The sequence below is a fragment of the Sminthopsis crassicaudata genome, chromosome 4 (assembly GCF_048593235.1).
Source record: "Sminthopsis crassicaudata isolate SCR6 chromosome 4, ASM4859323v1, whole genome shotgun sequence".
NCBI lineage: Eukaryota > Metazoa > Chordata > Mammalia > Dasyuromorphia > Dasyuridae > Sminthopsis > Sminthopsis crassicaudata.
In genome coordinates this window covers 118,140,066-118,245,743 of record NC_133620.1, presented here as the reverse complement: position 1 = coordinate 118,245,743, position 105,678 = coordinate 118,140,066, and the positions used below count along the sequence as shown (strand labels likewise).

Here is a 105,678-nt window from a genome sequence, read left to right as displayed (position 1 = left end):
GGGGAGATGGTCTCTAAGAATGATGTTAAGTTGTGTACTGAGCAATTCTGTGACTCTGATTCCAGGAAGAAAGAGGGGTGTCAGTTTTAGGTCTCAACCCAATCCGAAATCTACAGAGAAATTATTAAAGCAGGAATCTAAGAACAAAGGGGAACCAATTGTGCTGTCACTCTGAATCAGCAGAGTTTTCCAGATGCCTCATGGTAACTGAGGCCCGTAGCAGTCTACTAGAACTTCAGTGAGGGCCAACTTCACAAGTATATTGATCTGACCCAACTTAAATCAGGAATTTGAAAAGCTAAGGTATGATGACTGTTCAGGATGAGTCCTTTTGGGGAGTACTCAAAGCTTACAGGTCCCCAGCATGAGATATCCCAGAGATCCCGGAATAACATAATACTCAATACCCCAAAAAGACAGCAGTAGAAATCCAGAAGACAAGAGGTCAGTGCAGACATTCCCTCTAGAATTTTTCTGAGCCTATCCCTAACATAAAACCCAAAGTCTGGAAATAGGCTACACAAATAAGCAAACCAAATTAAAATCCCAACATAAAAAACTATTGGGTTCTTAGGACACAAATTCAGGAAGAATATCTCCAAAAATTGTATGAGCAAAGCATTAAAGAAAAACATAGCTCAGGCACAAGTTCAACTAGAATTCATGGAAGAGATTTTAAGCAATTTTAAAGAGGTTTTTTTAAAAAGCTTTTTTTCAAAATATATGCATGGATAATTCTGCAACATTAGCCCTTGCCAAACCTTGTGTTCCAATTTTCCCTTACTTCCCTTACCCCCTTCCCTAGATGGCAAGTAGTCCAATATATGTTAAACATGGTAGAAATATATGTTAAATCCAATATATGCATACATATTTTTTAATTATAGCTTTTTATTTACAAGATATATGCATGGGTAATTTTTTAGCATTGACCCTTGCAAAACCTTCTGTTCCAACTTTTCCCCTCCTTCCCCTCCACCTCCTCCCCTAGATGGCAAGTAGACCCATACATGTTAAATATGTTAAAGTATATATTTATACAATTATTTTGCTGCACAAGGAAAATCAAATCAGACTGAGAATAAAATGAGAAAGAAAATAAAATAAGAGCAAACAACAAAAAAGAGTAAAAATATGCTATGTTGTGAACCATATCATTTCCTTCCCATAGTCCTTTCTCTGGGTGTAGATGGCTCTCTTCATCACAAAATCATTAGAACTGGTCTGAATCATCGCATTGTTGAAGAGAGCCCCATCTAGCAAAACTGATCTGCACATAATCATCTTGTTGCCATGTACAATGATCTCCTGGTTCTGCTCATTTCACTTACCATTAGTTCATATTAAGTCTCTCCAAGCCTCTCTGTATTCATCCTGTTGGTCATTTCTTGCAGAACAATAATCTTCCATAACATTCATATATTATAACTTATTCAGTCATTCTGCAACTTATGGGCATCCATTCAGTTTCCAGTTGCTTGCCACTACAAAAAGGACTGACGCACAAACATTTTTGCACATGTGGGTCCCTTTCCCTCCTTTAAGATCTCTCTGGGATATAATCCTAGTAGAAACACTGCTGTATCAAAGGGTATGTACAGTTTGATAACTTAGAGTTTTGTTTTTTTAAATTTGTATAAATGAAATGAGATTACTAATGGAGGAAAAACTGGAAAGAAAAAATAAGGACTATGCAAGAAAGAATTGAAAAAGAAATTTACTTGGAAAAAGAAGTATTTTAAAGCCTTACCCAAACATCAAATTCCCTAAAAATTAGAATAGATCTTATAGAAGTCAATGATTCCATAAAGCAACAATAAATTTTAAAACAAAGTCAAAAGACTGAAAAAAAAGAAGAAAATATAAGGTATCTTGTAGCAAAAGTAACCAACATGGAAAACAGATCATTGGATCATAAGAATCATTGGACTGAAGTCATGAACAAAAAAGACTAGATGTTATTTCTCAAGATATCATAGAAGAAAACTGCTCAGAATCCTTGGAATCAGAGAGTAAAGTAAGAAATGGAATCTATTGCTCACCTCTTGAATCCAAAATAACTCCCAAGAACATTATAGCCAAAATCCAGCCCAGGTCATAGAAAAAAATGCTTCAAACCCCAGAAAAAAAGAAATTTGGGTATCAAGGAACTTCAGTCAGAATAACATGTTTTAGCATCTATCAATAAAGGAAAAGGGAGCTGGAGAAAGTATAAATATAGGAGGCAAGAGAAATAAAGCATCAGAAAACAATGATAAGGAACTGACTGAAGACAATACATGTATCCTTTTAGAACTCTTATCATCTGGATCTTAGTGGAATATAAATAGAAAGAGGGCCTGGAAAGGAAATGTCTCTATTTTATTTTGATTATCTTAAAGGAAGAATGAAAAGAAGAAAGAAAAGAATTCACTTGGAAGAAAAAAAAGGGAGAGAAAGGAAAGAAGAGGTTATCTTATGTAAACAGGGTATACAAATAGAAGTTTATTAACAACAACAACAACAAAAAAAAAAAAATTGGGTTCCGCACCAGCTGATAATTCAACTTCATGAACTTGTCAAAGTAGGGAAAATGGGAATAAGCATTTATATAACTAAACACTTTCATAAATGTTATCTCTTTGATCCTTTCAACAACATTGTGAGTTAGTTGCTATTAACATCTTTTTTTTTTTTTTTTTTGCAATTTAGAAAACTGAGACAAAAAGCAGTGTGACTTGTCCAAGATCATATACCTAGTAAATGTCTATGGAGAGGATTTTAATTTGAATCTTTTGTATTGCAGACTGGCCCCCCATCTGCTGGGCCACTTAGCTGCCCTAAACAATACATACAATAACAATATTATACAGATGATTTTGAAAGACTTGGGAAGTCTGACAAATGCAATGACTAACCATGATTCCAGAGAACTCATGAAGAAACATGCTAACTACTTCATGGTAGAGAAGTGATATTCTCAGAGTACTGATTAAGACTTTTTTTTTGGATATGACCAATACAGGAATGGCACAATGGATAGCAAGGTGACTCTAGATTAAAAAAGATATAAATTTGTGGGGGGTTTTTTTAAATAAAGCTTTTTATTTTCAAAACATATGCATGGATAATTTTTCACCATTGACCCTTGCATAGCCTTGTGTTTCAGATTTTCTCCTCCATTCCCCCACCCCCTCTTCTAGAAGGCAAATAATCCAATATATGTTATACATGTTAAATCTAATATATTAAAACATATACAATTCTCTTGCTGCACAAGAAAAATCAGATCAAAAAGGAAAGTAAATGAATAAGAAAACAAAATACAAGTGAACAACAACAAAAAGAATGAGAATGTTATGTTGTGATTCACACTCAGTTTCCACAGTCCTTTCTCTAGGTATAGATGGCTCCCTTCATCACAAAATCATTACAACTGTATCAGTCATCTCATTGTTGGAAAGAATCACGTTCATCAGAATTAATTATCACATAATATTGTTGTCATGTATAATGATCTCCTGGTTCTGCTCATTTCACTCAGCATCAGTTCATGTAAGTCTTTCCAGGCCTTTCTGAAATCATCCTGCTGGTCATTTCTTATAGAACAATAATATTCCATAACAGTCATATACCATCACTTAATGGGCATCCGCTCACTTTCCAGTTTAGAAGATACAAATTTGAACACAATCTCAGATACAAACTAGATTTGTGACTGTTTGTTAGATACTTTCTGTCAGCTTCAATTTCTTCATTTGTAAAGTGGGGATGATAATAGTAGCATCTACACCCTAGGGTTATTATAAGAATCAAATGAGATAATATTTAAAAACCACTTTGCACACCTTAAAGAACTTTATATGCCAGTTTTTGTAACAGGTCTTTTTTTTTTCTTTCTTTCTATCTCAATAAGAGGGGAATGTGAAGTCAGGAAGCAAAAAAGGCTTTTTTTTTTTTTTTAATTAAAAAATATATCATTTAATTTTTTAAAAAGGATCTTGACAAACTAAAATGAATCTACTAAGATAAAATTCCATAGGGACGAATATAAACACTTGTACTTAGGCACAAAGAAATCAGCTTTGAAGTACAAGACAGGATGCATGAATACACAGCTCATCTGAAAAAGATTTGGGAAATTTCCGGGATTGCAAGATCAATGAGTCAGTAGTGTCATAAGGCAGCAAAAAAAGCTCAAGAAATCTTGTGCTGTATTAAATGGAGCTTAATTTTGCCCATCTTGGATGTCACCTGGAATACTAAACACAATTCTAGTTTTCATGGTTTAGGAAGAACATTTTAAAATAACAATCCCAAGTATTTATATAGTGTTTTAAAGTTTGCAAAGCACTTTATATAATGTCATTTCATCCTCTCACCCTGCAGGAATGGAGGGTGGCAAGGGAGGTAGCAAATGATTCTTGTATCTTAGTCTTTCTCTAATGGCTCTTTCTGGTTGTAAACACATTCAGGTCTCCCTGGAGTACATTAATTGTAGTGAAAAGAATGTTGGATCTTGAGTCAGATAACTTGGGTACAAATTCTAGTTCTGCTACATTTATTTGTATGACCTTGATCAAATCAAAATAAATTTCTTAATCTGTAAAATGAGTTAGATTAGATTATCTCCAAGGTCCTTTTCAGCTCTGTCATACTATGAGCTTTTCACTAAATTTTTACTATCTCAATCTCTATTTCTCTCTGTGTGACTTTCTGTCTCTTTGTCTCTGTTCCTGTGCCTCTGTGTGTGTCTCTCTCTCTCAAACCCCACCACCATCCTCCCTTCCCAGCCAAAATTCTTAAAATAATAGTTAAATCAGATTGCCTCCTCCTTCTCTTGTATCCCTCCACCCACTGGCTCTTTTAAATCTGGCTTCCATCCCACCACTCCTTTAAAATTGTTATCTCCAAGGTCACTGAGAACAACCTTATCAACAAATCCAAATGCCTTTTATGCCTTCTCAACTCCCTTGAGGGCTTTAAATAATTTTATCCTTAACTGCCCCCTCCTTGTAGATATTATCCTATATTTTTGGCTTCCATGATTTGTACTTCGTTCCCCTCATAGCTGTGATCTAAATCTCTGAACTTCACAGCAAGGATTTAGCTGCCTTCTTACCCTGGAACTTCTCTAGTACCTGGGGTCTTCTCATTCTGGACCATCTTCCTGCCATTCAGACCTCTTTCATTGGTAAGTTATTTACAACTACTTCCATTTTGGGAAGGGCTCAGGCTGGTCATTCTTTTTTTTTTTTTTTCCCTCTCTCTCTTTAATAGTAATTTATTTTCACAATATATGCAACAATAGTTTTCAATATTCATCTTTGCAAAATCTTTTGTGTTCCAAATTTTTCTCCCTCTCTTCTCTCCTTCCTCTTCTTTAAAACACCAAGCAATCTGATACTGGTTAAACACGTGCAATTCTTCTAAATATAGTTTCATATTCATCATGCTGCACAAGAAAAATCAGATCAAAAGAGAAAAAAAAAAAAAACAAGCAAACAAACATCAACAAAAAAGGTGAAAATACTATGCTTTGATCCACATTCAGACTCCATAGTTCTCTCTCTGGATGTGGATGGCATTTTCCATCTCAAGTCTATTAGAATTGGCTTGAGTCACCTCATTGTTGAAAAGAACCAAATCCATCACAATTGGCCATCACATAATCTTGTTACTGTATAATGTTCTCTTGGGTCTACTCACTTCACTCAGCATCAGTTCATAGGAGTCTCCAGATTTTTCTGAAATCAACCTGCTCATCATTTCTTATAGAATGTTAATATTCCATTATATTTCTATACCATAACTTATTCAGCCAATCTTCATCTGAGGGGCATCCACTCAGTTTCCAGTTCTTTGCCACTACAAAAAGAGCTGCCACAAATATTTTTGTACATGTGGGTCCTCTTCACTCTTTTGTGATCTCTTTATGATATAGACCCAATAGAGATACTGCTGGATTAAAGAGTATGCAGTTTTATAGCCGTTGGACATAGTTCCAAATTGTTCTCCACAATGGTTGAACCATTTTACAACTCTATCAACAATGCATTAGTGTCTCAGTTTTCCCACATCCCCTCCAACATTTACCATATCTCCTGTCATTTCAGCAAATGGGAGAGATGAGAAGTGATACCTGAGTTGTCTTAATTTGCATTTCTAAACCAATAATGATTTAAAACATTTTTTTTCATGTGACTAGAAATGGATTTAATTTCTTCATCTGAAAATTGTGCATATCCTTTGACCATTTATCAATTGGGGACTAGCCTGGATTCTTATAAATGTGAATCAATTCTCTATTTTAGAAATGAAGCTTTTATTAGAAACACTGGCTGTAAAAATTATTTCCTAGATTTCTGCTTCCCTTCTAATCTTGGCTTCATTGGTTTTATTTGTGCAAAAACTTTAAAAAAAATTTTTTTTTATTATAGATTTTTATTTACAAGATACACGCATGGATAATTTTTCAGCATTGACTATTGGAAAATCTTTTGTTCCAACTTTTCCCCTCCTTCCCCCCACCCCTTCCTGATGGCAGGTTGATCAATACATGTTAATTATGTTAAAAGTTAAATACAATATATATATATATGTGTGTGTGTGTGTGTGTCCATACAGTTATTTTGCTGCACAAGAAGAATTGGACTTTGAAATAGTGTACAATTAGCCTGTGAAGGAAATCAGAAATGTAGGCAGACAAAAATAGAGGGATTGGGAATTCTATGTAGTGGTTCATCGTCATCTCCCAGAGTTCTTTCGCTGGGTGTAGCTGGTTCAGTTCATTACTGCTCTATTGGAACTGATTTGGTTCATCTCATTGTTGAAGAGGGCCACGTCCATCAGAATTGATCATCATATAGTATTGTTGTTGAAGTATATAATGATCTCCTGGTCCTGCTCATTTCACTCAGCATCAGTTCATGTAAGTCTCTCCAGGCCTTTCTGAAATCATCCTGTTGGTCATTTCTTATAGAACAGTTATATTCCATAATATTCACATACCACAATTTATTCAGCCATTCTCCAGTTGTGTGCAAAAACTTTTAAATTTGATGTAACATTATCTATTTTGCATTTTATAATGTTTTCTAGTTCTTTGTAACCTAGTTATTCTTCAATCACTACTGGCAGTGCTTCTTAAGCTTTGAATTTCTCCAGTTTAGCATCTCAAAAAGTAAATTCTTCTCCTTCCTCTTCAGCTCTCTTAGGGGCAGGAACTGATTTTGTTTGTTTGTATTTGTATCCCCAGCACTTAGATTGATACTTAGTAAATGCTTATTATCTATAGGTACTTTCCTTCCTGAACTGTTTTTTTTTTTTTTTTTAATTGGAATCTGATTCTGCCATCCTTGTTTGGAGCAATTGGTGTGCTTTTGATGTGAACTACCTGAGCTCCTGTGTTGATCTCCACCTCTGGATTTCTAAAGAGTCAAAGCAGGGGGTCTTTTGGGGCCCTCTGTGATGTCTCAAAACAAGATGCTGGAGACCTTAAAGCCCAAAGTCCTGAGGTTTCCCAATCTGAATCTTGACATACATGCTCTAGTTGCTGCTCCTTTCCAGCAGTTTGTAAGGTTCCAGCTGTAAGTTTCTGACCACTCAGGATCTTTCTGAGGGAACCCCGTACTCTTATTATCTCCAGAAAAGTAGCTTATAAGCTACACATACATCTGCCCCATTTCTGGTTTTGCTAGTAGGTTCCTAGCTTACTTGGTAGTGGTCCTTTTACTGGCATAGTGCCCTTTCCTGTTCCTTATAGGCTTCTGGCTGATGTGTCAAAAATGTTATTTACCGTATTTTCTCACTGTATTTCTTGGTTATTACTTTTGAAGTAATTTTCACGTTTTTGTTGGAGTAGTTATGTAGAAGCCAAGCTATCTGCCTTGGTCTAGGCAACCATTTTGCCAGAATTACTTGTAAATTTATCTTAATGATCCTAAATAATATCAAATAGATAAAAATCTATCTAATACAATATTCTTTGTACAACAGCAACAAGAACAAGAGCTGTGAGCCATGCAATGTTCCAATCTCCAAGGTTTTGAAAATGAGAATTATCTAGAAGGCAATAGAGAGACACTTCCAGGTCAGGAAGGCCTATCAGCAGAGAGAAGCAAAGGGAAGGGAACAGACTGATGGGCAGACAAAACACTGACATGATTTTCATTGAAAAAATAGATGGGAACTCAGTCCAAATTCCTGTGCTCCTTTGAAACTGGAGCTCCCTATTCCTAGAATCCACCATATCTCACTAAAGATATCTCCCACAGATTGCCTGTTATCTAGGGGAGGGAGTAGAGGGAGGGAGGGGAGAATTTGGAAAAATGAATACAAGGGATAATGTTGTAAAAAAAAAAAATACTCATCCATATGTACTGTCAAAAAAATCATAATTATAAAATTAATAAAAAAAAAAAAGTTATCTCCCACATATACTAGAATGTCTCTAGGGGGAGGGACCAGCAATCAGGATTATATGACTTGCCTAGGGTCACTCAACTAGTGTTAAAATGGATTTGACTCCAAAGCTGGTGCTTTATTCATTGCATCATCTAGCTGCCCACACTAGGATGTCTTTTAAGAATTGTCTATCTTGTTTGTGGCAGCCCTTTTTGTAATGGCTAGAAACTAGAAACTGAGTGGATTCCTGTCTTTGGAGAATGGCTGAATAAATTATGATATATGGATGTTATGGAATATTATTGTTCTGTAAGAAATGACCAACAGGAGGATTTCAGAGAGGCTTGGAGAGACTTACATGAACTGATGCTGAGTGAAATAAGCAGGATCAGGAGATCATTGTACCTGGCAACAAGACTATACAACAATCAATTCTGATGGATGTGGCTCTCTTTAACAACGAGATGATTCAAACCAGTTCCAATTGTTCAGTGATGAAGAGAGCTATCTACACCCAGAGAGAGGACCATAGGAACTGAATGTGAACCACAATATAGCATTCTCACTCTCTCTGTTATTGTTTGCTTGCATTTTGTTTCCTTCTCAGTTTTTTTTTCCCTAGATCCGATTTTTCTTGTGCAGCAAGATAACTAGGAATATTATACATATATTGGATGTAACATATATTTTAACATATTTAACATGTATTGGACTAACTGCCATCTAGGGGAGGGAGTTGGAAGAAGGGAAAAATTTGGAACACAAGGTTTTGCAAGAGTTAATGTTGAAAAATGAAAAACATGTATATGTTTTATAAATAAAAAGCTTTAATTAAAAAAAAAAAAAAAGAGTTGCCTATCTAAGAGAGTCATCTACATCCAGAAAGAGGACTTTCAGAATTTAATGTGAATCACAACATAGTTTTTTCACCTTTTTTTTTTTTTTTCATTTTTTCCTTTTTGATCTGGTTTTTCTTGTGCAGCCTGACAAATATGGAAATGATATATGAAATATATAGAAGAATTGTACATGTTTAATATATATAGAATTACTTGCTGTCTAAGGGGGGTGGGGGGAAGGAAGGAGAAAAATTTGCAACACAAAAGCTTTACAGAAATAAATGTTGGAAAGTATCTTTACATGTATTTTGAAAATAAAAAGCTATTTTAAAAAAGAGTTGTCTATCTCCATCCTTAGTCTCTTGGGTATTATCAGAATATCTCTGAAATTTGAGACTTAATTGGGGAGGTAAATGTTCAAGAAACCCATTGAAGAATCTGGAGTTCCATAAAGGAATTATTGTTCCCTAACCCATCCCCATCCTTAACCTCTGGAAAGTTGGAGGAGTGATGGTAACCCCTCAGGTCTCCTGTCTCTGGAAAATCTTCCTCCCTTATAGCCCCATTTATGGGGAGGGAGGGGGAATGGAGTTATTTTGACCATAGGCCCCTTGTTTTCTATCATGAAGAAAAAGTCTCTCCAGTTTGGAGAGACTAAATCTGTGGTTATAGGGGGTGACTTGAAATTTTAAAAATGTATTTTTTCATATACTTGGATCTGGAATGATTCCTCTTTACTCAAACAGCTGAGGTAAGAGCTTTTTTGGCTAGCTAATGATTTTTGTATGCATATTCTCTTGGCTCAGCAAATAATTAAAAGGCAGTAATCAGACCACAAACAGTCATAGTTCCACCTCATCAGATACTTCCAGAAGCAAGCTTAATTAATATTTCCTTCAGTCTCCTGCACATGCTCCGAGGATTGGATCCTCAATGGCCAGTCTCCAAATACATAAGCATATAATTATTTACATATCTCCCTCATCAGAATGTGAGCAACAGGCAGGGGCCATTTTTAAATCTTCTTTGAATTACTGTTGGCAGGTAGTACAGTACCTGGCATGTAGTAAGTGCTTAATTGGAAAACAGAGCCAAGATGGAGTAAAGGCAGGGACTCGACTTAGCTCTTGCCCACACCCCTCCAAATAATGACTCAAAGCAAATTTTAGAACATTGGAACCCACAAAAAGAAAAATGAAACAAATTTTCTGTTATAGAACACTTAGAAGGTCAGCAGGAAAGTTCTGTTGCACTAGGGTGGGAGCACAGCACAGCCACGGCTCCAAGAGCAGGTATTGGGGCCTTTGAATTAGGAGCAGCATTGGTGATTTCCAGACCTCCAAGCCCACAGACACCAAAAGCAACTTGGAAGATTAATAGGAAAGATTTGTCTTACTAAAGTGAGAGGGTCTTGGGAAACTAGAAAACCAGGGATATACTTTGGGAGCCACTGAATTGGTATGGGCAGCTATAGTAGCTTTTGGAGGTCTGGGGCAGTTGGGGAGTTGGGGGAGAGGGTTGGTCAGAAGGAGATCTCTTTCCTGGCACTGAGGTGGAAGTCCATTGCTTTGCCCATACTCGGAGCCAGGTCATCATTCTGGCTCACAGTCAAAGGTTGAGGGAGAGCACTAACCCACTAGAATTTATAGCCAAAGTGGATCGTGGTTACTCCACAATTGTAGGAGTGTTTGAGGTCACTCATGGCCCAGAGCATAGGTCAAGAGAGAAGTAAACACACTTCTTAGATCATACCTCCTTGGAAGAACTGAAAACTTAAAGGTCTCTAGAAAGACCTCTGCTTGGGACATTAAGCCCTCCACCCTGGAAACAGAGCCCTTCTTTAATAAACAGCTAAAAGCCAAGTAGGCATGGAAAATAGAGCAAACAACAGAAAAAGATTCTGCCCATAGAAAGTTACTTCTTGTTTGTCCTTTATTCTCAAAAAGAACCATGGCATCAGAATACACAAATGAAATGGATTTAAGTGAGGGAGGCTGTGCAAGATCACCTGTCTCACTTTCCCCTCTAGAGCCATCAGGATCTAGTGGCCAAATATAGATCAGGACGACTGGAAGTGGCCTTCCATGCAGTGGGAGACTTGGGCTTTTTAAGCTAAGGTCTTCAACAGGTCTCAGCCCAAAACCATTCAGTGATTTCCATGAATAGGGAGCAACTGAGGCAAGGAATGGCCTCTTTCAACCTAATCAAGGCAGAACAAAACATATACTCAGAAGACAACAAAGACAAAGCTTCTACATTCAAAACTTCCAAGAAAAATAAGAATAGGTCTCAGGTCTTGGAAGAACTCAAAAAAGACTCTGAAAATCAAGAAAGGGAAAGAAAAATTTGGAAGAGACATGAGTGATGCAAAAGGAAATAGAAAAAAAACAATGAGAAGAATGCCTTAAGAAGCAAAGTTGAGGGGCAGCTAGTGGTGCAGTGGATAGAGCAACAGTCTTGAATTCAGGAGGACCCAAGTTCAAATCTGGTCTCAGACACTTAACATTTCCTAGCTGTGTGACCCTAGGCAAGTCACTTAACCCCAGCCTCAGGAGGGGGAAAAAAAGGGAGCAAAGTTGGACAAATTGAAAAAATACAAAAAGCTCAATGAGGAAAATAATTCCTTAAAAATTAGATTTGAGCAAATGGAAGCTAATTATTTTATGAGAAATCAAGAAACAAAATACTCAAAAGAATTAGAAATAGAAAACAATGTGAAATATAGGAGAGATAATTTTTAAATTGATCTACATGAAAGCCATGATCAAAAAAAAAAAAGTCTACACATCTTTTTTTAAAAGTTTTTTATTTTCAAAACATATAGTTTTCAGCATCTCCCCTTGCAAAATCTTGTGTTCCAAATTTTTTTCCCCTCAATTCTCTCCATTCCATTCCCTACATGGCAAATAATCCAATATATGTTAAAAATGTGTAATTCCATAATTATCTTGCTGCACAAGAAAAATCAGAGCAAAAAGGAAAAAAATGATAAAACAAAATGTAAGCAAACAACAAAAAGGTTCCATGAAAATGCTATGTTGTGATCCACACAGTTCCCATAGTCCTCTTTCTGAATACAGTTGGTTCTCTCATCATAAGACTATTGAAACTGGTCTGAATAATCTCATTTTTGAAGGAGCCACGTCCAGAGTTGATCATCATATAATCTTGCCGTTGCCATGCATAATGATTACCTCGTTCTGCTCATTTCACTTAGCATTAGTTCATGTAAGTCTCTCCAGGCTTCTTGGAAATCATCCTGCTGATCGTTTCTTATAGAACAATAATATTCTATAACATTCATATACCATAATTTATTCAGTCATTCTCCAAATGATGGGCTTCCACTCATTTTCCAGTTCTTGCTACTATAAAAAAGGTGGTTACAAACATTTTGCACATGTGGATCCTTTCCCCTTTTTTATGATTTCTCTGCAACACAGGCCCAGTAGAGATACTGCTGAAACAAAGGGCATGCATAGTTTGATAGCCTTTTGGGCATAATTCCAAATTGCTTTCCAGAATGGTTGGATCAGTTCACAGCTCCACCTACATCCCCTACTATCTTTTCCTGTCATCTTTGCCAATCTGAGAGTTATGTAGTGGTACCTCAGAGTTGTCTTAATTTGCATTTTTTTAAATTAGAGCATTTTTTTCATATTACTAGAAATAGTTTTAATTTCTTCATTTGAAAATTGTTCATGTCCTTTGACCATTTATCAGTTGTATAATGGCTTGAATTCTTATCAATTTGAGTCGGTTCTCTATATATTTTAGAAATGAGGTCTTTATCAGAATCCTTAGATGTAATTTCCCCCCTAGTTTACTGCTTCCCTTCTAATTTATCTGCATCGGTTGTGTTTGTACAGAAACTTTTTAACTTAATATATCCAAAATTATCCATTTTGCCTTTCATATTGTTTTCCACAAATTCCTTCTTTCTCCATAAATCTGAGAGGTAGGCTATTCTTTGTTCTTCTAATTTAGTTATAGACAGAACTCTTTATGTCTAAATCATGACCCATTTTTTTGGGTGTGGGTCCATAGCTAGTTTATTCCATATTAATTTCCAATTTTCCCAGCAATTTTTGTCAAATAGTGAGTTCTTCTCCCAGAAGCTGAGGTCTTTGGGTTTATAAAACCCTAGATTATTACTATAATCATTGGCTTATGTCTTTTGAACCTAACCTATTCCACTAATCAACTGCTGTTTCTTAGCCAGTATCAAATGGCTTTGATGACCACTATTTTATAATATAGTTTTATATATATATACAGCTAAGCCACCTTCACTTGCATTTTTTCATGAATTTCCTTGAAATTCCTGACCTTGAGATTCCTGGAATCAGGAAGATCCATGAATTCAAATCTTAGATCAGGTACTTATTAGCTATGTGACCCTAGGCAAATCACTTGATTCTACTTGCCTCAGTTTACTAAACTATAAAATAAACCAGGGAAAGAAATGGTAAATCATTCTAGTATCTTTGCCAAGAAAGCCTCAAATGGAGTCATTGGATACAACTGAACACTAATAAGTCATTTAGTAAATGCTGTTTTCATTCTTTCACTTATTCACACCTTATTATCAAATAGCATAATATTTGTTAGGTACTTAGCACAGTACCTGGTACATCTTAGATTCTTTTTCTTTCCCTTTCCTTCCCTTTAGTCAATTTACCTAAGTCAGATTTATCTCATTGCATTAAGATTTCTAGGACGCTACCATCTATACTTAATGCATTTGTATGTACACATCTGAAGCTAGAAGTTTGATTGCTACCATTTTTCTTAGCTGTATTAGCTGCTATAAATTATTTATCTTCATTGACAGTCTTCTTTCTTGGCTGTACAATCACAATTCTGAAATTTAGATTGGAGAAATTGTGTGAGTTTTATCCCAGCCCTTCATTTTGAATATCAAGTCTTGTTAAGAATCAAGATGCAATTCCATGATTATTTGCTGAGCTGCAAACACAACAGAGAATTGGGGTGGTGGAGGCTGGAAGTATTCCAAAGAAGGGAAACAGTATGTGTAAAGACAGAAAGATAAAATGAGTGCTGAATTGGGAAAGGAAATCTGCAGCAATGGCATAGAGGGTTGATATTGAAGAGTAGTGGGAGATGTTTGAATAAAGTTAGAGCCAAATCATCTATTTGGCTTTGAATAATAGGCTAAGGAATTTAGATGTTGAGAGGCAGTGGTATAATACAGTTTTAGACATGGAACCTGGGATCAAATCCCAGCATGGACATTTACTATTAAGGGTATGACCATGTCAAGTCACTTATTCCTAATCTACCTGTTTTCTCATCTGTTAAAAAAAAAAAAAAATAGGTTACCAATGCCCATAGCATCTACCTCATACCTTTATTATGAAATTCGAATAGTATGCTTGCAAACATAAAAATGATGTACAAAATCAGCTATTATTTGAAATAATAGGCAATATGGAGCTGTACTTTTTTTTCCTTGTCTGTATACTAGCTGCTACATCAAAGGCTTGTTGTGAGGAACAAATGAGGTATTTGTAAAAAGCATTTGGCACAGTTCCTGGTACATGGTGGGCATTATATACATGCTTATTTCCTTCCCTCACTGTAGTGACAGGAAAGGGATGTTGCAGGAAAATTAGTCTGGCAATGATATCAATGAGAAATGAGAATGGGAAGATCTTGGAGACAAAAAGAAAAGTTTGGAAGCTGGTACAAAAAACTCAGGAATAAGTTGATATGAGGCTAATTTGGAAAGTATGAAGGAGGGAAATCTCAAGAAACTTGGGACAGATATGGATAGATGGAGAAGTAGAAAGCTGGAGTACATTATATTATATATGGTGTTTTTCATTTTCCCATAAGGGAGGTAGAAAGGAGTGTAAGCACTAACAGAATAGGTTTCATGTTTTCAGCAGCCAAAGGGGCTTGTTTGGCAAGACAGGAAAGAATAGCATTATCCACAATGGCAAGGATATAAATTATAACTAGGGAATATGAACATTTTGGAGAAAGTCCAAGAACCAACCATGTTCAAAATGCACAATTAAAAAAGGGATTGCAAGTAATTGCAGGTCATAAATGAAGAAAGTGAAAAAATATACTAGGATTTAAACAAGAGATGGTATTAAGTATCCAAAAGAACATTACAAGAAGTGAAAGAAAACCATGTGGCATCTCTGGGATTTTCAAGAGTAAAATTAGGGCTGTATTTAGGGCAGGAGCTGTCTTTCTTAAGAGTAGGGAGTACAGAGCAAAGTGTGCTGGATGACGAGTTAAAAAATTTGGGCTCAAATTATCCCTTAAGGTTATAACTATATAAGTCACTTATCCTGAAACTCTTATCTTTAAAATGAGGGTGTAGGACACAGAGGCCTCTAAAGTCTCTTTCAGTTCTAAATTTGTAATCTTATAATGTGATTAGTCAGAGGCAAGAGTTATATGACAAGGAGAATGAGGTCTACAGAAGTAGAATTCCCTTCTTCCTTAGAAAGCTTCTAAAAGTCAGTGCATTTTAAAATGAATCAAGGAAAAAGAAGATGACCCAGAATAAAGGAGTCTGGTGTGGTGGAAAAGGCATCAGATTATATTGTAATTTTGAGATCTACATTCAGGTCCCAGACTTGCACTTAATTACCTGTGTTATCTTGAGCAAAGCACTCAGACTCTCCGGAATCTGTTTTATCACTCATAAAATGGGGATCACGATACTTAAATCTTTCACAGGGTTTTTGTGAGAGCACTGTATAAAATCTTAAAAATTCCACATAAATGTGATTATTATGTAAGGGAGAAGAGATAAAAGGGGCACAAAACAAAGGAGGGTCTCGGGGAAATCAATGATTAGATCCCACCAGTCATCCAGACTTCACTTTTACAAGAAAAAGGAGGAAATTTTAGACAAAACAAAAACAAATCTCATGGGGATTGGGGATTGGGATATAAGAAATAACTGCTTAATTACTAGGGCCTGAGGCCGATTTTGGCACCATAGGAGTCGAGTTCTAAGAATAGAACCTGTTACCTGTGAGACATGTATATATACACATACACATGTATGAAATTTGTTGTTATTCAGTCACGTCCAACTCTGTGACCTCATTTGGGGTTATTTTGGCAAAGACATTCAAGTAGTTTGCCATTTCCTTCTCCGGCTCATTTTACAGACAAAGACTCTATTAAGTGACATGCTCAGGATTACACAGCTGATATGACTAAGGCTGGACTTGAACTCAGGAAGAGGAATTTTCCTGACATCTAATTACCTTACAGATACATACACGTATGTGTTTGTGGAGAGAAGGGGTGCAAAGGGAGGCAAGTTGGTCACACAGTGGCTAGAGCACTGGGCCCGAAATCAGGAAACATTCCAGTATTTTAACAAGAAAATCCTAAAATGGGACTACAAAGAGTTAAGACACAACTGAAAAACTCAGCAACTCCATCTCCATACATACACACACACACACACCCCTGCCATACATGAGCAGTAGGGATAGGGATCACTACATGCCCCAAGCACAGACACAGAGGGATACCTGTACACACGTGCATATACACTGGCACGTCCGCACTGCATTCACATGTGCACACATATGCGGTGTGTTCCAATTGCTATCTCTTGTGAATCTGCCAGGAGCCATTACTTTTTCAGCATCGGAGATGCATCTGAATCGGAGAGCCAGTGACTATGGAAGAATCATCCCACTTCTCAAAGAACTTTATTTGTACGCTTGGATTTAAGGGGAATGGAGGAAGGAGGAAGAGACAAACAGCCAAGAGCTGGACTGCGACAAAAGTGTGTTTTATCATTACTACTACTAGGGTTGGAACAAGGACCAAGGAACAGACTAAACATTTGCAGGTTTCTCCATTAAATATTCTTTATTAGATACCTTGTGGGCCCAGCATTGTACCCATATACAGCAAGGTTACCGAGGGTAGAAGGAAGGTATCGGTGTTCCCTCCTCCTAACTAACCCTCCTTTGCCTGCCATGCCCTGTAGTTATCTTCATAATTAGCCCTGTGGAAAGAAAAATGACACAAGCGTGAGGGATGGAAGGCAGTCCGGAAACACTGCGGGGCTTCTGGCTCCTCCCCGACCCTTGTCCCATACCCCAGATATTCAAGTTCCCTGGCAGTCTGCATGGCGTGGCACTCGTTGCTGCCAATCTGGCAGAAGAAGACCAGGTTCTCTTCTTCTGGCCTCAGCTTCTCCGCAAAGTAGGTAGCCTGGAAATCAGCAGGTTCCATGCGGAGGGCGTTCTCCAGTTCTGACACTAGGAGGGAAGGAGACGTGGGGGGGGGGGGAACCGAGGAGTTAAGGAGGGACCAGATCGGTCTGCCTTGATGAAAGTCCATGGCCTCAAAAAAGCAAATAATAAATGATGCAGCTCCCATTCTCTCTCTACACAAATACATATACAAATACAAATACATACACATTCATACATAATGAAAAAACAGCTCCACCATCCACAGATTCTAAGCTCCCCACGGAGAAGCAAACAGACAGGCGGGCATCGAGCTCTGTAGCCCCTTCCCTTTTAAAAGTTATCTTGTAAACAAGATTCCCCCACCCCTAAGTCGATGGGTGGAATCCCTCTTCTCTCCCCTCCCCCCAAGCTATCTTCCTTCAGTTTCACGGCCGAAGGCTGCGGCTGGCACAACACTTCCCACTTCCCCCTCCCCCCTCCCGCCCCCGCATTGCACCGCTATTGCGTGTACCATCCCCCGGACCCAGGCCCTGCTAGGCTAGTCGATGCAGTTGCCGTTTTTTTTTTTTTTTTCTCTCCTCCCCCTCCCCCCTGCCTTGCATAGCTATTTGTGGGTCTCATCTCCCATACCCCGGCCCTGCAAAGCTGGTCCCTAGAGGTGCCATACCCTTACCCCCACACTCCCCCACCCCCGCATTGCACGGCTGTTGGGGGCCCTGTCCCCAGCCCCGCAAAGCACGGCTGCTACGGGCACCATTTTCGGCCCCGCCCCGCATCCCCTGGATGCCGCAGGAGCTTTTCCTGGCCTGCACTGCGGAGCCGCTGCGGACACTGGCACCCTCGTACCCGGGATGTTGAGCGCCCCGGGGATGGTCCCCGCCGCGGACTCCTCCCGAGAGCGCACATCGATGAGCCGGACCCGGTCTCGGTCGGTGGCCAGGATGGAACGGAGCTCCGGGAGCGACATGGCCGGCGCTGAAGCGAGGAGAGAAGGAAGGGGCTGAGCATCTTCCTCACCCCTGCTCCCTCATCTGCCTCTCCCCAAAAATTCCAGGCTTTGACCCCTCATCCCCACATTACCTCGGCTCATGTTGCGGACCTCCATGGCGTAGTGGCCCCCTTCGGGGAGGGCGAAGGGCCCGGCCTCGATACCCACACCATTACCGTTCGGCAGCATCTTTGCTCCGGACTGCTCCGATGGAACCGGAAGAGCCCCCAAGATTCACACTGCCCGGCTAAGCTCCGCCCCCATTCCCATGGTAACAGGAGCCAAGGCACTGCAGCCTCCTCACTGGGCAAACTCCATGCCCAGGGCGGGGGTCATTGCCGCAGAAGACTTAGTTTAGCAAAAAGCCTTAAGAGCTATCCACTCCCCCTCCCATTCTGCAGATGAGAATACTGAGCCCCAGGATTAAGTGAACAGTCCAAGGTTCCCCAGAGCTGCAGCCTCCCTAGAACAAGCCCAGTTCTTCGGTCTCAGAGTCCGGACGTCTCCATCACAGCAGACCTCTGGCCCCACAAGCCAGGTTCTTCCTATTCCCGAGGGCTGCACGGCTCCACGCCTCTAGGAGTTTGCACTTACTTCTCAACACCGGAAGAATCAATCGGCTCCCCAACCCCATCAATTTTCTCTCCCACTCCTAGCCCTTCCCCTCCCACCCTGTCACCCCACAGAACACGAGACAACTGTGGTTCTGAACAATTTTATCTTTCTCTAAGAAAAAAAAAAAAAAAAAAAAAAAAAAAAAAAAACAAGGAAAAAAAAAAGGGGGGGGGGATGTGAAAGCCCAAGAGGGAGAGCAAAGAACAGCACCTCTGCCTGTTCTTGCTCCCATCCCAGAGATTTCTGGGCCCTAATTCCTTTTCCAGCTCTAACATTCAGTACCTCAGCTCCCCACCCTTGCTAAAGTCTATCCCCTTAGGGGATTTAATCTCAGGAACCTTAGAGCTTCCAATTGTGCCTCCCCTATTGGTTAGAGAAAGGAGGCTCCAGTTCTCAAATGCAAACAGAGAGTTTCCACCTGTCCGTCTCTCTAGCTACATGCTCAGAGTAGTCACATAATAGGCCATGAGTGTGTGATATCCAGAGTAGAAATAGCACATGCATGTGCAAGACAAGCACAAGGGCCCAGGGAGAAGGGAGAAAAGGAAGGCTGTTTTCAGGTATGTGCCTGTCCTTTTGTGCCACACTCAAAGCTGAAGGCCAAGGGCCTCACGGGGCCACAGTTCCTTCAGGTGCTTCAGCAACTCTCACAGCCCCACTCCTCACGAGGGCAGTGGGAGGAGAAGGTACAGGTCAAGTCCGGTGCTCCCGGCTGCCTGCAGTCCTAGGGAAGGGGCTCTGGTGCCCAAGCCTGATGTAAAATTCCTCAGGGTTTAATTGGCATCGTTCTTGATGACAACTTCCACTCCATGGTGTCGCAACTGAGCTCGTAGCAAGAGATTTTTATTCTTCAGATCCTCCACCTGGTCAGAAGAGAGGAAGGTTAAAGGGGATCTCCAAGTAGAATTAGGAAGTGCTTATTCAAGGAAAGAAGGCCTAGGCAGACAAAACAAAGGTGAGAACAACAAAGTCCCTGCAGGCCCAACACCAGATTGTCCAGAACACTTTAGTATATCTACCTCTGGGAATCTGGGCCAGATGGGGGTAAAGGAGAGGGAGAGGATATTGTTCAAAGAGGACTCAGGGATGTCTTGACCTGTTGTCGAAGGACTTTGTTGTCCAGCTGCAGTTGATCCAGCCCCTGCAATTCCTCTGACAAACGATGGTTGCTCTGTCGAAGTTCCTGGATATAATCACAGGCTTTGGACAGGATGCCGCCTTTACTCTGCAGAAAACAAAGGATGAAGTCTAGGATGCCAGGTTTCAAGGTGACTTAGTGAAGTCCTGTCTTCCGAGAGCCACTCCTTACTTTGGAACTCTGGATGGAGTACAAAGGGGAGCACTACCCTAGGTGAAGGAATACCAATCTCCCTTCTTAACCCTATGCTTTAGAAAGAAATGAGGGACATCTCTCAAAGTGGCCCTGGACCCCTACCACCTCCATTACCTCCACCAAGAGAAAGGCCCAGAACATTCAGCAGGGTCTTCCCCTAACCTGGCCAGACTTGGTGTTCTCCATGGAACAGTCTGGGATGATCTTTGACAGCTGCACAATCCAGTTATTGATTTTGTCTCTGCGGCGACGCTCCACTGAAATTTGGAGAAGGCAGGATAATTTAGGGAGCAGCTGAAAGGTAAAACTATCTAGCCCCACCCCTCCTCCCCAGAGAACTCTAACAGCCAAGTCCTAGCCTCATCCACCCAAATCACCCACTCCAAGCACCTTCATTGTGCTGAGCTCTTCGCTTCTCATCTCGAGTTGTCCGAGGAGCTTCTGATTTCCTGAAAAGAAAACATGGGGTGACCACCATATGAGGAGAATAATAACACGTGGGATGGGAAAGACATTTTGGGGCAAGGGTTTTACACATGGAAATTGGGAGGGGGGATGGGGATTAGGGTAACTCACGAGAAATGAAGAGAAGCAAGGGTCACTCACGGGGAGTAAGGGTGTGTCCTAGGAGCAATGGATCGCTGGGTTCCCCCCTGAAGCACTTCTTGGGGTGACATCATCACAAAGAACTGACCTGGAAAAGAAACATAGAAAAAGGTTACATTAGGTCAAGGGACATGAAACCCTATCAAGTTCTCTATCAAAAAGATAAACCTCCTTTCCTCACATGGCTATATCAATATGCTCTAATATCTTAGCATATTCCCCAAACCTACATTTGTCTCATCAATATTAGGAAAAGGGAACATTCAACTCTCCAGGTCTCCGATATCCCAATCCTTAATAGCTTATGCTTGCCCTCTTTTACTCACCCACCATTAAGATATATCTCACCAGTTCCAGGAGGAGTAGCTTGTCCCAGTAGTGCCTCAGAGCCTTGTGTGGTAACAACAGTAGCTGTGCTCCCAGCACCAGCCCCACCAGCCCCTTCCCCAACTGCTGTACTGGGAAAGTAGGTGTAGTGTGTTTCTGTGGCCGCCCCTTCTGTCTCCACTGCATCTTCACTGGTGAATGCCCCCTGGATGACTGCCTAGGAAAAGGTTAAAAGGGTGAGTTTCAATCACATCTCTTTTTCTGCCACTAAAGTCTTATGATTCTAACACCTCAGAGCTGTACCTCTAAGGAGGGGGTACCCTTTTTACTTAAGGACTACAGCAACCCTAGCCCCTCCCTCACTTCTCCTCTGTGAATCCAAGGACCCTCCCCTGGACTCCTATTCCATTTTACTGGTCAATCCCCATCTCACCTTTCTCAGAGTCAAGCCTGCTCCCCAAGCTCATATTCCTTCATACCTGGGTCATAGACTGGGCGGCAGGATAGCCGCTGATGGCACCAGTGCCTTCAGTCTGGCCATCCAGCTGCCCCTCAGCAACCTGGATCACTCTGTACATCACCTGAGAAAAGGAGAAAGGTAGAAGAAAAAAAAAGTAACTACTGGGAACCTTAGGGAACTCTTGAAAGAGGAGCAGGGGATCCTCAGAGAAACAAATGAAGAAGCTCCATCTCCTTTACTATTTCTACACAAAGTAGTCACAGAGAATTCAAGAAGTTAAGTTTTCTCCAAATCAGAATTTCCTTCATTTCAATAGTCACATTCCCCCCTCAGATAAGGTCTCCCCAATCCATATTAACTGCCTCCCTCAACCCAGACCCCATAGCATTTCTGTGGCTCCCTGGGGGCCCCCCCTTACCTGGCCCCCATTCTCAGTTCGGAAGACGTACTTGACGTTGGGGTCAGGGAAGGTGGCAGCTGACTGAATGCTGGCGATGGCCACACTGGTTGGATCTTCACCAGTTGCCACTGCACCTATGATATTGGATTAGCAGAGAAAGGCTTCATAAATTCTGAGTCTCTCCTACCACTCATGTCACACAGAAAAATGGGCTTGATGGAAATGTCGATCCCATTTCTGATCCTGATTCCCAACTTACCTTCCTGGATCTGCACAGTGCCCTCCTCTGTTTCAGCTGCTTTTTGCTGCCTATTGTGGGGGGAACAAGATGGAAAAACAAGGGGGAGAAGCAGTGAGCAGCAAGTTCAGGCCCTGGCACCTCCTGGCACCCACATTCAATGGAACTTTCGATATAGCACAGCTGAAATTAAGATTCAGGAGGCTACGATTCAGGAGGCTACAATTCAGGTTATGCTTTACAGGGACCTTACTTCCTGTCCCACCCTTAACTCACCCCTTCATCTCTCTGCCAGGGGGCACATCCGAAGGGTCGTTCTTTTTCTTAAAGTCTTTGTACCTTCTGCCTCACAATGTCTTGTTGTAAATCCTGGGGGAGATGGGAGGAGGGAAAGAAGAGAATAAGATAACTTATTATGAGGTTATAACCCTAAGTAGGCCCTCTTTTGCTGAGACCCAAACAAACTACTCATATGGCAGACCATTTTCAATAAATCTCTTTCCTAATCCCAAGAGCTGAGTAGCAGGTGAGAAGAACATTTTGTGCACAAAGTTGCATCCTCCTCCTGCTTCTAACCCAAGTAACAGAAGTTATCTGGAGTGCCGGGCACAAGGGTTTGTAAGCAGTGGTTTTCCTGGATGTTATTAATACTATTTTGCTTAGCTAAGCCAGCAGTTTCATGGAGCTCGATTATATTCAAGCATAGTCATGCTGGCAAAACATCACCACCAATGTAAAGAAGTAGTGGTTTACTCTGTTCAGTAACGTGTCTTCAGGCTGCTTAAGAGATCCACACCGATTTGGGCACACTTGGAGAAATCTTTTTCTCTAGACAGGGAAATTGGGTTGCAGCAGCAGAAACAAGACCAAGCTAGGTTTTCTTTCAGTTTTACCCCCAAAGACTTTAAGTTAAGAGTTTCTAAGATCAAAACCTTTGAGAAACAATCTTGTGCCTGGGAATCGGCCTCTGAAATTTCCTTCTCCCTTAATTCACCAGCCTTCCTTGCCTGGTAGGTTTGGCAATTATGATGTCTTTACCGTAATAAATGCCTTATTTCTCAGAAAACACATTTAAGTGCATCACTGGGCTCAACATTCTACAGCTCTAAAACACAAGGGGAGTAAAGCAAAAATATGCCCACAAGCCATCCTGGTGCTCCCAAGACCTTCTATTTCTTAGTTTGGGAAATAAACAAAGTGCCAGAGACAGATGGCACCACCAGCCCTGGCATCTAACAGCTCCGACAGGAAGATCATGATTTACAAATTCAACCCCCTTTACAAAGCAAGGCACCTGACCCAAAGAAGGAACACAGAAGCACCCCGTCCTCCCTTCTTTGCACCCGAGGGGCTGGTGGGTGAGGGGTATGACGGGCAGGCAACATCACACTTTTTTCCCATGTGCTGTTTAGTTTTGATGAACTTTTTCCTTCCTCCCTTTTACACTCTGCTTACAAGGAAAGGCTTTTTGAGAAGGACAGAAGATAGGAATACAATAGGAAATAAGAGGCCCGGAGGACAAGCTCCAGAGCCAAAAGAAAGTGGTTTAAAAGGGGAAGCCAAAAGTAAAAGTGAAACTTTAAAAGGAAGTAAAGGGGGAAGGAGGGAAAAGGAAGGGATGAGATGCAGAGAGCCCTCCTAACCCAGGAAAGTTCCCCCAAAGCTTTCCAGTTCTCTCTCCCAAGTCTTCCCGGGAAGACCAGAAGAGTACCGGAGGCAGCCACATCTCACCCAGGCTCTGCCCCCACACCCACCAACAGCAACTGAGGGCGCCAGAGGGGACAGAAGGCAGAGACATCAGTTAATGAGAGAGACAGCAATGGCTGGACCCCCAGGGGGTGCTCCCCATCAGGGCTGCATGGGGCACAGACAGAAGGGAATGGCTGGACCCCGGGGGAGTGCTCCCCATCAGGGCTGCATGGGGCACAGACAGAAGGGAATGGCTGGACCCCGGGAGTGCTCCCCATCAGGGCTGCATGGGGCACAGACAGAAGGGAATGGCTGGACCCCGGAAGTGCTCCCCATCAGGGCTGCATGGGGCACAGACAGAAGGGAATGGCTGGACCCCGGGGGAGTGCTCCCCATCAGGGCTGCATGGGGCACAGACAGAAGGGAATGGCTGGACCCCGGGAGTGCTCCCCATCAGGGCTGCATGGGGCACAGACAGAAGGGAATGGCTGGACCCCGGGGGAGTGCTCCCCATCAGGGCTGCATGGGGCACAGACAGAAGGGAATGGCTGGACCCCGGGAATGCTCCCCATCAGGGCTGCATGGGGCACAGACAGAAGGGAATGGCTGGACCCCGGGAGTGCTCCCCATCAGGGCTGCATGGGGCACAGACAGAAGGGAATGGCTGGACCCCGGGAGTGCTCCCCATCAGGGCTGCATGGGGCACAGACAGAAGGGAATGGCTGGACCCCAGGGGTGCTCCCCATCAGGACTGCATGAGGCACAGACAGAAGGGAATGGCTGGACCCCGGGAGTGCTCCCCATCAGGGCTGCATGGGGCACAGACAGAAGGGAATGGCTGGACCCCGGAAGTGCTCCCCATCAGGGCTGCATGGGGCACAGACAGAAGGGAATGGCTGGACCCCGGGAGTGCTCCCCATCAGGGCTGCATGGGGCACAGACAGAAGGGAATGGCTGGACCCCAGGGGTGCTCCCCATCAGGACTGCATGAGGCACAGACAGAAGGGAATGGCTGGACCCCAGAAGTGCTCCTCATCAGGGCTGCATGGGGCACAGACAGAAGGGAATGGCTGGACCCCGGGAGTGCTCCCCATCAGGGCTGCATGGGACACAGACAGAAGGGAATGGCTGGACCCCGGGAGTGCTCCCCATCAGGGCTGCATGGGGCACAGACAGAAGGAAGCTGGACTTGTCAACGCATCCGGGTTTAATAAGAAAACTTAGGAGTCTAGGAAAGTCTAAGAGACTCATAGACACCAGAAGAGAACTCAAGACTTCCAGCCTGAAAATCTGCCCCCTCTTCCCCCCCCTTTCTGTTATCTCCTCGCTTTTCTCGGCGTCCCCCCCCCCTTTTTCTTTCTTCCCTCTCTTTTCTCCCTGTGCCTCCCCTCCCCCACCACCCGGACCACTAGAGTGAATGGCGTCTCATAGCACGTCCTCACTCCACTGTGACTCTTCTTGACCAATCCCCTATTCACTCCTGTTCCCTCAACAATTTCAAAGCGCTGAGAGGCAGGAGAGGCGGGCGAGAGCCGGAGCAGCAAGGAGCTGGAGCGGGCAGGCGGAGGGGGCCAAGTGGGGCGAGGGCAGAAAAATGAAGGGGACGAGGCAGAGGGTGCAGGAGAATGGGAGGCTGGGGGAGAGGGCTGGGGAGGAGGGCTCCGCCGCCGGCCCACCCCCCACAACGAGGACGCTGCCCACCCTCACCCGGGGCTCTGGGCGGCCCTGCAGCCCCCTGGCAGGCGTCTGAGGGAGAGTGGGGGTCCCGGGTCCTCGGGCTTTGCAGGGGTTGGGAGGGAACGGAGAGGTCGGAGAAGGAGCAGCCCCAAACAGATGCTGCCCCCGGGGAGCCTGGGAAGGGTATGGGGGCGGGGAGGAGGGGTGGGGGTGGGGGAAGGAATCTAGAAGCGGGGGGGGGGGGAAGGTGGGGGGAGAAGGAGGAAGTGCCGGGAGAAAGGATCCTGGAGAGGGGGCCGGGGGCGAAGGGAGGAGGGGTAGGGTAGGACCAGGCGAAGCTGGGGAGTGGGCGAGGACAGGGAAGGGGCAGGCTAAGACCAGGACGCGGCCCCTCCCCCACTTCCCAAAAAAACAAAGGCTCGCTCGCACCCTCTCCCTTCCGCAAACCTCCCCCGTCCGAAAGGAAACGAACTACCCCAGCAGCTCCCCTACCTCTCCTTCACCACCTAGCCCCTTAGTCCGTCTCCTCGCCCCGCACTCACCAGCCCAGAGCGCCCCGGTAGCCGCCGACTTCCCTCGACCGCGTTCTCCCCCTTCGGCCCCAGGTCTCTCCATGGGCAGCCGCTCATGCGCACTGACCAGCTGTCGCCATGTCGGTGCGGGGCGGAAGTGTTTTCCCCAGATCCGCCTACTTCACCGGGACCGGCGGAGGGCACCGCCTACTTCCGGTTACCGCCATCTTGGCGAGGAGTGCCGCGCAGAGGCGCCCTTCTTCCTAGCTGAGGGGCAGAAGCGACGTTGACCCGTCAAGACGCCTCCCATTGGGAACGAGCTCGGCGCCATCCGGCATCAAGGGAAAGCGACTGGTTCTTGATTCCGGACAGACGGCCATCCTGGCGGTCCACAGCGGGTCGAAGGCTCGATGGAGACCATCTTAAGTCTGGGAGAGATGTTCGACGTGGCCGCCATTTTTGACGAGGGCTGCTCTGGACGCCATGTTGGGTCTGGGCGCCCTCGAGAGAAGAATTTGCAGGCACCTGGCGGAGCGCTCGCGCATCTATCTGGCGCTGGGATTTTAGGCGCGGCCGAGGCGCGAGCACTGCAGCTCCTGCGGGGATTGGTTCTCCGGGCGCTTGATCTCCTGAAAACCCTTCTCCCTTGTCCTCCATGGCCGCGCCCCTCCTTGTCAGTGGTCTCCCAGCATTACTATAGGGCGGGGCCCTCGGTGAAGAAACTCTTTCCCAGGCCAGCCAAACCCAGCCCTCGATTTAGGCCGAGAGGGTTATTCGGGGCGCTGAAGGGCCGAGGGACGAGATCGCGGCCTGTCCCAGCCTTCCGGCTCCCAGGCGGGGTTTCTATTCCCTGCCATGTGACATCTCCTGGGGGCCCTTCCTCCCAGCCCTTAAACACGTCCTAATACTGGCCCGGAAGCCTCAGACTCAACGCTGTGTGACCAGGCTGAGCCCCGGCACCTCATTGGCCACACAAAGGCAGACGCCGTAGAGCACATTCGGGAAGAGGCTTATCCCGCTTCGAAGGAATATGAGAATTTGGATTGAGTTCCCATCCTTTAAAAAAAAAATTAAGACTATCAGTCAACCAACATCTGGTAACTCTTTATGCCCCATCATTAGGAGCTTATGGTGCGTGATAACAAAATATTAAAATATTACTGCACTGAAGAAATGATAAATGTATACAAAAAAATAGAAGACTGAGGACTGGTTGGAGGATGCTAAATTTTCCTTATTGGTAAAACGAAATTAGTCAATACCATATCAGTATCCTTTCACCTCTAAATTCATGAACCTAACCGGTACTCGGTGAAAAAAAGAACAAAATGAATACACAACTGTAAATAATAGCAACAAAATGGAGATATTCAGAAAATACTGTGGATAGAGGAACTACTTGTTACTGTTTTGTTAAAGTTACACATTCTTTTTCTACCCCTAACTCTAAATGGGAAGTTTACTGTCTTTGGTACAGTCATTTGCTTTTTTTTTTTTTTTTTTAATTGTGTATTTGCACATAAATGTTACCTCTCAACGTCCTTAAAACAGGAATCATTCCAGTAAGTACATTAAAAAATACATCTTTTATTTCAAACCACCTACAACTTAGTCTCTCCAAACTGGATCATATGACCTTTTTCTGCTGTAGGAAACAATAGCACTGTGATTAGGATAACCTTTCCCCACCCCATTACCGGGCTATAAGGAAGGGAGTCTTCCCGGGACTCGGAGACCTGAAAGGCCATCAGAGGACACTTCCGTTCCCCCAGCTCCCTGGAGGTTGAGCGGAGATGGGTTAAAGAACTCTGACACTCCTATACGGAAGGGGCACAGGACCACCTGATGCTAATTCTTCAATGGGTTTCTTGGACATTTATAAAGGACTGGTTTGGAGACAGGACATTAAAGTTTCCTTATTTGTAAAATGAAATTAGTCAGTACCATATATGAGTGTCCTTGTGCCTCTAAATCCATGAACCAATTTTCATGCAATACCCAAAAGAACAAGAATAAAGATGGGTAGTTCTTTAAGATATCCTAGTGTAAGGATATATGGGCTTTAGGAAGAGGGAGCTCCAACTTCAAAGGAGCACAGGAATTTGGACTGAGTTCCCATCTGTTTTTTCAATGAAAACTTCTCAGTGTTTTGTCTGCCCACCAGTCTGTTTCTTTCCTTTGCTTCCTCTGCTGATAGGCCTGTCCCCTGGGGCAGGACCTTGATGCTAGCAGTATCCCAAGGGCTAGTTGTGTCTGAACAAGCGTCAGATGATCCACGGTCCTGGCTTTGTACAGACTGAAAACAGAAGCTAGGATTCAGAGCCCAAGAAATAGGAATCACTCCACTGATGAAGGAACTGCTAGGGAGGTAGCTGGACAAAAGATGGAGCCATTGACTCCAAATACTCCAGTTCTACTCAGAGTCCTTCCCCCTCCCCAAGGCCAGCATGTGCCTCAAATGCATAGGTTCTGCGTTGGGGGGAAATGACAGTGCTGAGAGGCTGGGATTCTCCAGGTGGCAGGCTGTGTCGGCTCCGGGGTCCAGACCCTTCGGGACCTGGGAGTGAGGGCTCCAAGCAACTGAGAGGCCGAGCAGAGGCTGGGGACAGGATGGAAGGAGAGGTGCTGGGAAGGAGGTTTCCATCCCCACCCCCAATACAGGTCTGGGTCCTCCTGATAACTTGAGCCTCTGTCCTCTGCCTTTCTCGAGCTAATGCAACAGCAGCATCAAAGGAAAGGCTCCCTCCATTCCTCCAGGAGGACCGGGAGGCACGGGTCCTTTGGACTCCCTCTCCAGGTGTTCCATCAAGCCTGCCAGGCCGTGGGCACGGGTTTGCTGGGGCTACATGGATCTTGCCACCTAGTGTGCTAGGCATCTTGGCAAACTGCGGTTTTGGGGGTACTACAGGTACAGATCTGACCTGTTGAACTTGGACCAAGGTGGAGGCCAGGCGCATGCTCACACTCCCTGCTGAGTCAGGGAGCAACACAAAGGAAGATGGGGCATAAGGGTAGAGGACACAGTTCTCAAGGGTAGTCTGCCCTTCAGGTTCCTTGTCTTCTGGCCTAGAAGATTGTGATTCTATTCCTTCTATTCCAGAAGGGTTGGCGACATGACCTTTAACGTTACTAGACCTCCAAGGCCCTTCTGGGTCCAGATCCCCTGACAGACTGTCCCCTTCAGCCTCCTGATCTTCTGCCTCTCCATCACCACATTCCCTGTCGCCACTGATCTCAGCATCCCACTCAATGCTTTCTCTATCTTCCCTCTCCTGTCTTCCTCCAGATTCTATGTTCCTGCACTCACTTTCCTCTCCAGACTCACTCTCTCTGTTTTCATCAACTTTGTGGCTGTCTAGAGTCTCCCAGTTCCCCTCGATGCCCTGGTGGGTCTGGCTGTTAGCTTCCCCACCCCTTACATAGTTTCCAACCTCTACCTGGTGCTCTTCTCCCCCAGTCTGCTCTTTCCTGCTTGCTTGCTCTTGTCCCTCAGGATTCTCTCCATCAGCCTTCTGCTCTTCCCCTGACTTCTCATCTTCAACTTGTGTCTCTACTCCACTCTTGTCTCGGTCCTTTGTCTGCAATTCTTTCCCTGTATTTCCCTCGTGTTCAACTTCTACCACTCCCCCAGGTCTCTCTTCACTCTCAGTCTTCTCTCCCCTAACTGCCACCCCATGATCTACTTCCTCCCTGCTCTCAACTTCCTTTAGCCCTTTGGTCTTCATTTCTTCAACCTCCTCTTTTTCATTTCTCTTTCCTCCATCAACTTTAACCTCAGGTTCCAGACTACCCTTAACCTCCACATTACTTTTGAAAACTCTTTGAGATTCCTCCCCCTTGTTTTCTCCAGCTTCTTTGTAAGTTTTTTCCCTTCCTTCCTCTGAAAAGATTTGACTTCTATCAACTTCATCTTCTCTTCTCCCTAAATCCTCCCCTCCTTGGGGTGTAGGAACTAAGAGGGGGCTCAAGTCATCATAAGCACTGAGGAAAACATCCTCTCCAAAGTCGTCTTCAGGGGTCCCAGGATCTGGGGAGCAACAACTAGGAGCCAGGACAAACAGTGCCTCATCCAAAGACAAGTCATCCAGGGGGGGTTCCACAGAGAATTCTTCCACCTGTAAGCAAGAGCAACCACTGCTCAGGGATGCATATGCAATCAGATCTCTCCCTGAATGATATCAGCTTGTATTCTTTGCCACCTCCCAGTTGTAGCCCTCTTCCTCCTTACCTGAGGTCCAGCACCCAGGAGCTCCTCAAGATAACCAATGTTAGGGTCATCTTCCCCAAGAGAGCAGGTTCCTTCTGCCACAACTGCCTCCCTGGTTTCCCCACCAGCCCACTCTGGTTCTGAGCCACTTCCAGAATCTTCCAGAAAGGAGAAGGAGTCCTGCACCTCCTGGGACAGAGAATCCTCCTGGACAGGAGGCAAAGAGGGCCCTGGCTTAGGGGATTCAGGGCTGGTGACCGGAAGAGCTGGAGCTGGGCTTGTCTCCATCTTCTCATCTGTAGGGAAAGAAGTATTCATTTGTCACCAAAGGTACTAATTACCCTTGATCCTTGTACTCTCTGTGCTAGTATTCCCAATGCCAAGTCTTAGCATCAATAATAATAGCTTACATTTATGTAATAGTTTATGATTTGCAAAGCATTTTACAAATGTTATCTAATTTTTTCCTCACTACAACCCTTGAAAGTAGATATTATTTTCATTTTATAGTTGAGGAAACTGAGTCAGACAGGTTAAGTGATTTGCCCAGGATCACATGGCCAGTAAATGTCTGAGGCAGAATTTGAACTCAGGTCTTCCTGACTCTAGATCTAGCTCTCTATTGACTGTGCCACCTAACTAGCTTACTCCTGTGGCTGATACTCCTCATCAAAGATAACTCATCAGTGATACTTCCCATCACCAATACTCCATCACAAATAATTCTGATCCAAATATGCCCCATCAGAGATACACCTGATACTCTGGTCATCAACCCTCATGTCACTGATATACCCTACTCTACTTAATCACTAATTCTGCCATTGTGACACTGATCCTTCTGTCAACAACACTTCCTATATCTTCCTATCACAAACCCTCTTTCTTACTCCTTTGGAATTCCCCAGCACTCTCTGCCCATTCTCAATTCTTATTCACAGTTCCAGGATTGTGGCTAAGGGGAATGGGGAAAAGAGGGAAAGGGAGAAAGAAGGGCAATGGTTAACAAAGAAGAAAAAAACAAGGTAGAAATGTATAGAAGAGAATATTGAGAGGGTCTTTCCTCCATAGATGTCAAAGGCGAATCCTTGGCTTACACTATTTCCACTTCTTTCTCATCCCTAAACTTGGAGAAATGACCTCTAAACTTTCTCAGCTTCATCCTAATATCTGGTCTCTCAATCCTTCCAACTCTAGTCCCTTTGATCTTTCCTTCTCCCAATGCTAGAGTTGCTCACCTCGGGCTCCAGAGCCAAAGCTTGGGCCAGAACTAGGTCGGGCTTGCAAGGCGGGACACTCAAGTCCTCGAGTGAGCCGAGCTACTGCTGTATTAGAGATGATGTTGGGGGGAACGTTGAGGATGGAGGTGATGTGCAGTGGCAGATTGACATTATAAGGGTCAGAGATATGCACTCCAGCACAGCGCTCTGCCCGATTGCAAGCTGCTGCCCGAGCTCCTGCTCGACCTGTTCTCGGGGTGCCTGGCTCGGAGCTTGTCCCACTCTTTGGTTCCACCTCTGCCTCCCTCTCTCCATCTGCTGCTATAGAGATGTCTTCGAGACTATCCAACTGAAGGGTGTTTGGATGAGAACTGCTGGGCTTCCCCAGTCCCTCTGGCTCTATGAAAAGACATGTCCTTGAACTTTCCAACACTGCCCTATCCAGGAGTACTCTCCTCCTTCCCTGCCCCAAGCACACAAGAGAATTAATGCCATGAAGATGTGGCTCACCTGTCACTGAAGGGCAATTCCCACTTCCTGGGAGATTGGGGTCCAAGATGCCACTAAAGCTACCAAGCAGCAGCATTGATCTTCTCATTTTAACATGAGGAGCGCCCCCATACCCAGAGAGCACCCTCACACCCAGGGAGCACACACACACACACACACACACACACACACACACACTGTTCCCACAGACATATACCTCTGTAGGTACCCTCCCACTGCACTTACCCCAGTCCCTGATTTCTCATCCTCATCCTCCCCCATACCCACCATCACTAGCTCCTGCTGCAGCACTCAATGAATCCATGCTCTTGGCTGGCCGCAGGGATACTTTGTCAGCTTTTTCCTCTGTAAAACAGAGCTGTGAGAAAGGGCGAGGGCTCAGGAGGTGCCCAGAGAGTGCCGCTCCATCATACACATACTTACCCCTGTCCTCACCCACTCTGGGGGGCTTGCGCTTGGTATCATGGCCAGAACGACCCAGATTGAAGATGGATTTCCACTTCCTGACCTTAAGAGATCCCTTCCTCCTTTGTGGGGAGAAGAGAAAAAGGCAAAAGTCAAAAGCTGGAACTGAGGGAAAAAAGAAGAGGGATCTGGGATAAAGAGTTAAAATCATGAAATCTTAGGAAGTGAGGTCAAAACTAATTTTAAAAAAGAAAATGGGATGGCAGAGGTGGAAGAGAAAGGATTACTTGTGATCCCCAATCTCAATGATGGTATGATAGGGCCGGATCTGTGGGGGGCCATCACCAGCTTGTAACACACTGGGAAGGTGGTAGGACAAATGTCTGGATAAAGGCTCCTCAGGGCTGACCATGCCCCGTGATGTTGGCAGCATGTGCCAGTTATTCTCTGCCTCTCCACCTAAGAAAGGACAGAAATCAGCTTGAACAATAATAGGAATCTATTTTTTATTAAAGCTTTTTATTTTCAAAACATATGCATGGATAATTTTTAGCATTCACCCTTGCAAAACCTTGTGTTCCAATTTTTTCCTCCCCTTCCCCCTACCCCTTCCCTTAGAGCAAGTAATCCAATATATGTTAAACATGTGCAATTCTTCTATACATATTTCCACAATTGTCATGCTGTACAAGAAAAATCAGATCAAATAAATGGTTAAAGAAAAGGAACACATAATTTTCAGATGAAGAAATTAAAAACCATTTCTAGTCATATGAAAAGATGTTCTAAATCACTATTGATCAGAGAAATGCAAATTAAAACAACTCTGAGGTACCACCATATACCCCTCAGATTGGCTAAAATGACAGGAAAAGATAATGATGAATACTGGAGGGGATGTGGGAAAACTGGGACACTAATACATTGTTGGTGGAGTTGTGAAATGATCCAACCACTTCTGGAGAGCAATTTGGAATTAAACCCAAAGGGATATCAAACTGTGCATACCCTTTAATCCAGCAGTGTTTCTACTGGGTTTGTATCCCAAAGAAATCTTAAAGGAGGGAAAGGGACCCATGTGTGCAAGAATGCTTGTGGCAGCCCTTTTTATAGTGGCAAGAAACTGGAAACTGAGTGGATGCCTATTAGATGGAGAATGCAAGCAGACAAAATTAAAGGGATTGGAAATTCTATGTAGTGGTTCATAGTCATCTCCCAGAGTTCTTTCGATGGGTGTAACTGGTTCAGTTCATTACTGCTCTATTGGAACTCTCATTGTTGGAGAGGGCCACATCCATCAGAATTGATCATCATGTAGTATTGTTGTTGAAGTATATAATGATCTCCTGGTCCTGCTCATTTCAGTCAGCATCAGTTCATATAAGTCTCTCCAGGCCTTTCTGAAATCATCCTGTTGGTAATTTCTTACAGAACAATAATATTCCATAATATTCATGTGGTATATGAATGTTATGGAATATTATTGTTCTATAAGAAACAATCAACAGGATGATTTTAGAGAGGCCTGGAGAAACTTGAATAAATTGATACTGAGTTAAATAAGCAGAACCAGATCATTGTACACAACAACAACAATATTATACAATGATCAATTATGATAGATGTGGCTCTTTTCAACAGTGAGATTATTCAGACTAGTTTCAATTGTTCAGTGATGAAGAGAGCTATCTACACTCAGAGAGAGGACTGTGATAACTGAGTGTGGATCACAACATAATATTTTCACTCTTTTTGTTGTTTGCTTGCATTTTTTTCTTTCTCATTTTTTTCCCCTTTTGGATTTGATTTTTCTTGTGCAGCAAGATAATTGTGTAAATATGTCTACATATATTGGATTTAACATATATTTTAACTCAGAGAGAGAGAGAGAGAGAGAGAGAGAGAGAGAGAGAGAGAGAGAGAGAGGAGAGAGGGAAGAAGAGATAGAAAAGTATCACTGGGAAGTAAGGAGCAATGAATTGGAAGTTGGGAGATCTGAGTTTTAATTCTGACTGTAACTAGAGACATGACATAAGAAATGATATTTCTCTTGCCTGGCCTCATTTCTCCTTTATTAAGTGAGAGGGATATACTAAGTCATCGCTAAGATTCATTCTAATTCCATATAAGAGGAACTTACCCATAAGAGCAGCACCCCCAAAGAGCTGGTCAACGTGTGTGAGGATGAACTCCACCACAATGGATTGCACTCTCACCTCCATAAAGGCTGCTGTCCCATTGAATCCAGAGGCTTCTATATCCTTAGATCTGGAAGGGGAAAAGGCAGAAGAGTGTACCCTCTCCTTTTTCCCCCTTCACTTCACAAATGTTTCTTTTCTTTCCTCACCTTTTCTCCTGTAGAAGCTGGCCCTGCTCCAAACAGGGTGGCCACAATTATCTGACTGCCCATCTCTAACCTCCCAAACCCTCCCTCCCATCTCCACAAGTCTACTTTCCACCCCTTGCACCCTGTTTCCTGAAAAAACCAAACATCTACAATTCCCAAGCCCCCCCCACCTACCTTAGCAGATTGGGGGCCCACACAATGGCGAGGTTTCTAGCATGCATATTGGTCTGCGAGCTGAATGAAGCCATATGCACCAGGTGACGCATGAGATATTCTAAGGTCCTGGAAACCAAAGGAACAGGAAGGGGGTGTGAAATGTGTCAGGGAGCCCAGGCAGGCCCAGGATGGGAGAGAGGTCCGGATTTGTGGGAGGCAGGAGCACGAATACCTGTAGTGTGGGCCAGGCAGCTCCCCCAAGACATCTCGGATCTTGATGAGCCGCTGAGGTTCTAACTGCACAGCTACCGCCTCCTGGGGAGGGGAGGGAGGGTGGTGTGAAAGGTTTGGAGGAAACTACCAGTCTGCCCCCAATTCAGGACCGGAACTGCCCCCTCAGTCCCTGGACCACAACTGTAGATGGCTATACTGAGCTTTAACAGAAGAACTCAACAGGCATGTGGCTGCGAGGCAATCCTAAAAGGCAGCCATTACTGCTGGCTGTGTAATCTGGGCTAAGCTCTCCAGGTTTCAATATCCTGAACACGCAGGGACTGAACCTGATAACTTCATAGACCTTCTGTCCAGCTCTGAGATCTCAGGAATGTGGGAACTTATTCCAGTAATAGAGACTGCAACACCATCCAGTTATATCCTGTCAATCTTCTGCAGGAAATCCCTCTAATACAATAAAGGTCTTCTAATTCTCTTCCTATTGTACACTCCCCCCATTCTCTTTTCCACCTCTCTAATGACATCTTTGAAGGCAGCTAGGTGGTCTGGTGGATAGAGTGTTGAGCCCAGAGTTCCTAATTCAAATCCTCAGACATTTACTAGCTCAGTGATTCTGGATTAGTCACTTAATTGTTTGCCTCAGTTTCCTCATCTATAAAATAAGCTGGAGAAGGAAATGGCAAACCACTCTAGTGTCTTTGCCAGGAAAACCCTAAATCAGACACAACTGGGGGAAAGAAAAAAAAAGACTGGACAATAAAAAATTACATACTTCATGCAACATCCATTGCACAATTTTTGGTGATGGATTGCATTCAATTCATTCCCACATGTGCCTTTCTGTTGCCATTTCAATGACCTACAACTTTTAATTTCTTTGTAGATGAAATATTGTATAAGTCACAAATATAGAGCATCATTGGAATTATATATATATATATATATATATATATAGATAGATATATATATATATATATATATATATATATATATATATAAAGATATACCTTTATTTCAGAGCAAAGCTTGGAGTCATTTAAAGAACGTTGCAATTCAATCTATTTAGCCATTATTCTCCTTTTCAAATCTGGTCCCAATTCACTGTCCTTCTGTGCTACATCTAAAATATGTATTCTGATGGACCAACTCTTTGAATTGTCCATTCAATTGTATATGATAGGCTAGACAATCGACATTCTCCATTCACTTGATTTTTCTAGTGTATGTAGTTAGACTAATTTCTTTTAAGGGATTGTGAACCTAATTTGGGAAGATCTGCAACATCCCAAGGCTTGGGTTGATCAACAAGAAGACATCTGATAATATGTATAGAAGAACTGCATATGTATATGTTTAACATAGATTAGATTACTTGTAGTCTAGGGAAGGGAGGTGGCGGGAGGGAGAGAGAAAAAATTAGAACACAAAGTTTTGCAAGGGTAGTTTTGAAAATTATCTTTGCATGTATTTTGAAAATAAAAGCTATTACTTAAAAAATAACGGCAACAGTAAATTTTATAGTCAATAAATGATCACCGCAGGATTTAGTATTCTGTTTATCTTTTAGTCAGCTATGAAACTATAAAAATATGATCTGCTGTGGGTGATTGAAAAAAATCTGCACTCAATGTAGGTATGGATTATTCCATAGAATAATAGAATTCTATTTTGTAGAATGTGCCACTTGAAAAGGCTTGAGCTCAAATTCTCCCTCAGATACTTAAAAGCTGTGTGATCCTGGCCAAATCATTTAACTTTTCTCAGCCTCTGTTTTCTTATCTGTAAAATGGGATGATAATAGCATCTACCTCCCAGAATTGTGGTGAGTATCCAAAGAAAATAGCAGATGAAAAATGCTTTGCAAATCTTAGAGCACTAAGTACTAGCTATTATTGTACTGATACAAATTTTATACAAATAGAAAAATAGCCATACAGGCCAGTAATAGTTCATATTCTTCTAGTCACCTAGAAAACAATAAGTTATTGTCAAAGATTTTTCTAGCATTTAGAATCATCTCCAGATAACCTTGAAAATTAAATATCCCAAACCCACAAAATTGTATCCCTTCCAACACAAACCATCTCCTTCTGTTTTCTTTGGTGTCATTTCTACTTCCTCATAGAACATATTCTGGACTGTGATGTTGGACTTTGAATGTTAAGGCTTCCATTGTAATTAATAGGGAAAGGAGTTTGTTACAAAAACACTTACAGAGCTTTTCCATTTTTATCTATTTGTTGTCTTCCTGCTAATTTCATCCTTAAGTGCCCTCAAAATGACTTTGTTTAGTTTGGTCTCACCAAAATTCTTAAAAATTAGTTTTAATTTCCATTTCTCCTTAATATTTTTCTATTTAATCTTACTCATAATGTTCTGCTTTCTCCATAAGATTTTCCAAATGAGTTTATTCTCTCAGGCAGTGTTGCCCTTGGTAACTGAATCTCCCTTTGATAAAGAGATGAAACATTTGCTGGCTCAGGCAATTTCTAGGTTCTTTTGGTTTCTTTCTAGTGGTGACTGATTTATATCACTTAAACTTCCTTAGGAAATGATGACAGACTATCTCAGTCTATTATATTTTATCAATTTCCCAGTTTGTCTAATTTAAACAGGTTGCAGCTGCCACAATTGCTTGTCACATCTTCAGTTCATTTTTTTTCTTTCCTTTTGATATTGTTTGGATATCTTTGCTGTAGCAAATTGGTGATCTGACTATATGTCACATCAATAACCAGTTTTATCTTAGAATATAATTAGTTTCATTTTTGTGATATTATTTGAGGTTCATCATGCTTACTACCTTCAGTAGTATTTTGTTTTTCCAAATACATATAGTTTTCAACATCCATTTTTGTAAGATTTTGTGTTCCAAATTTTTTCTATCTCCCTCATCTCCCCCATCCCCAAGATAATAAGCAATCTGATATAGTTTATATATGTACAATTCTCTCTAGTGTCTTCAGATTCTCTTATCCAAATAAGTATTAATGCCATAAAAGTGTGTCTTTGTGTAGTCTATAAGCTTTGACTGCTCTTATTTTTTTTTTAACTGCTGAATCATGTTTTACAGCATTTCTTTTGCTGTCATTCTCTATGCCCATTTTTACACTGGTTGCTAAATGTTAAAGTACATACTGATTTAATCTGAAGAGTTTTAGATAGTTTTTGTACAATTTCTCTCTCTCCAACAAATGCTGACTAATAAACTGTGATTATTTGCTTTGTAATCTTTTAAAAATGTCAATGATAGGAATAAATGGATTATTCCTTAGAATAATCAGGAGCATATATTTAAGACCGTCAGTAAGCATAATATGCAATAGAAATAAACTGCAACCTTTCCCAGTAAGATCAGGAGTGAAACAAGGTTGCCCACTATCACCATTACTATTCAATATAGTACTAGAAACGCTAGCCTCTGCAATAAGAGCCGAGAAAGAGATTCAAGGAATTAGAGTAGGAAATGAGGAAATCAAACTATTACTCTTTGCAGATGACATGATGGTATACTTAGAGAACCCCAAAGACTCTGCTAAAAAGCTATTAGAAATAATTCAGAATTTTAGCAAAGTGGCAGGATACAAAATAAATCCACATAAATCCTCAGCATTCTTATATATCACCAACAAAATGCAACAGCAAGAGATACAAAAAGAAATTCCATTCCAAACAAATGTTGAGAGTAAAGTATTTGGGAATCCATCTACCAAAGAATAGTCAGGAATTATATGAGAAAAATTACAAAACACTTGCCACAAAAATAAAGTCAGATTTAAATAATTGGAAAGACATTCAGTGCTCTTGGATAGGCCGAGCGAATATAATAAAGATGACAATACTCCCCAAACTAATCTATTTATTTAGTGCTATACCAATCAGACTCCCAAGAAACTATTTTAATGACCTAGAAAAAATAACAACAAAATTCATATGGAAGAATAAATGGTTGAGAATTGCAAGGGAACTAATGAAAAAAAAGTCAGAGGAAGGTGGTCTAAGTGTACCTGATCTAAAGCTATATTATATAGCAGCAGTCACCAAAACCATTTGGTACTGGCTAAGAAATAGAACGGTAGATCAGTGGAACAGATTAGATACAAAGGACAAAAAAGGGTACATCTATAGCAATCTAATCTTTGACAAACCCAAATATACCAACATTAGGGACAAAAATTCATTATTCGGAAGAAACTGTTGGGAAAACTGGAAATTAGTATGGCAGAAATTAGATATGGACCCACACTTAACACCATATACCAAGATAAAATCAAAATGGGTCCATGATTTAGGCAAAAAGAATGAGATCATAAATAGATTAGAGGAACAGGGAATAGTCTACCTCTCAGACCTGTGGAGGAGGAAGGAATTTATGACCAGAGGAGAATTAGAGATCATTATTGATCACAAAATAGAAGATTTTGATTACATCAAACTAAAAAGTTTCTGTGCAAACAATACTAATGCAAACAAGATTAGAAGGGAAGTAACAAATTGGGAAAATATTTTTAAAGTTAAAGGTTCTGACAAAGGTCTCATTTCCAAAATATATAGAGAACTGACCCTGATTTATAGGAAACCAAACCATTCTCCAATTGATAAATGGTCAAGGGATATGAACAGACAATTCTCAGATGATGAAATTGAAACTATTTCCACTCATATGAAAGAGTGTTCCAAATCACTACTGATCAGAGAAATGCAAATTAAGACAACTCTGAGATACCACTACACACCTGTCAGATTGGCTAAAATGACAGGAACAAATAATGATGAATGTTGGAGGGGATGTGGGAAAACTGGGACACTAATACATTGTTGGTGGAGTTGTGAAAGAATCCAGCCATTCTGGAGAGCAATTTGGAACTATGCCCAAAAAGTTGTCAAACTGTGCATACCCTTTGACCCAGCATTGCTGTTATTGGGATTATATCCCAAAGAAATACTAAAGAAGGGAAAGGGACCTGTATGTGTCGAAATGTTTGTGGCAGCTCTATTTGTTGTAGCTAGAAACTGGAAGGTGAATGGATGTCCATCAATTGGAGAATGGTTGGGTAAATTGTGGTATATGAAGATTATGGAATATTATTGCTCTGTAAGAAATGACCAGCAGGAGGAATACAGAGAGGCTTGGAGAGACTTAAATCAACTGTTGCTGAGTGAAATGAGCAGAACCAGAAGATCACTGTACACTTCAACAACAACACTGTATGAGGATGTATTCTGATGGAAGTGGAAATCTTCAACATAAAGAAGATCCAACTCACTTCCAGTTGATCAATGATGGACAGAAATAACTATACCCAGAGAAGGAACACTGGGAAGCGAATGTAAATTGTTAGCACTACTGTCTATCTACCCAGGTTACTTATACCTTCGGAAGCTAATAATTAATGTGCAACAAGAAAATGGTATTTACACACATATATTGTATCTAGGTTATATTGTAACACATGTAAAATGTATGGGATTACCTGCCATTGGGGGGAGGGAGTGGAGGGAGGGAGGGGATAATTTGGAAAAATGAATAAAAATAAATAAATAAATAAATAAAAATGTCAATGATGCATACTATAATGACAGATAACCTAATATTCCATTATTTTATGGAATATTGTTGACCTTGGATGTGTGGCTGGAGTGAACTAGAATCCAGTTTCTTAAACTGTGGATTGTAACCCCATGTGGGATCTCATAACTAAATGTGGGGATCAAGAAATTTTGATTTATTATCAGCAAATGTATTATTTGTATACCTATGTTATATACCTATATATCTGGGGTCACATAAAATTTTGGGGGATGAAAAGATGTCACAAGGCAATAAATTTAAGACATCTTGAACCAAAACATCTAATAAACCCAACTCTACCAACTCCTTCAGTTTTTCTCTTTAAGGATAACCTGGAACCTTTCATTTCTGTGTAATTAAGAACATGGTATCATGATCATAGATCATAGAGATCCTACAGGTGAGATGACTACAGGTCATCTAGTTCAACCTTCTTATTTTACAAATGAGAAATAGGCCCAGAGAGATTAAATAATTTGGCTAATATAAGGGGCTAATAAGGGACCGTAGTCTTAGATTCTTTGATTCCATGGTCAGCATTATTTCCATTATAACAGACTATCATGTATGATTCAGATCCATTCTTATTACAAGTCCATTCATTGGTCACTGGAAAATGATCATATATTTATAGTACAAGCAACTAAGTAAACATTTATAGACAGTCTAAAAACTGTAAATCTTAGCACCAATTACCCCTTTTCCTACCAGCTACTTTGCCACTAGAGAAGTAGTAGGATAAACAAGGCTAGAGTCATTTTGTATTTTTCTCTGCACCATAAGTTCTTATAGCCAAAAAAATTTGTCACCAGTAGTCAGCCTCTTCATATTTGGCTTGGCTGGTCCTCTGCAAATATTTACAAGGAGAACTGAGAAGTTTTTAACTTGGCAATAAAGTTAAAGATCAGTGATTTTATTGCTGGCAGATAAGCATACAAAAGAATGGAATTCAAAACATTTTGCCTTAGGCTTTATCTAGCTTTTTGGATCCTAGCCCTTGGGTTATTCAAGTGCCAACCAGGAACATTAAGAAGAAACTTCGTCCCCAAGTCAGTCAACTAGCATATATTAAGTACCTGTTATGTACCAGGCACTGTACTAAGTAAACACTGGGAAAAAAAAAATTTTTTTAATGGGAAAAAACAAACAAAACAGCTCCTGTTTTCAAAAAGCTCACAGTCATTAGACTGCAAGGTGAGGGAGACAACATTCAAATAACTGTAAAAGCAAGATACATACAAGATAAACTGAAGTTAGTCCAAGAGGGAAGGCTCTAAAATTAGGAATTACTGTTATGGAAAGCTATCTTGCAGAAGGCAGGATTTACATTGAAACTTGAAGGAAGCCAAAGATGCTAGCAGGTGGAGATAAGGAACGAGAACTTTTTAGATATGGAGTATAATCAGAGAAAATGTCAGCACTCAAGAGACTGAGTGTCCTCTTTGAGGAACAGCAAGGAAGCCAGTGTCACTGAATTATGGAGTACATGGAGATGGAAAAAGATTGGGAAGGTAGGAAGGGGCCTAGTTATGAAAGACTAAAAGTCAAACAGATTTGGTGCTGAAGGTGTGATAGGGAATCACTGGAGTTTATTGAACAGGAAGGTCATGTCTTCAGACCTGCATTTTAGGGAGATCACTTTGATAGTGGAATGGAATGGGGAAGAGAACTGATGCAGGGAGACCAACAAACAGACTATAGCTGTAGTCCTGGTGTAAGGTGATAAGGGCTTGTATTAGTGTGATTAGATAGTAATTTTACAGGAGCTGTTAGGCCATGGGGAAGTGGGGGTGCAGTGAGAGTGAGGGAGTCAAGGATGATATCTTTCTCCAATCTCTCTTAATTTTAGTGCCTTTTCTTTATTGATTATTTCCTCTTTATCCTGTATTTAATTTGCACATAGTTGTTTGCATGTTCTCTCTCTCTAGATTGTGAGTTGCCTGAGATTAGGAACTATCTTGCATTTCTATGTATCCCAGGGTTTAACATAGTAGCTGGCACATAGATTATTAATTGATTGACACCTAGGTTATGAGTGATTGGAGGATGATGGTACCTTCAGTAGTAGGAAGTTAAGAGGGAGGGTTTGGAGAGAAAGATAACCAGTTCCATTCTGATTGTATTAATTCTAGTACCAGATGTCTGAAAGATTGTTGGAGATTTGAGACTGGAGGTCATCAGAGAGATTAAGGCAGGATAAGTAGTTTTGGAACTGTCAGCATTGAAATGATAAGTAAATCCATGAGAGCTAATGAGATCATCAAGTGAAATAGTTTATAAAGAGAAGAGAAAAGGGCCAAAAATAGAGCCCTAGGGGACTCTGGTTACTAGGTGAATTGTGGATAAAGATCCAGCAAAGTAGATAGACATTAAAGAAAATAGTTCAACAGGTAAGAGGAGAACCTGGAAAGAGAAGGGTCATGAAAACCTAGAAAGAAGAAAGTATAATGGAAAACAGAGTAATTGACCGTGTAATAGGCTGCTGAGAGGTCAAGAAGAATGACTGAGAAAATGCTATTGCATCTGACAATTAAGAGATCAGCAATTTTGGAGAGAGTAATTTCAGTTGAATGATGAAGTTGGAAGTCACACAAAACTCTGTGGTTGGCTTTGTTAGTTTGAAATGGGTTGAGGAGACTCAGACCAACAATTACGGTTTCATCTGGAGAAAAAAATCAAAATACTTTTTCTAACCCCAATTTAGATAGTGGGGTGGAACCAGACATCTATGGGGAGAAAAACAGAGAGGCAGTCAGATAGACTTCATATTAACTTGGAAATGTTCACTAGTTTTTGCTGGCTACCTGGCTGAGTACTGCTATCATGGTCTTAGATTGTAGAGATCCTGAGAGCTTCAGTCCTTCCTGACCTGGAACAGACTTATATTAGCTGCAGCACCCCAGCAGATGGTAGCAGAGGGAAACTAAGTAATTATGGATAGAGACCAGGACAAACAGTACAGAGCAAAAATGCAGCGCCTACAGAATTGAACAGAAGACAACATGACCTCACCAGGAAACAATGGAGGCTCTGAAGGTGTAAATTGCCCAGGTAAGCACATATGCTGTCTATACATGTCACCGTGTACCCTGGCCATATGTATATGTGCACTCCCCCAAAGTGGTGGGAGAGCGTATCTCCGTGGGAACGAGGGGATCTTTGAGGGTCATTAAATTTGCTTCACTATTTGATGAAATGTCTTGCCTTGGATCTCACGTGTCTTTTGTGGCTAAACTTCATGAAATAAATAAATAGGGGAGGGCTCTGGTGAATCATGGTTTGGAGGGCTGCTAACTCATGCCCCACCTCTGTGTGCTTCAGCCCTGAGGCAATGTTCTGGGGCAGGTGTATAAAGTGTGGGGGGGGGGGAGGGGGGAAGATGCTCTGGGTTCCACAAATAGCCATAGTCTCTTCCTGTGACCACTCTTACAAACACACTTCCCCAAACCACCTTTTGTTTCATTCAAAGAAGCAAGGAAAGAGCGTACGTATGTGGACAAGAAAAATGACGGAGGGAGTGAGGAGAAGGTGTATTGGGGACAGGAAGCAGCACAAACTAGATCTGTGTCTGGGGTTTGTTTCCCTTATCACACTGTTATGGTCAACTTTGGAAATATAGCCATAGATTTCCTGGTACTCTGGGTTAAAAAATCCCTTCTCCGGGAATTCCAGGGCTCGGGGAACCGCACATGCCCGATGCTGGGTTTTGGAGGGAGACTCCTTGAAGTGTGGGGGCTTTGGAAAGCATACATCCTGCTTCACCCTGACCCTTTCCAGCCGTACGACTCACTGCGAATTTGTCGTAGAGCCGGTAGGTGAGCAGGGGGTCCGGCAGTTCTCGAAAATAGGCTTTGCAGAGGGAGGAGACACAGTGAATGTCCTGCAGGTAGATGTCCTTCCGAAGATCCGGCCGGCGCTCGGCTTCAAACTCCTGCCTGAAGACAAGGGGAGAGTAAACTGGCCTAGTGGGCGGACATCCAGGGCAATCAAGGGATGTTGATTGAGGAAGCAAACAGATAAGGAGAAAGGATTCCGGGGAGACACTGTGTGTGAGCGTCTCTGACGAGTCGTCTGAAGTCCTGGATTGTAATTCTAATTCTGACACTTAGCTGTGTAACCTGGGCCACATTACTTAAATTCTTGGAGGCTCAGTTTTCTTATCTGCAAAATGGTGATGATAAGAGCTATCTTATTACTGGTTTATTTTAAAGATCAAATGAAATTGTATCTGTAAAAATGTTTTATTATCAGATTAGGGAATTAGTTGTAGCAGTAAGTGGCATTTATGTGTGTGTGTGTGTGTGTGTGTGTGTGTGTGTGTGTGTGTGTACTTGGGCTTAACATTTTCTGGGGAAATCTCAGTCTTTGAGAGAACACCTTTATGTGCTCTCTACCTTCCTAAGTTACTCCTCTCCCCAACTTCTTTTTCTCCTCTTAGCTGAAGTCCCGATCCCTTTCTGCTTGACTCACCGAAGTTTCTGAATGTTGGAAGACACTCCTGAGAGGCGATAGATCCCATCCACCACTCCGTGCTCCTCCACGAATTCTGCACAGCTGCGCAGAACCTGGGGCACTGGAAACACAGAAGGGTGAGAACAATGAGTAAGTGCCGGAGTCAGGCGGATGAAGAGAGGAGGTAGGCTGTGTAACAGAGGTAGGGGTCAGGAAGATGCCAGAGAAACGGAATGTGGGAGAAACTGGGAAGTTCAGAGGATGGGGGTCGGGAAATTCAGAGATAAGAGGTTGGGGAGAAAAGGTAGAAATTGGAAGTATGATAGAAATCAGAGTGATAGGAAATCAGATGTGAACTGGATAAAGGAAGAAAAGATAAGAAAAACTGGGGTATCAAGGAGACCAACATCATAAATATTGATCAGGAAGACGAGTCAGAGAGAAATAAGGATTGAAGAGATGGTGTTCAGAGTGAAAGGGCCCGGAAAGACAAGGATTAAGAGATGAGAAAGTTTGGGGCCTAGAAAGATTGAGGAAAGTCAGGAAGAAGAGACAAGATAGATAAGGGCCAGGAAGATGGGTTGTCAAGAGCAAAGAGAGTTCAGGAAGATTGGAGAATCCCTATCACAGAGATGAGAGGTAAAAGATGCTAAAAGTTAAAAACAAAAACCATAAATTCCTTAGTGTTAAAAGAGACTCTAAGGATCATCTGCTCCAACATTCCACCCAATGTGGCATATTCTTTTACCATTTAGTCAGCAAATTGACATAAAGCTCTGTCTGATCCTTTCTAGTGATGAGGAGCCCACTCTTTTAGATATAGTCTTTCTGCTTTTTAAAGAACTCTAGTTGTTGGAAAGTGTTTAATTTGCCTCCTATAATTTTTAAGAAACCACATGGACGAAATTGAATGTAAGACCTGTGATACTTCTTTTATATAGTAGCCCTGCAAGTACATGAAGTCAACAATCATGTCCCTTATTTTCTTCACACTTCTCCAAGTCCATTAGAATTTTGGGCTAAACATGACCTTCAAGATCACCTAGTCTACTCTCTATTTTTTACATCAGAAAACCAAGTCTTGGTGAGGTTTCCATACCTGCTCAAAGTCCCTAGGTAGTAAGCTGCAAGGGCACCAGGTTTTCTGACCATAATTTCTACTAGAGTACGCTACTTCCTATCCCTACAGAAGAGAGATGAAGGATCAGGATCAGGCAGAAGATCAGATATAGAGAATCATTTCCTTTCAACTCAAAAAAAAAAAAAAAAAAAAAAAAAAAAAGGATCATTGAGGCATTTTTTTTTTTTTTTATGCATAGAAGAAAATAGAATGTAGGTCAGAAGGAAACATAGATAAGCAGGACAGCTTTGAAAGTTATGCGTTTAATTTACTGTATATTTAAAAAGAAAAACAAATTGTATAACCAGATCTACAGTTTCTTAAATAGTTCCTGCACTAATTCTGCTGAAGGGAAACAGGTACACAGAGAAGTAAATAGAAAATAAACATCAATAGAAGGGGCAGGGAAGGAGAACCGAGAGCTCAATCTGCAGCCTCAGAGAAAAAGATCTGGGAAATCAGGAAAGTGAAAGGTGAGAGTTAGGGAGGTTCTCAGGGCAATAGAATTGGAGATGTGGCTTGAAGGGATTCTAAGGTCACAGGATTCAGAGCTGGAGAAGATTTAGAGACTAATCTCCTCATAGTACAGATGAGATAACCACATCTACATTGTGCTTCAGTTACCTACTGGGATGGTCACTCCTTTGTCCCATGATTCTGAACTGTTAAATTCTCCTCTCTAGTCACAAGCTCCTGTCCTACATCTCCCATTGCCTTACTCCTCTGAAACCTCCTCAGCTCTGATCTCCAGCGCCTCCATTTCTGCCCATCCTCCCAAGCCGTCACTTTCTCCACTTCCTAATCTGTGTTTAGTCAATAATTAGAGGAGCACTCTCCTGTCCTCTTACCCCTCAACCTTTTCTTCCTCTCCTTGCCCATGTTCTCTTCCCTGTTTTATTGTTCTTCGTATCCCCAGCACTTAGCACAGTGCCTGGTATGTTGTTGTCCACTTCAGCCATGTCCCATTCTTCACTTGGTGTTTTCTTGGCAGAGACACTGGAGTGGTTTGCCATCTCTTTCTTCAAATCCCTCTTTCAGGGGAAACTGAGGCAAGCAGCATCACACAGCTAGTGTCTGAGGTCGGATTTGAGCCAGGGTTTCCTGACTCCAGCGCCTGTACTACTATCCACTATCTAATCTGATGTGTAGTACGTGCTTAATAGATGTTTGTGGACTGATTGACTCTTCTAGTTGTTTACTGGTGCTGAAGTAAGCATGAAACTGTGCCACTGAAATCCAATGCAAATTTCATACTGTTTTCAACTGAGTCTTCCCAGCTAAGTGGCAACCCTTCTCTTCATTTTTATTTAATTATCATCTTCCCACCCCCAAACTTTACTACAAAAATTGAGGCTGCTCATTTGTCCTATACCATACCTCACAAGCTTTTTTTTTTTTTCCCTTTATCCTTCAGCCTCAGAGAATAAAGGCTCCTTTTATCTTCCAAGGCTGACTCCTCCATTTCTAGATTTCCATCTCCTAGATAATCTACATTGTCTGTTATTTCCTCTCTCCTCATTTTCAGTCTCTCCCTATCTACAGCTTCTTTTATAACTGCTTACCATTTTAGTTCTTCCCTAATCTAAACAAACATCCAAAGAACTTTCACCCTAGCTGGATTTTTGTGCACTCCTTGATGATTCTGTCTAGCTGCTCCTTCTAAGTCTCCTTTGCTATCTAATCCAGGTCCCACCCCCTCACCTAGGTATGCCCCTAGGTTCTGCGGTTGTCCAATTCTTTTATCTCCTTATATCATCTCTGTGTTGATCTCATAATCTCCCAGGGATTCAATTAATGTTTTTACACAGATGACTCCCAGAACTATGTATCTTGCTCCAGTCTTACTGTTGAGATCTAGTCCTGAATCAGCTTCCTACAGACGTCCTACAGACGCCTCAATTTTAACAAGTCCAAAACAGAATTTATTAACTTTCCTACAAATCCAAGCCCCCTTTCTACTCTTGCTATTTCTATAAAAAGCAGCCTCATCTTTTCATTTACTCTAGTTCCTAACATAAGAGACATCTTTTTCCTCTTTTCTCTCCTTTCAGTCCAATCAATTGACAATTCTGCTCCATTCAATGTCTCTTCTTCTTCTTCTTCTTCTTCTTCTTCTTCTTCTTCTTCTTCTTCTTCTTCTTCTTCTTCTTCTTCTTCTTCTTCTTCTTCTTCTTCTTCTTCTTCTTCTTCTTCTTCTTCTTCTTCTTCTTCTTCTTCTTCTTCTTCTTCTTCTTCTTCTTCTTCTTCTTCTTCTTCTTCTTCTTCTTCTTCTTCTTCTTCTTCTTCTTCTTCTTCATTGTGGCTGCTTCTCTAGGTCACAATGTCCATTCCCTCTCATCTAGAGTGTTGCAATAGCCTTCCCCTTCCAAATCTTTCTACCACTTAGCTACCAAAGGGATATTTCTAAAGAATAAGTCTGACCATATCAAGACCTCTTCCCTCTCCATGCTCCAGTGACTTCCTCCTGCCTCTAGGACAGGGGTGAGCAAACTATGACCAAAGGACCATAGCCCGACCTGATATATATATCTTTGTGTGTGTGTGTGCACGTGCACACACTGAGGCAATTGGGGTTAAGTGACAGCTAGGAAATGTTAAGTGTCTGAAGCAATATTTGAATTCAGCTCCTGACTTAAGGGCTGGTGCTCTATCCATTGCGCTACCTGACTGCCCCATTATACAGCCTGCAATATTATAAATAGGAAAAATTTACAAACTTAAGAATCCTTCTTATCTTGAAGGCCATACAAAAACAAGTGGTAGGACCTAGTTTGTTGACTTCTGCCTTAGAACAAAATAAGTATAAATCCCTCTGCCGGACATTCAAAGCCTTTCATAATTGATCTCTGTCCTTTCCCTGACATATTTTTTGTGACTTTAGGAAAGTAATTAACCTCCCTAAACTTCGTTTATAAAATAATGGATCTGGACTAACTTCTAGCTCTACAGCTATGATCTCAAGTCTTTTTTTTTTTTTTTTTTTTTTAATTAATTTTATAATTATAACTTTTTTTTTTTTGACAGTACATATGCATGGGTAATTTTTTACATTATCCCTTGTACTCACTTCTATTCTGAATTTTCCCCTCCTTCCCTCCACCCCCTCCCCTAGATGGCAGGCAGTCCCATAGATATTAAATATGTTATAATATATCCTAGATAAGGTATATGTGTGCAGAACCGAATTTTTTTTTGTTGCACAGGAAGAATTGGATTCAGAAGGTAAAAATAACCTGGGAAGAAAAACAAAAATGCAAACATTTTGTACTCATTTCCCAGCGTTCCTTCTCTGGGTGTAGCTGCTTCTGTCCATCATTGATCAATTGGATCTGAATAGATCTCCTCTTTGTTGAATATATCCACTTCCATCAGAATACATCCTCATACAGTATTGTTGTTGAAGTGTATAATGTATGATCTCATATCCTTAAGATGCTTTCCCAGGCTAATTATTTACTCTCACACACTCCATGTTTTAACCAAATTGGCCTACTTACTGTTCCATTTATAAAATATTTCATTTTCCATCTCTATGCCTTCATATAGAATGAAACCAATGCCCAGGATATATTCCTTCCTTACCTTAATAATCTCTTGGTGTCCCTAACTCCCTGTAAATCTCAGTTCAAATGTTACCTCCCACAGGAAGCCTTTCCAGATTTCTGCTGCTACTGCCATCCCTCAATTTACTTTGTATCCCCTTTGCATATACTTTATAATTACTTATATGTGTACTATTGTTACTCCTTATAGAATGAAAGTGCCTTAAAGGCAAAAACTAATTTTCTGTCTGTTTTGCATTTTTTTTTGGTCTGTGTATCTCATCACAGAGTAGATGAATAATTTGTTAATTGATTATTTGATCTCAGGGCAACATACTACATCTCCTCCATTTTATTGATAAAGTCCTAGGAAGAGAAAAATTTTGCTTCCTTACCACTCAATTATACTTTTTAAACTACAATTAATTTTTCAATTAATAGGCATTATGTTCTTTCCTTCACACAATTATTCCTGTAACTTGGAGCTCAGGCACAAGATTATTTTTTATTGGTAGAAAATGATTATTAATGTTTTGCTCCTGTTTGGGGGTAGATTTGGCAAGAGCCTGGGAAAACAGAGAGCCTACTTTTTTCTGGTTTCTAGTTTCCAGTAAGAGTTCCTGAATTCATTTTTTTGGGAAACTCCCTGAAGTGTCTAGCGAGGTAAGCTGGCGATAGAGACATGTTCAAAGTACTCATTGCTCGGCATGTTTCTTCCTGGAGTCTTTCTTACTCTGAGGCCGTTTCCTTGAAGAGAAATCTGAAAGTTGGGGTGTTCTCTCTCAAATGTGGAAACCAGAAGAGTCAGGAGCTCTTTTCTCTCAAGCTCTTACTAAATCCAATCCTTACTCTTTCAGCTGAGCGAGCATTCTTTCCACCGCTCATTCTTTGCACCAATAAGAAAATGCTAAAATCTGGCTTCTGACATCACAGACCTACTGCCCTTACAGATTACCCATAATCTTTTCATTACTAAGTCTAATAGACTTTTTATGATGCTCATTCTCCTTGACTTTTTTCCCCCTGCGGCAATTGGGACTTGCCCAAGGTCACAGAGCCAGGAAGTTTTAAAAGTCTGAGGGCAGATTTGAACTCCTGACTTCAGAGCTGGTACTCTACCCAGTGCACCACCTAGCTACCCATCTCGAATTTTTTTTTTTGTAGCTTTTAACTATTATTATTATTCACTGCCTACTTTCTCAAGAGCTCCCTTCTCCCTTAGGGTCTGTGCCACAATTCTCTCAAGGCAGTGCCTGGCACATAGGAGGGAGCCATAATCCTTCCTGATGGCTTCTTTTAAATTTTCTTTGCTGATTCATCATATTCCTCCTATCTCTTCCATCTATTTTACATCCTTTCAGTTTCTCCCTGAGGTCAGCTCCTTTGTCCTTTTATTTCTTTACACACAATTGTCTTCCCAGATTCAGTTATCATTTTAAATGCACTTAGGTTCAAATCATTATTCTTTGGAATGTGACCTTTGGAAATTTCTTTCACATCTCCAAGTCTTAGTTCCTCATTTTAAAAATGAAGCATTTTGGACTAGGGGATTTTTAAAGTCTCTTCCAGCTTTGAATTTTTAAATCTACTATAATTATTCTCTATAATCTCTCACTTGGTGATCCCATCCATTCCAAAAGGTTAGATTATCATCTGTATTCAAATGACACTAAAGTTTATACACAAAACCTTATTTGTGTATCTTTCTTCTCCAAGTTTTCACGTTCATGCCTAATGGACTTCTCCAAATGGACATGTCCACAAGGCATCTCCAATTCAACACATTCAACAAAGAGCTCATCATCTCTATCCTTAAACCTATTTTTCCCTGTCCCTTTTTCCAATTTCTAGGCAATCTTCCATCTGGGCATGTAGGATTGAATCTCAGGGTTATCCTTGACTCTCCCCTCTCATTCAGTCCCTCCTTTCATGTATCAGTTGACAAGTCCAATTAATTCAACTACCCCTTCATATCTGTTCCCTAGTCTCTAGTCACACAACCACCCCTCTAGTTCGTCCTCATGATTATTTATTCTCTTCTAATAGACTCCTAATTGATTTTTCCACTTTCAGATCTCTCCCTTCAAAAACCTTCAGTGACTAGGATAAAGTTTGAATTCCTCAGCCTAACATTTAAAGCCCTTCATAGTTTAGCCTCAGGCCTTCCTTTGCATTTTATTTCATGTTACTTCTCTTTATGGATTATACATTCCAGTTTAAATGATCTCTTAGCTACTCCCCAAACGACATTCTATTAGTCACCCCTGTGCATCACACAGGCTATGTCCCCCACACCTAGAATGTACTGCTTCATCTCTACCTCTCAGAAGCCTTCTCTTTCTTTAAAAATCTATTGGGGTGAGACTTTCTCCATGATCCTTTCTAATCCAATTGTTATTACCGATTCCCACTCCCACCCCCCAACTTAAAATATTATCTGCTTTCTCAAATATTCCTACAGGATTTTTCTCCTTTGCTTCTATTACTCCCTGTCTTTTGTGCTACTTCTCTGATTACAAGTTGGATTGCTGCCCTTGTTGTCCCTGTTCCCTCCAAATTCAGGAGAATTTAAACTTCCTTCAAGCAAGAAGTATTTCTTTATATTTCCATCACCTACCACAGTCCCTTATAGATAATATATACTTAATAAAATTGCAATTTAACCAAGATCACACAGAATTAGCTAAATATTGTAAAAATAGGAAGTCAAAGAGATAGAAGACCAAAACAACTCTACACCAATGAAATACAGTCAAGAAGATAGAATTCAGATATAGTGATAAGGGATTAAAGAAAGGGATTAAAAATGGAGTGAGGTTGGAGATCCCAGAGTTGAGGGACACAGATCTGAGACTCCAAAAAATTTATGGGTTAGAAAACAAGGCAGAGAGGATAATAGCAGTTGTGAACAAAGATATCCAAGTAAATCAATGAAGGGATAAAAAGTAAATTAAGGTAGGGAGAAAGTCAGAGATATATCTTAGATACTTGAAGTCCAGACCTTTTGCTATACCACCATCTCCTATTCCTTGGGCCAAACAATTCTCACCCAATTTTTTTTTCGGGGGGGGGGGGGCCGGTTAGGAGAAGAAAAGAAAAAAAGTCAGAAAGGACTGTACGAACAGCCTTAGTCACATTATACTAGAATCCCAGAATCTCAGCTTTGAAAGGGACTTCAGAAGCAATCAATTCCAACCCCATAGATACCAGAACAGGAAATCCTCTCTGCAACACAACTTAAAAGTGGCCTGTTAATCTCTGTTTGAAGGCTACTAGTAACAGAAAACTCACTACCTTCCAACTTACAATTGACCCATTTTAGTTTCTGATAGCTCTAACTTGAAGAAGAGTTCCCTTATCTTCTCTGTAGCATCTCTTCTTGCTACCTGTTTAGCCCAAGTAGAAAATCTAATCCTTTTATATGATAGGCTTTCAAACACACAAATCAATAACTACTATAATGCTGCTAAGTCTTCTCCAGCATAAACAATTTCAGATTTTTTTAACTGACAATAACAGCTGACATTTGTATATCTCTTTCAAGTTTGCAAAGCATTTGAGAGATAGTATCTCAATCCTCCCAGAGAAAATTACCACCAGTATTAACATTTCACTTTATAGATGATGAAACTGAGGATTAAGTGACTCACTTATAGTTCCACAGTTAGTGATTATCAGAGGCTTTTAGAAACTGGATTTAGAAAATGGATCTTCCTGACCCTAAGCCCTTCACTCTCTCTCCAATGTTATTCAAATAGCATGATCTCTAGGTCCATTTTTGTTCTGGTTGTCCTTGTCTGAACACATTCCAAAGTGCTTTGGTACTCCTAATTTAACAATTGTGTTAAATTTAACTCTGGATATGATCTGACCTGGTTAATGTGCAGGACGACTGTTACCTCTCTCCGCTTGGACACTGGACTTCTCCTAATTGACCTGAAATGGCATCCGCTCTTTTGGCTGACATCTTATTGCTTATTTATATTGAGCTTGCCATCCACTAAGACCCCAGATCATTCACATGAATGTTACTATTGCCAACTACTCTGCATCCTGCCCAGTATCTTCCCTTCTTCACTCCCTTCTGAAGGAACCCTAAACATTCTGATTCAAGAGCTCTGAATTGACGGTAGAGGATAAGTAGCAGAAAATAGAGAGCAGATGGAAAAGCTGAGGAAGAGGACAAGACCCAAAACTGGAAAGCAGGCCTCAGTTCTGGAGCTTTTTCTCCTCTTAGTCATAAATAATTAATGTGCAAATTAAATCTTCTCTACAGGAATAAATCTGGAATCAGATTATCAAGGTAATCTCAAACCTATTAGGAAAGGAAGCTCTAGATAGAGATTCAAAGGTTGGAGTGTAGCCTCTCTTGAGTCTTGGGAGTCTGAGGGAGGAGAAAAGGGGAACAAGGTAGTTTGGGAACTTGAGGTAGTAGGGCTAAGAACCGGAAATGAGCTGGGAAACCCCACTACAACCACCACCCCTTTGCAGGCAAGTCGCAGGGGATTGAAGGGGAGAAGAGGAAATGACAGATTGGGGGGGAGGAATACAACTGGGCTTCTTTCTGGGAGGAGCCCCAAGTGTCTCCGACAAGGGAGAAGTCAGGAGGCAGCCAGGATGTCTCGGTCTGGTCCAATATGATGGCTTATCTGCTCCACCTGACTTTGATCCCACTAAGACCCTGAGATATAATGGGGATGGAGAGGTAGTGTGTGGGGAATTCAAATTAGTCCTCCCCGTCTGGGTCTCCAATGCCCCTCCTCAGTCCCTCTGCAGTACCATCTCGCCTTCAGCTGAGCCTCCCCACAGCTGGAGTCCCTTCTTATCTTCCTGTTGGGTCCCATTACTGGTGACAAGAGAAGAGTCCAGAGTCGGGGATCCTCAGAGTCAGACCCCACTGTCTCTGCGGCTTCTTGGTCCTGCTCTGTAGTAACAGTGGTCACGCTTATCCAAGCCACCACAAGCCTAACTCTTCTGCCTTCCTTGGAGCTCGCCCCAAGCCCCAAGCCCCAAGCCCCCCTGTGTCCCTTCTCCCCCTCCTGTCAGTGTCCTCTCTCCCCCCAGCAGCCTCCTTGTGCCCTTGACATCCAGACTGGAGAATCTGCCAGACACCCTGAGTCTCTCGGGGGAGATCCTAGGCCTCTCCCTCCTGTCTCCAGAGAATCAGAGCCCCCCAGAACCCTTAGCCCAGTAAAGCCCGGGGCTACCTGCCTGTCCCCCCCAAATCCGAGCCCTTACCCTCCTGGCCTGAGTGCTGCAGATGCTCCAGGAGGTCACACCCAAACACCCGCTCCTTCGATCCGCCTTTCTTCTTGCCCCTCTGCCGGGACTTCATGGCCAGAGCTGAGGGGTCCCAGCCTCCCCTCCCAAGCAGCTCGCCTCACACCCGCCCCATGGGTGCCCCGTCCCACGAGCCCACTCCGGCCGTCCCCAGGCTTGGCCCAGGCAGGGGGCTGGGCCCTGGGCTGAGCTCCTCAGGCCCCCGGCCTCACGGAAGTGGCTGTGGAGGAGGAAGCTGGCGGGGCCCTAGTGAGAAGTGTCGTCTCGTGGCCGGGCCTGGTGCTCGCCCCGCTCAGCCCTTGGGTGGCAGTGGGGGTGGGGAAGCAGGAAGCTGTGCAGCTCCCCAAACCCGCTTCCTGTTAGAGCATCACTTGCAACCACAGGGCCTGGGGTGGGGCAGCTGGGTGTAGGGGGTGGGGCAGGGACTGATGACACACATCCTAAAATCAAAGAATCAAAGTGGCCAGATCTGGAGGGCATGCTAGGGGTCACTCAGGCCAGCCCCATATGTTTACAAACGTTGGCCTGGCTGAGCCCCACCTCCCGCTCGCTGGTGGGTGTTGGGGGAGGAGAGCTCTGGGGGGGACCCCTGAAAGAGCGCTCTGAGGAGGGGAGAAGGCACTCAGGATATCACTGGAGGCCTCAGTAACACAGATCCCACGATGGGGTCTCCAGGCCCCGATGCCTTAGCTGAGAAACTTCCAATACCAAAGGCTCGGGTGTCCCTCTTTGATAAGGGGGGCAAGTTTTCTTTCCCTAAGACGGGGCCATGCTTGGAGACCGAGGGAAGGCCAGGGTAGCAGTGATAGTGCAGTCCAGTACCCTAATGGAACCGTAAAGAAGAGGCGGGCCCAGTTTGGGAGAGCTTTATTTATGAAGGGCGCTGGGAAGCACTGGACTGTGAACTATTTACACTACTTCTACAGTACTATTCACATGACATTTACAGATCCGACCTATGTTCTGTCGGGTCACTCCCTCAAACTCCAGGCTGTCCAAGAGGGCCGGGAAAGTGATCGGGCGTCGTGTCTGTTCTCACACAAGCCGGCTCCCCAAGTCCCCTGAGGTAGCGTGAGGAAACACAACAGGGATCTCTTCCTCCAGTTAGCATTGGGCACATGCCCCCAAACCAGGCCTTGTCCTGCTTAATCAAGACCTCCGTGACTGGGGACAGTGTGCGAGTGTCAGGAGAGGCCCAAGGGAGGCTGGAGCCTGGGAACCACAGCCACCTTCTGGCCCCGGCTGCCGAGGGGAGCCCGTCTGCACCTCGGAGGTTCGGTGACAGGAACCCAGGAAAAGGGCCGTCCTGTCTGAAGCACCCCTCCTCCAGCCCCCCTCCTCTAAATTCCCTTGCCAGCAACGCGAATGAGATCCGGACCCTGGATTTCAACGCTCCCCCAAGCCAGTATTTTGGTCACAGCGGAGAAACAGAGGAAGATACAGAAAGGGCTGGGTGGGGCAGGGTGGGGAGAGGGGACCAAACCTTATACAGTTATTAGTTTTTCTCAGAGAGATGGTTTTTGCTTAGGAAAAAGGATTTGTTGCAGCAATCCCTCAAATAATAGCAAGCTTCCCTAAAACATTTAACATGGAATTAAACTTACAAAAAGTCCTATTTACAAGCAAGGGAGGCAGTGTGGAGCAGAGGAAGGGCGCCCGTGCAGAGTTCCAGGCCCATGGCTGCTGTTTACTGCTCTGTAACTTTGGGTGGATCAGTTCGGTGTCCGGGTTTCGGTTTCTTTATCTGGGGAATGGGAAGGGAAGGTGGAGGTCCCTCCCGGCTCTTAAACCTGTGATCCAACCTTTCAGAGATGTCATCTTTGCGCCAGCCTCGAGAGGGCGGGCTCCACAAGCAGCACTGCCAGCTCCCACGGTGCCCCTTTGCCCAGCCAGCCGAGGGGAGCCCCGCTCCCGCACTCAGGAGAGAGTCCAGCTCCCTTGATCGGACTGTCCCTGCGTTCCCCAGCCCCTTGTCTGGGACTGTCCCGGGGGGGGGGGGGGGTCTACTTCCCCGGGAGCAGCCCCCACCTCTCCAGTGTCAATAATACTGCTCTAGGGTCTGAAGGTCTAGCCAGCGAGCATCCGCGGTGATCCGAAGGGACCGGCGCGCTCACGCACTCACCTGCACACTGACACGCACACAGCATCCAGGCCACGGGCGCCCGCGCGCACCTGGTCCCCTCTCACACACACACATGCACCGAGACTAGCACCGGGAGAGGCACCTCTAACAGAAGCTGGGGAAGGGCCTGGGACGGGCCAGAAGTCAGTAGGGTCACAGGGCTGTCTTGGGGCGCCGGGTACAAAGTCTCCCAGCGGGGTCCGGAGGGCCCCGGAGAGCGGGGCAGAGGCCGGGCCAGGGTCAGACCAGGTGTCCCCGCCCGTTGATGTAGATGCCGTTGCCCGTGGGCTTGGCTCGGAGAGTCCCGTTTTCCTGCACAAAGTGGTTCATGGCTTGCTTGATCCCAGCATCCCGATCTTCTTCCTCCTCCGTCCGTCCGGAGCCCGGCGACAGCAGCTCCGTCTGGGTCTCGATCTCCCTCACCGTGGTCAGGGTGGAGTAGCTTCGGCCCTCCGGCTCTTCGCTCTGTAGGCGTCGTACAGAACTCGGTCACGGGTGGGGAGCATGGGAAGGTTCAAGGTCGGGGTCGGGATGTGGGGTCAGAGGGAAAGGGTCAATGGCCAGGAACATGGGCAGGTCAGAGGGGATAGGGGTCAGGTGGGCCGGGGCAAGAGGCAGGTTTGGCTGGGGTTCAAGGTCAGGAGGCGGCCCTCCTCTACTTCCTCTCATTTAGCATTGGTCATTTGGGAGTTAGGACAGTCAAGGGGCCTGGAAGCAGACTAGAAATACGAGTCTGGGTTACAGCCAAGGATGGGCCGAGGTGCATGGAGTGCAGTGGGGAGAGGTGGAGGGCACCCACGCTGACCTGGAGGAGGGATGGGGCAGGGGGCTTAGGGGGACACAGGTGGGGCCGGGGCCTCACCATCACAGAGCAGCTACTGTTGTCCTTGAGACTATCAGGGTGGCCCTCAGCTTGAAGCCCTACATTCTCCTCAGGCTGCAGGGCCCGGACAAGGGGGAGGGGTCAGAATAAGGCCTCCAGCTCCTCCCTGGACCCCACCTCCAGCTCCCCTACAGCCTGGGCCCTTCAGCTCTTTGCCCCTCCCCCACCGTCCCACCAGCCTCCTCCCTCTCCTGCTTTCCTTGCCCCTGTCCATCCTATCCTTCTCCTTCCCCTGCCCACCCCCTCCTCTTTCCATCAGGTATTGGCTAAATGGAAGCCTCCTGCTGTGGTTAAAGTGCCATGGGGCTTCAGTATCTGAATAAGGTTCTAGAATGATCTAGTCAGAGGGAGCTCAGTTTGACGCCCCCATCCCAGGGTCTTGACCAGCCTTGGACCAGCCAATCCACTAGAGACAGGGTTTGCATTCCCCGAGGCGTGGGTCTGTTTCTACCTTGGCCTGCCCCTCCAAGGAATTCCAGATCCCCTGGGTTCTCAGTATCTAATTCCCTTATAATAGAACCTCGGTCTTTCCTGAGACTCCTGCTGACAGAGATGGGCCAACAGAACTCCAGACCACTCCCCTCTGCGCTACCCCTCCATCTTCATATCCCAACAACACTCTGGCCAAGAGAGGAAGACCTTTCCCTGTTCCCTGTCACCCATCCACACAAACATGATATCTAAACACACATGCAGGTGTATAGATTCACCGCTACCCACCTGGTTCCTGGGCTCTGCGTGGTGGGAGTGAAGTCTGCGGATGGAATTCTCCCGGGTCAAGGTCAACTCCTCCTCACTGTCCAAAAGAGATGCCAGCCTCAGTGAGGGGCAGGACTCCCCCCAGGGGGAGGAAGCCAGACTGCCTGGGGGGGGGGGGGGGCCTGGCCAGACACAGAGGTCTGTGTGTACTGTGGGACTAGTTAGTCTGGGAAGGAGGAGCGGCCCAGCTGGGCGTGTGAGCAGTCCCTCATTCACTCATTCCACAAATACTTAAGTCCTTGCTGCTGGGAGAGGGATCCCTAGGAGCCTGCTTCTCATGGAGTCTGCAGATTGGAGGGGGAGGGGGGAGAGAAGAGAAGCTTTCCTCCCAGGTAGTCGTTAGGAGCAGTGGACGGCTAAGTGCCTCAGACACATACAAACAAAGGTCCTAGGGGAGAGAGTGTCCAACCAGGGGATGGGCTATCTTCTCCTGTTCTCCAAGAGACCAGAGGGACACTGTGTTGGCTGCAATGACCAGACCAGCACGGCTCCAGGCGGACACCAGGGTCCTATGAACACTGAGTGGGCTCTGTGCACATCCAGCCTTTCCTCGGGCTAATTCAGTCCTGCCCTGCTCACAGGGCGCAGCACCTTCTCTGTGAGGGTACACATGCTGCCAGCCCCGGGCCAGTGTCTCCCATGTCACACCACTTAAGAGAGACCTGGAGAGTGTCCCTGTATCGCCTTTTTCTGACTGCCTTGTTCAAGCTTGCCCTGAGTGAGCTCTCCATAAAATAGCTTTTGGATTTCAGTAGAGATTGGAGTTGGTGGTTGAGGGTGATGGAGGAAGGAGCAGCATTCTGGGAGAGGAAACTGCGGCAAGGCTTAGGAGAAAGCCCGGAGGACAGTGCTTGCGTACACGTGTGTCTTAGTTCCACTGTGTGTGATCGTACTTTTTGGGCAGGGCCACCTCCTCCCCTGGATCCAAACTACTCTTTTCAGGGAGTCATTTTAAATTCCCCCAAACTTGTGCATATCTAGATTTCCCTGTGTACATTCTCCCAGGGCAGCTTCTCTCCCCTCTCCCCCCTCTGCTCTCCTCCTCCCTTCTCCCCTCCCCAACAGTCCATCCCCCCCCCAGCACTCACTATTTCTGGGTCATCTGCTGGGCCTTGCGCCGGTGGTATCTGGACATGAGCACCACCACCACCACCAGAAGGCACAGCAGCAGGGCAGCGATCACTCCCACGGCCACCACGGAGGCCGAAACCACATCCACGTCAACAGGTGGAGCTTCATCTTCTGCTGAAAGCCAAGAGGGACCACAACGGGGGTCAGAAGCGCTCAGCCCCCTCCCCCAATGCACAGTTCTACCCCACCCTCAGCCACCCCTCCTGAACCCCACCCTGCCTAGGCTCCTACCCCAACGCAGGGGACAGGAAAGGAAGGAGCGAGTGAATGACTCCCCCACAATCCCCTTGGGACTCTTTGAATGTAAACTCCTTGAAAATAGGCATTATTTAATTGGTTTTATTGGTTTTTTGGAAACAATTGGATTAAATGACTTGCCCAGGATCACCCAGTGAGTATCTAAGGCTGAATTTGAACTTGGGTTCTGCTCACTCCAGGGCCAGGGCTCTACCCACGTTTCATTTGTTTTAGGATCACCAGGGCCCAGCTAGAGCTGGAACATTTGGGAACATCATGTAATGGAGGCCTGGCCAGTAGGTCTGCGCACTCAGGGAATGGACTTCTGCTGGCCAAGCCCCCATTGCATCCATAAGTGCATTGACAGTGATGGTCCTTGGTCCCTAGCCCGCCCCTTCTCTGGCCCCCGGTTTCCATCTGCTGGAGTCCCTCCCCCTGCTCTGGCTTTGTGCCCCATAATCCCCCCCCCTGAGTTCTCCCCCGAGTCCCAGCTCACCTAGGACAGTCACGGTAACCTGGCTACTGCGGGAGGAGACCTCGTTGCTGACATGGCAGACATAGGTGCCGCTATGCTCCACAACCAGTGCGGGGAAGCCCAAGGTGCCTCCATCCACTCGCACCCCGCTAGGCAGAGGCCGATCCAGCCTGAGAGGGCAGGAGAGGCTGATGGGTGCCGGCCAGACCGGGCCGGGGCTGCCGCCGCTGCTGCCTGACGTGCCCGGGCAGCTCCTGCCCTCCCCCCCCACGGTGACGTCACCCAGAGCCGCCGGCTGGTTCCCACGGTGCCCCTCCCTCCCCTGGGCAGGTCTGGGCACGGGCCTGGGCAGAGGCTCCTCCCTCCTGCTGCCCAGCCTGACCTGGGCACCCCCCACCCTGCAACAGGGGAGATCGACACACGTGCCATCCCACATGCTCCCACACTCATCCCAGCTCCCAGGAGCCTGCAAAAGGGCAAGCCCACAACAGGCCACACACATGTCAGCAGGCCCCACAAAGCCGGGCTCTCAGCCCCCTCGGGGAAGGACTCTGCTCTAACATGGAGATGCAAACAGTAGGGGGCATGGCCGGCTCAGCCCCTCAGATACCTGGACACCTCCAGGCCCAGGGGCCGGCTCTCTAACACTCCCTAGAAACCAACGGGAACACGTGACCTCCCAAGTCAGGAAGCGGGGCCCAACGGGGGGGGGGCGCCACTCACCGGGTCCAGTTGTAGGAGGGGGGAGGCTGCCCCTCACTCACACACTTGAGCATCACGCCTTCCCTGCCCACATGCCATAACTCTGGGTCTTCGTGGCCCCACACGGAGGCCTCTGCAAGAACTACGAAGGCAGAGAGAGGGGTTGGGGAGAGAAAGGGCAGGAGACGCGCCCCCTCCACCTGAGTGCTCCCCTAAAGCCCGACTTTGGCTGAGACCCGCCCAGCCCGCTCTGATCTCCCTTCTCAGAGCATGTGAAACATTTGCAGGGGAAGCCACAGGTGCAGCCTTGAGTCCTGGGTCAGTCTGGTCTTTCCCCAAGCACAGACACTAGCCTCAAACTTGTTAGACAGAGCAGGGAGTCCGGGAACGCTGACTTACTGGGAGCATCCAGGCCTGGGCCCTGGGCCTCCTCCTGACACTCCCTTGTGCCCTCACTGCCCTTTGCCCCACTCGGTGCCCAGGGACTCACAGGCAACCTGGAGCATGTGCGTGATCCTTTTGTCCTCTGGCAGGCCTGGGTGCGACACCACACAGGTGAGGGGCTGCCCGTTCATCGTCCGGCTCGGCACCAGGTGGAACTCTGAGGTGACCGAAGCTGATCTCGGGTGATTAGACAAGCGGCTAGTGACCACCCCCTTGACCACCGTGTCCCAGGTCACACTGGGCACAGGACTGCCCTCGGCTGTGCAGGAGGCGGCCAGCGTTCGGCCTTGGCCTTCTTCCAGGCTAGGGCCCAGGTTCAGTGTGGGCAGAGGGGGCACTATAGGGGAGGGGGGGAAGGAAAAGAAAAGGCTCTATTGCCAGCCTCTCCCACCCGGCTCTCAGTCTCTCTTCTCCTCTACACACACACACCTCCCACTACCACCCCACACAGATCACCTGCTCACCTATACTCTTTGCCTCTTCCCTGCCCTGCCCAGGCCACGCATGTTCTAGGCTCCCTTGGAGCAATCCCTCCTATCTTCACATATTCTTGGCTCTGTTTTCACCTTTCCTGGGAAATACAACCTGCCACCTGCTTCTCAGTCTTTATCTTCTCTGCCCCCTTCCTCCTCTTTGCTTTGTTCTCCATCCCTCCCTTTGGATGCTAAACTCTGTTTCTGATTGTTTTACTTTCCAGCTAAATGACTCCTAAAGAAGTGTGGTTTTCTTACACACACACCTTCCTTCCTGAGCAATCCTGAGCTCAGCACTTTTATGATCTCACCTAGTCCTGAAACATCCCTATAAAGTAGGGAGGAGGCAGGAAATAGAGTACTTTATAGGGGAGGGGACTGATAGTGACCAGACAAGTCCAAAAGAGAAATATCCATTGGGGTTATCCCCCCAGGACCACCGTGTCAATGGTTGTTTAAGACACAAATTCATTTCATTTGGTTGTCAGATGGAAATTGTACCATTCCCACAAATTGGTTTTGAAATTTCATTTGGTTTTCAGATGGAAATTTTGCCATTCCCACAAATTGGTTGTTTTGAAATTTTCATAATTTAATTTTTCTAGTGGAAAAATAACTCACATTTATGTTAATATTATCTTCATTTTATGGCTCAAGAAATTAAGATTTGGGGTGTTATAGGCCTTAAGATAGCTAAAAATAAGAAAACAAAAACCTGATATTATCTAATCTAGTTAGCTCATTTGACAGTTAAATAAACTAAAACTCATAGAAAAGAAGAGATTTGCCTGTTAAGGTATTAAGGAACAGAATTTGGCATTTTACCTGGGACATGTCTTCTGACACCCAATGCATTACTTTTTAATCTTAGTAACCTTTTTTTTTTTTTTTTTTTTTTTTTTTTTTTTAAGTAATCAAGCTATCTCTGTAAAAGAAGCATTGGATTTGGATTCAAAGTTCTAGTTATGGTTCTTTTTGGAGGAGTCTTTTCCTCTCTCTATGATACATTTCCTTTTGACAAATAAGGGACTAGTAAATCTTTAAGGTTCCTACTTTTCTCTCTGTCTGTTGCCCAATCCCCAGTTCCTTGACTGCCTATCTTCCATCTTCCTTTTCCCTAGACCTCTTCACCCACTCACCAAGCACCCGGAGATGGAGCCCCGCCTGGAAACTGCCTGAAGGGAAAGTGCTGACTCGGCACTCATAGTCCCCCTCATCAGCCTGCACCGCATTCCGCAAGAGTACAGCCCCATCATTGGGATCCCGGGGCGGTGACGGCCTCTCCACTCGTCCCTCGTAGGTAGGGCTCACATGCAGACCGTATGTGTCGTGGAGCAGCGCCAGTTCTGTCATCCCCTCTCCTTCTCCAACTCGGGCCCAAGCCACCTGCTTCACCTGCTCCCCAGGCTCTCCTCTGTAGAAACATGGCAGCTCTGCATCTTGACCCAGGACCACAGTAACCAGGGCTGATGTCTCCAGCTCACCAGCCAGGCACAAACCTGCAGGGAAGTGAAAGGAAGAGCCATGGTTAGTGCAGCTACCAATAAGCCGGGTAATTGCTATATTCCTAATAATGATAAATCTGCAGCCTCATGTGGATAAACAGAACCTTCATGGGCAATACAAACATACTCTGTAAAAATAATCACAATAATTGGCATGTGTAGGGTTTATATGAGGCAAAACACTTTCACCTACTTGATCTCATCTGATCAGCAGGTCAGAGCTGAGAATTCCCCATTTCACAGATGAGGAAATACGTTTTTAGAGAAGTAAAGGAATTTATTGGAGATCGCATAACTGGTTAATGACTGAGGTAACCCTGGAAGAAAGTGAATATAATACAAAGAATTGTAGTTAAGAGTTGGAAGACCTGGAGTCTCAAACCTAGCCCTGTTATTCACTGCCTGAGTGACCACTGGGCAACTACTCAGCTCCTCCAGATGGGTTCAAATCCTAGCTCCCATGCTTTTCAGTTCTATGACCCTGGACAACCTACTTAAATTCTCTGTGTCTCACAGAAAATGAGAAAACAATCGGATGGGAGAATGTAATGTCCTGTTGTCTCTCAATTGTAATCCTTCTCTGGGAGGAGGTTAGTTTTGTGTAAAATCTTTTCCTCTGTGAGCAGGTTTCTTGGGAGGCTTCTGGAGCCTCCAGCCAGAGTGAAGGTAGAATCTCGAGTCCTCTTCTTCCTGAATCCTGGCTCTGAATCTCCTCGAGCTTCCCTGAAGTTCTCTTGGGAAGTCTTGTCCTTCCCCCAATCTAGACTCTCTCTTTCCAGACTGCCATCCAAACTCAATGGTCCCTGGAGGCAGCCTTGGTGGCTCCTTATATCCTCCCAGAGAATGGGCTTGTGGGTACTCCTTACTGACCAATAAGCAAGCTCCTTTAAAGTATTCCTTCAAAGGTGTAGGCTCCCTTAAAGATTTTAACTAAAGGTGTGAACTCTAGAGAATGGTTAAGTACCAACTTAGCACTTAGTAAGAACCTAACAGAAGGGAGTTGGTAATGGAAATTTCCTGGAGAAAGATGGATGAATATCAGATTCAACTTTCTGGGGTTCTGAAGGGAAGGTTATTTTTCTCATAAGAAAAGCAGATTCTGAATGCCAGCATGAGTTAATGGGAAGCTAATGAGCCTTAGAGTTGTAGGTCCTGAGTTCTAATCTCCAGCTTGTCTGCTAACCACCCCTGCAACCTCCAGCAAGATAATTCACTTTTCTGGGCCTCAGTTATCTCAAATATGTAAAATGAGGGAGTTGGGCTAGATTCCCTGCAAAGGACCTTCTGGATCAAAAGCTCTAGGAGGAGCTGAATTTCAAGATCCAGAAGAAAGTGAAGCACCGTAGGTTTTAGAACTAATAAGAGCTCTTAGAAATAATCTAGTTCATTTAGAAAACCAAGTCCTAGAGTTCCGTGATTTGTCCAAAGTATAAGATTAAGACCAAAGATCTAGACCTGAGAGATCCTTCTAATCTTCTAACTTTTCAGGTGGGGAAACCAAGGTCTAGACTTGTTAAATAACTGTTAAGAGGTGGGAATTGAACCCAGGGTCTCTGATTCCACAGACAGGGTTTCCATCACATCAGAAGTACCTAGTTCAGATCCAGATCAGATTCACAGACTGTCAGAGCTGGAAAGGACTTCAGAAGTCATTTAGTCCTGTAGATTAGAAGTGAGAAATATGTTCCATGTGGGAAAGATGGCTTGAATATAGTCACTGAGGCAGGAATAAGCAAGTTGTAAAACTGAGAGAAAATCAAGTTATCAGTGAGGCTGGAGATAGATGAGAATGGAAATCAGAGACATGAAGAAAAAGTCAAGTCTGATTGAAATGGGAAGGAAAAACAGGGACATAAATATTAATTCAATGATCTGGCACTATGCAGATGTATTTAACTTGCCTCTCTGATGACCTGGTCATTCCATTTTGGATTCCAAAGCGAAGCAGGCAATGAAAGGTTCCCGAGCTGTGATCTCACAGCAGTGTTCCAGAGAGGTATTATGGATCATAGCATCATAGAAGTATAGAGAAGTCAATTATCTAGTTCAACTCCTTAGTTTTACAGATAAGGATACTGAAGACCAGAACTATATATGACTTAATCCTTGCCCTCAAGACACTTGAGATCTTATTGAGAAGATACAGACATATATGAAGTAACTATGTGAACAGAATATGACATATAGATATTAAGCCTTCAAGGGTCAATGAAAAGGGAATCATTTGGGGCTAGAGCAATTAAGGAAGACTTCATGGAATAGGCAGGATTTTAGTTGGGGTATCTAGAATTTGGCCAGGTAAGGAAGATTTCATCTAAAGGTAGAAGAACAATGTAAAAAAAAGACCAGACTAAGAATACAGACAATGAGACCAACCTGACTAGAGTATAGGGTGTGGGATAGGGAGTAGTAGGAAATAGTTTGATGGAAAGGGTGGAGATAGATTATATATGGAAGGCAGGTTCTGAAACCAGACAAAAGCATTCACATGATATAAAAAGAAAGAGACCCAGAATAGGCTTTTGATCAGAGAAGAAATAAAATAATTTTGTTGTTCAGTCGTTTCAGTTGCGAACAACTCTTCATGACCCATTTGAGGTTTTCTTGGCAAAGATACTAGAGTACTTCGCCATTTCCTTCTCAGCTCATTTTAAAGATGAGGAAATTGAGATAAACAGGGTTAAATGACTTGCCCAGAGTCACACGACTAATAAGTGTCTGTGGCCAGATTTGAAGTCAGGAAGATGAGTCTTCCTAACTCCAGGCTCAGCACTCTATTTACTGCTCCACCTATAATAATAACTATTATTTATTTATTATTTTCAGCATTTGCAAAGCGTTTTCTTTACAACCACCAGATGAGGTAAGTAACAATAACAATAACTCACCTTTATGTAGCATTTTAAGATTTGCAAAATGCTTCCCTCACAACAAGCCTGTGAGATTGGAAGTACTGGGTGTTACAATGTATAGGCTACTAGAAACAAGAAAACCTGAGTTCAAATTTTGCCTTAGATGCAAGTCATTTACTTCAGTTTCCTCTGCAAAGTGGGGACAATAACATCATGTAATTCCTAAGATTGTTGTGAGGATCAAATAAGTTACTATTTGAAAAAAATTTATAAACTTTAAGGTAATATATAAATGCTAGCTATTATTATTATTCCCACTTATAAACTGGGGAAACTGAGGCAAGTGGTTACACAAGCAAGGGTACACAATTCAAAAGTGCCTAAGACATATTTTGAACTCGGGTCTTTTATGCTTTATTCACAGCTCTTTCTTTTGTACCATACTACCTTTCCTACAAAGCACTGGATTCTAGAAAGATTGACTTGACAACAAGCATTATATAAAATGGGTTGGAGCGGGGAAAACAGAGACAGGGATATCAGCCAGGCAGCAGTTAAAATAATCCAAGCATGTGATTATGGGGATAAAGATGCTGGTGGTAATGGGAATGGAAAGGAAGGGATAGATGTGAAACATTTCATAGGGGGAAAAATTGACTGGGATGATGATTGATTGAGTACTGGGATTAAAGGAGAGGAAATACAACTTCAAAGTTTTCAAGATTAAGGGGAAGAAGAATTTAGGGCTTCTGATGGGGCATGGTTTGAAAGAAAATTTAGGGGCATCAGGAGTCAGAGAAGTATAAGAGGATTACCCAAGAAAGAAAGAAAAAAAGAGCTGTAATAGAGATAGAGGAAGGAAGATTATTACATTTTAAACAATTCCTAGTGTCTTTTCAAAAAATTCCCAGCAACTAGCAAATGATGCTTTGTATATAAAAAGCCTTCTAGAAATGTTGGTTCAAGACTTGAATTGAATTGAAGAAAGACAAATAACCCAAGGAAGAAATTGGGCCGAAAGAGAGAAGGCGGTTATAGGAATAATATCAGGGGATGCTCACTCTGTGGAACAGGCTGGAAACAATCATTCCTACTTTACTTTATTCCTCCAGATAGGGAGTTCTCCAGGGTCCAGAGGCAAAGAGAGAGGGCAGTCACCTAAAAGGGGAGGTCAGGATTGATATCTGCATCTATCCCCTGACAAGGAATAAGGGAAAGCTTCAGACTTCCCCCCGGGGTGGACCCTGCTTAGATAGAGCCTGGATTAGAACCAGGGGGTCCTCTGGCCCCAGAGAGGAGGAGCAAAGGGAGGGAGGATGCTGCTGAGAGCAGGGAGGGACAGAACAGGACGGGACAGACCTGCAGGGCCAGATGCCAGGGCCCTGAGCCGCCTGCACCTATGTTGGACCCACCCAGCTCACCTTGGGAGTCCAGCTAATCACCCTTCCCCCTCTGCTTCTCACTCCCACCCAATTACCTCAGTCCCTCACTATGGAGGAGGGGGAGAGAATTTGGAAGGGGGATGACATAGGCCTAGGGGGATGCCTAAACCTCCCTTTCAGCTTCTCAAAAGACTGGGCTTCATACAGACACAAATGGAACCTTGAGCCTCCCTCCACAGGTGCCCTCAAAGCAAAGCCTAAGTCCTTCTTGTAACTTTATTAGTGGAGAGTCTCACACCAATGGGCTTGGGGACTGGATTTATACTCTGAAGAAAGGGAAACCACTCCTACCCCCAAAGAGCCAAAGAAGACAAAGAAGGAGCCCCATGTGGAAGCTCAGAGGAGAATGACTTCAGCTACCCTGAGGATAATAAAATTCATTCTGTGGGCGAGACCCTGCCTCTCAGCAACCCAGGGAGGATCCCCTAACTGCTCTCATTGATGGAATATGTTTCCCTCTTTTTACCTTCCCCCACCAAAACCCCTTCTCTCCCAATCTTCTCTTGGCATAGCCCAATGGGCCATCGGCTAGGGCAGGATTTCTTCCCAAGCTATTCCTTGAGCCCTGCTCAAGACCCTTCTGCAAATCAAAGGCTCCTAGCTCCAAAACCAGAAGGGCCAGGAGTCTGGGCTTCCGGGACCTTCGTGTAGGTCAGGAAACTTGGACTCAAGTCCCACCAGCATCGCAATGTGGGATTTCTTCAATCCACTGTTCCAGGAATAGGGAAAGACAAAGCTGAAACAGTCCCTGCCCTCGGGGAGCTTATCCTGTGCAGGGAAAATTTGGTCATAGATAATTAACTATCACACAAAGTCATGATGAGGGGGCAGGGAACCAACACCTTGGGGAGCACAGGAAGGGTTGCAAGCATGGGATTTGTGCTGGGCTGGGAAAGAAGGTCTGAATTACAAGAATCGAAGGTGAGGAGGGAGTGAATTCCAAATTGGGGAGGATGGGGAAAGGAATGAGGTGCAGTCTGCGCAAAGGCAGGGAAATAACAAGATGGAATCTTGAGTGCAAATAGTCTGCTGTGTCTGGGATGCAGCTACTTCCTGGCCAGTGGGATGGGACCTCTGCCTTGTGGATAGGGTTCTGACTAGAGAGCCCCAGAATTCACCACTCCGGTGCAGTGTAAACTAGGAGTGTGAGGAGGGTGTGGTGTCTACTCCATCTCCTCCTCCTCCTCCTCCTCCTCCTCCTCCTCCTCCTCCTCCACCTCTCCCCAACCCAGTGCACTGGCCAGCTTTGGGGGATGACATCATTACCCAAAGGGAGACAGGCAGGCGTTCTGAGAGGTCACCCTGAGGGCATGAGGGAAATGGCCGAGAGGGCCAAATTGGGCACCAACATCTCACTTCCTGGCCTTCCATTCTGGGTTTAATCTGGCTGATGGGTCCTCATTCCTTCTCTCCCCTCCCCTGAATGGGGATCACCAGGTCGTCAGGACTGGGGAGCCACCAGTGACTCAGAGGCCTCTCCTGAAGCTCAGCCACCACCGCAGCAGCCACCTTGCGCAAGGGATAGAACAGGCCCAACTGGTCAAACGGGATCTCTGTCCCCCTCCCCCCAGGGCTCAGCCTGGCCCCCAAGGGCCTCTGCAGGGCCCTGCCCTCCAAGCACCCCACCCACTTCTTGTCTGCACCCCCCCAGAGCCACTGTCTCTGCTACAACCATCTCTCCTCCTTGGGAGAACCTTGAACAATGACCTCAAAGGGAAACTGAGGCAGGGGGGGAGAGATGGTGGTCCTCAGAGCTAGGAGTTTCTCTTTATATTAGACCCTTTTTCTAATGGCATCTTGGGGCAGGCTCCCCACACAGGCCCTCCCACTCAAGCCTCTATTTGTACAATTAGAGGAAGGGTCTTTTTTAGGGTCTGGGGGCTCACAGATATATCCCTGTGGGTGTCAGCACTTGTGCTCATAAGCACTTCTGAGTGCGGGCCAGACTTGCAGAACACACCTCACACATAGTAAATGTTTTGATTTTGTATTATTCTTTTGCTTCCGCATGTCACTGTCTCTGTCTCCTTGGTCACTGTCTTTGACTCTGAACTCCTGTGCTAAAGTGAGCAGTCAGAACACCTTTCCCACTCACGGCTACTCAGTTCTCAATCCCCCTCCCCAACGAACCCAAAGAGAGGGTTGTCATAAGTGGAATATGGGGGGGCTATAAATCAGACCACAGTTCCCTCTTAAGCTCCAGGAACTTTCACTAGGATCCCAACACAACAACAAAAGCACCTGTTGGGGTGTGTATCCTATTTTCTGCCCCCCCCCAGCTGTTTTCTGGCGGTCCTTCAGTTTCTCCCAGTCTCACAAGTGGGCCCCTCAAAGGGGATGGTATCTGGGGCCTCAGTCCCTGACACTATCACTAGAAAAACCAGCTCCTGCCCCGGTGAGAGGGGGAATCCTGACTGGGGTAAGGGGGAGGGGTCCACCCTATCCAAGATCCTTTGTGTTAACCCTTCTCTCCCCTCAATCATGCAGAATCAGTCTGTGCTAAGTGGAGTAGTGGATAGACAGCTGGACCTGGAGTCAGACAGAGAACAGACATTTATTAAATATCTGCTGCGTGTCAAACATTGCACTAAATTATTTACACATATTATCTCATTTGATCCTCACAACTCTGGAAGGCAGGGGCTATTATTATCCCCACTTTATAGTTGAGAAAACTGAGGCAGACAAATTTTAAAAACCTGTCCAAAGACGGGTTTCTAGTAAATGATATTTGAACTCAGAGCTTCTCGAGTATTGTCTAGTGCTCTGTCTTATCTGCCTTAAGAATACCTGAGTTTAATTCTGCCCTCAGATGCTTACTAAAATATGTCACTGGGCAATGATTGATCTCAACCTTCAAATGGGCACGGTGGTAACATCTATCTCCAGGGGTTGTTTGTGAAGATCAAATGAAATATTCTGAAAGTGCTTCCCACAGTGTCTGGCATACACCAAGAGCTTAATAAATGCTTGTTTGCTTTCCTTCTTCAGTTAACTTGCTTGTGTATGTGTAGGAAGGGTCAGTGACCTGGGGGAAGGGGTGGTCACTGGATGAGGTCAAGAACTTATTTCTCCACAATATACCCAATATCACATGGGGTCCCAGAGTGAGCAAACCAGGAAAGTCCCAGCTCCTGTTTTGCCTTCCCATGTTCCCATCTTCATTGCCCTAAACCCCCCAGCTTAGTGAGAGCCTGTGGGGCTGGGCATGCAGCCCACTGCCAGATTAATGATGAGGAGGGGGCCATTCCGAGCTTGTCTGCACAAAAGAAGCTGAGAACAATGAACTGGGGGGGGGGGTGTTTGAAGGCAGCCTCAACTCTGGCCCAGACAGAGCTCCCAGCTTAGATAAGTCCCCTAAACCCCCCGGAGCCAGAGTCTGAGCCTAGCTGAGTCACCGAAGCAGCCACACTGTGGGTGGGAGACCCAAGACTCCCAAGCTCCCAACCTCAGCCTCCTTCCCCACAACTGCCAGTCACCTCCTCCCTTCCCGCCCCCCCTCAGAACTCCCTGCAAAGCCAGCCCCACTAGCTGGCAGCCAGCTCCCTGGTGGCTCGGCCCCATCCCCAGCTCCATCCCAGGGAGGGGACCACAGGGAGCAGCTACTAGTTTGGAAGGGACTTAGAGATCCTGTAAGCCCAGCCCTGCTCAGGGAAAGAGCAAAGGCTGCCCCCACCCCTGGAGTCCCTACCACCCCACCCTGAGGGCGGATGACAGGCCACTTCTGGCGTTGGAAGTCTTGCTTTAGACTCCAGGGAAGACGTTCTAGAATCCAGGTTCCAGGTCTGGGTTCTAGAGCGTCCTGCCAGCTTGGAATCGTTTTCCTCTCCTTAGGCTTCAGTGGGCATTGTTGGGGGCAACAAGGGGCTCCTGTAGGTCCGGACGCCAGGGTTCCTTGCCCCACTCTGCGCCTGTGGAGCTACCAGGGCATGAGATAAGGGGAAGATTTTGGGTCAGGTATTCCTGCTACCCAGGACCCTGATCCAAAGAGGACCTTTAGAAAGCAAACGACTCTGACAGCCGCAGGGACCCTTAGGGAGCTCCTGTGTTTCTTTCCCCTTAATGACCAGTGCCTCTCTAATAATGTTTTACAGAGCACTTTCTCCATAAAAGCCCTGGGGGGAAATGGAAAGAGGATTACCTTGAGAGAGTTGAGGTGACTTTGTCTATGGTTAAAACTACTAGTTAGAGTTGAACCCGAATTTCTTTTTTTTTCTTTTTCCCCTGAGGCAATTGGGCTTAAGTGACTTGCCCAGGGTCACACAGCTAGGAGGTGTTGAGTATCTGAGAGCAGATTTGAACTCAGGTCCTCCTGACAGGGCTGGTGCTCTATCCACTGGTTCTCTATCCCCTGCCCCTCCTCACTGCCCTCAACCCACATTTTCCTTCTCTCCAGAGCTATAACTCTCCCCCCTGAGCTATGCTCCTTGCCACTGCACCCTCCCTTCCATCTCCCTCAGAAAGACAATCTTTGGAAGGAAGGGGTAGATGCTCCCAGAACTCCCCTGGGATGCTCCCTTCCCGAGCAGGAGAATCCGTCCTCCATTCTCCTAGTTTGGGTAAATCTCGTGGAAAAGACTGACACCCCCTCCCCTTATGTAAACAGAAGCAGAGAAACCGGGGCTGAGGGCCCCTCCCTTTCTAGGAACTAGCTTCAGTCAGGGAAACTGAGCTTGAGCCCCAGGGCAGGCTGAGTCTCCCGTGGCTCTGGCCTAAGTCCAGGAGCCTGTACCCCAAGCGCCCCTGCTCCCTGGGCATGAAGGCCTGCCGTCAGCTCCGGGGTCAGGGGCCGGGTGCCAGGGACAGGCAGCCCAGTCTGTCCGCACACACGCACACCCCCAGCCCCGGGGCGGACAGAGGGGAGGCTGGGAGGGGACCTCACCCGGAAACTCATCCCATTAAGGAGAGACAAAGGAGTGTGGTGTTAGTGGCGCCTCTCCTGCCAGGGCTTCTCCTGCCAGGAGGCGGGTGGGGCCGGGCCCCGGGGGCTCCCCGCTCCCAGGGCTCACACCGGTGGGGAAGGGGCCAGGAGGAGGCTCATCCAGAACCGGGGAGACCTCCCAGAGGGCCCCCCCCAGGAGGCCCATGGCCCTTCCCCATCCTAAGCCATCTCCCCTTTGCTCACCTCCCTCACACTGTCAGAGGGAGACAAAGGATGAGAGAGCCCATGAAATCATGCAACGTTAGGTCTGGTAGGGACCTTAAAGGTCCCCTAGGCCAGCCCCCTCATTTCACAGATGAAGTAACCAAGTCAAAGGGTGAGGTAACTTATCTAGGGTCATGCGGGCTGCAAGTCTCTGAGTTAGAAACACAATTCAGATTTCTAGCCTGATTCCCCTACAAAGAGCCTCCTTTGGAGTCTGGCACTGGGTACGTGACTCAGACATTCTAGGGAAAACTGAGGCCTTACCTTCAGGGAAAGGGCCAGAGTACAGGTTACAGCCTGACCCTGTGTTCCCAGTGGGGTGTCTGACCTCTAGCCAAAGGGTTGTAGGAAAGTTCTGTCACCTAACTGTGGGTCTCTAACTCCTTCCTGTGGCCGAAGACTCCTCCTGGATGGGAGGAGGGGGGGTTACATTAAGTGACCTGTCCTCTACCCTAACCTGTCCAGGTGATCAGTAAGATCAGGGCCGGGGAGTCGGAGACCTTCCCATCTCCCCTTCCCTGGCTAAGCAGGGGGAAGCATTTCGGGAGACTGAGATGTGCTGCTCAGTGCCTAGGAAGCTGAGGATGAGCCCAGCGGCTCCCTCCCCTATTTGCAAGGACCTGGTCTCTCCCACATAGCTTAGCCAGGAGCCCATAGGAAAGGGAACATGCAACTTCCACCCAAAAAGTTCCGCTGCCCAGCCCGGGGCTGCTGAGCCGAGGATGGGGCGGTAGCAGATCCCCAGGTAACTTTCTGGAGGCATCCTCTGTTGTGCTGGATTGGGAGGATCTGGGATTCACATTCTGGCTTTGACAACTTAATGCTGATTTGGTCTCAGGCAAGTCACTGCCTTTTCTGGGCCTAGTTTCCCCAAGTACAAAAGGAGGGGTTGGACTATAGCTGTAGGTTTCTCCCAGCGACGATTTATACTCCTGGAATCCTATACCCCCACACATCCCATTGTAACCGTCCCCACTCGCCCCCAACCCCATTTCCAACCTTAGCACTACAGACGAAATCCCACCTTCAGGTCAGGATTAAAGGGTCTCAGAGGAGGAGGTGAGGTCAGAGGAGCTGTAGCCCCTGAGGTCCGACCCAGGAATACCACACCTTGCCCAGAAGGGGCCCCACCCAGGGCTCCCACCCACCTAAACCCCCACTACAACCACCCAGGCACCTGCTAGTCTGCCCAATGAGGGGAGGGGCTGGGGTAGAGGAGGCTGCTCTGCTGCTCAGGATAGCCCCTTCCTGTGCATCCTCCTGCCCTGAGGCTCCTGACACTCACAGGCATCCTGGTCCCAGTCCCCTGGGTCTGGCACAGAGGGGCAAGAAGTTGTACTGACTATCAGGATGCCAGAAACTCTACCCATCTTTGATCTACCCCACTGGGAATCCTTAGCCCCAGCCCTGTGCCAGCTCCAGCCCTAAATGAGCAAAGGAAGTCTGGTTTTAAGACAAGGGAGCCCCTCCAAGGCTGGCCCTGCCCATCGGCTCTCCTGCCTTCTCCACCTTCCCTGTTCTCTACACCTGATTCCGAACCCACCCAGGAGCCGGACCACGGGACACAGCTATTAGCCTGACTTAATATAATCAGAACCAGGGGCTTGGCTCAGGGAGGGGGGGAGGACGGTGTGACTTTTCTGGGGTAGTTACAACAGGGAGGAGCAGACTTGGAACTTTATGTCAGAACCAGACTCAGAGTAAAGAACAGCAGGAGGTGGGGGGTCGGCGCTGGAGGGAAGGGGGAGAGGGGGCAAGGAGTCTGAGAGGAAAGGCTCTAAGAGGCAATTCAGGTAGGTGTCTTACCTGGGAAGGAGATAACAAGGAGCAGCCCCAGCCACGGCTTCTGCTGCCACATCTTGGCGTCCTGGGACGGGGTCGGTGGGGTGAAAGCAGGTATGTAGGAAGGCCTTAGGAGTCAGCTGGCTTCTCTGCTTCCCCCCCAGAGTGGGGGCCAAAGGAAGAGATCTCCCCCACCCCACTCTCTCTGGTTCCGGAAAGAGAAAGTCAGCGGCTCCCAGAGGCAGCTGTCCAGCCCCACCTGAAAGCCCCTGGTGCTGGTCTGTGTCCACTTGGAGGGCTGTTTTAGGAACCGAGGTGGCAGCCAGGGAATCCCCTGCCCCAGCCCCACACCACCCTCCCCCGTCCCCAGCAGTTCCCCCCCAAAAGCCGTGACTAGGAGCTCTGAGCTCCCCCAGAGCCTCTTCCCACGCCGTGGCTGGCTGGCGGACGGCAGCAGAAACTTGGGAACCTGCTTAGCAGGTCAGAACAGGTGCGTCTTAGAGGGGCCGGGCCTGGCACAGGAACCACTGAAGCCACCGCCCCCACCACCAGGCTGGCTAATAGGAGCTAGTGGGATAGGGAGGCAGTTTGGGGTGGGGTTGGTGGTGGGGGACTACTGGGATGTCTCTCCTGAGCCCCATGTGTGGTGGGGAAGAGTGGGGGTACCCAGCGGCAGGCCCCAAGGAGGGGGGCAGAGCCGGGCTGCCCAGAGGCAGGGCCGGGATGGGTGGAGAGAACTCGAGCAAAGAGTGGAATTCTATTGCCACACACTGAAGGCCAGGGACCTGCTGCTTCTGGAGACATCCCGGGCTCTGGGCTCCCCATCTCTCCTGGAGAATGGGGGGGTGTGGGAACCTCACACTTCATAGGCACAGTGCTTGTTGGGGAACTATTTGACTCATAGGATTTAGAGCTGGAAGAAGGGACCATAGAGATTATTTAGTCCAACCCCTTTATTTTAAAGGGATCCATAAGGGTGACGCTTACCCAGAGTAATACACAGTGACATTTTCTGAGTAAATCGATTGCTCTTTTTACCATTCCAGGCTGAGTCAAGCCCAATTCAGGGAAAAGGGATGGATTAAAGAGAATGAGAGGATTTAAAGCTGAAAGGAATCACCGAGATGAATATCATGTAGTGGAGAAATGTGTTCAAATCCTGACTCTAAATTTTACTTTCTAGATAACCAATTACAAGTCATTTAAGACAGGATCTGGGTTCGAATCTTGATCCTCCATTCACTGTATGAACTTGGACAAGTGACCACCCCCTCTTTGGGGTTGGTCTTATCTGTAAAATGAAGGGGTTGGTCTGATGACCTCCAAGGTCATTTCCAACTCTAAATCAAAGGGCTTCCCTCAAAGCGGCAGTTCCTTTATTTATTAAATGGGTGTGATAATCCTTGCAATTCAACCTCGCTAGAGAAAGTATAGTTTGATTTACATAAAGGGAAACAGGCCAGAAAGGGTGAATGATCTGACCAAAAGTACACAATTCACCAACAGCATCCCAATCTGAAGGAAAAGGACAAGCCCCGCTGGCCAGGAGGCCTGTGAGTACTAATGTTCCTCATTCCCCTAGCCATCATTCCTCCTTGAGAAGTACTGAGCATTAAGTATCTCCTTTAGACTGAACACGGAGGGATTCGGGTGCCTCAGTGGTTCCACCTGTAACATGACTGAGCAATTTGGAAAGTGATTCCAAAGGGAAGTGATTCGACTCCAAACTCCCACATTCTTTATCCACATACTGGGCCTTCCCCCACCCAACACACTCTCTCTGTCTCTCTCTGTCTGTGTCTCTGTCTCTGTCTCTCTGTCTCCTTCTCTCTCTCTTTGGTCACTCTTAAGAGAGGGCAGTCAGACTCCAGTTTGGCATCTCAATGAGTGAGGAGGAGAGAGAAAGACACTGACAGGGACAGAGACAAGGGAAAAAAAGAAATAGAATATTTAAAAAGAAAAATTGTGGTTTCGATTGTCTAGGAGAAAGACCTATAGGTGAGCCAACGATGAACCTTCAAGGTCCATTGAAGGGGTCAGTGAGGAAAGGTTCAGTGTAATTGAGGGCTAATGAGGACTGAGGGAGGGTCATTAAAGCAGAATGATCAGCAAAGATCAGTGAGGAAGAAAGATTTTTCAGGAAGTCAGTGATAAGGAAAGGTCAATGAGGAGGAGTGAAAGTCAGTGAAGGGGAAGGCAAGGATCATGAAGGGGGGCAGTAAGGAGAGTCAAGGAGAGGTGAGTGTCAGTGAGGGGAAGGTTAATGAGGGAGGGTACCCAGAGCTCAATTCTAGTATTTTGCTACTCCTTAAGGTACTGACTATGTCCCAGACCATCTGATGCTTGCCTCCTCCATATACTATCCCTTTTTCTCTTAGTCAATGGTGTCAGGATTCCTGGAGCTTTATTTATTTATTTGTTCATTCATTCACTTATTTATGCTATTCTCTTCTCCCTTTTTATAATAGCTTTTTATTTTTCAAAATACATGCAAAGATAATTTTCAACATTCACCCTTACAAAAACCTGTGTTCCAAAATTTTCTCTCTCCCTTCTCCCCTCTCCTCTTCCCTAGACAGCAAGACATCCAATATAGGTTAAGCAAGTGCAATTCTTCTAAACATGTTTCCATAGTTGTTCTGCACATGCTATTGGGATTATATCCCAAAGAAATACTAAAGAGGGGAAAGGGACCTGTATGTGCCAAAATGTTTGTGGCAGCTCTTTTCGTAGTGGCTAGAAACTGGAAGATGAATGGATGTCCATCTATTGGAGAATGGTTGGGTAAATTATGGTATATGAAGGTTATGGAATATTATTGCTCTGTAAGAAATGACCAGCAGGAGGAATACAGAGAGGCCTGGAGAGACTTACATCAACTGATGCTGAGTGAAATGAGCAGAACCAGAAGATCACTATACACTTCAACAATGATACTGTATGAGGATGTATTCTGATGGAAGTGGAAATCTTCAACATAAAGAAGAATCCAACTCACTTCCAGTTGATCAATGATGGACAGAAACAACTACACCCAGAGAAGGAACACTGGGAAGTGAATGTAAATTGTTAGCACTACTGTCTATCTACCCAGGTTACTTATACCGTCGGAAGCTAATAATTAATGTGCATCAAGAAAAAGGTATTTACACACATATATTGTATCTAGGTTATATTGTAACACATGTAAAATGTATGGGAATACCTGCCATTGAGGGGAGGGAGTGGAGGGAGGGGGAGATAATTTGGAAAAATGAATACAAGGGATAATATTATAAAAAAAATTACTCATGCATATATACTGTGGGAAAAAATTCTGAATTAAAAAAAAATAAAAAATAGTTGTTCTGCACAAGAAAAAATCAGATCAAAAGGGAAAAAAAGAGAAAGAAAAAACAATCAAAAAACAATCAATTTTCACAAAAGTAAAAATACTTTGTGATCCACATTCAGTCTCCATAGCCCTCTCTCTGGATGAAAATGGCTTTCTCGATTCCTGGATTTTCATCTCCATAATGTGAGAGGAGGTAGATTCTCTTCCTTTGTTCCTCAGTTTCCCCATCTGGAAGTGGTGTATAAATATTTCCCTAGAATTTTAAACATCCTCTATTTGTCCTATCAAAACCCTAGTCTACCAAAATCTTAAGAAGTAGCCTCTGAGAGAATATGTTTACACTCCTTGTCCCTTCTTTCAATCATCACATAAACCCTACTCAATGAATGCTCTGAGATCCCTAATCAAGGACTCCAATAGAAAACCTATAACTTTGTGGGAGGTCAAGGAAGGCCATGACATTTGGGCTCTTCCCTTCATCTACCTCTGACCTTAGAGTTGGGAGTGAACTTTTGACATGGGCTAGCCAAAGGACTTTGGGAACAGGGAGCTGATGAGAACATCATTTATACCTCTCCAATAACACCTCAGCCAGAAGCACAGGGACCTGGAAGGAATCCCTTAATTTTTTTTTTTTAATCTATTAATCTGTCTTAAATATAAACAGCCTTCCTAACTTGACAGTTGGTAATTTATGTATAGTGGGAGTCCAGGGAAAATTATCAGAGGATTCCTGTAACTCTTTGACCAACATCCTCATCCCCATTCAACCATGGTCCGGCTAGAATTGGCAGCTATCATAAGTGCTTCCTCTGTCACTCCTTTCAGTGTCTATCTGTGATATCCCCAATCTTTTTCTTCTTCAAGGTTATCTCTGTTGTTCTTTGTGTAAAGATGTTCCAGGTAGGAGAGAAAGAGGGAGTAGACCTATCCCCTAGGTATGAACCTTTTGTCCAAAATATCCCAAACTTCACAACTGGGCAGGTCCACAGAAAAACAGGGTTGAGGAAATAGAAATGTCTGTTAAAGCCTAGGTTGGGAAAAGATCCCAGCAGGAAGAAAATTTCAGGTGGTTGGTGAAGATTTGAAAATCTGAAAGCTTTTTTTAGTATACGATAATCTAGTGAGGGGGGACTAGTGGGCCATGAGAAATTTTAGTAGGATTCGATTTAAAAGATTAAGTAAGAGGGTGGAAAGTCAAGGAAAAGTTCAGGATTGAAAACTGGGGTCTGGGAGACCAGATTATCAGATTTAGAAAAATGAGCAAGGAGAAAAACCCAAGGATAATGCAGAAAAATCCACATTTTTTTTTAGGCTTCCCATTTTTCAAGTTCTTCTATACTGTTCAGAGAGCAGCTGCAAGGCTGAGCTGGGCTGGGTGCCAAGATTAAAAGTTTCTCTCCACCTCCGCCTTGGCTGAGCCCCTTCCCCTCTTTCAGGTCTCAGATCCCACCTGTGCCATGGGGAGAAGACCCGCCCCGATGATGCTTTGAGATCCAAAGCTGCCTGGGGTGGGGCTGGGCCAGGGGGCAGTGGGAGGGGGGGAAGAACTTCTGTAATGATTATAATTATCACACAGTGGATCCTATCTCACTCTGGAGTTTCCTCTCTTCCCACGGATGCTCCCCTCCCCCTCCCTGGAGCAATGCAGGTAAACTGAGTTATTTGGGGAAAAGATGGTCAGATGAACAAGCAGAAGCCCTTGTGTCCATCTCCTGTCATCTCCCCTTCCCCTATAGAAGCCTCAGGCAGTCAGGCAAGTAGTCAACCAGCAGTACCTACTATATGCCGGGCACCGTGCCAAGGAGAAAATCGACTTCCTCTCTACCCTTCGGTATCTTTTTGGATCACCCAGAAAAGCCATCCCAGCTCAAAGCACTTCTCACTTCAGCTCCTTAGGCAAAGGGCTGGGCAGTAGCTGTGAAGTTGGGACAGGCGTGTGTGTAGGGGGGGGGGGGGGGCTGGTGGGAAGGGCCACCCCTAAGAGGTTCAGGTTCTGGGAAAATTGTCACTGTCGTATACCTTTTAAGCAAATGACATCTGCTTACGGTGAACATCAAGGGGAACTTTGAAGGGGGAAAGGAGGAGAGAGAATGATGTCCAAGAGCATGGAAGAAAAAAGGGGATCCTTTTGCTAAGCATCCAGCTGTGTCTTTTGGAAGTATTGAGGAAAAATGCAGATTTATAGTCAGAATACTTGGATTTAAATCTTTGCTACCTAGTAGCTGTGTTATCTTAAACTTTTCTCTATCTCAGTTTCTCTTATAAAATGAGGATATTAGACTAAACACCACCAAAGGTTCTTTCAAGCTCTAATTGAATCCTCTGCTCTATCTCCAAAGGCCCATTACTTTGTGCTTATTCCCTGAACTCTCCTCACCCCTTACTGAGGGGAAAGCTGAAGGTGTAGCTTTGAGTGGAAGGAGTGGGGGAGAAGGCTGAACATGTTAGGAGCCTGGAACCTTATTCATCTGACCTCTCCCTTGGGCAAGAATCTTTTGCTTCTCATAGTATCATTCCCTATCTCACACATTCTTCCTGTTCACACCCATGTAATCCTCCTTTCTCCAAATCCTTAAGAATGGGGACAGAAACTTGGAAGGTGACTGTGGCCCCCCAGTTCTGGGCAGTTTCTGTAGGGGTGCACACATCTGTGTATGTGCATATTCTATATGGGCCAAATGAGTTGCTCTGTGTATGTGTGTGTGTTTTTGTGTGTGTATAAAGTTTTGTGTGTCCCTCTCTATTAGCTTGCTCATATTTATATGTAGAGGTTCTGCATGCTTCTGAACTTTCACATGTGTTTGCATCCATCCCTGTCCCCAAGTCAGGCTGTTTTCTTGGCTAAACCGGTTGGAGTGGGTAGTACTGAAATTTCTGTTTGTGTCAATGAGACTAAGACATGAGTCAGGGAAAGATGGGGTTGGGTGGAGAGGTGAGGGGGAGGAGTGAGAGTGGGGGTCAACACGTACAGAGGTAGGAGGGTGTTGTTGGGGTGGTAGGTCAGTGTGGGTTGGGTTGGGGCTGGAAGTGGGAGTGGGAATAGGAATGGGACTGACTAGGGAGGTTGGGGTTGTAGTGGGGTGGGTCAGGAGTGGGAGTGGGATGAAGAACCGACTGGTGAGTAATATCCTGTTTGTCTGCAGTCAGGTCCTACTTTATGAAGGAGTCAGAGGTTAGGGGGTCACAAGTTTTGGAATGATTGGGGACAGATAGGAAGCCAAAAGTAGAAGAAGTTGGGGAACAGGATGGCAGAAACTAGAATATATCTGCTAAATTGCCTCAGTTTCTCCATAGTGAAGAGAAGTTGGTGTTGGATGGGATATAGTAAAATTGGCAGGAGGTAGGGGGGAAGAGTGTGATTAATTAGTGTAAGATGGTACCTTGGAAGAAGAAGGCCCTTGACATTTGTCTTCCTCTTCTCCAACTAGGACTATATGAATAGACTCTTTTAGGATCCTAAAGAAGAGAAAATATTGTAATTCTCTATAGAAGAAGAGATGGAAGCTCCTGGGTCTTTTTACTTATTAAAAATGCCTTACAGTTCCCCAAAGTTTAACTACCTCTAAACATTTTGTCACTCTAACCCAGGGCATGAAACCCTATTTATCCCCACCTAAACTCTGCATAGAGGGACTTCATCATTGTCTTTAGGACTCTGGCCCAAGCCGTACTGAAGTCTAGGCCCCTGAGTCTTAAGGGCTCCTCTCACCTACTTCTAGGTGGAAAACCTAGAACATATTTCTCTAAGTTTTTCTAGGAGAGGTTTGTTTGTAGATTACTATTTGTTGTTGTTGTTCAGTCGTGTTCAACTCCCCATGGCCCGATTTAGAGGTGTTCTTGGCAAAGATACTGGAAAAGTTTGCATTTCCTTCTCCAGCTCATTTTACATATAAGGAAACTGAGGGCTCGCTCAATAACTGTCTGAGCCAGATTTGTCCAGGTATTTCTGGTGACTTCCAGTGTTTTATCTGGTGTTTTATCTACTGTACCTAGCTGTCTTTTAAAAATGTTTTTGAAGATTTCCTAGATTGGAGTTTTATTACTTGTTTTTGATCACAGGGTTACGTATCTTGATAAAAAAAAAAATTCACAATAAAAAGTCTTCCTCTAATAGCATCGTCATTAAAAATACATCCCATGCAAAGAAGGCATAAAAGTCCTGGAAAAGTAGAGAGAACTCTTTATTTGCAGAATTAGGGAATGCTCACTCCTGAAGGGACTTAACAAGCTATCTGATCTGATTTTCTTGTTTTACAGAGAAATGAGGTGACTCAATTCCTTTTCTAAACCCTAGGATGGGGTTGAATGCAGATATCCAAATCCCCTGTCCCTCTTACATTGCCTCATTGGTCCAGAGGTAGAAGTCAGAAAGTGGAAGATCCACAGTAGAATCCTTAAGAGAGATTGAAGGGACAGGATTAGCAAACTCAATGCAAAGGGTGAAGACTGGGGATGGGATGGGGAAGAGGACCCCTTCCCTTATTCTATCCTGACAAACCATCAGACCGAGGGTGACAAAAGGACTGTGAAAACCTTCCCCGAAGGAAAACCAGGGGAGAATTGATAAAGGGGCAGCAGAGCTGGAGGCTTCTGTTTCCCCTGAGGTTATCTTTAGTCAACCCTCTGTTCCAAGGGCCTTTCCTGCATCCATCTCCAGATGAATACTCAGGACATAGTTTCCTCTGGGATTGAGCACTTCTGGCTGACTTCAGCATTCCAGGCACTATCCAATGGAGCAGTCTCAAGGGAAAGACCCCTGAGGTCTCATATTCCAGGGTCTCCCTAATACTTGGATATTGAGGGTGATAAGATACCTGCAGAAGTGTATATAGACCCCTAAGTAGAAAGACTATGAAACCTGGGGGGAAAGGAAGCTGGAAGAAGGGAAGAGACTAAAAGATAGGGATAAGGACAGGGATTGGAGGAACACTTCAGGGAGAGGAACACTTGTCGGAGAGGGTTGGGTGCTGGGTAAGAAATAAGATGACAAAGATAGAGAAACTGAGGTGGAGGAGGGCTTTGGGGTGACGAAAATGGGTCCTAAGGGAAATGTTTCTAGAATTTACTCAATATCCCCACAAATTATTCCATTTCATGACTCCTACCCCTACACTTTCTTATCACCTCCTTCCTGTCCCTTGCCTCCAGTCTGGGTTCCCAAGCCATTAGCACACTTAAGCTTATTCTGGACCTGCATTTCCACTTTATGTTCCCAACAATGGTGCTCCCTGCTTAACATGCAGGTGTCTTTGTTCTGATCAGAGGGTTGGACGTGGTGCAGAACCAATGGGGCACCATGCCCAGGGCTCAGTGCTGCAGGCCTGACTCTGCCCAACCCTGAAAGGCCTGCCCCACCAGATCTACACCTCTTCTAAGACCAGTTCAGTATCTCTATCCCACTGTGCCTGGAACCGAGGGCCTTGCCCAGTCCTTCCCCTTCAGGGAATGATAGGGGACTTGGGTTTCCCTCTTGAATCGATAGCTACTTCCAACAGACTGATGATAATGGCAGTTGAGGGATTGAAGATATAGGAGGAGAGACCAGAGCTATGAAGAAAATGAAGCTGTATGTGGAAGAGGGAAAATAGTCCTTCCCACTTTCCTCTCCCATGGCTTAAAAGATATTATTTCACCTCTTAGGTCTTCTCTCTCTTTATTTTTTCCTAGTTCCTCTTTCCTAGGAAGAGTTTCTTAAGCAAAAGATCCTATAACATGGATAGGAAAAATCTATAGCTTCCCCCTTTCCTATTAACCTCTGCCTCAAATTTGTTATTCCCTTCAAATAATAACACAGGCAACAATACATTATTCAGGGTGGGGGTGGGGTTGCCAGGCCAAGGGAATCTATGATACAATATAGGTTAAGAATTCCTGTTCTACATATACTTTTACCATGTTTAACATATATTAGATTGCATGCCATCTAGGGGAGGGGGTTGGGGGGAAGGGGAAAAAATTGGAACACAAGGTTTTTCAAGGGTCAATGTTGAAAAATTATCCTTGTATATATTTTTAAAATAAAAAATTACAATTAAAAAAAAAAAGAATTCCTATTCTAGGAACCTGTCCTCCACTCTTATACCTACTCTTGAGCCTTTCTGGTCTCTAATTTCTCCTCTGTAATCCACTTGTTTGGAAGAGAATGAGAATAAACTAGAGCTAGGGGTCATGAAGCAGACATCAGATATTAATCTCTCACCTGTGATGACCGGTATGGCTGAGGGCAGTCAACCTCATGAGCTGTGGGAGTTGGGGTTAGTAGGTGAAGGGTGATTATGGGGAGGGTAGCAATAAATAGTCCCAGTTCTTGCCCTTGCCCTGCCTTAAATTCTAAGTCTCCTGGTGTTCAGGATCTTCCCTGGAGGACTCACCCCTGGAACAATGTGGTTCACAACCATTATCCCTGAAAGCCCACCAGTTCTCAAGGCTGCCTCTAAGAGCAACCTCCTGCCATTCTTAGAGGTATATCCTTTGTACTGGGGCACAAAGTTCTGGGATGTGGTAAAGTTCCACAGATTCTCAAAGGTAAGTCCAGAAAGAAAAAGACTCAGAAAAATACTGAAAGACAGATACATGGAGATACTGAAGATCAATGATGACAGAGAAGGGAAAAAAATGTTTCAGGAAGATAAAGAGATAAGGATAAAGAAGTAGAGGCAGAGGGAGTTGACAAGCAGAAACACTGAGACTTACACACTACTACTAAGCAAAGGCCAATTCTTGCATGCCCTCAATGTGGTGTGCCTCTGGCCCTTCTCTTTTAAAAATGTATTAATAATAATAACTATATTATTAGTAATATTAATGGTGTATTTACTTCACCTCTAGTCCACTTCCCATATACTGAATACTAAAGACTCCAGTATTTTTTGGGAGGCTGAGTAAAATGAAGGACTAATTAGCCAGTCAATAAATTTTTATTAAGTTTTTACTATGTGCCAGTTATTATTCTAAGCCTTAGTGAAATAAACAAACAAAAAAGCAAAAGCCCCTTGTCTCAAAGAATCCCACCTTGCAAAAAGGATTTTCCTGAAAATTTCTAGCTCTTCCATTCTGAGCCCCTCTCCAGTGTCCTCACCCCACCTTCATCCAATCTCTCCACCCTCTAGCTCCCTACCCCCACGAGTGTCCAAATTATACTATCTCCCTTCCTTCATTTCACCTTCTCACTTGGAAAGGCCCTACTTCAGAAAACAGTATTTCTGGCCTCTTCTGGCCTGCTTCTGTTCTATCTCATTATCTGTGTCTCTGGTTTGTCTGATCTAGAACTTGGAGGAGTAAGCTGGGATCTAAGATCAAGGGCCTAGGAGCTGGGAGCAGAGCCAGAAAGGCAGAAAGGCAGAAGGCCATCGAAGGGAGAAAGAAAGAATAGAGGGAAATGGAGTGGAGATAAACAGGAGTAGAAACTGGGAAGCTCTGAGAATGGGGATGGGTTACCAGAAGGACCAGTTACAAAGAGTGGGAACAGTGATGGTCTTGAGGGTGGGAGCTGGAACTCCTGGATCCTGAGCACCTTGAGCTCAGAGGGTTGGCCAGAACCTAAAGATCAGATACTCTAATTTCCTCTTTCTATCACCCCTTTATTATATTTCTCATCTTCAAGGTTCATCCCCAGATCTAACATCCCTCCTTCATAATGAAGTTTCAATTAAAGACCATTTTGGACCTTACCCTTGAGCATGACATATGTGCCATGAAAAATCTAATAGAGACATAGATTTGTTGCTATGGTTTATCGTCTTTCTCCTGACTTTCTGTTCTGAAACCCTGGTCTAACCAAGACCTTCATCACTTCTTCCTTGGATCATCGAAATAAGCTCCTACCTAGACTTTTTTCTTTCAGTTGTCTCTATCCAACTGCCAAAATAATTTTCTATTTAAATTTTTTTTTTACTATTTTATGTTTACTTATTTATTTTTAAATACACACAAAATAATTTTCCTTAGACTCATAATGTGATCATCCTCACCTCCCTGCTTAGAATGGGAGAAAATGGGAGTGGGCCCTAAGGCAGAGATGATCTACTTGACTGGTAGCTGGACTGTGAAGGCTTCAAATATGCCTCATCCTTCTATAACTAGGCTTAGGAATTTACCAAATCCTGTCTTGACCATCAGACAAATCCAGAAATGCCTCTTTTTTGGTCACCTGGCATACTTCTCTCCCTAAGTCCACCTCTGTTTTCTACTTCTGGATCAGGGATTGATCATCAAATTAACATTAACATTATTACTGTGAGGAAGCATGGTTCCTTGCATAGAATAGGTTATTTTTTTGGTTTTGTGAGGCAATTGGGTTTAAGTGACTCGCTCAGTCTTGCAGCTAGTGTTAAGTGTTGGAGGCTGAAATTGAATCTAGGTCCTCTTAACTTCAGGATTGGTATCCACTGTGTCATATATTTATTTCCTATGATCCTGGTCTAGATCAACCTGGGGAAATAGAAATTCCAAGTAGTTGATCCTTCCCTTCATACTATATTGTCTGGTCTAGGGCAATAAGGGACAACAGCTGAATATTCTCTGGAAAGAGCCTGAGATTTCTCTGATCACTGTCATGTAGAGTCAGCAAAAAATTTCTATGATTACTAGTTGCACTATAGCCAGGAAATTAATTGAGGGTTTAGGCTCCATGAAAAGGGACAGGAATGAAGACTCTAGTATTTTTGGGGGGAGGCTGAGTAAAATGAAGGACTAGTTAGCTAATCAATACATTTTTATTAAGCTCCTGCTATATTCCACTTAGTGAAACAAAGACAAGCAAAAGTCCGTTATCACAAGGAATTCATAGTCTTTTGTGGTTTTTTTGATATTTAAATGTTAGTTGCTTTTAATTTTATATTTTTAAATTAATTTTATAATTATAACTTTTTTTTTTTTTGACAATACATATGCATGGGTAATTTTTTACAACATTATCCCTTGCATTCACTTCTGTTCTGAATTTTCTCCTCCTTCCCTCCACCCCCTCCCCTAGATGGCTGGCAGTCCCCTACATGTTAAATATGTTATAGTATATTCTAGATACAATATATGTGTGTAGAACTGAATTTCTTGCTGCACAGGAAGAGTTGGATTCAGAAGATAAAAATAACCTGGGAAGAAAAGCAAAAATGCAAACAGTTTACACTCATTTCCCAGTGTTCCTTCTCTGGGTGTAGCTGATTCTGTCCATCATTGATCAATTGGAACTGAATTAGATCTTCTCTATGTTGAAGATATCCACTTCCATCAGAATATATCCTTATACAGCATTGTTGTTGAAGTGTATAGTGATCTTCTGGTTCTGCTCGTTTCACTCAGCATCAGTTGATGTAAGTCTCTCCAAGCCTCTCTGTATTTCTCCTGTTGGTCATTTCTTACAGAACAATAATATTCCATAACCTTTATATACCATAATTTACCCAACCATTCTCCAATTGATGGGCATCCATTCATTTTCCAGTTTCTGGCCACAACGAAAAGAGCTGCCACAAACATTTTGGCACATACAGGTCCCTTTCCCTTCTTTAGTATTTCTTTGGGATATAAGCCCAGTAGTTGCATTGCTGGGTCAAGGGGGATGCACAGTTTGATAACTTTTGGGGCATAATTCCAGATTGCTCTCCAGAATGGTTGGATTTGTTCACAACTCCACCAACAATGCATCAGTGTCCCAGTTAAGAATTCTTAGTCTAAAGCAGGAGACAACAGACAAATAACTATGTATAAACAAGATACACAGGATTAATTGGAGATAATCAACAGTGGAAAGATATTAGCATTGAGAGGGACCAAGAAAGACTTCCTTGTAGAAAATAGAATTTTCTCTGGAACTTGAAGGAAGCCAGGGATGCCAGGAGGTGGAGGTAAGTAAGGAGAGCATTCCAGGCATTGGGGACAGGGAATGAAAATGTCCTGAGTCAGGCAATGGAATGAATGTATTGTTCCAGGAATAGCAAGGAGGTCAGTGTCACTAGATCAGAGAGTTCTGGGTGAATGAGAGGGTGTAAGGTGTAAGAAGACTGGAAGGTGAGTGGAGCAAGTTATGAAGGGCTTTAAATGATACAGGATTTTATATTTGGTTCTGGAGGTGACAGAGAGTCATAGTAATTCACTGAGTGTGGTGTAGGGTGGGGTTCCTTTTCTATGTCACTGAACTGGACAGAGTTGAATAAAGGTGGATGAATCTAAGACTTGGAAGCAGGAAAGGTTGAAAGACTCCAAGGATCAAGAGTTATCCTCTTTCAGAAAATTTGTTTAAAAAAAAAAAAATCTGTCAAATAGCCAAATAATTCAATTTCCATAGATACATAAGGAAACTGATTGAGATAGGCAAAGACAGTCCAATGGGGTTGGTATGAGAAAACCCGTCCCCAATTGGCTCCTCTCTGTAGATCTAGGGAGAGCCTGCAGATATACACCCAGCTGTTGGGAGGATAGCCAGCCAGAGGACAGCTGGAAGGGGTGGGGAAAGGGAGGAGGCTTGTTTCAGGTCATGGGCAAAGACAGGGAAAGGAAATCTCTGATCTTCACCAGGATCTGATGAAATTGAGTCACTGAGCAGAAGAATAGAATCAGCTGTCAGACAGGGAAGGAACAGGAGCCTGGACAAGTGAGGGATGAATTGGGGCAACTCCTGGTACCAGGCTCAGCCCATCCACCAGCTTCGAGTGCAGATCACTTAATTCCGTGCTCAGCTCCATCTTTGAGTCCAGCCTCTTTAACTGCTTCTTAGCCTTGGTTTTCCCTGTGTAAGATAGGAGGTAAGATATGGAAGAAGTTGTAGACCTCACAAAGCAGAATTACTGGGGTCCCATTTGGTTCATCCCATCCCCTCAGGTCACAAGCAAGCTTCTTCCACCCTCTAGTGGGTAGCATGAATACAGCACTGTCCCTTAATTAGTTCAAAGTTATGACCTAGAAAGACAGAATTTTAGAATAGAAAGGGATGTTAGAGTTTTATCTTGTCTAGTTACACCCCAAAGTGCGCTCTGTGGAAGTATTCTGTCCTATATCTATGAATAACTGTCCCATAAGAAAATTTCTATGTGAATGACCTTTTTCCCTTCGATTCAAGAAATATTTAACATCCACTGTATGGATAGTGAGCTAATTGTAACTTCCACCTCAAGGAGTTTGTAGTCTAAAAGAATTAATGTAAAATCACCAAGCAATTGTCTCCTTATTGATTAAATTTTCACAGGTACTTTTAAGTATGCCTTATATAGTTATTGAACACTTCAGACATTGGAAAAAGTATATTTTTATGATAAATTAATAACTACTATCCCAAGTTGCTCCCCAGGCCAAAGGACCATCTTTTTCATACAGAGTGTGTGTGTGTGTGTGACCCATATAGATAATGTGTACTTCTACATTGGCTTGTTTAAATGTATAATTCAAAGAAGCAAGAATAGGTATCTCCAGTATCTCATGTGGAGCAACTAGGTGGCATAGTAGATAGAGCACTGGGCTGGGAATTAGGAACACTAATCAATTGAATCTTACTGAAAAACAATAATTAGTTCTCATCCACCTCTCCCCTAGGGAGATTTTAATTCCTTCCTGGAGCAGAGTAAGAAGCTGGAATACTCTAAACTTAGAAGAATTACCTGAATGGAATTTTGTCTATCTGTCCCACCAAGTAAATATCCCAAGTATATAGGATTTTTTTCTTTTCTTCAGACAGTTGACTCCATATTACCATTTTTTTTAATTAAAGCTTTTTATTTGCAAGATATATGCATAGGTAATTTTTCAGCATTGACAATTGCAAAACTTTTGTTCCAACTTTTTCCCCCTTCCCCCCACCCCTTCCCCCAGATGGCAGGTTGACCAATACACATATCACCATTTCTTAATGTGAAGGAGTGCTCCCAAGTTATATCTAAAGGCTCAATTTCCTTGGCATCCAAAGCTACTTATATAAAGACTATCTCTTTTTTTTGTTTGTTTGTTTAGTCATTTTTCAATTGTGTCCAACTCTTCATGACCTACTTTGGAATTTCCTTGGCAAAGATATTGGAGTAGTTTGCCATTTCCTTCTTCAGTGATTTTATATATATATAATTATACATCAGATTTGAATTTAGGAAGATGAATTTTCCTGACTCAACAGAAGTCAGACAAATTAGAAGACAGAATACAACTTTAACATATTTAACATATTTTGGTCTACCTGCCACCTGGGGGAGGGGGTGAGGAGGAGGGGAAGAATTGGAACAAAAGGTTTTGCAACTGTCAATACTGAAAAATTAAATAAAATGCTATAATAACAAGAAAAAAGAACACAGCATATAAGCAAATGATCTCTCAAATTCAGATCAACCAAGAGAGAGGTCTCATTCAAAGGGAAATTTTCTAAAGTCTATGGTATAATAAACTGAAAGTCAGAACCATGCTCCACAAACCAGCTTTTCTACCTGTCAGTATCTTCACAGTCTTTCTCTTCCTTCAGGATATTCTCCCCCTAAGGAGTCTGGAGTCATCAGTATCCTCTCTCATAGCCAGAAGCCAGAAGAACTCTCCTTTCCCAAACTTTCACCAACTGCACCTATCACAAAGACACACAAAATGAAGTAATGATTCTTTTCGCCAATTTGGATGGTCTTATACAAAAGCCAAATCTTGAAACTTGAGATAACACTCACACAAATGTTCTCCTGGTGAGAGAGATATGGTTACAAATCTCAGAATAATACCACTATCTTTGAAAAATAAAAGTTATAGGTGACCCAAAGATCAATGGTGGGAGGAATCAAAATGTGTACATTTAACCTTTAACATTTCCAAAGGTGACATATTAACACATGACAAGATATTCAATGATAAAAATTATACACATTCACACATTCAATCTTTTTCGACTTATCCATGTTTTCCTACAAGTTTGTCACAAGGGGTCACTCAGGTTACAAAGGTACTTCTTTCTTTCTCTTGACATGATAACAATACTAATTCTTCAAAGACTTGATCTTCATCCTCTGCAACAGATGTTGAAGCAACAATAATTTTCATGTCACTCCCCTAATGACTAACCCTAATGACTTCTTGCCTCAAGGGACAAGTACAAATGCTCTGTTTGGTATTCAAAGAGCCTCATAATCTAGCCCCCTTTTATTTTTCCAGTCTACTTACACCTCATTCCCTGATATATACTTTTCAATATAGTGACACTGGTCTGGAATTTTCTCTAGCTACCCTCCTGGCCTAGAATCTCTCTCTTCTACTTTGACTACCAATCTTTCCTGATTTCCTTTAAATTCTAATTAAAATTTCACTTCTACAGCAAGCTTTCCCTGACTCCTCTTAGTTCTAGTACCTTCCCTTTATCATTTTCTATTTATCCTATAGTTCTCTCTCTTTCTCTCCCCCCCCTCATATTTGTGTACACACACACACACACACACACACACACACACACAATTTGTTTGCATGTTGTCTCCTTCATTAGAATGTAAGCTCCTTAAGGGTAGCTTATTATATCTCCAGAATTTAGCCCAATACTTGGCACATAATAGACATTTAATGTTTATTGATTGATTGGTGTATAAAATAGTTGATTAAGAGCACCTGTGATTGATCCAAATCTCCCCCTTCGACTTCCCCTAAATGAAATTACAAGGCAGGGACATTTGTCAGAAAAGGGAAGGCTTCTCATGTGTCCTACTCTGTAATGTTCTCTCTAAAATGTAATGTTCTCTGTTGAAGTGTTCTTGGGGTCTCTAGAGGCAGCCTTTCTTTCAGTTCAGTAATCACAACGCGAGTAGCCAGGTGTTAAAGACCAAATCCTTTATTGTCTCCTTCAAAGTCTTATCTCCTTCACTTGAGGCTCAGCTAGTTTTCTGGGGGCCTTCCTGAGTCTTAGTTTCAGTGGAGAAGTGAAGGAGGAGAGCCTGCCACCAACCTGGTGTGAGATGGGATGAAAGAATGTGGCTGTGAGTCCCCACTTATATGCTCCACAATGAGTATAAACCAATCATTATGTCACTAGGAAACCATTATTTGTTGTAGGATTAAATCAATGCTAAATTAGATTTAATCATTGTCTCCTCAATTCCACTTAGTACCTTGTTTCCAAGTTCTGGCCCATAACATCCCCTTGTAGGGTCAGATCATTCATACTGAACCCTGCTATTGTCTCTATCAATTCTGCTGACTTAGCACCTTGTAAGAATCCTTTGTTTCAAGTTCAGAGTTCTGTTCAGTTCAACACTACTCCTTACTCTTACTGGGATAGCACACTAAACTCTGCTTGGAATCTGATAACTGGGGCTGCTTTCTGATAAATATGTCAAAGGAGATGAACTCTTGAATAAGGAATTTCTCGGTACTAAGGCTTCTAAGAGTGAATTATATTGGACAAGTCACTTAACCTCAATTGCCTTTTAAAAAAAAAAAGTGAGTTATAGAAAGATTTGGCCTCTTTTGGACCTTTCTGGTAAGATACTTTCTCTCCTTTGGAAGAGGAAGTTTGGTATATGGAAAAACCGACTCAGGTCATAAGATGAGTTATGGAAAATCTCTTTTGACCTCAGTTTCCTCATTTGTAAAATGAGGAATTGAGCTGAATGGATTCTAAATTCTTCCAATTCAAATTCTATGAGCCTATTATTCTTTGACTTTCAAGAAAGGCAGGGTGGGAAAGGAATACTCAGTCCTCAGAAATAATGATTGCAGAAACTCATGATAATTCAAGACTTGCTTACTCAGGTAGGCCTGAGACTAGAAGTTCTTGGGCCTTGAGTTCTGGAATGCATTTACCTGTTTCCTTTTCCGAGAACAGTTAGATGACTAGTTGTGGCAAGAATTTTCCAGGTCCTTCCTAGAGACTGCATGTATAAGTCTATACAGGTTACAGACAGACGTACTATAGTTTATCCACTCCGGAGTGTGACACACCCCTCAGTAGGTAAAGGACATATGTGTCTCACGGCACTGCAGATATAGTCTCTCTTCCTCAGCTACACAACCAAGAGTTTGAAAAAGATAAGGTTAAGGCATGATAGATTACATATTTCAACCCAAAGGAAGAAAGAAATACTTAATTAGAAAGAAAAAAATATTCTTTAGCATAGTCATTTAGACTGAACAAATGGATATAGCATCTTCTTTTTTAATTCATTAATCAACATTGGTTAAGCCCTTACTACATGCTTTATTAGATACGGTAAAGGTAAAGTTCCTGGAACTGTTTGAAGTCCTATGAGGTTTGGTTTTTTGGTTGGCTTTTGTTTTTTGTCATTGCAGGAAGGCAGGTACTGAAGGAGACATTCAGTAGCACGAAATAAAGTCAGTTATGTTCTTCCCAAAATCCACTCTTGATAAAGCATATCTGAGAAATGTACTATTCCATCCTCTTCGATTATTCTGTTCATTGAGTGTTCCTGAGTTCAGAATTTGGGCTTTCAGAAATTAAAGGGAAAAGATTTTCATAAAAACATGCAGTTTTCTTTTGGAGAAGAGGACTGCCATGAGGAAGATTCTGCACCTGAAGGACTGAAGCCCTGCCCTTGATTGGACCTTGCCAATCCTTTGGGGTCTTTGTTGTGAGTTGCTTGAACAATGGGGCTAAATTGGCTTCTGAAAAAGCAGTTGCTAAATTTAATCCGTTTCACTTTTCACAGCTAGAGCATGCTTGTCACAAGGTTCTATGAGAAGCAATCTCTGAATTTTCTGCTTATAGTTCTATTGCTCATTTGAATATGACAAGCTGAAATCTATGGAGAACACAATCTGCTTTTGAGATTTTCATATGGAAAGTTAAAGTACTGGACATTTTAACTAGGAAAATATGAATACCAGTTTTGTGATTCTGGAATAAAAATAATTTATCTGATTATAGACAGATGAGAATTTTCTTACAGCTAAAATTCTAAGGTAGGGCAATTTGTAGAGAGGACCTAGCAGCTAAACAAATAAAAGTCAGGGAAAATGAGAGATAAAGAATAGATTTAAGAACTGTGTGAAAGAGAGCAAGTAATTGTGTACTCTCACATAAGCAGATTTTTTTCCCCCCTGGCAATGAGCCTATATTACTCTCTACTGCCACCTATTGCTGAGAAGAAAAAAAGAAAGGTAAAAAGAATATATTCTACTTTCTTAGATGGTTTGATGCCCAAGAGAGATGATATTTCTCTGCATTGCCCTCTGTTGTTGCTGAGAGGTGGAATCCCACAAAGGGGCTGAGTTGGAGGGATTTTGATAACTTTACAATAAACATTGTTGCTTTTTTTTTTTTTTTTTCAAAAAGCATGACATTAACTCAGCTGAAGTTATTAAGTATAAAGCTGGAAGAGATAGATACTAAAGTTGCTGCAAAGAAATAGGTTCAGCTGAGCAGAGGTACAAATCAAGAAGCCACCTTGTAGATAAATAGTATAGTAAATATTGGCTAGTTAACCATATTGTGGATCAGCTCAGTTTAGCAGTAGAAGCAATACAGACACTATGCTCATCGAGGAATTTTTATAAACTATTTCTGAGACAGAAAAAGGTCACCAAAGTTTACATTTTCAAAATTGTGAGTTATCCTGACCACATTATTGTCCTGGGATATTAAGTGCTTACTTAATTTTCCCCAAAATATTGTGTGCATTAATGGAAGCATGTAATTGATGCTTGTGAGTAGAATGTTATATTAATACAATATGTTTGCATTTTTAATAATTTGGTTAATGTTAATAGAGCAAGAGTGGGCTGATTTATTCATGGGAAATATACTAGTAAAGACTCACAAGCTATAGTATTAATGGGAATAGTCACCCGAGAGGACAGTAAGAGTTAGAATAGCAGCCACATGGCTGTTCTTTTGGTGAGCCACCTTAACCTACTAAAGTGAATGCAGGTGGGGCCAACAAGCCAGACCTGGCCCCAGGAACAGAGAAAGCCTAAAGACTAAACATTATCATGAAAGGTCTTTACCTTCTAGAGGGAATATAATGAGTATAAAGGGCAATTTTAATGTTTTATGCTTCCTGTATTTTGCCAAGTCTTTTTTTAATATTTGTTTTATATTTTCTCAAGTGAAGGAAATCTAAACAAACAACACCTGTTCCACACATGATATTCATGTAAAATATCAAATGCTTTTGCTACACTTTTGGGGAGACTTTAGACAGGATCCATCCCAAAGCTTTGTTTTGGAGATCTTCTGGAATTCTGGAATCTTATCCAGGCTGGAGGCAGACAGAGAGAGCCTATGCCTTTTGGAGTCAGGGTCTCCAGGATGATTTAAGGTCTTCAGGAGACCAGGGTCAACTTTGGAGACCCCTAGACAATAAGGCACATTGGTGTTTTCATTTTTTTAAACTTTATTATGAGTACTTCAATAGAAGATGGCAAAATATCCCTATTGAACTAATGTTTTTTTTTTAATTATTATTACTTTTGTCTCTATGATTAAACCAGGACTGTCAACAACTTTATTTGCCTCCCCATGGAGAATTATAGACCATGCTTCCAGTTTACCTCTTTTTGTCTTGTTTTATTTTATTATAAGGTTATTTCAGAATCAGAGCCTCAACATAATACCTCTAAAAGATTCTGACCTCTTTTCTCAGGATTAAATATCAGGTCTAAGTTAGCATATACATGTATTCTGATGGAAGTGGATATCTTCAACATAGAGAAGAGCTAATCCAATTCCAATTGATCAATGATGGACAGAATCAGCTACATCCAGAAAAGAAACACTAGGAAATGAGTGTAAACTATGAGCACTGTTTTGTTTTGTTTTGTTTTGTTTTTCTTCCCAGATTATTTTTACCTTCCGAATACAATTCTTCCTTTGCAACAACAACAAAAAAATTCGGTTCTGCACATATATATTGTACCAAGGATATACTATAAGATATTTAATATTTTTGGGAATGCCTGCCATCTAGGGGAGGCGGTGGAGGGAAGGAGGGGAAAAATTTGGAACAAAAGGAGTACAAGGGATAATGTTGTAAAAAAATTACCTATGCATATGTACTGTCAAAAAAAATGTTATAATTATTTTTAAAAAAAGTTAGCATATACAACTCCATTTTGAATTTGATATAACCACCTGTGAGAGTTTAACTGCAGTCAGATATGAAGATATGCAATTTTGTCAGGAATCATATCACTGTATATTAATCTGGGTAGGTTTGCTAATTAATCCCAAATTGGATAACTCCCAAAATCCTGACTATAGCAAATAAATGTAAAGTCAATGAACCAATGAATTTGTACTTCCTTAGATTCCAAATGTTATATTGACAAATAAAAACTTTGCCCAAGTATGTATCCCTGACCTTCATGACCCCAGGACATTGCTAATTTTCCCAGAACTGAGAAAGGAGCCCATTAGTTTCTTGCGATCATTTGCTATAAGAATATGCTTCTGGTAAGACTAACCTGTAAAAATAGAGGAATAAAATGACTGTCCAGTTCAGATCTCTGGTTATAAAGTTATTTCATTAATCTTGAAAAAAAATTTGGTCTGAATACCCTGTTAAGATTGATACACTTCAGTTCCACAAGTAATATGTTTTAAATTTTGGTCATTAACCAAATCTAACACTTTTACATGCTAAGTTTGCCAGGAACACAGTATTCTCTAGATTGCATTTCTAGAAATGAAAAGTCCAATGGCTGTGATTCTGACTGATGAGTATTAAATTTACCTTACTTTGTTTAGTTCCAAGACCATAGTCCCACTTCCTGGCCATCTCCAATTCTACCTCTGAGAACAGTAATCAATTTAACACAACCATCCTTGGTAAGTATATATTACCTAATTGATTGGCGTGTTTTATAAATATAAACTAATTTATGGGAGATAGATACTGATATTGTACCCATTTTACAGTTGAGGAAATTGAGGCAGATAAAGATGAAATGACTTATCCAAGGTTACTGAGCTAATAAGTATCTGACTCTGGGTTTGTACTACAATCTTCCAGGTCCAGGGCTCTAGTCACTTCTCCATCAAGCTGCCTCTAGGACTCCAAAGACAATTTATTCTGACTTTTCTATCCACAACACGCCTAATTTGTCACTGTTTCCCTACATGTGTGATCTTTCCTTATTAGAATGTAAGCTTTTTGATTACAAAGATTTTCTTCCTTCTATAGAAGCACTTAAAGTAATCCCTCTACCTACTTCCTTATGATCCTATATGTCCCATGTTCTTGGAGGTCTTTACCAAAAAGGCCTAGGGAAAATGAAATTCATGAGAGGCACCAAGTATTGACCAAATTAAAAGACTATTAGGTTTCTGGGAGCAATAACTCCTCAAAGTGACCATTCAATATGCCATTTTTGAAAAATGATTACTTGTCTATTATTGATATTGAATGGATAGCATAAGAGTCATACCATTACTTCCTATCTATAGTTAGGTATTACTAGATGACCTCTCCAATAAAATAGGTAATGTACAAGAGGCTTCCATTGTTAATTCAAGATTATGCTCTCCCAAATCCTTATGACCTTAATACTCTTCATTAATAGGTTCCGACTTTTCTACAGTCTGAGACCTTCTATTTCAGCCCCAATACTTAGTGACTTCTACATAAATTATTTAATCATTTTCAGTCTTGTCGAACACTCTCTGACTCCTTTTGGGATTTCGTTGGCAAAAATACTGAAATGGTCTGCCAATAATATCAAACACATCATATGCCATTTTTTGAACTGAACAATCAGGTTTTTTGTTTTGTTTTTCCTGAGGTTGGGGTTAAGTGACTTGCTCAGGGTCACACAGCTAGGAAGTGTTAAATGTCTGAGGTCAAATTTGAACTCAGGTCCTCCTGACTTCAGGACTGGTGCTCTATCCACTGCGCCACCTAGCTGCCCCAGGTTAATCTTTTTATGAGAACAACAGAGATTGGGGATTGAGTCAATCATTAATCTGGACATGGGGATTATGATACTATGTTTTAGTAGGTTTGGGACCATCTGATCCCTACAACTAAGGAGGATGCAACTATTTCTGCTTAATAATATTCGTGGTGCCAATCCAAAGGTCAAAAGATCATCATGTGATCAACTATGATGGACTTAATTCTTCTCAACTATGTGATGATTTAAGGCAATTCCAATAGACTTAAGATGGAAAATGCCAATTGCATCCAGAGAGAGAACTATGAGGACTGAATGGTGGATTAAAGCATTGTATTTTCACCTTTTTTGTTTGTTTTTTTCTTTTTGTGTTTTCTTTCTCTCTTTTGGTCTCATTTTTCTTTCAAAACATGTTTAAAAGGATTGAAATATTTAACCTATATCAAATTGCTATCTTGGGGCGGGGGAAGTAAGACACAAATTCTTACAAAAATGAATGGTGAGAACCATGTTTACATGTATTTAGAAAAAATCCCCCCTCTTGTCTAGGGGGAGGGAGAAAAATTTGGAAAACGAGGATGAGTGTTGAAAACTCTGCATGTATTTTGAAAAAAAGTATAAAATATATTTTTTACAAAAGGGTTATCATATATACAAAGTACTGTGCCAGTCTGAAGGTACAATCAGAATTTGTCTGAGGGATAAAATGATTTACTAGAAGGCTGTGGCTGAGCCAGGATTTGAAACCAAGTTTCCAAATCTCCAGTCCATAGCACTTCCCTAAAGAGTGGACCAGAACATCAGAGGAGGAGTTGCCATTGGCTAGATAAAGTCAAGCAGAGAAGGACAACCCCAGACCTTTGGGCCATAATCTTAGAGGATAATGCTACCAGTTTAAGTTTCTAACATAATTAGTAAATGATTTTCTTTTATAAGGGAGAGATTTTTTTTTTTAAATGTGCAAAGGTATGGATCCATTTGTTCTTTACAATGATTTTTGACCCCTGTCAATAGTGACTCCTTAGTTAATTTTTAGTATTCATTGCACCTAATAAAAGATGACTTCAACTGAATGAAGTTTTTGTTATTTTCAAACCCTTAAGTAATATTTTAATAATTGAATGTTTTGCTTCATTTGAAAATATGGGGCTAAGGCCGAGATATGGTATTAGATGATGAAAGGTGTGATTTCTGGAAGATACTGATACATACTTACAGAAATCATACCCCACTTAAACTCATCTACAAACGAATTATTACTTCTGTAGCTAATATTTTCATATCCAGCAGCACACAGCAGGCCCCCTTCCCCAAACCCTCTCTATTTAATTTACGTAAAGTGTAGCACATGTACTCTACATACTGTCTTTTTAGGACACTGGTCTCAGTTAGCATTGTTCCCCCTCACATACCCCTCAAAGGATACTGCTCTCCTTACATGGGTCAGGACTTTAAGCTTAAAACTAAAAGTAAGAATACTCTGAAACCATGTACAAGAGACAGGTTTGACATAAAATGAAAACTGTAAATATAGACAGACTGGTTTTATTTGACATCCATTTTCCAGAAGATCTGGAATTGAAAGTTGCTTTTCCTAAGGGAATATTTGTTTCCTATCAGTGCCTGCTCAGAGATGATTTGGGAGGAAGGGTTGACATTTTGAGTTCTGTTTTGTATATTGTTTTTGCCAGTATCTGCTTGATATTTTGATTTAAAATAAAAAACAAATTTTTTTCAAAAAAAAAAAAAAAAAAAAAAAAAAAAAAGAGTGGACCAGATTACACAGAAGAACACCAGTCCCCAGCCTGTCCACTTTGACCTGACTCAGCACCGGGAGCGCACAGAGGGATTTCTTGCCCTTTCTCTTCGCCTTACTCGAGCTTACTCAAAGTGGAGGGAGGAGGAGATGGAAGGGAGAAGTTTAAAAGGCTGGAGTTCCCAATTCGTCCTGTAAGAGTCGCTCTCAACCGCCCCTCCTCTAGGTTGCCACAGTTACCAATACTTCCCCGGTAACAAAGGTTTGTAGTTGCGTCCACGTCGCTATGGTAACCAAGCCTTTCCGGCTCCGCAGTTGCTAACAGTCGTCGTTACCAAGGCAATTCTGGGGAAGGCGGGGCTTCGAGGTTGGGGAGAGTTCTCCCTAGAGTTGAGGGGGAGGGGTTGGGTGAGGCTGAGGGCGAGATTCCCGCGAGCCTGGGGGCGTGGCGGAGAACGGGCCAGACGGGTGGAGGCGGAGTGGGGGCACCTCCTGGCCCTCCGCCGCTCATGGCCGCGGCCCGGCCTCCCGGGTGGGTCTGGAGGCCAGTGGCGCATGATCGGCTTCTGGCGCGGGCGTTTCACTCTTGCACTGTGCTGCGGGGTCGGGTCTATGTGGTCGGGGGCCTGACGTCCGGGGGTGCGCGCGAACCCCTTGGAGACACGGTGATGTTTGACCCGGCGGCAGGCCGGACGACGAGGACTGGGGGCCCCGGGGGGCCCCGGCGCAGCCACCATGACGCGGTGTCCGTGGGCGACCGCTGGCTCTGCGTGGTGGGCGGCTGGGACGGGTCCCGGCGCGTGGCGGCCGTAGCCGCCCTCGATGCGGAGCGCGGGACCTGGGAGGCGTGGTCCGCGGCTCCCGGCAGCTGCGCCCCGGCCGGGCTCAGCAGCCACACCTGCACCCGCCTGTCGGACCACGAGCTGCGCGTGGCCGGCCGCGAGGGTGGCACTCGCACTCAGCGCCGCTACGGTAGCGTCTACACTCTGCGCGTGGACCCCCCTGCGCGCACCTACAGGTAGGAGGCCCTGCGGGAAGCTGCCTACGGCCTCGCGCGGGCCCGGCCTCGCCCCTCGACTTCCCTCCCCAGCCCAGGGTAGGGCCTGAGCTGTACATCTCCGCAGCTACCGTGAAGAGAGCTGCCACACGGCCTCGCGCTCCGGCCACAGCGCCGCTCTGTTCCGCACCGGCGGCCCGCGGCCCGGCCACCAGCTCTTGCTCTTCGGGGGCTGCAATTCCCCGGAGCCCGAAGTGGCCGGGCACTGGGGCCCGGGGCACATCCAGGTGAGCTGTCTGAGCCGCGGCTGTGCCGCAGGGTGCCCATGCCCAGTGGGGGTGGGGATAGGGATGGCAGAGCCCGCAGGCAGGCCACTGCGGTGGAAAGCTTTCCCCAGACTACTGCTTCTCATGGCATGAAATAACGTGCTCATTCTGTGAGGCTCTTCAGAGACCCCATAGGGGGTCTGCAAACACCAGGTTAAGAACCCTGAGAGTTAAGTGGCTTGTTGGGGTCCCTCAGCCGATACATCAGGGGAGCTCTGGGCCAGCTTTTCCTTCTGATAGGGACTTCTAATTTCTCCCTTCCACCCCTCCTGCCAGGAGGAGCCGGTGGTGGCCACTCAGCTAACAGAACAGCTCTCCCGGCTCATCAGGAGAGAGAGGGGGTCCGTCGAGGGGCCCCGGGGGCTTCGGCACCATTCCTGCTCCGTCGTGGGGCCTTTTGCTGTGTTGTTTGGTGGAGAAACTCTGACCAGAGCTCGGGACACCGTCTGCAATGACCTCTACATCTATGATAGTCGTGAGAAACTGAGAGAGGGTGGAACTTATGGAGCATGCTAAGCAGAATGCAGCTGGGGAAAGAGGGCAAGGGGGAGGGATAAAGTGGCAAGTGCTCAGCCAGGCTGCTGGATTACTAAGTGCCGGGAAAAAGTCAGTGGGCAGGGGATGGACTAGCCTAAAGAAGGTAACTTTATCTTAAAGTGCTTTCCTCCCCACAGGCAAATCCTCCCGGCCATGGTTCCACTTTCCCTGTGAAGATCGAAACATGAAGCGGGTAGGCCACCGAACCTGCCTCTGGAATAACCAGCTCTATCTAGTAGGGGGTTTTGGTGAGGATGAAAGGACACCTAGTCCAAATGTTTATACATTAGAACTAAGCTAGGGAAATCTGCTTCCTCACTTCATCCAATCCCAGAAAGTACAAATCTACCATACCCTTAACAGTTGTTCATTAAATGCTCATCTGCAAGTCAGACAATGAATGACACTCTCCATTTGTTGGGAGGTGGGGTACAGCCGGGTGGGGAAGGGATGTAGAAAGTCTTATTGGTGACATTCTGAGTTTAAAGCCCAACAAAAGAACCATTAGGTATCTGTATAATCATCTGAGCTCCTCCCTATCCTTAAAAATTTTCAATAATACAGGAGAAAGCCCAGACAGAACTGGGCATTGAGACCAAACCATTTATTTAACAAAAATATTACAAGAGCAGCAACAAAGAAAAATAATAATAAAGGGTATGTGTAAGAGGCATGGGAGAAAAACGTGACAAAGGTTTTGATTCTTAGGAGACCAGTACACCAGCTGAGCTGGCTTTGGCCCCAGACCCCTCCCCATTGTCCTTGGCTGCTGGCTTCTCATCCTCACCCATTAGTCGAATATTATGTTTCTCCCTGAAGTCATTCAACTCCCTTCCCTTTGCTTGAAGCTGTTGGGTCAATGTCTCAATGATCTTCTGAATCTGGAGGTGAGAATTCGGGTTAAATGAGAATACTGATAGTCTCTATTTGGTAATAAACTGTTTACAAGGGAAGTCAAGGAGAAATGTCACCTCACTGGCTGCTTCTAGCCAAGACTGAGCAGTCCAAATGATGAGTTGAGAAAAAGAAATAAGACTACTGTTGCCCTACTTCCTCCCAGGGCCAAGCTTGGTTTCAAAGCCCATAAAAAGAATGGACCTAACTCAAGCAACACTTTGATGCTGGCTTTGACCAAAAGTCCTTCCTACTCCATGAGCTCACATTAAATTTTAACACACCCCCCCCGCCTTACCTGTTCCTTGTTACCCTCCAAAGCAGGCAGCACCTCTTTGACAGTTCGCTCTACCAGAACCCCCCCAACCATTCGATAGCATTTCCGGGTTGGATCCACTTCTCTCAGTGTATCTATCACTAGGCTAGGATAAGGAGGAGAAAGGTCTGAGTTAGAGCCCCAACACAACATAGACTTCCCCTTTACCCCCCAACTCTTCCTTATTTCTTCCCCCAGACCTCTCACCTATGTTCATTCAACTCCATTTCCAGCTCAGCTGCTTTGGATGCCAGGCCCCTCTGTTCCTGTCGAAGGCGGTTGAAGCCAGCAACCACCTAGGGAAGAGGAGAGATAAGGTGAGGGAAAGAACCCTATGGAGATGGTTCCTTAGATGGCAGTATACATGTGGAGAAAAGTACAAACCAAGGGTCCCAACTTGGCATCATTTATCCTTGTCTGAAATAGTCTTCCCTTGGGGGATGATTCCTACATATACAGAAAATACAGAGATGGCTAGAACAAGTACTAACATTGACACATGTACGCACAACAAGTACGGCTGGTCTCCCCACATAATGCTGTTCCCTGGGCTTGTACTCTCCGTAGTTACTATCTAGGACTGAGACTATAAACTAGAGAAAAGAGTAGCCCAAACCCTGACCTGATCATATTAATTCAAGTGTCCAAAGAGTAGCCCAAACCCTGACCTGATCATATTAATTCAAGTGTCCAATCTTCTACCCTTTCCTATAATCTTTCCTAGCAAGTCCCACTTTCTTCTCTCACCTCACAACTAGAGAAAAGAACATAGCAACTAACTTAGCCTTATAGAATTCCCTACCTTTGGTGCCTCACTCACTTTGCAATATTCTGAGATATTGGCTGCAACTTAAAATAAGCTAGTGGCCTCTGCTGCCCTGGAAAATGACCTCCTAACTAGTCACTATACCTGTCTCCCAACATGCCAATTCATCCTTCACACAGCTGCCAATGAAATTTCTAAGCTCAAATGTGACAATGTGGCACAATTCCACTCTCACTCAATAAATCCAATGCTTCTATATAAACATACCTCCTTTTAGCATTTAAAGCCCTTCATAATTTGGCTCCATTCTACCCTTCTAGCCTTACTGTATATTACCTTCCTTTCATAAGATCCTGCCAAACTGGCCTTTGTGGTGATTGTCACCCATAACAGTTTCCTCTCTCCATGCCCCTTTGCACTTGTTATTTCCTCTGCTTGGAATGATTCACTACTAACACACTTACTTTAGTTTACTTCAAGGTTCAACTCAAGCACTGACTTTTGCATAAGGCCTTTCCTGATGCCCCAGATTCCTATCACCTTCTCTCTCTCCCAGGTTTCATGTCTACATATAGGCGTGTGCTGTCAGCTTTGTTAGAAAATAAGGCAGGTATTGCTTGAATTTTGAATCTCTAGCATCTAGCATAGTATCAGACAGTAGGTACTTAATAAATATTAATTGACCAACTTGGACTCCAACAAAATCCAAATGACTGTCTTCCTGTGTGAATACAAATGATGGAACCTACTCACCTGAAAAGATAACATTTTCTGAGTATACACTCAGTATTTTGTGAAATAAAATCAGTCCCTGAACCCTTGAAGTTAAAGCAACTAAGGGAAGCTAGATATTTTAGAAAACAAAATTATTCTTGTTAACTAGTGAGGATCAGAGATGTTTCTAGGTTAGAAGTGAATTTTGAATCAGATGCCACTCCAAATTAAATCAGTTTAGGTTTAAGAGTAGAGAATTTTAGCCATTCATAGACAGGCATAATAGATAGGCAACTACTCAAAATCTTAGCTGCAAATGTTTTTAAGCCAACAAATAATTCAACACTAACTCTCAAGGGAATATTAAACTTTGCTCCTAGAATTTCCAATCTACAAATGATCTTTGGTACTGGGTCTTCCTTTCCCTATTCCAATGCTTATATATAACTCTCATTTCCCTTCATCTTACACCATACTGCTCTCATATTTTACAACATGGGCTAGATCCAAATGAGTATACAACTAAAACAAATATACATATCAATCAATCTCAGAAGGAAAGGGGGAGGGAAGACTGGGAAAAGCTAGCAGAAGGTGAGAGATTTGAGCTAGTAGGAAGCCAGGAATGTTAGGAATGTTGGGTAGAGGAGGTGATGAGGGAGAATATTTCATGAGGGTCAGGAAACAGAATGACACGTGTAAGGAGCCAGCAAGAAGGCCCACGTCCCTGAATCATAGGCTATTTGGAATAAAATATAAGAACAGAGAAACAGGAGGCCAGGTTTCAAAGTTTTATAAGCCAAAGATGATTTTATATCTGATACTAAAAGTAACAGAAGGCCAGTGGACTTTACTGAATAGGGAGTTTACCTGACATGGTCATATTAGTTAGCTGGTAACATTTTTTAAGAAAGAAAAAAATAAAGATTCTCTTAAAAGTGCAGGTCTAACTTCATTACTCTCCTACTCA

The 105,678-nt window shown here is 43.9% G+C and overlaps 6 protein-coding genes across 11 annotated transcripts in view; 1 reads left to right on the top strand and 5 right to left on the bottom strand.

Moving 5' to 3' along the window:
- Positions 1 to 17,075: 17,075 nt before the first annotated feature.
- On the bottom strand, positions 17,076 to 19,043 carry TSTD1 (thiosulfate sulfurtransferase like domain containing 1). The gene is made up of 4 exons (XM_074309260.1): positions 18,515 to 19,043; positions 18,281 to 18,409; positions 17,335 to 17,497; positions 17,076 to 17,241 (listed from the first exon to the last, which is right to left on the bottom strand). Exons 1-4 carry the CDS (start codon positions 18,609 to 18,611, stop codon positions 17,193 to 17,195), a joined length of 438 nt encoding a protein of 145 aa, XP_074165361.1. The 5' UTR covers positions 18,612 to 19,043; the 3' UTR covers positions 17,076 to 17,192.
- A 110-nt stretch (positions 19,044 to 19,153) lies between these two features.
- Positions 19,154 to 28,658, bottom strand: USF1 (upstream transcription factor 1). 2 transcript variants are annotated; one of them, XM_074309255.1, is made up of 11 exons: positions 26,310 to 28,658; positions 22,678 to 22,770; positions 22,423 to 22,472; positions 22,182 to 22,297; positions 21,783 to 21,884; positions 21,325 to 21,520; positions 20,977 to 21,064; positions 20,761 to 20,819; positions 20,533 to 20,627; positions 20,134 to 20,262; positions 19,154 to 19,900 (listed from the first exon to the last, which is right to left on the bottom strand). In XM_074309255.1, exons 2-11 carry the CDS (start codon positions 22,683 to 22,685, stop codon positions 19,811 to 19,813), a joined length of 933 nt encoding a protein of 310 aa, XP_074165356.1. In that variant the 5' UTR covers positions 22,686 to 22,770; positions 26,310 to 28,658; the 3' UTR covers positions 19,154 to 19,810. The 2 variants fall into 2 exon arrangements, with proteins under 2 accessions (XP_074165356.1, XP_074165357.1); XM_074309256.1 differs by lacking the exons at positions 22,678 to 22,770; positions 26,310 to 28,658 and having other exon boundaries at positions 22,213 to 22,297; positions 22,423 to 22,473.
- ARHGAP30 (Rho GTPase activating protein 30) lies at positions 27,847 to 55,630 on the bottom strand. 2 transcript variants are annotated; one of them, XM_074309250.1, is made up of 12 exons: positions 55,283 to 55,629; positions 45,401 to 45,503; positions 44,721 to 44,865; positions 35,357 to 35,439; positions 35,143 to 35,250; positions 34,762 to 34,889; positions 32,909 to 33,080; positions 32,640 to 32,743; positions 32,484 to 32,561; positions 31,725 to 32,105; positions 30,508 to 30,782; positions 27,847 to 30,394 (listed from the first exon to the last, which is right to left on the bottom strand). In XM_074309250.1, the coding sequence occupies exons 1-12, from the start codon at positions 55,377 to 55,379 to the stop codon at positions 28,697 to 28,699; spliced, it is 3,372 nt and encodes a 1,123-aa protein (XP_074165351.1). In that variant the 5' UTR covers positions 55,380 to 55,629; the 3' UTR covers positions 27,847 to 28,696. The 2 variants fall into 2 exon arrangements, with proteins under 2 accessions (XP_074165351.1, XP_074165349.1); XM_074309248.1 differs by having other exon boundaries at positions 32,484 to 32,743; positions 55,283 to 55,630.
- Positions 55,631 to 56,175: 545 nt separating this feature from the next.
- NECTIN4 (nectin cell adhesion molecule 4) lies at positions 56,176 to 75,629 on the bottom strand. Of its 4 annotated transcripts, none has more exons than XM_074309251.1 (9): positions 75,302 to 75,629; positions 63,690 to 64,049; positions 62,124 to 62,414; positions 61,655 to 61,775; positions 60,953 to 61,101; positions 60,177 to 60,333; positions 59,050 to 59,125; positions 58,309 to 58,383; positions 56,176 to 57,911 (listed from the first exon to the last, which is right to left on the bottom strand). In XM_074309251.1, the coding sequence occupies exons 1-9, from the start codon at positions 75,351 to 75,353 to the stop codon at positions 57,687 to 57,689; spliced, it is 1,506 nt and encodes a 501-aa protein (XP_074165352.1). In that variant the 5' UTR covers positions 75,354 to 75,629; the 3' UTR covers positions 56,176 to 57,686. The 4 variants fall into 4 exon arrangements, with proteins under 4 accessions (XP_074165352.1, XP_074165353.1, XP_074165354.1 ...); XM_074309252.1 differs by having other exon boundaries at positions 60,177 to 60,330; positions 75,302 to 75,628; XM_074309253.1 differs by lacking the exon at positions 58,309 to 58,383.
- Positions 75,630 to 99,928: 24,299 nt separating this feature from the next.
- KLHDC9 (kelch domain containing 9) lies at positions 99,929 to 102,419 on the top strand. The gene is made up of 4 exons (XM_074309238.1): positions 99,929 to 101,176; positions 101,283 to 101,442; positions 101,758 to 101,956; positions 102,156 to 102,419. Exons 1-4 carry the CDS (start codon positions 100,668 to 100,670, stop codon positions 102,317 to 102,319), a joined length of 1,032 nt encoding a protein of 343 aa, XP_074165339.1. The 5' UTR covers positions 99,929 to 100,667; the 3' UTR covers positions 102,320 to 102,419.
- Positions 102,420 to 102,601: 182 nt separating this feature from the next.
- PFDN2 (prefoldin subunit 2) overlaps positions 102,602 to 105,678 on the bottom strand; it is a 5,450-nt gene continuing 2,373 nt past the window's right edge. Inside the window, exons 2-4 of the mRNA XM_074309247.1 lie at positions 103,436 to 103,524; positions 103,211 to 103,334; positions 102,602 to 102,899 (exon numbers count right to left, since the gene is read on the bottom strand). Coding sequence (XP_074165348.1) covers positions 102,723 to 102,899; positions 103,211 to 103,334; positions 103,436 to 103,524 — 390 coding nt within the window. The 3' untranslated portion in view covers positions 102,602 to 102,722. The remainder of the gene's footprint in view (positions 102,900 to 103,210; positions 103,335 to 103,435; positions 103,525 to 105,678) is intronic.

Bases quoted from the DNA above. Each gene is read 5' to 3' on its own strand.
- TSTD1 (XM_074309260.1), bottom strand. From the start codon at position 18,611: ATGCTGCCGAACGGTAATGGTGTGGGTATCGAGGCCGGGCCCTTCGCC. The intron at 18,410-18,514 runs GTAATGTGGGGA...TCCTCGCTTCAG, and splicing joins GGTCCGCAACATGAGCCGAG to CGCCGGCCATGTCGCTCCCG. The intron at 17,242-17,334 runs GTATGGGACAAG...TTCTTTCCACAG, and splicing joins AGGGAACTTGAATATCTGGG to GGCTAATTATGAAGATAACT.
- USF1 (XM_074309255.1), bottom strand. The intron at 21,885-22,181 runs GTAAGGGGGGGC...TCCTTTTCTCAG, and splicing joins GAACTGAGAATGGGGGCCAG to GTGATGTACAGAGTGATCCA. The intron at 20,628-20,760 runs GTGCTTGGAGTG...TCCAAATTTCAG, and splicing joins AAGAGCTCAGCACAATGAAG to TGGAGCGTCGCCGCAGAGAC.
- ARHGAP30 (XM_074309248.1), bottom strand. From the start codon at position 55,379: ATGAAGTCCCGGCAGAGGGGCAAGAAGAAAGGCGGATCGAAGGAGCGG. The intron at 45,504-55,282 runs GTAAGGGCTCGG...CTGTGTTTCCAG, and splicing joins GCAGCACTCAGGCCAGGAGG to TGCCCCAGGTTCTGCGCAGC. The intron at 44,866-45,400 runs GTGAGTCAAGCA...CCTTGTCTTCAG, and splicing joins TCCAACATTCAGAAACTTCG to GCAGGAGTTTGAAGCCGAGC.
- NECTIN4 (XM_074309251.1), bottom strand. From the start codon at position 75,353: ATGTGGCAGCAGAAGCCGTGGCTGGGGCTGCTCCTTGTTATCTCCTTC. The intron at 61,102-61,654 runs GTGAGTGGCGCC...CTGCCCTCTCAG, and splicing joins CCCTCCTACAACTGGACCCG to GCTGGATCGGCCTCTGCCTA. The intron at 59,126-60,176 runs GTGAGTGCTGGG...TCTTTTGGACAG, and splicing joins CAGCAGATGACCCAGAAATA to TGAGGAGGAGTTGACCTTGA.
- KLHDC9 (XM_074309238.1), top strand. From the start codon at position 100,668: ATGGCCGCGGCCCGGCCTCCCGGGTGGGTCTGGAGGCCAGTGGCGCAT. The intron at 101,177-101,282 runs GTAGGAGGCCCT...ACATCTCCGCAG, and splicing joins CCCCCTGCGCGCACCTACAG to CTACCGTGAAGAGAGCTGCC. The intron at 101,443-101,757 runs GTGAGCTGTCTG...CCCTCCTGCCAG, and splicing joins GGGGCCCGGGGCACATCCAG to GAGGAGCCGGTGGTGGCCAC.